This window comes from Bufo gargarizans, chromosome 3 (genome assembly GCF_014858855.1).
Source record: "Bufo gargarizans isolate SCDJY-AF-19 chromosome 3, ASM1485885v1, whole genome shotgun sequence".
NCBI lineage: Eukaryota > Metazoa > Chordata > Amphibia > Anura > Bufonidae > Bufo > Bufo gargarizans.
The window spans coordinates 496,435,441-496,579,619 of record NC_058082.1 but is presented as its reverse complement, the minus strand read 5'-3'; the positions used below and the strand labels follow the sequence as shown (position 1 = coordinate 496,579,619).

The 144,179-nt window shown below is 42.1% G+C and overlaps 1 protein-coding gene across 1 annotated transcript; it reads right to left on the bottom strand.

The window, feature by feature from the left end:
- Positions 1–37,921: 37,921 nt before the first annotated feature.
- LOC122931706 (collagen alpha-1(XXVI) chain-like) lies at positions 37,922–119,830 on the bottom strand. Its single transcript, XM_044285775.1, has 4 exons — positions 119,563–119,830; positions 47,978–48,100; positions 38,118–38,215; positions 37,922–37,998 (listed from the first exon to the last, which is right to left on the bottom strand). Exons 1-4 carry the CDS (start codon positions 119,718–119,720, stop codon positions 37,922–37,924), a joined length of 456 nt encoding a protein of 151 aa, XP_044141710.1. The 5' UTR covers positions 119,721–119,830.
- Positions 119,831–144,179: the final 24,349 nt, after the last annotated feature.

Below are 144,179 nucleotides of genomic sequence, written 5' to 3'. Positions count from 1 at the left end.
TGCTGGCCACAGGTTGCCTGTTAATTCTAGGTTCCTGGCATTTTGTTGGACTACTGAATACTACCTGACCCTGTTCCCTGACGATCCTTTGCCTGCTCCTTCTGTACTGCGCGTCTCTCCTGGTATCCTGACCCCGGCTTCCACCTGACGATTCTTTGCGGACTCCTGTTGTACTTCGTTTCTATCCTGGTATTTGACCTTGGCTTTTCCTGACTATTCTCTGCTCATTCCTTAGTACTGCGTAACTCTCTAGGTATTGACCCGGTCTGTTCACGTTCCCGGTCTTGTCTGTCTTCCCAGCACATATCCTAAGTTAGGGACTGCCGTCTAGTTTTCCCCTGTCATTAGGACTTGTGAGGCAAGTAGGCAGGGCCAGGGGTGAGGGTGGACCGCAGTGGTCACTATCCTTACCCCTGTGTGTAGTGTACGTGACCGTCACAATTACTTTGTCTCAAAGTGCATTTCTTTGTAAGTAGTAGGTGCAATGACAGGAAGCGGCCCCCGTCATTGTACCCCTTAGATTACTCAGATCGATTCACTACCACGAAGCATGAGGAAATTCGGCTTAGCGGCGAATAGAATTTATCCTGAAATTCAGATCATGGACTTCGATTCGTTCAATAATAACCATTTTAAATGACATCAATGCTCTGGTTTATTTTAACCAGCAACAGATTTATGATATATTCAATTTATCGACACTGTTATTAGATAATAGCAGTACGACATCAGTGACTATCATTAGAAAAAAATTTGCACGACTTTTCTGCGACAAGAAGTCGCTGACACATGTCGCTGTGTAGCCCTAGCCTGAGAAATAGCAGGGGCAAATTCAACATTTTTATAGGGAATTATTGAAAAGTGCATCGGTGACAACAAAGTGCTCCAGGTGACATAGGCTTAATGGGTTTTTCCTATTTTTATGTCATTCTTTAAAATAATCATTTATGAAGGTAGCTGTAATTTTTTTTATGTATTTAATTTGTCTTTATTTTCTCCTGTCTTCCATTCTGGGCTGTGGTCACATGACCATGTCCATGGAGCTCTTTCTTATTTCCTGGGATGGTATGTCCATAGACATGTCAGTGAAAGGGGAGTGTCTATGTAACTAGCTGGGTGGGAGGGGCTATAAATTAGCCTGACGTTGTTAGGGGCAGTGCTGGTGCTGTGTCAGAGAAAGAAGTGCATCATGGGTTTGGTTGGATACAGCAAGAGGAAGCGCTGCTCGCAGAATAGAAAAAAAAACTGAGGGATTTGTTTACATGGTAAAAATGAGTCAGGAGAGTCCAAATAATAATAAAAAAAGCATGGGGAAGATGTACATGAGGTAAGTTGTTAAATGCCATAGTAATACAGAAAAAACATTTTAACAGAAAATTCTGTCTTCCTGCAGATGCCACTAGGGGGAGCTCACTACTTAGGGATTTTTACAGTTCTCATTGACAGTAATACATTATTTTGGTTGCAAATAGGATAAGTCATCAACTGGATTAGTTTTCCTGGCTGGCAGGAGGATCTCTAGGTAATAGGAAACACCTAAAGCTGCGTTGTCCAAAATGAGACTACTTCAGTGGGATAAATACACATTTTGGAATATTAAAGGGATGATTTCATCAGAAAGAGATACATTTTTTAAACTCAATAAAAAAAAAGAGTTTTTATTTTTTTTATTTGGTAGTTCTATGCCATTGAAAATTAAATACAAAATACTGTTCTTCTTTAGCAGCCAGCACAAAGTGGTCATCCACTGTCATCTTACTGCCCCTGTGAGGGTAAAATGTTATCTGAAGGGTCATCCTCATGACAATAGTAAGCATAGAATTCGGATAACAGTATGATAGATCTATTGTTTTCTTCATAGGCTTAGATAAAGATGCCCACAGAAGAGCATTGGATTGTTTAATGCAATGTGAGGTGGTCTCCTTAAGTCACTATAGGTGACAGCGACTGAAAAAGTTAAGCAAGACTGCCTGTGGTGTTAAAAGTCCAAACAAAGAGGAAGTTCAAATAATTATATCCAGAAATTGATTCACTCATGTTTATATAAAAAATACATAGAGGGAATTTTCAGATAAAGGTTGTTAATATGTGAAAAAATCTTGATGGAAGTGTCCCTTTAATATTATTTGATTAAAAGGGTTGACGGTGTATAAAAAAAAAAAAAACTTAGAAAGGGGATAAATAGGTTAAAAAAATAAAACAAGCAACACCAACCGATTCCCTGCTGTAGAAGTTCCGGTGCTTGCTGGTTCCCCTGATGGTCCCGTTGGACACCCAGGACAGACAGATCAGACCGTCACTGGCCCCAGCAGTGACCCACCTCAGCTAGTGATTGACTGAGCAGATATTTCCTGAATATCAAGAGGCACAAGGTAACACTGACAGTGGGGGACGCAGTGAGCATCGGAATGGCTTTGGTGGTGGATCGGTGAGGTGAGTATTGCTTGTTTTATTTTTTTAACTTGTTTGACTACTTTCCAAGATTGTATTAGCCACCACTTTAACTGATTCCATTGCTACATAAGTCAAAAGAAAGCAATGAATGAAACTCCATACATCATTTGTAGATATGTCTAGACGTGTATAAAATACCCACATACACACAACTCCCTTATGCCAATCTGTTCCTACTTTGGATATGAAGACTTCAGACATCCTATATGATAAAGGAAAATATGAGAAAATGTGACGAAAAGTCCTTTAAAGTAGAGGGAAGGAAGCATATCAGTCTCCTTAAGAGACTTTTTCCACCAAGAATGAAATACCATAAGCCTATTGTATTATATCAAACTCCAGGAATTATTAAATGGCCTGGCTGATCAGATTACAACATAAATTTAAAAGCATCTTTCACCATGTCAGCAAAAATCAGGGAGATTTTGCCTTAATGAAAACCAGGCTACCTCAACAATGTTGTCGTTGACGACCAACAGGAATTACCATGCATCATCTCTAGAACCCAACCATTTATTAGGAGATGTCAGGGAGAGCCTGCGGTTACCATGGTTAAAACACTGTCATGGTCAAACTTATGTTAAACACCTTGGCTGCTGCTTTATCGGAGAATTATCACCCTCTAACCTATTGTGTCATATCATTAGGAATGTGCGTGCTACAAGACATGCTTATTCTTCGGAAATACATTGTGTGAATATGTGTACTGGTTTTTCAGGGATAACAGTTTTCTGTTCTACAGAAAGATGAATTCTGCCTTTTTCGTTATAGTTTTTCATAATAATAATTGTAACTTATTACTCCAAGGAGGCTATTATATGTGCATGGCTGCAATTACAGGGAGGCAAATATAAGTAATCTATATATGTATAGTATCTGTGGCTCAGTCGTGCTAAGATTTATTTATGTTATAGCAGATATACGACACTACACCTGCACTTTACTAGATGCAGTGCCCGCTAGAAGAACAAATATATATGTTATACCATATTTATACAGTATAGAAACCTACAACATGAAAGTATCCACTATAGGTAAATTCTCATGTTATCTACCACCAACTCACTTCCTTCAAGACTTTCCAGGTGCTATCATTTCCCAAATTAGAGAGGAGTTTAGAACCACTGTGTCAGCCAACAGATTTGGCTTTGGGCTATTCCTAGGGGCCTTATTCCCTGGTTTCCTCCCTTTTACCCATGTACAGAGATCTGGACTTCACTGCAAGGGAACCACCAGGCAGCTACCTCCTGAAGTCTCTATGTGTTGTTGACAGCTTGCCCACAGGGGTCAAAGACACTGGTGCAGAGCACTGAGTGGTCAGGCAAAATCATAGTCAGGGACAGGCCAAGGTCAAGGCAGGCAGAGTACGAGTAGCATGGCAAACAGTCTGAGGTCAAGATGGGCATTGATGGGTCAATACAGAGATCAGTCACAGATGAGATCAGGCAGTAAGGGTTCACAATCCAGAAAATAGGCAGGTTCCTAAAGTACCCAAAGGTGATTGTGACAATTAAGGTGCACACTGGCTCTTTAATAGCTGAAGAAAGCATGTGCTCACGCTCCCTGCAACAGAGGAGGAGAGGACTTGATATCAAGCAGGCGCAGCTTGCGTGGAGGGAATGAATAAGCCCAGAGGAAGACAGGTCCATGGTCAGCAGGTACCAGGGACAGGCGAACTTATCCACAGGATAGGGAACAAGTGTGATTGTTAATAGTCTGACTAATGGAACACCAACTAATCATGAGAAAATGGATCCTGTGTCTTGTATGAATGAGTTGCAGTGGCCCATGCACACTGCCGGTCCATTGTCACAAAGCAGTCACCGGGATTAAAGGAAATCTGTCACCAGGATAATCACTATTGAAGTAAAGCCATGGCCTAATAGCACTTAGTACCTTATTTCCAAATGTGCCTTTGTTCCAGCAATAGATGTTTTTTATCCTCTGAAAATCCAGTTTATTTGGTATGCAAGTGAGCCAGTAAGGTGCCCAGAGGGGCATCATTCTTGCAGGAAGGAGCCCAGTCACACCTCCTGCCACAATGTGTCCATGCACTCCTCCTACATCACATTTAAGCCATAACTCTGCCCACCTTTTCCCTGCTCCTAGCATGAGGGCGGACTTGGGCACTAGCAGGAGGCATGCCTGGGCTCCTTCCTGCAAGAGTGATGCCCCTCTGGGATTTTCAGAAGATCGAAAGCATGTATTGCTGAAACAAAGGCACATCTGGAAATAAGGTACTAAGTGCTATTAGGCCATGGCTTTACTTCAATAGTAATTATCCTGGGGACAGAGTTCCTTTAATGACTGCGATTGGCAATAACACCAGTCACAGATATTTATCGCCTCAGATGCTATGGTCAATTGTTACCAAAGCATCTGAGCTGGCTTTCCCCGGGAGTGCTGCTCTTCTGTGGCCTGAAAAGCTCCCCCATGTGGTGATCGGGGGAGCCGTTTGTTCCTTGTGGTAAGTTAACCTCTGTCCCTCTGAAGGATCAGAGGCTACCACAGCAGTAGATCCTTTGGAGGCCTGCAGGTGGAAGGGCTCCATAAAAACATAGTGCAACTGCCATAGGCTGCAATAGTAAATCAGTTTATAGGGCAAAAGATTAACGGGACTTTTATAAATGTAAAAAATAAATAAAATAAAAATGTCAAATAAACCCCCCTTTCCTCACAATCAAAATAAATAAACAATAAAACAAATAAACGTCTGTACTCTTAAAATATAAAACATATTGATCCCAAATGATGAATGCCGTAATGAAAAATAAATCACACAGGAAAAACTATGCAAATGTGGCATCACTGTAATCTTACCATAGTGAACAAATCAGTTTCATGGAATTTTTTCCAGCATTCCACTACATAATATGCAAATTAAATAGTGCCATTAGTGCAAAAAAAAAAAAAAAAAAAAAAAAAAAAAACCCTCATATGGCTATGTGAATGGAAAAGTAATTTCTCCGGGAAGGCAGAGAGTAAAAGTAAAACATGCAAAAATTGAAAATCCCAGGGTCTTGAAAGGGTTAAGGCAGTACTTATTCTCCATACAGAGATCCAGTTAGTATGGGAGAATCTTATAGAATATGCTCTCTGGGAAACAGCATGCAAATTAGACTTAGTTCAGATCTGCATTGAACTTTCTGTTCTTTTGATCTGTCAGAAGAACAAAAAATTTTTTTTTTTAAATGTGTCTGTTCAATGCCCCATTTGTTTGAATGGGTGCTTTAGAGCATCCGTTATTTTCTGTAATGTATCTTCTATTTTTGGCAGAAGAAAAAATCCTGTCTGCAGGATATTATTTACACCAAATACAGTTGTGTTCAAAATAATAGCAGTCAGACATCACTAACCTGATCTATCACAGTTTTTGGTAGAAATGATATTTCTACATAGCAAATAATTTACTAGCAGGTTTATTATAGTAATAGAAAGCCAACAAACCCAACAGTCATGACATGCATGCTCAGGGGCCGACTGCTACCTCTGCACCCTCTATAGCTACGCCCCTGTGCATGCTACTGATTCTCTATAATTCAATCACTTATTGAAAGGGACATGTTCAAAATAATAGCAGTGTGGAGTTCAATGAGTGAGGTCATTCATTCTTTGAAAAACAGGTGGCAATTATTGCCCTTATTAAAGGAAGAAAGGCAGCAAATGTTGTACATGCTGGTTATAGTGCATTTCTCTCTGGAATTCTGAGGAAAATGGGTCGTTCACGACATTGTTCAGAAGAACAGCGTACCTTGATTAAAAAGTTGATTGGAGAGGGGAAAACATATAAAGAAGTGCAGAAAATGATAGGCTGCTCAGCTAAAATGATCGCAAATGCTTTAAAATGGCAACCAAAACCTGAAAGACGTGGAAGAAAGCGAAAAACTACCATTCGAATGGATAGAAAAATGGCCAAAATGGCAAGGACTCACCCAACAATCAGCTCCAGGAAGATCAAAGAAGGTCTAAAGTTACCTGTGAGTACTGTTACAATTAGAAGACGCCTATGTGAAGCCAAGCTATCTGCAAGAAGCCCCCCGCAAAGTCCCAATGTAAAAAAAAGACGTGCTGAAGAGGTTACAATTTGCTAAAGAGCACATTGACTGGCCTAAAGAGACATTTTGTGGACTGATGAAAGTAAGATTATTCTTTTTGGGTCAAGTGGCCGGAGACAGTTTGTCAGATGACCCCCCAAACACTGAATTTAAGCCACAGTACACTGTGAAGACAGGGAAGCATGGTGGCGTAAGCATCATGATATGGGGATGTTTCTCATACTGCGGTGTTGGGCCTATTTATCGCATACCAGGGATCATGGATCAGTTTGAATACATCAGAATACTTGAAGAGGTCATGCTTCCTTATGCTGAAGAGAAAATGCCCTTGAATGGGTGTTCCAACAAGACAACAACCCCAAACACACCAGTAAAGTGCAACATCTTGGTTCCAGACAAACAAGACTGACGTTATGGAGTGGTCAGCCCAATCCCCGGATCTTAATCCAATAGAAAACTTGTGGGGTGACATCAAAAATGCAGTTTTTCTGAGGCAAAACCAAGAAATAGAGAAGAACTGTGGAATGTAGTCCAATCATCCTGGGCTGGTATATAAAAAATATTCAAACATTTTTCAGTTTATTTAGTGAATGTTTGAGTTTGTAAAGAATACAAACGCTGCTATTTTTTTGAACAGTCTAATATTCACTTTTTGTCATTTTTAGTTTTTGAGGAATAACACGAATTTGATATATATTTCTTCATGTTTTGATTTGGAATAGAATGCGTAGTGTTCCCAATGCATTTGTGTGTATGGAAATAAAAGCTATTAGAAGGATTTTGAGCTTTATTCACTTTTTTAAACACACTGCTATTATTTTTAACACAACTGTACATGATGGAATGGAACTTTCCCCTTTTTTGTAGAGCCAGATGTGAATGAAGCCTTAGCTCTCCTCCGGAATGAAGAAAAGTGAGTTGTTTTTTTTGGAGGATGGCTAATTTTCATATATATATATATATATATATATATATATATATATATATAATTTTATTTTTATTTTTTTCAAGGAGGTTTGCCTGTACCTATACCTGCTGGCTATCTAAAATAAAAATCCATTTTCAAGGTCTAATAGAGAAAGGAACATGCATATGGCTCCTAATAATGTTACACAACATCCATCATTTTGTAAATTCATCTGATGTTAAAGGGCCTGTTGCATGAAAAATATTTTACATTTTTCAAACCAGCCCTAGATTTGAATACATCTATAATTGCTTAAAACAAAAAAATTGTATAACTAGTGAGTTATTCAATAAAACCTATATGTGTAGCGCCCCCTGCTGTTTGCTTTTTCCCTTATTTCTCTGTCTCCCTGCCTCACTAAGCTAGATGCACATGCTCAGTTTAAATCTTCAACTGCCACCAGCTGTATCTACTGCTAGAAGATATGACAGTTACAGGGAACGAGCTGCACCAGAAAGGACACACCCTCTGAAAAGGGACATACCACTTGAGATAGGACATTCCCCCCAAGCTGCCAGCTTAAATTAATCTAATAGAGCAATTGGAGCAATGAATGAGGAGCTATCTGTACCCATGTAGGGTACAGGGCCTCTTCTAGCTCTGTTAGAAAGAGATTGTCATGTACTATATCATGTCTGATCTTCATTTTGTATATTAAAAGGGTTTTACGACATTTTAAGGCCTCATGAACACAACCGTATGTATTTTGCGGTCCACAAAAAACAGAATGGAACAGCTGGCCCCTAATAGAACAGTACTATCCTTGTCCGTAATGCGGACAATAATAGGACATGTTCTATTTTTTTGCAGAACGGAAATACAGGCATACGGAAACGAAATGCACACGGAGTAACTTCCGTTTTTTTTGCGGACCCGTTGAAATGAATGGTTCCATATATGGTCCGCAAAAAAACGGAACTGACATGGAAAGTAAATACGTTTGTGTGCTTGAGGCCTAATACTGATGACCTATCCTAGAATAGAAAAGTGCCAGCCTTCTACTTTTTTATTCTACTATTCATTTCACTGATTGGGTGATCAGTTGTTAGGCTAGAGCACCAGTTCCTGCTTGGAGAGGTGGTGAGCTATCCACTATTGTGTTACCGTATCATAGAATAGGTCATCAGTATCTGACCAATGGGGGTCCAACACCCTGGAGCCACGACGATCAGCTGTTTTGAGAAGGCACCAGCGCTCCTGTGAGAACCGCAGCCTGCCCACAGCTCACCAAGCACAGTGCTGTACATTGTATAGTGGCTGTGCTTGGTACTGCAGCTCAGCCCCCTTTCACTTCTTTGGGGCTGAGCTGTGCCTATGTTATGTGACCAATGAAAGTGTCGTCACTGGAAAAGTAGTGAGAAGCCTGGGGTGATCACAGGGGTGCCGCTGCCTTCTCAAACAGCTGCTCGGCAGGGGTCCTGGGTGTTGGACCCCCACCAATCAGATACTGATGACTTATACCTATTAAAATGTCGGAAAACCCCTTTAATCATGAGATAATCCCTTTAAAGGAATAAGCAGGGTGAGTAGATGAGTAGAGTAGATGAGGATAAGGGAACACTTACAGAACAGTTCATTATTGTATAACTATAGAATCACACACGCAGCAGCAGACATATGTTTCTTCTACTGTTTCCCACAAGTTTTTTTTATCACATTTTTGCAGTTTAAACATTCATTATACTGTCACTGTAGCCATGCAGACTCTGTACATCATGAATCAGGACTTCTTCCTATCAGAATAAAGCTTTTTCTATAAAACAGGAATATCTTGAGGAAAAGATCAAAATGCCTCTAAGACTCAAGTCATTATCTGTGGTGCCTGAGAGACTGAAGCCAGAAGACCTCTATGATATGATAGAGGGGTTTAAAAACAAAATAATTATTTTAAAATTCCTATACACAGAAATTTCCCAAAGTTACTTTTGGTAATAGAGGGTAGCATTATATCAGGACATGTGTCCACTATACAAGACATGCAAGAAATTGCCTAGTCTACTGACACATGCGCATACTTTACAAACACCATAGACTTTAAGAGAGGCTTGAGTTCAAGTGTAATCTGTTAATATATTGTCTCAAACTATTCATCACATCCACCATCAAAGAGCCAGGTGACCACCAATCTGTAATGTTTATCTTGAAGACTCTCATGATGGGCTGCCGAGAACATTCTCCACACACGGTTTGGTTTAGGAAGGTCATTCTCCTTGTCAGATTGACTGTTATTATTTCTTCATCACACCTTGAATTTATATACAGCTTTAAATGCAAACCAAGGCGTTTTATTTTAAAACTTTCACATTTGGGAGATTATTCCTCCCATATATCTTTTTTTTATTAAAAGCATTATCATACCTTGAGAGAAGCGAAACACTTCATACCCTTCTAGAGGAAAAAAAAGGTGTACAAGAAAACAGATCTGCCCAACAGATGTGCAAGGTGAAAAGATTCAAAATTTTTAAATTTTTATGTTTCCCATTCTGATAGGTTACCTGTTAGTCAGGCTCTCAGCACATAATGATACCTACCCATTGAGACATGCACCATATGAAAAAGTATTAGGACACCTAATCACTGAATGCGGGTGGTTCTTTCAGTATCATTGCCCAGGTGTATAAAATCCAGCACCTAGCCAGGAGTCTGCCTTTACAAACATTTATGAAAAATTGGATCATTTAAAAAAAAAAGCTCAATTAATTCCAGCATAGTGCTGTAATAGGATGCCACCTACAATGATAAGCATTGGATGGAGTGGTGTTAAGCACCCACCACTGGGCTTTGGTCAAGTGGATGGTGTTCCTACAGAATGACAAATTACGCTTCTCTAGTAGACAGTCTACAGGGATCTGGACTTTGCTGCTGGGAACAACCAGATCACTACCTCTTGGGATAGTTCCAGTATAGTTGTCAGCTCACCCACTGGGGTCAGGGACTCTGGTGCAAGCAGCAGATGTTCAGGGTGCAGAAACTGCACCAAAACTGCAGGAAAACTGCAGGAATGGTCTGAATAGTCACTTAGGCTTGAATGCTGATTATATAGATCCAGGCAGCACACTGGTGGCTTAGATGGAGGACGGACTTGTAGACAGGGTCGTAGTGAAGACTCGAACAGAAGAAGCAGGCTGGATACTTGGAAGGAACACAGACAAGGCAGAAGGACAGGTTTAGGCTACTTTCACACTAGCGTTCGGGGCTCCGCTTGTGAGTTCCGTTTGAAGGCTCTCACAAGCGGCCCCGAACGGATCCGTACAGCCCCAATGCATTCTGAGTGGATGCGGATCCGCTCAGAATGCATCAGTTTGGCACCGTTTGGCCTCCGCTCCGCTCAGCAGGCGGACACCTGAACGCTGCTTGCAGCGTTTTCGTGTCCGCCTGGCCGTGCGGAGCCAAACGGATCCGTCCAGACTTACAATGCAAGTCAATGGGGACGGATCCGTTTGACGTTGACACAATATGGTGCAATTTCAAACGGATCCGTCCCCCATTGACTTTCAATGCAAAGTCAGGAGTCCCCATCAGATCGGAGTTTTCTCCGATCCGATGGTATATTTTAACTTGAAGCGTCCCCATCACCATGGGAACGCCTCTATGTTAGAATATACCATCGGATTTGAGTTACATCGTAAACCTCAGATCCGACAGTATATTCTAACACAGAGGCGTTCCCATGGTGATGGGGATGCTTCATGTTAGAATATACTGAGAACTGTGTACATGACTGCCCCCTGCTGCCTGGCAGATGCTGCCAGGCAGCAGGGGGCAGACCCCCCCCCCCTCCTCCTGTAATTAACTTATTGGTGGCCAGTGCGGGCCCCCCTCCCTCCCCAGTATTAAATATTACCAGTGCGGCGGCCTCCCCCTCCCTCCCTCCCTCCCCAGTATTAAATATGACCAGTGCGGCCTCCCCCTCCCTCCCTCCCCAGTATTAAATATGACCAGTGCGGCCCCCTCCCTCTATATTTATTGGTGGCCGGGCCAGTGCGGATTCCAAGTATTGTGAGCAGTGCGGCCTCCCCTCTCCCCCCCCTAATTAAAATCACCCCCCCCCCCCCATCATTGGTGGCAGCGGAGAGTACCGATCGGAGTCCCAGTTTAAATCGCTGGGGCTCCGATCGGTTACCATGGCAACCAAGACGCTATTGCAGTCTTGGCTGCCATGGTTACTTAGCAATAAATACAAGCATTATACTTACCTGAAGAGCTGCGATGTCTGACCGGCCGGGCGCTCCTCCTACTGGTAAGTGACAGGTCTGTGCTATAGGCAATGCGCCGCACAGACCTTTCACTTACCAGTAGGAGGAGCTCCCGGCCGGTCAGACATCGCAGCTCTTCGGGTAAGTATAATGCTTGTATTTATTGCCAAGTAACCATGGCAGCCAAGACTGCAATAGCGTCTTGGTTGCCATGGTAACCGATCGGAGCCCCAGCGATTTAAACTGGGACTCCGATCGGTACTCTCCGCTGCCACCAATGATGGGGGGGGGGGGGGTGATTTTAATTAGGGGGGGAGAGGGGAGGCCGCACTGCTCACAATACTTGGAATCCGCACTGGCCCGGCCACCAATAAATATAGAGGGAGGGGGCCGCACTGGTCATATTTAATACTGGGGAGGGAGGGAGGGAGGGGGAGGCCGCACTGGTCATATTTAATACTGGGGAGGGAGGGGGGGCCGCACTGGCCACCAATAAGTTAAATACAGGAGGGGGGGGGGGGGGTCTGCCCCCTGCTGCCTGGCAGCATCTGCCAGGCAGCAGGGGGCAGTCGTGTACACAGTTCTCAGTATATTCTAACATGAAGCGTCCCCATCACCATGGGAACGCTTCTGTGTTTAGAATATACTGTCGGATCTGAGTTTTCCGAAGTGAAAAATCAGATCTGAAATAAACAGTTATGCAAACGGATCCGTTCTGAACGGATGCAAGCGTTTGCATTATAGGAGCGGATCCGTCTGTGCAGACACCAGACGGATCCGCTCCTAACGCAAGTGTGAAAGTAGCCTTAATTTAAACATGAACAGAACTGAAACTAAAACTGGAAAACACAGGTCGGAAATAGGGATGGAGCACAATAGAAGCACGACAGAAAATAACGCAGAATAAACACGGGTAAATCACAATAGGACTAGACTATAACACAATTTGCTGGTCATCAGTGAACCTAAAGCTCAGGCAGCCCTCTGACTGGGAAGGGTGTCTTAAATAACCAGGGATCCCCAGCCATTGGGTGTAAAAGAATTTGGAAGTATGCACTGGTACTTTAAGAGGCCAGATGTAAACATGTGCCTGAAGGCTACAGACTGGCAGGATGGAAGGGAGCATGCTAGTCACTACCTGCACAGGTCGGGGCTGGGAAGTATGGGGAGTAGGACGACATGCATGGAAAACCAACTTAGTATCCAGTATTAGGTAAAATATTGAGTTACCTGTAGTAGCAGTTGTGTCTAGAGTTAGTGCTCCAGGCTGGGACAGATGATCATGAGGGTGCCAGATGTTAGCAGACCCCCTAATGATCTGATATTAAAGACCTGTCGTGAGGATAGGCCATCCATATCTAAGTACTTGAAAACCTCTTTAAAAGTGAAACAATCTTAATTTATAATAATTTTTATTAAGATGTTTGTAAATAATTGTGCCACACAAAGCCAAAACAGCACCATTTAATTCTTACTACTTTGTACATTAGATTGTCAAAATAAAAGTGTAATAATATTAATAATAATAATTGCATGAATTCACACTCATGATCCTGCCCATGTGATCTCCTGCATCCCTTTTTCTTATATCGTTGCAGTAGAAAAGTGGTTTGAAGAATCAGGCCAGAAGTAAAAGTATAACAGGCTCTCTTTACTTAGTGCAAAATATAACTTATGCATCCATCAGAATTAAATAAGAGTAGTTTCTGGCACCAGATAAGAAGGTATGGTGGCTGGTTGCGTGGCTGTGTGGCAATTTAATGGCACTTTCAGGCGCTTGTGGACATAGGTGTCCACTGTGTGATGCAGGCTTGGAGTTTGGTCTGGAGGTGGCTTAGATGATGGGTGCCTGAGACTTAGCCCTTCATCTGAAGCAGTCTCTGTAAAGCTGTGATTTCGCTGATCATCATTGTCTTGACATTCTGATGTTTTCTGGAAGCAGTGTTCTTGGTTCTAATGATCTCTCTGGTGTGATGGTCTCAAAGGAGAACTGGATATGGTCCCTGGGAGAAGGAGCTCTAGAATGTGCTTCCTCTCACTTTGCTGTCTACTCTGGAACTTCCCCTCCTGACAGAAGGCAAGACCAGCCAACTCTTCTTTAGCTTCTATAAATACAAGTGATAACCATTGCACTGCTATGGTACAGTCACATAGGACGGAAACATTTTACAGTACCAGCAATGTCGGTGAAATGTGGTACCCCTGAAGGAAAGAGATCAGACATCTTAGAAGGTCTAGAACCCACAAGGATGTGCATTGGATTCAGCAACGTATTGTGCATGTTTATGTCAAAAAGACATTGCTGCTGTGTAGAGGGAAAATTACTAAAGCAACCCCCATACTACTGACCACCTGTATCTAAATTTCTGCATCTCTAAGTCTAGGAATCGCTGAAGAAATTATTAAGAACCTCATTGCATGCCTGGGATTCTACTAAAAGTTATCTGGTTCTGAACAGTCACATAACCATTTACCTCCTTTTCTGTTAGCCCTGTAGAATCACGTGCCATATATTCAACACAATGTTGTTCCTTGCTGGATGCTTCCCTAATGTACTGTATATGTGAAACCTGAAAGTGACCCCCAAGGTAAAAAAATAAATAAAAATCACATTAAGGCCTCATGTACACGACTATTGCCATAGAATGGTCCCCAAACGAAACCACATTTTCTACCATTTTGCCTCCGTTTTGCTTCTGCATCCATTCCACAAGTCCACAAGGGAGGAAATTGTCACTAGCCCAAACCCTATAGAAATACCCACAGGAAATTCATGTGATCACTCCAATACCACAAGATAGCAATGGATACCGCTGCAGTAGTTTGAATGAAAAATCTGTGCATCCATGCTGCTCTGTGCCACATTATGTGAACGTGATTTTAAGTCACATTTGCAACAAAGTAACATCTGACTGCAATGTGTAAACATGACCAACAATATATAATGTGTAAAATGTGCTTACAAGCCAATGAACGATAGTAAAACCTAATACCTAATGATTAATTAAGCGTAAAGTAACAGGACTGCAGTCATTACATTTACAAATTTCAATCAATTGTTCCATTTAGGCTACTTTCACACTAGCCTTGTTTAAATCCGGCGTTAAATTCTGACACCGGAACTGCCCGCAGATCCGGAAAAAGTGATAAAACGGATTACATTTGAATCCTGATCACAATGAAAAAATGCATTGGAAAAAACGGATATGCCATTTAGGGACTTTAACTTTTTTTTATTTTTATTTGGGTTTAACATGCAAAAGCCGGATCCGGTTTGACTGAACCCACGGCGCCGGATCCGACGTTAATGCACGTCAATGGGAAAAAGACCGGATCCAGCGTTCAGTCAAAGTGTTTAGGATTTTTGTCGGAGGTAAAAATACAACATGTTACGGTTTTCTGAAAAGCTTGATCAGTCAAAAAGACTGAACTGAAGACATCCTGATGCATCCTGAACGGATTACTCTCCATTCAGAATTCATGGGGATAAAACTGATCAGTTCTTTTGCGGATTTGAGCCCCTAGGACGGAACTCAGCGCCGGAAAAGAAAAACACTAGTGTGAAAGTGCCCTAATACAGCAATTGATGTACTTTAGCATACAGAGTCTCAAACTGTACACTGGATTTGGTGGGGATTCTTGAGCACATAACATCTATTTATATCTATGTTGCCTCTTTTGTACATTGAATTCCATCTTTTTATGGTTAATATAAGTGTAGATTACTCCATGTGGTTACTGTTAACTCTTTGATGTGAATGACTGTAAACGCTTTGACATGAATGAAGCAAACCCCTCAAAGACATCACGTTGTGAGTTCTTAGTGCCAGACTGATGGATAAGTACTGTAGAACTATACAATCCCAAATTTTGCTATACAAAAAACCAGCTTTATTATAGCCAGATCTGTTACATTTCTTGCTTTATAAAAAAAAATTGGAGCTTTTATTATATTAAAACTATAACCCCCTAGCACTATCAAATATAAAAATATTTCCAAGATGTTTTTACAGCCACGTGACCTCCTATGTGTATATGGTCTCAAATCTCCAAAGTGATTTCCCATATCTATTACACATATACTGTAGCAGGTGCAAACTGAACAGCTGATCGCCTCATCTGGAAAGTCGTCGGAATCATGTTAGCACTGACGCCAGCTGCTGTGAGAAAAATGAAAAGCAATGAAAGACAATGATTTTCCTTGGAACCCAATATCCTTCCTGATTGATGACAAAAAGCACCAAATGACACGTAAACACATGTTACGGCCACACAGTATGTACTGGCATCTCCGGAAGTATGTTCAACAAGGCTGATGAATTCCAAATCAGAATATTAAAACCAATTCTCAATTTATTTCTATACCGGGGGAATAATTTGGAGCTCCTGGGCCCTTATATCATATCTGCAAGCCTTGGATGGTTTGAAGCACGCCACCACTGGACCCTTGGAGCAGAAACATTTTCTGTGGAGTGACGAATCACGATTCTCTATCTGCCAGTCTAATGAATGAGTCTGGTTTGTGCCAACGGTAAAGTTTGGTGTAGGAAGGATAAAATGCTATGAGGTGGTTTGTCAGGGGTTGGCCTAGGCCCCTTAGTTCAAGTGACGGGAAATCCTAATGGTTCAGCATACCAAGACATTTTGAACAACTGTATGCTTCCAACTTTGTGGGAACAGTTTGGGGAAAGCCATTTTCTTTTCCAACTTTGCCTCAGTGCAGAAAGCAAGGACCATAATGGCATGCTTAGGTGAGTTTGGTGTGGAAGAACTTGGCCCACACAAAGAGTCCTGACCTCAACTCCATCCAACACCTTTGACATGAACTAGAATGGAAATTGTGAGCTAGGCTCTCTTATCCAACATCAGTGCCTGACCTCACAAATACTCTTCTGGATGAATGGGCAAAAATTCCCACAGGCACATTGTAATAAAGTGGATGCTGTTTGAGGTGCAAAGGTGGGAACAACTCAATATTAAAGGAGTTGTGCCAAGTTTAGTAGTTATCCCCTATCCACAGGATAGAGGATACCAAACTGATCACCAATCCCAAGAACAAGGATCCCCTTCCCCCAATATCATGGAGCATCAGGTGGGGCGTGAGAACTGTTGCTCCATTGATTTTTATGAGCGTTCCAGAAAAAAACGAGCGCTGTACTTGGCTGTCCTACAAATCCTGTAGAGATGAATGGAGTGGCAGTGCATATGTAAGACCTTCCGCTCCATTTATTTTTGGGGGGACTCTGAGGTGTACTGGGTCACTGTTCTCATGATTGGTGAGGGTCCCAGAAGTAGGACTCCCACAGATCTAATAGTTATCCTCAATACTGTGAATAGAGGATAACTTTTAGCAACCAGAATACCACTTTGAGCATGTGCAAATTTAGTTACCAATAGTGTGTTCAGCTACCTGTATACGTCTATGACCTATTCCCTAAGTAGGTTCTCATGTGTATGTCACCAGTCTGCTCCATAACTTCAACACTTAAAGGAGTTCTCCAGGTTTAACATATTATAATATGGCAGTCCATGAAAAAAATAGGCAAGCACTGCAATTCAGTTGTATCTTGTATACTTTAGACATCTAGTCTGAAGATGTATGCCTTGTGTGACTTCACCTCTCTACATGATAACATATGTCTGCCTTCTCATCGGCCATTGCCAGAATATTATCTGCCCATTCCTTGCTGATGATCAAGAAACAAGGTTCAGAAAGGGACCAGAGATTACCCAAGTGCCTGAAGGAACATGTCTGCACACTACCTTCAACTAGTGATGAGTGGCAGGGGCAATATTTGAATTCGCAATATTTTGCGAATATTTGGTAGAATATTCATCATATATTTGTGAATTATTAGATTATTCGATTATTTTCTTGATTGCAAAAAATCACCAATGTAATATTCGCGTAATGCGTGCGAAATACAGGCGTGGGTCGCTATAGCAACATTTTTCAAGCTACTAGAAGTTTCCTGAGACTGGAGAAAATGGTTGGCACGGCAGAACATTACAATAGCTTTATATGCAGATAGAGTGCTTCAATATATTCGCGATTGCGAAATCGGCACCAATGATGCAAATATTTTGGCGCAATACGTGCAACTTCACATTTTAACAGGTCTGACTACTTATTAGTGATTGGTGCACTAAGTATTGTTGTGAACTTGTGACATCACAGCACTATGTCTGTAGCATGTATGTATGGACAGCAAAACTACATCACTATCTAACCTACACTGACTATCTCCCACTATCTGTATTATATATATATATAAGCTAACTAACTATCTAATGTAATGACACAGGAAAGCACAGAGCACAGCAATAACACTGCTGTCTCTCTCTGCAAAATACTGCGTACAAGGGCTGCTGGGGAGGTTCTTATATAGTAAGGGGTAGGCAACTTTCCTATTGGTTGCTAGGGATGTTGCTAAGCTCAGACAAAAACATTGCAGCCTTCTCATTGGCCCACAAGCAAGAAGGGAGGTTACTGATGAAAACAAAAATCTAGAATACTCGAAATTACGAATATATATCACTATATTCTAAATATTTGCGAATTCTCGAAGTGCCAATATTCGCGAGTAATATTCGCTATTCAAATATTCACGCCCAACACTACCTACAACAAGTTCAGGGCTTTTTCCCTTAAAGAAGACCCGTATCCTCTAATAACATGTCTATTTTAGCAGCAACTTGCATTCATCACGTTTTAACATTTCTTGAACATCTATCCTTGGACTCTATGTTGTGCCATTACTTAATTATTAATTGCTAGCAGTTTGCAATAAAGGTGCTGTTGGGTGTTACCAGTTGGGTGGGGGATCGGGTGTTTCTGCATAATCTGACACTTTCCAATCAGTGATGCCAGTATTAGACTGTGCAGGGACACACCACCAACTGGTAACACCCATCTGGACCTTCACTGCAAACTGTTGTAATTCATTCATAACATCTAGCCAGAATAATAAAGGAATGATACAACATACAGTCATAAGAACAGATGTTCCATAATTCTGTCTGCTCTATATAGTAGTGCCTATTAGTAAAAACAAGCTAAATAACATAGCAGTAAATGATGGGGAGTTATATGAGGCGCAATTTTATGCAACCACTGGCCACTATAAAACCAGAGGCATCCGCTCTTCTTTACTTCTTGCCACATGAGATCACACATACATAATTCACTTTTCCTCTCAGTGCTGGTAACACTTAATGCTATGTTCAAGGGAAATGCCCCTAAGTCCCTATAATAGAGCCTTACGGGATCAATAAAAGATTAGGCTAGACAGAACGAAACGCATAACGTTATATAAATATCATGCAGCAATCATGCTAAAATTTGAAAGACGTGGGAATGGGGCTGCTGTGGTGATTGAATTGCTAGATAAAAGTGTAAATTCTGGCTAATAAAATCAATTCAATGAAAGGCAAATATAATATAAGTTAGTGTACCCTTGTGAGTTCAGGCTGAAATAAATTACATTTATAAATAAATCCCAGCCTAGCTAAAAAGCGAGTAGTAAATTACCTGACAAGGCTTTGGCCAGTGCATAGCATGAGAAATGGCAGTGTGTCTTTTAGATTTTACTTCCCCTTGTTCCACATTTATTATTCATTGATGACATAGCAGCACAGTAGGACACAAGTCATACCGGCGCAAGGGGAAATAATGATGCAGAGGGTGTAGAACAACAAGGCCATAAAGTAGAAATTACACATTTTGTTTACGATCTTTGGCGTTGATTACCATTAGTGTTGAGCTAAGTGAAGTATCCGGAGTAGAATTCGGTCTGAAGTTTAGGAAAACTTCGATTCGCAACTTCGTGGGAACTAATCAGTTTTTCCTAAAATGGAGGCTGCGCGTGTTACAAAGTGAAAGTAACAATCATGGGAACGCAAGATCACCCATAATGCCGTGCAGCCAGCCAATCCACAGATAGCCATTCCCTGTGATGTCACAGCCCTATAAAACTCTCATCCTGCGCGGTCTCCGCCATTATCCTGTGAGCTGAGCATAGGGAGAGACTTGGCAAACGATCATGCGCTAGGGACAGTGTAGCTGAAGATGATTAATAGAAGAATATTGGAGAGGGAGAGTGCAGGGAGAGTATAGGGAGACTTATTCTGTGCCAGTTTTATTTATTTATTCCTACATTTACTTATTCCTACATCAGCTGTAAACTAAGATATGTAATTCAATGCCAATAAGATGGAAGCCTTTATTATTCCGGTGCCAGCATGCCAATCAGTCTGGCCCTGGATGATAGGAGGGCCAGGTATTAACAATGACCATCCTCATCTTTTGATGGATTTACTTCTTCTAAATCATCCTTCAAAGTCTCCACGTCCTAGAAAAGTTAGCAAGATGCAGAGAGGGGAGGACCTGGATGTTCCTGATGACATATTCTCATCTATATTAGATGATGTGGAAAAGGAGGAAAAGCAGATGGCAGAAGAAGGCCTCCCACCTGTAGGGCAGGAGAGCGCTGGGGTTTGAGAAGTGAATATGCCAGAGCTGATTAATATTCTGTGTTTACCATCAAATAACCTGCATGAGACTACAGGCAAGAACAACAATAATTTGCATATTGGCCCCCCACCTAACCAGCATTTAAATTGCTGTAAGAAAATTCCCCCTGTAATGTTGGTTGTAATCGGACAAAGGGACCTGTTCGGCCCTGAAATGCATTACTTCCACTAATAAAGAAATCAAACTTGCCTATCTATCTGTGTTTTGTCCGATCCGCCGATACGAGCAACACCACTGGTTCTTCTTGAGCAGTGGCCCATGGTGGTTTTATGCTGAGACGTGCAGCAGGATGTTGTGCCTCCAGCCCAACCCTCCAAGGTTAGTGCCCCCTTGCCCACATTGCCTCCTTTCCCTCAGCATTCCTCCCGATGTGCAATCTTTTTTTACAAACACTACTGGCGTTAACATATACAGCATAGCTGGATACTGCCGCAGATAGCCAAATCTCTTTTAGACTATAATGGGATCCAACTGATTACTGCGGATTTCTGACATGAATGCTGGCTTTTGGCCAGAAAAATATTGCTGCATGCATTTTACTTAGTTTACATCCACATCTCTAAAGGTAACATCTCGCTAAATGTAATCCAGTAGTCCACTCCTGCAGAGGAACAGACTACCAGTGTTTCCCTTTCTGGCATAGCCGGATACTGCCGCACAGTGCTGGGCACTTCCGGATCCCCATTGGCTATAGTTCTGATGGGGATACAGCAGTGCCCCGAACTGTGCGGCAGTATCTGGCTGTGCCAGGTTTGGTAACTCTGGCAATCTGTTCCTCTGCAGGAACAGACTACTGGATTACCTTTGGAAGAGATGTGTATGAAGCCCAAATAAAATTTCCTGATGTGAAATACAAAAACCTTAACCAATCAACCATTATTTATAACTCTTGTACTTCTCCTATTTCACTGGAAAATCTCATAGTAAGAATAGAGAACATACGTCCATATGAGACATCAAAGATCTGTATGATGTGTATTATATTTAGGGCACCAGGTCTAGGTCACCTCACCCCGCAGCAAGTTCAACATTCCCTGTATAATGTAACATACATGCAGCCTTATACAACGCTCCAGCAAAATTCCTCCATACAGAAGAGTTAAATTCCTTTGTTACTACTTAATGAAAACAGTGTGCAGCCAGGGGCTTCGAGTAGATACCCAGCAGCTGGTGGTGGTTAAGGAGTTACTTTTCTCAAGCTAAATCTATTAGGAAGGGTCAAGATATTTGACAACAATTGTTCCTTTTTCCAAGCATTTGTAGGGTCACTGTGCAGAGTCAAATATTTTCCAGTATCCAAAAAATCTGCAAGCATATGCTTTATTGGGCTACAAAATGAACAGGTATGACTGGCCATTCACTCAAAGGTTCTTCATTTAAAAAAATCCTGTACTGTCCACATCTGTTTGTGCAAACTCAATATATAATGCAACTTTATACATCACTACGTTCATCAAATACAGCCAAGAGTTGGCGGTAACCTAAACAATACTAGTTCTCAATACATTGCTTGGAACCAAATTTCCACATGTGCCATACACATTGAGAAAATAATAACAATAGCTTAGAATATGAATTAACTTTTCTTGATTCCTCCCCCCCAAAAAAAGTGATACCAAATTTAATAAATAATAGATTAGGTTAGCAAACCAAAAGGAGATACATTACAAAAGTTTAATCTGAGCCCAATGAAGAAATCTAGTTCGAGGTGACATTTGCTATGGCATACTATATATGATGGCTCATTGACACCTCAAAGAAGACAATATCCAAGGTTAATCTGCACATTTATTACATACATACCACTGCTAGGGACGTGTTTTAGTCTTTGTGTGTGGTCTAGACTGAATGTGAAAGACTTGCAAATATCATCTGGATACGTCCCATAGTTTTATTAGTGTTGAAGAAACATGGCTTTTAGGTTGTCTGACTATTTATAGATTGTTGTAAATTTCAAAACGAGGAAAGAGACATCTGTGGAAAGTGTTTAATATAGAATAAATATCTCTAATTATTAACTAATGGACTGTATCATGTATAGGTAGCAGTGGGGATACATACAATAATGCAGCTCCTCGCATATGCTGTAGGGTTTTATAGAGAAGAGGGGCAAATTTAGGCTATCTACATGTCTCTTCTCCGTAGATGCTTCAGTTTCTCACAGGCACAACATAAGTAAGTGAATAAACTTGAGGGTCACATAGCCATTGCCAACAAGTCACAGAGCGGGGAGGATAGGAGTGGTGGAAGTGGCGCTCCCTGGGGGTGTGTAGTGATAGGAATTGAGCACTTTGTCTTCCCTTCGGGTACTCTCTCCCTGGTGTTAGTGGGATGCCCTTGGTGGAAATGAGTTTTGGCAAAGGTCCCGCGGACAGGTCGGCAATGCAATGTTATGGTGATGCAGACGGTAGTTTAGTACAATGATGAGGCCAGGTTTAATGCAACAAGTCCACTGTACTTTACAGAGAAAGTTCAATAAATGGTTCACACAGGCACTGATCACCATTAAGTGCAGTCTTGACAGATGGCATGTGCAATTTCCAAAAGCTGTGTATGGCAGGAAGTCTCTTTGTTATAATCTGCACAATCTTCCCAAATTGACCAAGGGATGCAACTTGTCTCTTTTTCACTCTCACTATATCGGTATCTCCGCGGTAGTCTCAGATAATTACAGTCACTCAAAAGATTGCCAGTCTGTTCTTTTAGTGTGATAGGAACCTGAGGTTTATGCTCCCACCAACATGCAGGGAAGTCTGTAGCCTCAATGTATTTGCGGTACCTTCTCTTACAGATGCTGTGTCCCTTGTTTGGCCGCTGTACAGCTCTTTTCCTCCAGGTTTGGCACATATGCTGTCACTATCCTGATTTTAACCATCAGGGCTGAAGTATCTCTGGTTAACTCAGCTCATTGCTGCCTTTTGCTGCTTACTCACCCACATCTTGCATTAGACTTAACTACTTCCCCTAGAGGAAGGTGTGGTACCAGCCCATGCCAAATTGTTGCTAGGGAATGCTCTTCCTCCCCAGAAACAAAATATAGTGCATACAGTGTGCAAAGTACAGTCACATTAAACCCTTGCAGGGAAGCACTCAGGAGGCTTCATTATAATATTTCTACTTTTATGGTGGACTGCCATAGTCCACGAGTGAGGTAGGATTAATTTAGCATGGAGCACCATATATACCTTAAAACCTCATAACTGAATTGCCCATAAAGCTAAATTAGTAAAGCAATAAACCTTCATCACTGCTGGATAACCTGCCACTTGGGGGCACATCACATACCCTCATCGGCTACAGTAGGGGAAGTTTACATGTGTGAACTGGAAATTCTGTGAAGGCAGGTAAGGATCTATAGAGAACCAAGCAGTGAAGTGCAGGTAAGTATATTTCCCCTCATACTGTAGGTGGGGATACATAAAAATAAAAAAAGCCAATGTTTAGCAACTCCTTTAAAGAGCAGAACAGTGATCACATGTATCTCTGGGACAGAGAAGAGTACAGCTTCAGGATTTTAGCTGAATGCCCCAGTTTATGTCCCTTCAGTGGTCTTTCAATAGTCTCTTGGAGAACATATTACGTCACAAAATTATAATTTGAAAACATAAGTAAACAATGATAAAAAAATTATAAAATCTAATAAAGTACAGTAAAAAAATAAAAAGCAAAAAATCCTAAATAAAACAAAGTGGCAATGCCCTTCAAAGGTCTTTTAATGACCTCTTGGGGAATATATTCTGTGTCGAAAATATATTGAAAAAGTACATAAAAAAATGATATAAAAAAAAATAGAAATGCTTACACCAACCACAAAACCGTCACCATTTTGGTCCCATTCACATGAAACTACTGTGTATATATATATATATATATATATATATATTAAAATAACAGAAACAAAGGGAACTTATTTTAATAATGTATTTATGTGTGAATTTGCATATTTAAAGAATAAAGAACCATAGTTTGAAAAAAATGACTTTTTAAAAATGTTTTGTACAGTTACACTAAATAAAACTAAAAAGGAATAATGTGAAAAAATGTGTGTCACTCGAAAAAGTAAAACAAAATATTTGGGTTGTCCAACAAATAAATAAGTTTTAGTGAATAGGTCATCAATATTTGTGTCTCAGAAAGCCCCTTTAAGCCTCTATTACACTGCACGATTTTAGGCCAATTACTGGGGAGAAGTGTTAATAAGAACTCTATTCCTGATATCTGACCTGTATATTCGTGCTTCTGATCAGACGATAAACCAGCAATCACTCATTTGTCGGCTGATTAGAATCTTCCATCAGAATGAAAGATGTACGATTATCATTGGCCCATACCCCTGTAATCAGGGATGTGAAGGCCGATAGTCCATTGAACTGAATGAGGGAGGAATGACTGTGGTAGCGATCATTCCTCCCCATTTACCTTGCATCTGCCTGCGCAGTAAGCTGAGGCAAATAAGTGCTGATTAATGTTGAGCGAACTTGTGTTTTAAGTTCGGCGTCTAAAGTTCGGGTTCGGGTTATGGAAGTATCCCGTTATGGATTCTAAATTCCGTTATGGTCCGTGGTAGCGATAACCCGAACCTGAACTTTAGACGCCGAACTTAAAACACAAGTTCGCCCAACATTAGTGCTGATCAACATTTTTTTGCGGCCCCTTGAAACAAAGGAGTGGGACAATGCAGCCCAGAGACAAAAAAAAAAGTTTTGCACACCTGTTCTAAAGGAAACATTCAGTAATTGTGACACTCAGGGAAAATACGGAAAAAATGAATGTCACCAGAGGTTTTGGGACAAGTATACTAAGAACTAGGATATTAAGCCATGTAAAATCAACTCTATAGATTGTAAGATTTACTGTAGCACAGAATGTGGAAGGAGACTTAAAAGTCATTGACTGGAAAATTACTATAGAAACATAGAAACATAGAATGTGTCGGCAGATAAGAACCATTTTGCCCATCTAGTCTGCCCAATATACTGAATACTATGAATAGCCCCGGCCCTATCTTATATGAAGGATGGCCTTATGCCTATCCCATGCATGCTCAAACTCCTTCACTGTATTTGCAGCTACCACTTCTGCAGGAAGGCTATTCCATGCATCCACTACTCTCTCAGTAAAGTAATACTTCCTGATATTACTTTTAAACCTTTGCCCCTCTAATTTAAAACTATGTCCTCTTGTAGCAGTTTTTCTTCTTTTAAATATTCTCTCCTCTTTTACCTTGTTGATTCCCTTTATGTATTTAAAAGTTTCTATCATATCCCCTCTGTCTCGTCTTTCTTCCAAGCTATACATGTTAAGGTCCTTTAATCTTTCCTGGTAAGTTTTATCCTGCAATCCATGTACTAGTTTAGTAGCTCTCTGAACTCTCTCCAAAGTATCAATATCCTTCTGGAGATATGGTCTCCAGTACTGAGCACAATACTCCAAATGAGGTCTCACTAGTGCTCTGTAGAGCGGCATGAGCACCTCCCTCTTTCTACTTGTAATGCCTCTCCCTATACACCCAAGCATTCTGCTAGCATTTCCTGCTGCTCTATGACATTGTCAGCCTACCTTTAAGTCTTCTGAAATAATGACCCCTAAATCCCTTTCCTCAGATACTGAGGTTAGGACTGTATCACTGATTTTATATTCTGCTCTTGGGTTTTTACGTCCCAGGTGCATTATCTTGCACTTATCAACATAAAATTTTAGTTGCCAGATTTTTGACCATTCCTCTAGTTTTCCTAAGTCCTTTTCCATTTGGTGTACCCCTCCAGGAACATCAACCCTGTTACAAATCTCTGTGTCATCAGCAAAAAGACACAACTTACCATCGAGGCCTTCTGCAGTTTCACTGATAAAGATATTAAACAATATGGGTCCCAGAACAGATCCCTGAGGTACCCCACTATTGTGAACATCTTTCTTCCTTCAAGAAGCTATTGTCTATAATTGATATTGCTATTTTATTATACGATATGAATATATGGAAGTTCTAATGATGAGGTTAACGGGGTTGTCCAAGATTTTGATATTGATGACCTATCCCAAGGATAGGACATCAATATCAGATAGGCAGGGGTCAGACTCCCAGCACCCTGGCGATCACATTTATAAGGATGCTGTGACACTTCGGTGAGTGCCATGGCCACGTCATGTTCACCGGTCACATGGTCTAGATGCAGGTCAGTCCCGTTCAAGTGAATGTGGCTGAACTGAAATACCAAGCACAGCCACTATCCAATGTACGGCTGTGCTTGTTAAACTGTGAGAAATTTATGGCTTCCTGTAACAGCTGATTGGTCTGACCAGGATAGGACATCAACATTAAACACTCGGAAAAACCCTTTAAATGCCATACAGACTGCTCTATGTAGAAAATGATCAAAATGTATATATGCATTCAGTATATTCAGTAACATAGATTATATGGATAGCATTTTAGATTAAAAACTGTTTATTAAATGGTAAAAAAGGTTATATGATTCCCATTAGGATGAGACAATCATTTTTCGTTCAAGGAGTTGAAGCATTGTAAGTGTGGTTGTATTTCTAGCGCATGAGTAATAAAGACAACACCAGAAAACCGGGGTCAGTAGGGTTGTTTTGCAATTCACTTTAAGATCATTTGATTCTTGTGTTTTTTTCCCTGCCCTGTGATTTTACAACACTTTAAAGATTATTTCACTTGTAGCATTTTTTTCCATCAGACTATAAAGACTAGATCACAATGGTAAGGACGGCATAATGTACTGCAGAGCGCTGTTCACCTGGAAAATGTGAATGTGATCTGCAGATTTTATTCTACTGCTTCATTGGAGAATTCCAGTAAAATGTAATGATCCAAAGAAATGTTTAGATTTTCCATTTTACGAGATGTGTAACATTTGCTGGGAAAGTGAGAACCGGATGATGTGAGTTACATAGAAAATCAGTAAGTGCTGTATAGGGTATAAGTGTAAATGCGTATTATAAAGGTACTGAAGCATGCCCCACTGAGTGATATACTGACTCAATGGAAAAGGCTAGAGATAAAATAAATCCAATGTTATGCTGTAATAGTAATATATATACTGTAGACTGCAAAGTACTTTCATAGCTGTCACAGTACACTTAATTACGTAGGCTACTTTCACACCCGCGTTTTTTGCTGGATCCGGCAGGGATCAGCAAAAACTGTTCCGTTACTGATAATACAACCATCTGTTATGAACGGATCCGGTTGTATTATCTTTAACCCCTTCACTACCGAGCCACTTTTCACCTTAAATCCCAGGCCGATTTTTGCAAATCTTTATGTGGTAATAACTTTAAAGTGCTTTTACTTATTTTTACTTATCCAGGCCATTCTGAGATTGATTTCTCATCACATATTGTACTTCATGACAGTGGTAAAATTGAGTTAAAAAAATATCATTTTTATTTATAAAAAAATACCAAATTTATCAAAAATTTTGAAACATTTCCAAATTTAAATTTCTCTACTTTTATAATGATAGTATTAACTCCAAATATAGTTATTACTTTACATTCCCCATATGTCTACTTCATGTTTGGATCATTTTAAAAATGACATTTTATTTTTTGGGGACGTTAGAAGGCATAGAAATTTAGAAGCAAATCTTAAAATTTTTAAGAACATTACCAAAATAGGACCAGTTCAGTTATGAAGTCACTTTCTGGGGCTTACATATTAAAAACCACCCATAAATCACCCCATTTTAGAAACTACACCCCTCAAGCTATTCAAAAGTGATTTTTACAAACTTTGTTAACCCTTTAGGTGCCCCATGAGAATTACATGAAAATGGAAATGAAATTTGATTTTTTTTTGCAGATTTTAAATTTTAATCTATTTTTCCTGCAACACATCAAGAGTTAACAGCCAAACAAAACCCCAAATCTATTACCCTGGATCTTGAATTTACAGAAACACCCCATGTGTGCTCAAAAACTGATGTATGGGGGCACAGCATGCTTAAAAGTGGAAGGAGCAACATACGGCTTTTGGAGAGCGGATTTAGCTGGAATGGTAATTGGGAGCTATGTCGCAAATTAAGACACCTTGAGGTGGTCCTACAGTCGAAACCCCCAAAAAGTGACCCCATTCTGTAAACTACACCCCTCAAGGAATATTTCAAGGTGTGTAGTGAACATTTTTACGCATCAGGTGTTTCACAGAATTAGGAAACCCTTGGCTGTGAAAATGAAAAATTACAATTTTTTTCCATAAAAAGTTGCTTTACACCCACATTCTTCACTTTCACAAGGGGAAACAGGACAAAATACACCCCACATTTTGTTCCCCATTTCCCCCTAATATGCCAACACCCCATATGTGCTCAAAAAGGATCTATGGATGCATGGCAGGGTTCAAAAGGGAAGTAGCGCCATAGGGTTTTTGGAGGACAGATTTTGTAGGATTGGATTTTGGGAGCTATGTCGCATATGAAGACACCCTGAGGTACCCCTAGAGTGGAAACCCCCAAAAAGTGACCCCATTCTGGAAACTACACCCCTAAAGGAATATTTCAAAATGTGTAGTGAGAACTTTGTCCTCAAAGGGGATTCATGGAATTGGCTGTGAAAATGAAAAATTACATTTCTTTCCAGAAATATGGACTTTAGGCCCACATTTTTCACTTTCACAAGGGTGAACTGGAGAAAATGCACCCCCTAATTTATTGCCCATTTTAACCTTATTACAGCAATACCTGATATGTGCTTGTGTACTGCTATATGGGCGTACCACAGGGGTCAGAAGGAAAGGAGCACCAAATGGCTTCTGGAAGGCAGATTTCACTGGAATAATTGACAAGTGCCATCTTGCAATTGAGGTACCTCTTTAGTGGAAACCCCCAAAAAGTGACCCCATTCCGGAAACCACATCCCTCAAGGAATAATTCAAGGTGTGTAGTGAGCACTTTGACCCATCAGGCATTTTACAGAATTAGGAAACGCTTGGCTGTGAAAATAATTTCGCTCAGGGACTGGGTGTACACAGTGCTGTAGCTCTACGGCGCTGGGATTTCAGACCCCGCTTCCAGCGCCATACATGTACGGCGCTGGTATCCTAAGGGTTAACATACCCAAGACGGATCCGTCATAAACTCCACTGAAAGTCAATGGGGGAGAGGATCCATTTTCTATTGTGTACAATTGTGTCCCTATTGACTTGCAATGTGGGTCATAACGTCTTGCTCCGCATCCCAGGATGGAAAGCAAACCGCAGCATGCGGTAAGAGAGCGAAACGGAATGCATTTTGGAGCATTCCGTTCTGTTCAGTTACGTTTTTTTCCCATTGACAATGAATGGGGACAAAACGGAAGCGTTTTTTTCCAGTATTGAGACCCTATGACGGATCTCAATATCGGAAAATATGAACTCTAGTGTGAAAGTAGCCTTAGAAAGTCACTGTCCATCATGCCAGTCTAGACCAAAACTCTTCCGTAGTGATGAGATGAATTAAAAATATATATATTTTACTTTGTGATAAATTACTTTGTCACGAAGCGCATTTCTTTGTAAGTAGTGGGAGCAATGACAGGGAGCGTTTGCGCTGCCTCCCATAAGTGTACCCCTCAGATGCCGCGTTCATAGCTGATCGCTGCATCTGGTCGCAATTTTACAGTGTACCTGTAAAATAAAATAAAATTAATAAAATCGTACTTACCCTCATCCATTTGATCGTAAAGAGCTGGCCACCGCCATCTTGATTGAAGATATAGCGCAAAATCTTGTGCAGCCTGTGATGACAGCGTATTAGGATTTTGCATAGGATTTCATGCAAGATCTTCAATTAAGATGGCAGCGGCTGGCTAGTTGCGATAAGTATGATTCTTTTTTTTTTACCGCCATTTCAGGGAAAATCTATTCCCTAACATGAAGCATGAGGAAATTCGGCTTTGCGGTGAATCTAATTTCGGATCTACTTCGTCCGGATGAATTCGCTTTATATTTGCTAAAATGTTTAAATATTTTTCTGGGTAATTTGCTGTTTGGTTGGCTTATCTAAACCTACAATACTAGTGGGATGCTCCCAGTGCTATATTTCCCATCACACAATTGTTGCTGAATTCTTTGCATTTCATTATAATCCTGTTCAGTAAATAGCAATTCCAACCAAAACAAATTGCTGAAAAAAAAAACTTGATGTAATAAATGGGCTAAGTAAAGAAATATTAAAATAAGTATTTTCTGTAGTAATGTGCCTGATAATTATGCTTTGCAGTTCTATAATGATGAGGAGATTAACTGTATACAGCTAGAGTTTCAGTTCACCACATTCCATCAGGAACTTGTCAAATTTTTTACATGCAATATTATTATGTTTGAAAAGTACACTCTCTTGGTCATATTACATTTTTGGGTGATTTTAATACCAGCCACTAGAGAGCTTACAATAAGCTGACACTATCACCCTTTCAGTAGCTCAATTATCAGCTTTGCTGTATAGATTGGTACATAAGCAGTGCCATCTCATAATCATTAGAGGGTAGGCAAGTTAATGACAGATCTATTGATCTGCTCAAAGCCTTCATAAATCAACAATACTATACACACATAGGGGGGAGAGCTGGAGTAAGATGAGCCTCTTAATAAATTAATCACATCTCTGGCCTTCTGTGTGCTAGAAACTCAAGTCTATGCCAGCCAAGGGCTGGTGAAGACTTCAGCTATAAGCTACACCAGTTTCTAGCATAAGTTATAGAAAATCCAGCGAGCCATCCCCAGCTAAGCCCCACCTCAATCAAAAATTATTTAAAAATATATTTAGCATGAAAGCTGAGGTCACATGGACTTTAAGTGTCAATTTAAAGTTTTCTGCATCTGGATAGTATATTTAAAGGAAAAAGTGTCTCCAAAAATGTTATCTGCCAGTTAAAACCAGATAGTAACACAGCTTCTTTTTAATAATCTGCTTTTATTTTCTGATTATAGATTTATTTATTCTATTTCCTGGACATGATTATGGAGGCGGCCATCTTGCCAGAGCTATTATTAGCAGCATTTAGAAAGCATTAAGAAAATTGCTTTACGGCAGCCACATGGCCTGAGATTTCTAGGCATTCTCTATGACTTGTCCAGAGGTCATTCATTGTACAAGGAAGAATAGGTAAGCTTTGAGAACCACCTATTGTGAATGGTGGATCCTGTCTTATCCATACACAGAGGTGATAACATTACAGGCGAGATTAGAATGACAGATAAGCAGGTAACTGCAGTAAAGTGATCTGTAAGGACCAAGAAGTGGCGGCTATTATTAGGCTTAGTGGAAAAAAGGCAGGATTCTATGATTTTTGAATAAACATAGAGACATGGAAAATTAAAAATAACATCCTCAAAAATGCTTTAAAAATATGTTAAACTGTCATTAAAAAAAAATGTCATAAAAAAAGTCATAAAAATAAAAATGTAAACCATAGTTCACTTTGAAATACATTACCCATTAATTACACATATTCTTTAAATGACAGAATCTGCTACATCTATATATTTAAGGATACTGTAAACTGAACACAGACAACATTAGTTGTTATAATTTGGATTATATTCATTAAATCCATGCCCTTATAATGGTATTCCATTTACTATGCATATGCCAGACTGAATACTAGCATGTACATGAAAAAACGCATGCTGAGATATTCTGACCGTACCGTCAGACTTTTCTGCTTTAATGAGGAGTCGCTCTAGTCATTACCGCTACATCGATATTAAAATGACTGCTCATTACTGGTCACCACAAATAGTTTTCGAGGCTTGAAAACAGAACGGGTTCTACCCACCTAGTGAAAACGCTAACATGAAGCACATTGGTCTTAAGAGGCTGTTACTCTTTTGGACAATCACACCAGTATATTTCACTCATTTGTATCATTAAGTATTGGCTGGAAACGCACACGACAATATAAATAATTTATTGCATCTTTGAGGATTCAAGCAATAAACTAGAATGGGTTTGCTTTGGCGAGCGTTTGTGCATTCTACATTTTTCTTAAAGCCAGATTTTTATTTTCATTTCCTAACAATGCTAATAAAAGTAACAGAACAGGATAATTCACTGCATCTTTTCCTCGTTTCTCAATTAAGATGCGCACCTTAAATGTAAATTAACACTTCGTTATACTCTGCAATGCGTGTTATTATTTATAGGCGAGTGGCTCTGGTATGACCCTAGCCAGGGAAACTATGGAACTAGACAGGTAGAAAGTGCAGAGACAGCATCGCTTTTACAACATTTTTATTAGCAATCTGAGATACACCTATGTGTCACAACGTCAGGATTTACAGCCATGCTCTACCTCGGAGACTTTTAGCTGCAACGCAATAAGCATGTTTGATGGCTGCCAAAATCATAAGCGTTGGCAACCCTTTAGTAGCACTTAAGAAGAATGGTTGGATGACTGGAAAGAAAACCAAAAGCCGTAAGTCATTAAAGTTTAAAAGACGGCTTATAAGGGGAACCTCATTCCAACCTGCAATGGACAAATGTTACATGTCTAATCCAATAAGCTAAATGTAGCATAATATACCGGCTTGGAAAGAAGAATTAATACGTTTAATAGGCAGCAAGGCCAACTACTGGTAGTTGGAAAGGCACAGTAGAGGAGGATTCCTGAAGTCAAGCACCATCTTTTGTTAACTTTAAGGGGTTATTCCATAACTAATGTAAAAAAAAAAAATGAAAATCATACATCATATAGTACATGACAACCTCTTTCTAACAAAGCTAGAACCAGCCCTGTACCTCTCATGGATCCAGAGATCTCCTCATTCATTGCTCTGCTAGATTTATATCAAGCTGACAGCTCAATGGGAGTGTCATTTCTGCTGACGCTCAGGGGGCGTGTCCATGCTCCACCTATCACAGCTCAGGAGGCAGTTAAAGGCTGAAACTGAGCATGGGCGGCCATATCAGTGAGCAGGTCAAAGAAATAAGAAAAAAAACAGCAGGTGGAGATATACAGATACATTTTATTGAATAACTCAATGGCTATGCTAAATTTTCAATTACATGCAATTACAAAAGTATTCAGATCCAGGTGCTAGTTTGAAAACTGTAGAATATTTTTCATGGGACAACCCCTTTAAGCAAATAGAAATTGTGATTTTTTTTTTAAATCTTTTAATTACTTTTTAGTTATTTTTTGCTATCAATATCCTGTTTTATGACAGGTCCCAGGTAGCAACATATTATTATTTAAGTTTTTGTTATTTATCAGTATCAGTTACTTTTTATTCTAATGATGCCTTTCAGTGCCCAGGGCAGACAAGCTCACGAACATGCAAGCATCTTCAGATATCAAATGTACCAATTAAATAGGTGTACCCATTTTAAATTTTTCAAACTAAACCCGGATCCTGTAATTGCATGTCATTAAACATTTAGCATATCTTGAGTTGTTCAATAAAATATCTGTATAATGCCACTTCCTGTTTGTTCTTTTCCCAAGTTCTGTGTCCACCTCGCTGAGGTGGTCCCACATGCTCAGTTCCATTCTATAATTACCACAAGCTGGGTTTGCTGTTAGAAGTTGTGACAGTTGCAGGGAGAGAGCTGCAGCAAAAAGGACAAGCCCCCTAAGCTATGATAGGAAGAGAGCTGCAGAAAAAATACACACCTCCTGAGCTGCCAGAGTCATTTGAGCAATGAATGGGGAGATCTCTGGATCCACATGTGGTACAGGACTGGTCCTAGATTTGCTAAAAAGTGGATGTCATGTAACATAGAAAATCAATTACTTATATTTATTATGGGGGAAAAACTCTAACTTATGAAAAGTGCCACATATTACATATACCCTATAATAAGACAACAACAATAATGCTGCTGCTGCTTTGTTATGGTTTCCAATAAGCAATTTAAAAAAAATAATTACTAAAACATTAACAGAGGATGACAGGTTTTTCTTTTACTGAGTATAAAGCAATGCTAGTCTACTTTGAAGTATATTCAATAGTTTTATATTGAGGAGGTGTGAATGGGGTCGATGACAGGAAGGGTCACTGTGCAGGAAGAATGAAGAGGATGCAGTGCTAAATCCTAAAGATATGCAGCCACCTCATGAGCTACTCCAGCGGAACAGAGCCCAGTGACCACACATATGGCCAACTCTAGGGAAAGTGCTAGTCAGGGATGGACTGGTCATAGATGGAGATGAGCAAATTATTGGAAAATTCGATTCGGCTGCTTTGCCGAATTTTACAAACAAATTCGGCTTTGTGATGAATTACTTTGTCACAAAGCTCATTTCTTTGTAAGTAGTGGGAGCAATGACAGAGAATGGAGATTGCATTGGTCCCCGTCATTGTACCCCTCAGATGCTGTGTTCATACATGATCTTGGCATCTGACACAATTAACATATTTGCTTGAAAATCTTGGCACCGCGCATGGGAATTTGTCCGAGATCGTCAAGCAAGATGCTGGTGGCCGGCCCGTCGTGAGCAAGTGGATCAGGTAAGTATTTTTTTGGTTTTTTTTTACACTATTTCAGATTAAATCAATTCGCTACTATGAAGCACAAGGAAATAAGGCTTCACGGCGAATCAATTTGATCCTGAAATTCGGATCGAAGTCCACTTTAATTTGCTTCACTCCACTTTAATCACTAGTCAAAGACCCTACAAGGAAATTTCCCAGTGGGCTGATTCCCAGACACTACCTGGGCCCTATTAACAGCCACCAGTCAGGTAAGTATTGATCTGATGCTCCCTAGTTTAATTAACACTGGGAGTGTTAAGGACTTATGCACAGTACCTGGCCGGCGGCAGGGGGTGCTCTCCTGACTCCTGAATACAACTGTATTGCTATTTTGAGGCAACTGGAGTAGGAGAACGGAACATGGGAGCTGGCACTAGTCATCACAGAGGGAAAGCTTCTGGGGCGGTATTTTATGCTGATGGAGCATTATTTTGTGCTGCACTCTGGTATTTGGTTATTTTGGGGCAGTATTTAGTGCCACAATATGTGCTCTCCCCACCTTCTGTTAGTTTAGTATTTTCCAGGGCCACTTTAAGTTTCCTGGTGCTGGTAGCAATGGTAGTCATCCATAAGGAGCGTCACGTTGCTGCTATGTTTTGGACGTGTCAATACAGATGTTGTTTTTTTATCTGCATGGATGCTGTCAACTATTCCTTTTATGTCATAGAAGTCATCAGAAATCCCATAAACATACTGCACATTGCTTATGGTCAGGGTAAAAACATGCACATTTTTCTAAAAATACAAACTTGCTGGCCCTTAACTTGTGCATCTAGAAGGCTTGCCGCATTTACCATGTTCCTTCAAGCCATTAAATAGAGCCGACATTGTCTCCAAGGAAAAATCATTGCAAGCACTGTGGGGTGTTGTATAATAATATAATTATTTTGTAAGTCATTGCAGCTAGTTTCAGTGACATAAACATAATGGCCATCATGGAAAGTTTTTCTCTTAAAGACTATTCTCCACTTGCCAAGTGCAAGCAGAACCACACTTTATTATATTCACACCCACGGGTTTTACTGTGTTTCTTTTTCCTGCATAACATGCAAGTGCTAATATTGAACCTGGTTTCACGGTTGACTATTGTATGGTAATTCTGGCAGCAAGCGCCACCAGATTTAATGTTAAATCATTCTCTACGAAGGAACAAATTAACATGCCCAGAGGGAAATATCTTATTTTTCAAGATTTCGTGACCATCATGAAGAACTGGCATCTTCCCTCAGACTAGAAGGCCAATACTTAATAGAATTCTCTTACCATTATGTCAAACTTTACGTCTTTCTTTTAAAGAAAACATTAGGAAAACCGTTTTCCAACATCAATTTGTGGGACTTTAATAGACAGTAAGCTGATTTTATGCAATGTTCTATACTTTAACAAGCTTGCCTGGCATTATAAGTCCCAGGTTAAGTAATTAAAAGTAATGCTTTTTACTTTGCAGCATTTATGAAAACGAGTGCAAAGAAAACGTGTATAGCCACTGTTCAAAAATTCCTATGGTTCGATACATCTGTTTTGTATTTTGTCCCTACACAGTTTCCCTACAGAGCCATAGGCTTTCCGTGTATCACCATAAGGAACTCCATGCAGTGCCATATTATGGAGATATTCTCCCATTGCTGCATAAGGATGAAAGCACACATTGCTGCTATTTCAGATGCAGATTTTTGAGGAAAATCCAGAAGTGGACCAGCACAAAAAAGAACTAGAAGTCCTTTCCTTACATCTTTAATTCATTTTGAATACACTTCTGACATTGGCTGAAAAAACAGCATCAAAAACAGCCATAAAGAACAGCATGTGTGATGGTAGCCTAATAGCTGCATAATACGGCTTACTATGGAGCATGCCAAAATTCGTATTAGCTCAGAGGAATATGGTAGCACAGTATGGTCACACAGAAGTCTGTAGTGGCCCTATCAAAGCTCAATATAATTAGGAGGCTGTATGGAGCTGTAGCACGGCCATGTGTTTATTCCTTACACTGGCTTTAACAAAAAGTTAAAATGTTGGCATTGAATGCTTACAAAAGTATAATGATAAGCAAAAATAAATGCTATGACAAAAGTACTATACTTAGTACATTATATATGTTTTATGCTTTATTTTTTAAACTGCATTAAAAAAAAACTGTATTAAAAATCTAAGTGTAATGAACACTGATGCTGTTCCTCTATGAATTACTTTATACAAATGGACCCACATGCTTACTATTACTTACCAACGTTCCAGTTTGTAAAATTGGGACATATAAGCCCTGCCAGGAACACCAACTTATGGACAGGGTTTATGTTGGCCTCAACTATTTTCAGTACCACATTTAGGACAGTTGGCAACTATGCACATGTGACATGTTCAAGTCAATAAATGCACAGATTTTTGTGTATATGAAATAAGCACAAAGCATAAAATAGAGGAAGTGTATATGTGTCCAATTACACATGGCGACATACTCAATCTGTACAAAACAAAACAAAAAAAAACACTACTCACTACTGTCAGTAATGGCAAATGATGGCTGAGCATGTTACACATCTAATCCAGTGAGGACTGGAAGCAGTGTAGACCAAAGGTGCAGTGCTGAAACCAAGAGACCCCCTCTAGGTGAGTAGTTTTATTTTTGTAAAGGGGTTTATCAGGAATCCTATATTGATTACTTATCCTCAGGATAGGTCATCAATATCTGATCAGTCGAGGTCCAACACGCAGCACCCCCAACAATCATATGTTTAAAGAGGCTGTGGTACTCCGGTGAGCGCTGCAACCTACTCACAGTATACCAAAAAGCATGCTCTCCACTGTATTCTGTCTGTGCATGGTATTGCAGCTCAGGCTCGTTCACTATGAGACTGAGCGTCTCATAGGCCATGTGACTGATAAAAGTGACATCATTGACCTAGGAAGAGGCTGCAACACTTACTGGAGTGCAGTGGCCTCTTCAAACAGCTGATTGGCAGGGGTGCTGGAAGCAGGACCTCCTTTGATCAGATATTGATTACCTATCCTGAGGATAGCTCATCAACATTCTATTCCCCGAAACCCCTTTAAATATCAGCCCATGCCGAGCCTCAGCTAAAAATGATTAGATTTCAGACAATACTTTTAAATTTTGTGATTCCATCTATCTGTATCTTATGGCACAATAGTTCCAAAGACAGTCGCTGGGAATTATCCACAATAAACAGATAATAAATCTGTACTCAAATCATCAAAAATCTTTCATCTTCCAATTAATTATTTGATGGACACACACTGAGATGACATCCTTGGAAATTGCACCAAATGAAGAACTTCAAATGTGAAGTCATAAACTTAACATGACGACACAAATATTTAACAATTCAGTCAAATCCATTATCAAGTTTGTGTGACAATAAACGTAATATACAAAAAAATGACATTTCTTTTATTTTAACCTCCATCCACTTACCTTCATCACAGTTACTTCCTGTGAAACCTGGGCAGCATCTCCACTCCAAAGCTGTGGCTGTACGATATGACGTTTTATATAAGGGTCTCATCACAGTCCTATAACTAATAAAAAGCAGAATTAGACTACTTCATGGAACATTTTTTATTTTGAAAAAAAACATTTTTTGCAGTAAAGTAATACTGGTAGTGTGCCATTCCCAAACTATCAAATAAAGTCCCATAGACTGGCCAGAATAATTATGTACTTCCCAAAGTGTGAAATGAGCTGCATATTTTACATACTATACATAAAATATATAATAGATATATGCAAAGGTGCAAAAGTAAATACATATTTTGCAAACAATATTTTCATAAGAAGAAGCGGTCTGTGATGAAAAAAATACAGAAAAATTGGGAACAGGAGAAAACTGTATGTTGTGTACGATACTTGGATTATTTTCCAACTACCATAGGAGAAGAGTCAGCTGCCTTGTCCCTACAACACTGCACAATTTTTGCTTTCTATAAGCTACTATAATATGTATGCTTAGTGGAAGAAGGCACACATGGATACATTTAAACAGGAGAATTCGTATTTGTTTAAAGCTACTATTACTTTATGTATGTTTTTAATGTAGGCCTTATATTATTGCTTAGTGGCTATTAGTGAGGATTAAACTGTGAGTCCCACTGGAACTGATTTGTCTGGAAGTCTTTGTGCAGCACTTCACAATATATTGGTCCTACACAGGGCTGGTGTAAGGATATACTATGTTCACTGTCTGGAAAGACAGACAGAAAACTCAGAAAGTGATACCAGTGTTCCTTAACCACTCCTGTTGGTAGGAACCTAAGGCTACACCTAAGGTTTTTCATGAGAACCTGACACAAGGCCAGGTTGACTTGGCTGCTAAGGACATATGCAGTATAAGGTAGGAAAAAAATGGTACAAGCTTGCTAGACGCAGACCTACCAGAAATACCACAAGTAAACAAGCAGGGTTAGAACCAGGAGAAACGGATAGAGCCCAAACAGCAGACTAGGGTTTAATCCAGAAACTAGCCATGTTCAGAACACCAGGCGAATCAAAAGAAGACAGTTTACCAGATAAGGATTAATCCAGAAACTAGCCACTGTCAGAATAACAAGAGAATAAGTAGAAGACAATTCAGCAGACAAGAAGTTAATCCAGAATACAAGCCACGGTTGGTACACAGAGGGAAAACAAGCAAGTATTGAGTTCAGGTCAAAGCAGGTACAAACTGAGCCAGGACACCTATGCAATCAGCAGCAGCTGGCAACGACTGAGTAGAAGATTTAAATCCTCCACCTAGCTCTGGAATTGGACGCTGATCCAGGAACGTGATTGGTTCCACTTCCAGCCTCACCGATAAATTGACAAGATGGGGCTTAACAGATTGGCATGGCAACATTCCCAGCACATTCATGAACAGAAATTAGCTAGGTAAACTTCTGACTGGGCTTAGAGGTTTATGACTAGTTGGGTATCATCTTGCAGGTAACCTGTCACTACTGAAGGTGGTGCCATTGGCATTAAAAGAGGTATTCCCATCTAGACACTTATAGCATATTGATAGAATATACCATAAATATCCAAAAGGTGCGAGTCCCACCTGTCTGACCCACCCCAATTTGAAGAACAGAGTCCTGCCACAAATAAAGAGAATACTATGTATGCTTAGCTTTCTCCATTTACTGCTGTGTGACTTCCAGAAATAGGCCAGGAAGTCTCAGAGCAGTGAATGGAGAGGATGCTGAGCATGTGCAGCATAGTCTTCGTTCTTGAGATAAGAATAGGTTCTAGAAGTGGGACCAGAACCCATTGAACATTTATGGCATATCCCATTGATATGTCAAAAATGTTCAGATAGAACAACCCCTTTAATGGTCTAGGGACGCAGATTGGTTACCCATCGTAATCAATACTACTTCCCATTTTTAAACATTCCTTAAAAAATGAAAGCAACAAACCGAATGGTAGGCATGGACAACTGCTCCTGTAGTGTTCTACCCCTGACTTGAGTAATCTATTCAACAATGAGAATAGAAGATCAACTATATCTTATTACTGTAATGTGCAATCTAACAGTTACTGGCGGATGATGACAAGAAGCAAGCTACATATCAAAGTCTATAACAGTGTTGCAATATGCCATAAAGTAACTGTGTATCACCGCTAACTATTTACTATATGTGCACTGCTGATGACTGGTCGGACAGATTTATGTTCCTTTGTTGTGTCCACAATTAGTGTATTACTCTCCGGCATATGGCACTGATCAGATTGTTTCGCAACGGACATAATAAAAACAATAAGGCTGGTGACGGGAAACAGCTGAGAACATGAGTTTGATAGCAAGACCAACATCTGTTTGCAAGAAATGATTCTGTTATCAAACTGATGGTCTCCTGGCAAATGAGTCATCAGTGGCTTGGCAGACAGAAGTGTGTGCGAGTTCTAGAACAGGATGGCAACAATTAAAGATCAACTGAACTTGAACAGTTTTGCAAATCAAAGTCAATGTGATTGCTTTTTGATAGCACATGAGTGTAGGATTAACCAGTTCTATGCATTTTAATCACATCATTTTGTCTAAAGGGATATTACCGATAGAAATAATCATGGGTATAACTATTAGGGCAGCAGACTTAGCAGCGGCTAAGGGGCCCAACAATTAAGGGTATCCATTGCCACTCAGACATATGGAGTACTTAGTTATGACATTAGATAATGAACATTGAGTGCTACCCTATTCTGAGTTTTACTATGGTGCATTATTTCTGGCTTGTGACATCATCGTACATTTTCCCTCAATATTGTGATGTCACACAGTACATAATGATCTTTCTTGTGTGCATTACCCCTGTTCTGTGACATCACTGTGTTTATTACCCCTGTACTGTGATAGCACTATGTTTATTATTCCTGTACTGTTACATTACTATGTGATTCTCCTGTGAAAAGTCATTTGCCAGGAATCCATCAGTGTGTTTATTATCTCTGTACTGTGACATCACTGTGTTTATTATTCCTGTGCTATGACATCACTGCATTTATTACCAACGTACTGTGACATCACTTTGTTTTTATTATATCTGTACTGTGGCATTTCTGTGTGTATTAATCCAGTACTGTCATATCACTGCTTTTATTACCCTGGTGCTGATACCTTTTATTACCCCATACTGTTACATCACTGTCTTTATTATTTTTGTACTGTGACATCACAGCATGGATTATACCTGTGCATTCAGAAGACCACAAAATCATCAAAGATATTTATATAACTTTTGGCCTCAATCGCCTCACAAAGTTTAATTCGATCTCAATTTCAGGATAAATTCGATTCACCTAGAAGACGAATTTCCTTGTGCTTCGTGTCAGTGAATCGATGTAACCTGAAATAGTATAAAAAACAAAAAAATTCTAACTTACCTCCTACATTTGCACGCGACGGGCCGCCAGCCTCCATCTTGCTTGAAGATCTCGGCTGAAATCCTGTGCGTCGCGAGATTACAACATTACACAAGCTGGCATGATGACCTCATACGTCACCACGCGTGATGACATAATCTCGCGCCTCACAGAATTTCGGCCAATTTCGGTCCGTCGCGAGCAAATGGAGGCAGTAAGTTTGATTTAATTTTATTTTTATTGTTACTTTTACACTCAGATGCCGCGATCATGTATGAACGCGGCATCTGAGGAGTATAATGACGGGGGCAGCGCTATTGCTGCTCCCTGTCATTGCACCCGCTGCTTAAAAAAAAATGTGCTTCGTGACGAAGTAATTCATCACAAAGCTAATTTTTTTATGAAATTCAGCCGAATCGAACTTTTAAGATATTCACTCATCTCTACTAGTCAATAGTGTTGAGTGCGAATATTCGAATTACGAATTTTATTCGCGAATATCGACACTTCGAGAATTCGTAAATATTTTGAATATAGTGCTTTATATAGATTTTTCGAATATTCGTAATTTTTTCAATCTAAACACATGATTCCTCCCTGCTTCTTGCTCGTGGGCCAATGAGTCATTGGCCCACAAGCAACTTAAGCAGGGAGGAATTATGACTGTAGATGGAAAAAAATGACGAATATTCTAAAAAACGAATACACGTATATAGCACAAAATATTCTTGAAATATCATGAATTCGAGTATGACCCTTGCCGCTCATCACTAAACTCACACCTCTCTTTCCATGCTTGATAAAGATATACAATTTATTGATATGTTGCATGTTGGATTAAAGGAGTCTTTCACCAAATTTCTGCTTCTGTGCTGTTGCAAACCTTGCACAGGGATATTGACTACAGTGTAAGTCATTCTCCAAGCATACTCAAGCCTTACTGCTGCACCATTCTTCTCATAATACATACAGGTGAAACTCGAAAAATTTGAATATCGTGAAAAGTTCATTTATTTCAGTAATGCAACTTAAAAGGTGAAACTAACATATGAGATAGACTTATTACATGCAAAGTGAGATATTTCAAGGCTTTATTTGGTATAATTTGGATGATTATGTCTTACAGCTTATGAAACCCCAAAGTCACAATTTTGTGCAGGGGGTATGTATTAATTAGCTGACTGGAGTGTGACACTTTGAGCCTAAAATATTGAACCTTTTAACAAAACTCTAATTTTAAGCTGCATTCATGTAATTCCTTTTAATTTTCATTACTGAAATAAATGGACGATATTCTAATTTTTCGAGTTTCACCTGTACATCTCAAGCCTTGAGGGAAGGTACACAGAAGATTTTATATTCTTATAACATGCTTTTGTTAGAAGACTATATATAATGGGTATCTTCATACGGCTTGCTTAGATTTAGCTTTTCGGAACTAGTCCTATGCAGGCTTTAGGCTTCTCCTGCATCCCATCTGTCTAACAACAAAAGTTGAGTTGCCTGGTATGAGAAGCTACCAATGATACTGTGTTTGCAATGTGATATGGCAACTGGGTCCAGATGAATGCCATCAAATACAAATACAAAGCCAAGTAAAAATGAATAACACAAGATGATACTTGTTATTAGTGATGAGCAGAGTTTAAAACAATTTGATTCAGCAGCTTTGCCGAAGAAATTTGATTCATTACACATTACTTAATCACAAATTGCTTTTCATTGTATGGAAAGAGCGCAATGATGGGCAACCGTGATCACGCCACCCCTCGTCATTTAACCCCTGAGATATCGCGCTCAACTTTGATCACAGCCTCTGAGACTCACATTCAGGTGCTCAGGGGGTAATCCATCATTTCCTAAATTGATTGAAGGAAACCCGCCAAAGGACCTGCAGCGAGCGTGATGACATCACCACGTGATCACGCTAGCCCTGTGTGGTGACATCTTCACACTCGTCGCAGGTCCTTTGGCAGGTTTTCTTTAATCAGGATGGAGCGGACAGCCTCTTCCAGTGATGGCTAGTTCGCAGTGTTCGCCAACGAACACATGCGATCTGCCATCTTTATTCCCAAGCCCGGCGATGCAGAGGTAAGTCCTTACCTGTGCCTGCTCCGCGAGCCGCTCTGAAAAACATGCGGTCACCGGGAGCAGGCAGTTCCGAGAACAGCCCGATGAAGGCTGTTCTCGGAACTGTCTGCTCTGTGCAGGATTGCGGCATGGAGAGGGGCGGGTCTCTCACACACCCATCTCATGTGACTCGTCAGCTGCCGCCTGATCTGCCCAGAGTTCAGTTTAAAGGCTGTCACAAGCGGCCCCGAATGGATCCGTCCAGCCCTAATGCATTCTGAGTGGACGCGGATCCGCTTAGAATGCATCATTCTGGCAGCGTCTTTCCTCCGCTCCGCTCAGCAGGCGGACAACTGAACGCTGCTTGCAGCGTTCGGGTGTCTGCCTGGCCGTGCGGAGGCAAACGGATCCGTCCAGACCTACAATGTAAGTCAATGGGGACGGATCCGTTTGAATTTGACACAATATGGCTCAATTTTCAAATGGATCCGTCCCCCATTGACTTTCAATGTAAAGTCTGGACGGATCCGTCTGAAGCTACTTTCACACTTAGAATTTTTTCTACAATATAATGCAGACGGATCCGTTCATGAACGGATCCCATCGTCTGCATTATATGAGCGGATCCGTCTGGGCAGACCCCAGACGGATCTGTTCTGAACGCAAGTGTGAAAGTAGCCTAAGTTTTATCCTATTCACAACGTTTCTCCTAGCTGTAACTCCATTGACAATTGTGAAACATAAATTTCATAGCAGTGTTTTTCAGAAATTTTCGCATTCTTTTTTAAGACTCAATAAAGTTTGTGATGTTCTTTCAACACTCAACTGTTTGTTGGGTAAGAATCTGATGGACCCATCACAACCATGTTGTTCTGAAATCAGTCAGCAGAGCAGTGTGTCACCTACCACATTTTAAGATTGCTGTCAATGTTAGATGTTAGATTAATACATCCGGAAATCCAAGCCTGAGTGTCACATACCATAGAAGTTGAGGGTGAGGTGGGTTTGAAACCTCCTTGCCACACATTACTAACTTCCCAAAAAGATTCAAATTTTGGCAAACTTTTCTCATTCCTCTCGCACATATTGCTCAATAGGGCGGCCACCATTATGCAGATCATAAGACAGAAATCAAAGAATCTGCTATTGGCATAATTTTTGGACAATTTTTTGCTTTTAGAAAAAAATCTGACAGTGCAGTGTATTATTAACCCTTTCAAGACCGGGTAATTTTCTGTTTTTTACTCCTAGCCCTCCCAAAAACCATAACTTTTTTTTTACTTTTCTACCACATATTTATAGTTCTTCTTCCATTTTAATACTGAATATTTTTTTTTAACTTTTGAAAAAAGTTTTTCTTTGCATTGACATATTCTGACCCCCATAACTTTTTTTATTTTTATGTGTACAGAGCTGAAAAAGGGGTCATTTTATGCTGGGAGCTCTGTACTTTTCATTGAAACCATTTGGGTGTGTATAACTTTTTGATCACTTTTTTATTCAATTTTTTTTGTAGAAGGTGAAGCGACCAAAAACTTGTTAATTCACCACTAACTTTTTTTTTCCCTTTCGGTTTTGTTGTAAAACAAATTTCGGAAAATTTGCTCATCTCTAGTCATAAATTTAAAGGGGTTGTCCCATTAAAACTATTCTTAATTTTTCAAACCAGTACCTGGATCTGAATACTTTTGTAATTGAATGTAATAAAAAATTTAGAATAGCCACTGAGTTATTCACTGAATTCTATATGTATAGCGCCACCTACTGTTTGCTCTTTTTCTAATTTCTCTGTCCTGCTCACTGAGATGGAAGCACATGTTCAGTTCTATCCTTCAACTGCCACCAGCTGCAGTAGAAAGGATGTGCAGAGCAATTGGATAAATTATTGGGGAGATGTCTGGATCCATGTAAGGTACAGGGCTGGTTCTAAGTTTGCTGAAAAGAGATCGTCAAGCATTATATGATATCAGATTTTTTTTTTCTTTACATTAATCATGGCATAACCCCTTTAACCCTGTCACGCATTTGGACGTAACTGTACGTCCAAATTGCAAGTGACTTTCTGCATTTGGACGTACAGTCACGTCCAATTTGCTTACCAGGGCTGTGACACTATAAAGCATCACAGCCCCGGAGTCTCCGCTCTCCCAGAGAGCAGAGACACCGGAGAAGTCGGCAAGGGACCAATCAAAGTGGTCCCTTGCCGGCAATCGCTCTGATTGGTTTGTCTCTGCAGACTAACCAATCAGAGCACTTCATTGAGAAAAATGACAGTTTCAGGCTGTGATCTCCACGCTGGAGATCACAGCCTGAAATCAGATACGACTGCCACCTTGCCCCCAGTGCCCCTGAAAAATGTAAGTGCCCCCCACATGTGGCTATTGCCCCCTATTGTTGCCCTCAGATGCCCCCTGCTGCCATATCCTCTCTGCCAACTGTGATGGCAGTGGCTCAGGAACTGAGCCGCTGCCATCAGCTGAAAGTGTCTGCTGTAACAAAAAAAAGTAAAAAATAAAAAAATGTATTAAAATGTTAATAAAAATAAAATAAAAATTGTCTTTTCTCATATCCATTAATTTATGTAATAAAAAATGAAATAAATAAAAAATTGCACATAAATGGTATCGCCGCATCCGTAATGACCTGATCTATAAAAGTATCATATTAATAATACCGTGCGGTGAACGCCGTAAAAAAATATTTAGAAAAAAATGACGGAATTGCTGTTTTTGCCACCTCACTTCTAAAAAATATATAAATGTTATGGAATTTAGTATATGGCGATGCAAAATAATAATTATTTTTAACACAAAAGTGATTTTATGCTGAAAAAGTAGCAAAACATAAAAAATAAATAAATTTAGTATCGCCATAACCATATCAACCCACAGATTAAAATAATCATATAATATTTACCACAAGAGGAACCCCATAAAAAATAAAAAACACTGATAGAATTGCAATTTTTGCCCACTTCACCTCCCCAAAAAATAGTATAAAAAGTGATCAAAAAGACATATGTACCCCAAAATGATACCAATAAAAACTACAGCCCGTCCCGCAAAAAAACAAGTCTCCACACAGCTACAGTGGTGAAAAAATACAAATGTTTGGGCCCTAAACTAATTTCAGCAAATTACATGTTAGAAAATCCTGATGCCGCTTTTACCCTTCTGAATGCTGCCGTGCCCCCAAACAGCGGTTTATGACCACGTATGAGGTGTTGCCGTATTCAGGAAAAAATGCATAACAAATTTTTGGGGCGCATTTTCTTCTGTTACCCTTTGTGAAAGTAAAAAATTTGGGGCTAAAGCAAATTTATATTGGAAATGAAAGTACATTTTTTATTTTCACAGACATGTGTTTCTAAATTCTATTAAATGTTTGTTGGGTCAAAGCATTCACTTCATCACTAGATTTATTCCTTGAGGGGGGTAGCTTCCAAAATGGGGTAACTTTTTGGGGATTTCTTTCTAGGGGTACCTCAGGGTCTCTTCAAATGTGACATGGCACCTGAAACCCATTCCAGCTAAATTTGCCCTCCATTAACAATATGGCGCTCCTTTCCCTCTGCACCCCGCCGTGTGCCCATAAAGCAGTTTATGACCACATATGGGTTGTTTATGTAAACTGCAGAATCAGGGTAATAATTATTGAGGTTTCTTCAGCTGCTAACCCTTGCTGTGTTACAGAAAAATTGGATTTAAATGGATAATCTGCCCCAAAAAATAAAATTTTTACATTTTCCCTCTATTTTGCTTTAATTCTCGTGGAACTCCTAAAGGGTTAATAAAGTTTGTAAAATCAGTTTTGAATAACTTGAGGGGTGTAATTTCTAAAATGGTGTCCTTCATGGGTGGTTTCTACTGTGTAAGCCCCACAAAGTGACTTCATAACTGAAATTGTCCTTTTAAAAAGTGGGCTTTAGAAATTTTCTTAAAAATAAAAAAATGTGCTTCTAAACTTCTAAGTCTTCTAACTTCCTAAATTTTTTTAATGACATTTAAAAAATGATGCCAACATAAAGTAGACATATGAAGTATCACTATCTGTCTTAAAAGCAAAGAAATTCTAATTTTGAAAATAGCGAATTTTTCCAAAATTTCTACAAATTTTGGATTTCTTTATGTATAAAGGTAAAATGTATCAACTCAAATTCACCACTATCATGAAGTACAATGTGTCATGAGAAAACAATCTCAGAATGGCTTGGATAAGTAAAAGCATTCCAACGTTATTACCACATAAAGTGACACATGTCAGATTTGAAAAATGGGGCTGCGGCATTTGGTCCAAACTGGCTGTCGCTTGAAGGGGTTAATGAAAGAGACACCATGTACTGTTGAGCATCTACTGCAAACAAGACTCACCTCACAAGATTTGTGCAGGGTCCTGGCCATCTGCAGCTCTGGTACACTCTCTGAACGACAGTATCAGATCCATTCTGAACTTGACAGGTAACTGTTTTTGTTACTGTGAACTGACACCAGTTCCTGTAAAAGAGAAAATCACAATTTATATCTTAGTTATTAATTATTAATATTAAAATTATTAAATAATATTTCTGATCTTTCTAATTCAACTTGTCATTACGCATCTGTAGATCAACAATAAAATATTCAGGGCTCCAAGAAGTTCTACATCTTGACTGTCATAAATGATTTCTGTTATTGTGGGGACATAGCATTCACGATGTATGGAGATATTTCAAATATCCTGTATACCAGGAGATCCCCATGGTCCAAATTGAAATTAGATTGTTGGTGAGTTCCATCAATGTTGTTGAGATCCAATGACAAAGCTAATAACTCTGAGCACCTTTAGACAGCTGAATCTACAGAGGTTGTCCCTCTCCCTCCCCCTCCCCCATATCCTATCATTAACCCTACATATTCTTAAATACAAATTCCCAATACTGCAGGCGGGGTTTAAGGTAGCATCAATGATTTCAAAAACACAATTATCTGACCTACAGCTTGTTCATAGCCTGCACCCTGGGTACATGTGGACTATAAGCACAAAGTTGAAATCCAACAAATATGTCTTCTCAACATCTGTCGTCGGGAGAAAGTCAGGAAGCCCCTTTATGCATTAGATGGTTGGCCAGTCCTGTGGATATTTACGTAATGTGTATGGCCAGCATTATGCATCTAGGATGGAGGATTTAGATGACATTTTGAACACCTGTCTGGTAGTCTAATGCAGTGTTCCTCAACTACCATTTCTCAGGGCCCACCTAACGGTCAGGTTTTCAGGATTTCCTTAGTATTAAGCAGGTGATATAATTAGTTTTAGTGCATCAGGACGTACTACAGTTATTCATTTTGTGTGATATTCTCAAATTATGACCGGCAGGTGGGCCCTGAAGTTGGGGACCACTGGTCTATGTGTCCAGACTCAAAACTTGAGCTTTCATGTAAGCAATTTGTGGAGAGTTTAGCATAGACAGATGTTTTACACTGTGATATCCTCTGTGCTGCTGGAGGTTGTGCCTATTTTATGATGAGGTGCAGGCCTTTGAATATTGTGCAAAGTTCATTTATTTCAGTAATGCAACTTAAAAGGTGAAATTTATATATGAGATAGACTTATTACAAAAGCAAAATATTTTAAGCCTTTATTTGTTATCATTTGGATGATTATGGCTTACAGCTTATAAAACCCCAAAGTCTCAATTTTTAAGTACCCTTTGCTCATGGGGTATGGATTAATTACCTGACTAGAGTGTGACACTTTGAGCCTAAAATATTGAACCTTTTCACAAAACTCTAATTTTAAGCTGCATTAATGCAATTCCTTTTATTTTGCATTACTGAAATAAATGGACTTTTGCACGATATTCAAATTTTTCACCTGTAAATTAGGAGCATACTCCGGCAGTCTGTGCGCCTAAACAGAAATCTACTGCAGCTTTGAGCTGCCATAGATTTCTGGCTTCATATACGCCACAAAACTGGAATAAATGCAGGCATACTGTATGTGTCAGACCCACTAGCCACGCCCCGCCTTGCCATGCTCCCTTTTTAAAAAAATTGCAAAATTTTGTTGCAGTGCCACTTAAAAAGTTGCAAACACAGGGTTTAAACTGTTTTTTTTACCGAAAAGTGGCCCAAGGTTTAACTCCTATGTAATGTAAGCATTTGTGATTTTACTGTAGTGTACATCAATTATCTATAAATATTGCATATATTATATAAGAAATATCTGTGATCTATGTTACTTTGTTTTAAAAAAAAAATCATGTTTACCTTCCTACAGCTCTGCGGAGTATTATCGGTACAACAGCCCTTTGTTAAATACATATTGATATAATTTGCATACTTACACTAGACTGAAACCTGAATTTATTGCGACCCTTCACTTCCTGAACATCTGCAATGAGTACAAGTTCTCAGATCCTGCAAATATTTCTTATAAGATTTGCTTGTCTTTCTCCTACTTGCACCACTACATCAGTCATATAGCAGAAGCAGCAATGTAACAGCGACTGCTGTGCGCCGCTGTTCCCCTGCTTACCGCCGCAGTCCCAGGCGCTGTGTTCAGCAGTGATCTGTGGCCGGTGCTTCCCATTTACCGCTGCAGTCCTGGGCTCTGTCTGTGTGGGTGCTGTTGTTCTGGGATCTGCTCCACAGTTTGATCTTAGCACTGGCCACAGCATGCTTGCTGTTTGTTTGCTGCAGCACTTCCTTAAGGGCCGGCGCACGTCACTTCCTGGGCTTTATGGGTTAGACCATGTGACCTCTCTGACATATCCTAGCCCTCCTGCGCATATATAAGTGGCTCAGCCCCCTTCCCAAATGCCTCAGTGTCAAGGTCCGTGTGTCCTGCTAAGGTTCCTGGTTTCCGCTAGTGTTCCTGACTCGTATCTGTATTTCGGGACTCTGCTACCTGTTAGATCCCTATCTGCTTGCCTTGACTCTCCTGTTGTTGACCTGGATTGCCTGACCTGTACCTGTGCCTCCTGCCCTGACCTTTTGCCTGTCTGACTACGCCTCTGCCTCATCCTTGGGTCCTGTACCTCTGGTACCTTTCTCTGGTACCTCCTGGTCGGCCTGGACCAGCTGCCTTGTGTGCCTATCAAAAGGTAGCGACCTGGTGTTCCCCTCGGGAAAGTCTATCTCCAACATCAGGGGTACCGTGAAGATCCATGGGTTCACTTAGACAACAGCCTTAGAGAAGGTACGACACGTGGCACAGTGGGTTCACACCCACTGGTTCGTGACAAGCATCAAGATCAGTTATGAAAATGAGAAGACAAAGGCTGTCCAACAAATCTATGGGCTCCATATCATCCTCGAAATGAAGTCTTGTGGTTCCATAAATGCTTTAGATACGTTACTCAAGGACATCAGGGTTTGAAAAACTATTGTAGCCTGGTGGACGCATAGTTGTGACATGATTATGTGTCTTTCATGAAGATAGCTCCACCATCAGAGTAGGGGCAACCAAAAAGTTTCACATAGGAGTATCATTTTTATTGACTTTGTTATAAAATTAAAATATATATGTATACTAGGAATTCTGTCCAGTCACCCTATGTAGACAAAGAGAAGACAGTATACACTGTAGAGCACACATAGCAGCAAGGTGTCTGTAACAGAAAATCCCTGGACATGTATGTAATTACAATGGTCACTTCCTTCTAGTGAAATGTAATCAGTTAAGCTATGCACAGCTGCAGCTGGTTTACTGGGTTATTCGCTTTATACAAGACTTATGGGAAGAACTGAGACTGAAAACTGTAGCTTATTTTACTTATGTGTGGTCACATATCTCAGGCATACTAATAAACAATAAGAGGAACAGTCCTTGTAGATCTCTATATAGCAGTCCATTGTGGTCCACATCATCCACTGGTGCACAGGAAACTATCAAAGACAAGAAACGGTGGTGGCGAAACAAAAGATATTGAATACTGGTACTAATAACTAGGTGGTACTATTCAGGGCTGGCATCATGGGTAAGTGACAGGGCATATCATTTGGTGCAGATGAAAGGGAGTCCACAAATGGCTTGGCATCCAAGGTTTGTATCTACTGTTAACTCTAATATTACTTTATATAGCGAGCTGTTCACTCTATGGTCTGTACCGTATTTGATGACTGTATGATGGTATCATTTGAGCACTATATGGTCGTATTCACATTGTGTGGTGCTGATATATTTGACCAGTGGCAGTTGGACTACTACGATTAACAGAGCATTTGATCCATGTACAGTACTAGATCGCCATCTGAAAAATCTGTAGGTACAGATTGTCTGGTGATGTAAAGTACCCATATTCATGAGATTAAAAAGTCCACCAAAGTGACTGATTTTGGAAAATTGTTTTAAAAATTAACACAAACTGCCATTTGTGACGGCAGACGGCAGATTTTTGTCTGCTGAACACATGATCAGCCAGGTTGGAAAACTTTGGTTGGTAGAAGCTACATGTGCATGGCATGACCGGCCAAATTCAGACATTCCTTTGCCATTTTACTCAGGGATCATCTTCTGTTTGGGCAGTTTAGTTTAGCGTGTTGCCAGTGGGATTGTACAAACAAATGATCCCATGGACAACCATGGACACAATGATTATCTCATCTGTATGGTAGGCTTTAAACACTATCCATCAAGTAGGCCACACCTTAAGTCATGTATGGCTTGAAATTGTTGGCTTCTAGTACCATCTTCAGCTTTTTAATTTGTCTGTACTTGGGTGTCCCTCTTTTACTGGCAGCACCTAATTAATTACAGTATATACATTCATAATTTATGACTATACTTTTTTGTGTATTTACATGTAAGTTGTCCCTTCAGCAGACGCTCTTACCTCAAAAGTCTATTGTGCTTAAAGGTAAATCCAACATTTTACACAATTTAGCTAACAGGATGTTCACTATTCTCCATACTTCTCTACTTAGGGCATGTTCACATCTATATTGCAGTTTTTCGTCGGCCAAAAAGGGTGGAAAAAGAAGGTCCTGCATAAGGGACTTTTTTAATCAGACTCCTGAACATAAACTGAACAGACCCCATTTTAGTCAATAAGGTTTCCTAAGCTACATTCGGTTCAGTTATGTGCACAGTCCGGCATTTCCATTATTTGTTGTGCTCCTCAGTCCGATCAGAACAACAGACATTACTAGCACTGGTGTAAACCTGCCATTATGGAGTAAATGATGGCTACAAAGATTTTGAATAAGGTCTACAGAAAAAAAGAGTATAAGAAATACATGAAACAACTGCTACTTTACTGAAGATTATTGACCTTGACTCTTCTTAGAATCTTTCAATGAACAGCAAAACCCAGGAAGTCAATCTGCTACAGATGTAAATATCTTGGGATTAACACATTCTCAAGTGTCACTAGAACAAATGTTTGAAGGTGGCATTCGTCTCATAAGATCCGTTTACAGAAGACATTTCAAATGCTTCAGTGGGAAACAAATTCACCCTTTAATTGCTGCATTTTTAGTTTATTAGCAACATTTCTCCAGCACCTACCCCGAGGATGTAGACAAATTGTGTCCCACCGCAGGGAATATTAAAAGCTTCTCTCCTGAGGATGGCATTTCTAAGGACTAAACCTTTTAGCTGTGTAAACAACTGTACCAAATTATCTTTTTGTTTTCACAAGGATAATGGATTGTATGTTGTAGTTGGTTGAGATCAGCATTTAGGGCACAAAACAGTAGGACTGTTTTGATAGACGGACGGATTTCCCTGCGGTTTTTGAATAAGTGCTCTTTAACTGGGGCTATCAGTTTCCATGTTATAGAGTGGAGGAATTTCAGAGACTCAAAGGTCACTGAATTCTAGTGGGAAAAGAGGCTGATCTGACTCAAGTAAATTGAACCATGCCCCAATTATATAAATAGCTTTCTTATTTTAGGGTCATTCTTGTATTATTATTTATTTTGGAATAATATAGTCCACGATGCTATACATTCGGACACATATAATCTATGTTTAGAAAGCCTTTATACACTAACATGCCCTTGAAGGGGTTGTTTAATCTGGGACTTTGACAGCATATCACTAGGATATGGCATCAAAGTCAGATAGATGTGGGTCCCACCCTTGAGACCTGCACCTATCTCCTGAAAGAGAAAGAGAGTACACCATGCATGCCTGGAGTGCTCTCCGTTCATTTATATAGGAGTTCCGGAAAAAAAAAACTGCTATTTTCAGAAGTCCTATGGAAATTATTATTATTTATTATTAAAGCGCCTTTCATTCCATAGCGCTGTACATATGATAAGGGGTATACAAACATAATACAGACAATTGCACTAAGCATGAACAAGACAAGCTACAGACTGGTACAGAAGGAGAGAGGGCCCTGCCCATGAGGCTTACAATCTACATGGTATGGAAGAAGGACACAGTAGGTGCGGGTGAGGCTGGTCATGGCGGTATAGAGGCAGCAGGGTCACTGGTTGTAGGCTTGTCTGAAGAGGTGGGTTTTCAGGTTTCTATTGAAGGATTCCACTGTAGGTGAGAGTCTGATATGTTGGGGTAGCAAGTTCCAGAGTATGGGGGATGCACGGGAGAAATCTTGGAGGCATTTAGGCATTTGTGGGAAGAGGTGATAAGAGGTGTGAGGTTTTAAGATAGCGTGTGGGAATGTATCGGGAAAGTAGCTCAGAGATGTAGGGAGGGGACAGGTTGTGGACGGCCTTGTATGTAATGAAAGGAGAGTGCATCATGCAAGTGCGCCCACCACCCAATTCACTTCTATGGGACTGAAAAACCTGAGCCAATGCTTGGCTTTTTTTAGAACTTCCATAAAAATGGAGGGAAACCATTTATACATGTCAGCTCTCCGCTCACTTAAGGGGGTCCCGTTCTGGTATCTGACATTGATAGCATATCCTAGCGATATGCCACCAATGTTTCAGATGAGACAACCCCTTTCAATTTGTTTGATATTTTTACATGGTTTTCCACCACCCTTCCCAATATTTATAGTGAAAAGGGCAAAAAGTGCAATATTAGGACCAATTTGCAAATAGTTTTTTTTCGTTAACAAATAGTTGCAATCTGTAGACATGGTGAACATCACGCACGCCTCAAAAAAAAAAAGAAAGAAAGAAACATTTAAGCATCACATTATATCCCCAGGTCACTTAAACTTCATGGATATCAATTTCTTCAGTTAGGGTGCTGGCTAGTGATAAGCGAATTTCAGTTTTGTCAGTTCGAGTTCAGGTATGTCCTGAATTGCATTATGAATTCTGTCACCGCGGACAATACTGCAATTCCATACTAAAATGCATAACGGAATGCCTTCAGAGGCATTCCGTTATGCATTACGTCATAGTAGAATTCTATGGCCACCATAACGGATCCGTCTGGTTTCTGTTATGCAGGAGTCCATGTGATAGCCAGCAGTACCCTGACTGCTGTAAGGTACAGTACCAGAATGAAAGCTTCAGAGCTATTATCAGATCTAATACTAGTGGAATGGTCCCTGGGTTTCTCTTGGTGCAGGAAAATACCTGGCTTCGATAATGAAAGCATCAATGCCAATGACTGGTACTCATGTTCTCCAGACCTGAATCCAATTGTGAACCTCTGGGACATTGTGTATTGGTGCAACTAATGTCAACAAATAGCGTTACAGGCTGTTCAGGAGCTCACTGATGCCCTGACACCGGTCTGGGACGAGATCCCCCAGGATATAATCTTCAATTTTCCATGGGACTCCTCAGATTTTGTCGAGAGTGCATGGAATTTGGAGTCTATAAACACTCCTGAAACACATAATGAGTTGCGATCATGAAATTCACCCAATCGTAACAGGTGATGTCAGCCTGTGAGAGTATGGGCAAGAAAACTGTTTTCAGATCGGCCTGATATTATATTATAGAGTTAGCAATCAGACAGGGTAGAATTTTCATTTCTGTAGCTCATGTGATTTCTTTATCTTCAGGAGAATGAGGTACAACTGGCTGAGCCTCCTGCAGAAAGCTCCTCTATTTGAGAGGACTGCCATCCCATGACCTAATCCTATATACCGTGTGTATGAATATATATACTTTTTCCTCGCTCACTCCAGGTCTAAAGAAGAGGCCAATGCTTGGGCGGGGAGGGGACAGGCCGAATGGTCCGTCTCATTCATCATTTTCTACGCCTGGTTTAGGCGTAGAAAATGGTCTAAATGTAAGACAGTAAGAAAGCTGAGTGGTTGATATGGAGCAGTTATGTAGAGGCCGCGGCTTTACATAACTTCAGAGACCCACCAACAGCGCAAGTCTAACATAAATGCTCCCCTACAGTATATTTATAGACTATATTTTCTTTTATACGTGAGTGGTTCAATGCCAATTCTTATATTTTAATTTGGTTCCTAAGATGAGCATGATTGGCGGCCTGCGCCACAGCAATATTCTTTAGCTTCTTTGTATATTCCTAAACCAATTTTGAGTTCTACATTACTTGTTTGAACTGGTAGAAATAAAGAGAAAAGAACTCAATAACTCCAGTCTGTAATGCAGATAGGCGACATGTAATTTCCCCAGGGGACATGTCAAAGTCATCTATGATCACATTAGCAGCTGTAGATATCTGCGTAATTTCCAGTTCTGGTGCCCATGGCAGTTCCCAGCTCCAGGATAACTGCTTTGTTTACAAGTAATGTAAAGCAACCAATATTATTAAACATTATTATATAATAGTGTTTTGAAGGTCCCTAAGCCCAATTCAATTAAATTACTGTACATCAAATTATCCTATAGGCTATGACCATACAGTGCTCTGCACCTTCTAAAACAATGTGTGAACATAGCATTAGTACTCTAATGCTATGGATCCCCTGGGGGATCACATAGCACAGGTTAAGAATCTAGGATTTCTGTATGGTATTCAGTGTTCCATATACATGACCAGGACGCTAAAATCAGGGTCATTTTCAGGGTAATATGCTTCTTTAACCCCTTAGCGACTAGCCTGTTTTGGGCCTTACTGACCAAGCGTTTTTCTTCCTTTTTTCATCGTTACGTACCAAGAGCTATAACTTTTTTATTTTTCCATCTATATAGCTTTATGAGGGCTTGTTTTTTGCAGGACAAGTTGTAGTTTTTAATGGCACCATTTGGGGTACACATAGCTTTATGATTAACTTTTATTAACTCTTTCTGGGAGGGAAAATACATTTTACGGCATTAATTTTTCGGTATAAATAACATAATATCTTTATTCTCTGGGTCAGTACGATTACAGTTATACCAATTACATATAGTTTTTTTTTTTTTTACATTTTACTACTTTTTTGCAATAAAACCCCTTTTTTTTTTTTAAAGAAATTTTTTTTTTTGCATTGGCGCTTCCCAAGACCCATAAGTTTTTTATTTTTCTGTCTATGGATTGTGTGAGGGCTTGATTTGTGTGGGACGACTCAAGTGGTGCTTTTTGATTCCTTGTTATTATGTTTTTTTTCAGTGGCAACTAAGAATAAATATATATTTTTTTTTTTTCAAAGTTAACCATAAGAGATAATTTACATGATATTTATGCAGTCTGGGTTGTTACGGATGCAACAAACATATGGGGAAGATTTTTTTTTGCAATTTTTTTCATTGAAAAGTGTATTTTTTTAATGGAATTTTTTTATTGAATAAATGAGTTTTTTTTAAAACTTTTTTACAACTTAATAGTCCCACAAGAGGACTATAACAGACAGCTTTTTGATTGCTTTTAAAATGCAATGCACTATCCCTATAGTGTATTGCATTTTAATGGCAATGCTATTCTGACATTGACCAGCAGGCTGCGCCAGAGAGGCACAGCCTGCTGAAAATGACTGAAGGCTGGTCTGGGGCCTACATCAGACCCCAGCAGCCTTCACACACATTGGCACCCCGCGATTGCTTTTGTGGGGTGCCGATGAGAGACAGAGGGAGTCCGCTCCCTCTGTCAGCACTTTAGATGTGGCGGGTGCGGCATGTAAAGTGTTAAACAGCCCGGTGTTAAAACACGTATGGGTGGTCACTAAGGTGTTAAACACTTTCTAAAAGGCATAAGTCTAAATAAAAATCGGTTTAGAGGGCTAAAATAACAAATAACTCACCTCAAAATAACAAATACCCCCCTGCTGATAGCTGCTTTGGTCATCTCCATCAACTCATCTCCATTTACTGTTTTAGGGTACTTTCACACCAGCGTTATTATTTCTGGTATTGAAATCCGGTAAAGGGTCTCAATACTGGAAAAAATGCATCAGTTTTGTCCTAATGCATTCTGAATGGAAAGCAATCTGTTAAGTATGCATCAAGATGTCTTCCATTCCGTCCCTTGTACGGTACTTGACCGGACAAAATACTGCAGCTTGCTGCTGTATTTTTTCCAGCCAAAGTCCCGGAACAATACCGCACTTGCCGATTCCGGCATTAATTTTCATAGAAATGTATTAATGCCGGATCCGGTACCAAGTGTTCCGGAAATTGCCAATAACTGCCTGAGGTGGGTCACCGATGCCACTGAGCCCAGTGAGTAGCTGAGTGGTCAGTCCAAGCCGTTTTCAGCATGTTGAGCCCGAGAACCTGAGAGGAGAGAAGCAGGGACCCATTTGATTCTATGTCATGTTCCTTTCTCAATTCAGATATGTAGCTGCTTTTAAAACGTTGTCCTAGAATCTCGATACATGAAAATTTTTCAGTTAGACCAAAACAAGCAACCAGCCATACAAGTGCCTTTATGTCTATCAAACATCCCTGTGTTTAGCTATTGAAATCCAAATAAAGTGGGTCTCCCTCTAACTACTATAATCTATAAAAAATAACAATTAAACTTTAAATTTTGCAGCTTTCTGTCTTTATACTTTGTGATCCCTACGACTTTGTGATCACTTTTTATTTAATATTTTTTGTGGGCGTTTACTACAAATTTACCATTTTTATTTATTTTTTTATTATGGTGTTCACTGTGCATAAGCCAAGCTCCTCGGCGCACTGAAGCCCTCATTTGCATAATGAATAAAAGTATTCTCTTGGAACGCCACAAGACAGCTATGATTTCAATCAGCAGGATCAACTTTATCAGGCACTATTACTGCTTTATTAGGGTGATCCTGCTAGATGTAAAATTGGGTGTAACTTTGACAGTTTTGTCTATGTTTAAACTAACAGTTAATTGGCTTACTTTACTTACAAAAAGTGTCTACAACTTACAAAACTTAAAACTTGCTTACAAAAAGTGTCTAAAATAAATGTTACACAAAGCATCTATAGTAGTTCTTTGGAGCAAAGTAAACAAAAATTCTGGCATAATTACAACAGCTTTGAAAAATTGTCTCAGTATTGAAAAATATCTGATGTTTTCCAGAGTTATTAATCTTTTCCCTGCCAAGGACATATGTCATACGTCCTGGCAGGGTGGCAAATCAATTACCAAGGACACACCTGGTAAATCCTTGTTACTGATGATTGGATCTCAAGATTGAGGCTCACAAAGAGCCCTTAGAAATGGGTCTCAGGGAATGTCCTATATACCTGCAGCATTGTAATTTCTAAGTTCTCTAACTCGGGATATATGGTGGCTAGAGCCTTTTGCTTTAAAGCCGAGACTGTCAGTCTCAGCTGTCATGAATCTCCAGCTGTTACACAGTCTGAGATATTCCAGCAGAAAGCAGCCTTCCACCTCTTCAGCTGGAAGAGATGTCAGATAGCTGAGGAAGAGTGGGCGGCCAGTGGGGAAGCGCTAACAGGCTGCACAGTGTAGAGACAGATTGTCTCTCCATGTGTGACTGTAAATGTCCCCAGATGGAGGGTAATATGGACTTCTGTCCATATTATCAACTCCCTTTCATCCATCAATCAGACAGCATTCTTGTTCTATTATTGTCACATATGGTGGTTCTTTTTTCCAGAAAAGGACTGTGAAGATGAGTGCTTGCGCATATAATTAGGGTTGAGTGAATCGAAATATCCAAAGTGGACTTGATCAGAATTTTAGGGAAAATTCGATTCACGCAAAGCCGAATTTCCTCGTGCTTAGTGGTAACTAATCAATTTTCCCTGAAATGGAGGTTAAAAAAAAGCATACTCACTTTATCCATTTGTGTGCAAAGAGGCAGCTGCTGCCATCTTGATTGAGGATCCCGTGTGAAATCTTGTGCGCGATGATGTATGACATCACCACGCCAGCCAGCATGGTGGATGTCATCACACACCCCATTCGATTTTGCGTGGGATCTTCAATCAAGATGGCCACAGCAGCCTATTCGCAGTCAAATGGATAAGATGAGTATATATATATTTTTTTAACACCTGAAAGTCCTAAATTTTCATCTCAGATGGTACGATCAGTGATAAACGCTGGGGTTCATTGACGGGGGTAGCGCAATCGCCGTTGTCATTGTGCCCGCTACTTACAAAGAAATGCGCTTTGTGACAAAGTAATTCGTCACAAAGCAAATTTCTTTGTGAAGTTCGGTGAGGCAGCCAAATCTAATTTTTGTAAACTTCGCTCAACACTACATATGATCAACCCTCAGCAACTAATTAGGTTGTTCATTGATGCCACGACCCAGATGTTTACCAGTGTCTGGATCACAACATCAAATATGTAGGCAACAGAACTAAAAGGAACTTTGATAAATCATGACAGCCATTGAAACTATTAAAAAAGTCTCTTAACATTTTCTTGCCATTGTTTACTTAACACGTTAACCATAGCTTTTAGTTCTGCTACATCTGTAAGTCGCAACAAACACACTACAAACACGGCAGCATTAATAAAGCTTACATCTTACTTACACTTACTCTGCAGAAGTGGTAGCTGCAAATACAGTGAAGGAGTTTAAGCATGCATGGGAAAGGCATAAGGCTATCCTTCATATAAGATAGGGCCAGGGACTATTCATAGGATTCAGATATATTGGGCAGACTAGATGGGCCAAATGGTTCTTATCTGCCGACACATTCTATGTTTCTATGTTTCTATGTTACATTTTACACTGTCCTATCCTGTCTACACTAAATCTATAAAGTAGCGATACCTGTTACACGCTGTAGTAATAGCGATAACGATTATCACTAGAGAGAAATATCTGAGTCAGAAAAGACATTTTCGCTCACCGACTGTTGCCATAATCATTTTCAATCACCATAGTTAGATTATATACTATGTAATTCCCAATACTCTTACGCAAAAAATTGGCTGGCGCTTTCCTGCATTTTTTTCCTTATTTTAACACATCCGGCATTCAGTGTACATAGGTGTGGCTTGCATGAACTCCTCACATCTTACAGTTTTTTTGTAGACTATCTTTTATTTTTCATAAGGACATGGCTAGACTATGCATTTTACTTGCAAAGTTGAATTTTTGTCCAATATTGCTAATAATCGTTGTTTGCTGCAAAGTTGCAGGATCGTGGCTGTGTGCAATAATTATAAGGATATATTTTATTTGTGGGAGGAGCTAAGCGGGGAACAGAATAGGCATGCCTACGGACTGTCCCAACCCAACTGGCTGGAGTGTGCCCGGCGCCAGTGACGAGGTAAGGCCTGAATAGTGGGCCACCTAGGAGGAGAGTATAAGAAAAGGGAAGGGAGGGAGGGGCAACAAACGGGCGCCCCCCTGCTTGGAGGAGGGGGTTTATAAAGATGCAAACAGTATACATATCACATAAATGTGGATGAGTAGCTAATAGAGCCACAAACGTCCTTTTATTTGTGCTATCGATAAGTAAATATAGTATATTATAGTGCATTTGTATTGTGCAGCAGTTGTGTGCGGTTCTGCTGCAATACCGCAGCTTTACAGAGGGACAAACGCTATTGGAACAACTAATTGCAATGTGTGTGATATACTTGTTGCCCGCAAAAAAATTGATTCAGGGCTGCGATATACCTGTTGCCCCAAATAAACAGGGTGGTGTGATATAACTGTTGTGGCAAAAAAAATAAAAAAATTGAGGGGTGTGATATACCTGCTTCCACAAAATACTGATTAAGGGGTTTGATATACCTGCTTCCACCAAATATTGATTGAGGCCTGCGATATACATGCTTCCACAAAATACTGATTAAGGGGATTGATATACCTGCTTCCACAAAATACTGACTCTGTATCTGCACCCTCCTCACTCTATGCTGTGTGCACCCCCAAAGACACCACCACCACCACTCGAGTCAGGGGAATTATTTTCCCATCCATTCCCAGACCTTACCAATGCGCAGCCATTCTTGACATCGGATGAGGAAGAGGAGGTAGCAATGGCCGCCACCCAGCGGTCTGACAACAGTACCCAGATCAGCCCAAGGAGGGAGGTCTCTGCTGTTGCTGCCTACTCCGAGATCTCAAATGTCAGTGGTGGTGAAGGTGACAATAATGATGTGTTAATGGATGTCACGTGGGTGCCCACAAGAGAGGAAGAGGAGGGGAGTTCAGAGGGAGATCTGGAGCAGCAGAGAGGGAGGAGACTACAAATGTATCTGGCGAGCTATCATCTGCAGTCTGTGCTGTCAATGAATAAGTCGCGGTAAGCCCAACACTCACCTAGGGATGACCGCCTTAAGAAGGCACCTGGCCTCCCATCACCTAGCCCAGTGTGAGCAATGCCGTGAGAACCCACAAAGCCACACTACCGACACTTCACGTCCTGCCTCTTCTCCTTCTCATCTCTCCTCCCATTTGTCCTCCACTTCCAACTTCCACCGTGCTGTCGTTGCATTCATCTGGCAGAAGGCAGGCTTCCGTGGCTCAAATGTTCGAGCGTAAAAAGTTGATGATGCCAGATAACCCTCTTGCCCAACGGCTGACCGCTGGATTGTCTGTGGTCAGATATATCTTGGCACCGACACTGTGTGCCAGAGATATATTCTGCGATGCCCTTCTGGGATAAATATTTCCTTCTTGGGACCTTCCATTGCAGTGTGCCAATGGCCACAAATTTTCTAAAGGCCTCTGAGTGCACCAATTTATATGGCAGTAGTTGGCGGGCTAGCAGTTCCGAGAAGCCAGCGGTCAGACGTTGGGCAAGGGGATTATCCAGCGTCATCATTTTTTTACGCTCGAACATTTGGGCCATGGAAGCCTGCCTTGTGCCAGATGAACGCGACGATGGCACAGTGGAAGATGGAATGGAGGACAAATGGGAGGAGAGAGGAGAAGAGGCAGGACATGGAGCGCCGGTAGTGTGGCTTTGTAGGATCTGACGGTGTTGCTCCCACTGGGCTCGGTGATCAGAGGCCAGGTGCCTTCTTAAGGCGGTCGTCCCTAGGTGAGTGTTGGTCTTACAGTGACTTATGTGTTGACAGCACAGGCTGCAGATGGCAACACTATTGTCAGCAGCTGACACATTAAAAAAAGCCCACACTGCGGAACCATGTGCTGGCGTCCTGAGAGCACAAGATGTGATCGTGCATGGTGGATGGCTTGCTCCGGATACTTTTGCAGTCTACTTTTTGCCTCCTGTGCACTACAAGTTCTGCCTGCTTCTACTCCTTATCTGCTGCTCCGTCTCTCCCTCTGAACTCCCCTCCTCTTCCTCTCTTGTGGGCACTCACGTGACATCTATCGACAAGTCATCATCGTCACCTTCACCACCACTGACATTAGAGATCTCGGAGTAGGCAGCAACAGTGGGGACCACCCTCCTTGGTCTGATCTGGGTACTGTCGTCAGACCCCTGGGAATTAAATGGCAGAATAATCCTTATTTCTTCATCTTCTTGATTTACTACATTTTGAGGGGTAAAGAACGTATTTCTATCCATCTTCCTTACCTGTTTTAAAGATCTTGTAACAGGGAATCGGCAGTGCGCTCCCTCCTCCCTCCCGCTAATAAAGAGGGAGGAGGAGTCGGCGTCGGATGTGGCCGGCGTCCTGATCTCCCTGATAACAAGGGGGTGGGGAGGACCCATTGGTGCACACTTTCTCAGCGCAGCCGGCTTCCTCCATCCCTAAGTCAACGAGCAGGGGCAGGAACGAGCGCCGACGGGTATGAGTCGGCGCTCAGGGTTTTGGCTGGGACTGACGCAGGATCACATGACGCTGGCAGTGTCACATGACCATTCAGTCTGGCCTATTTAACAGGCAACCTGCTGCCCACACGTTGCCTGTGATTGGTCTTACCACACCACTAGTGTATTCCTGCATGTGTGATTTTGTGTATTCGACCTTGGCTTGTATTTGACTCTTGATCCTGTGTTATTCCTGTGTACTAGTGAACAGTTGGATCACACTCGAAACTGAGAAGTTGTGTGGGTGTCAGGAGACGTTTCCCAGGCTGAGTTGCAATGTAGAAAAAGACTCCTGAATTCCACTTATTTGCTTTAAGTGTAGTGTTTTATTGCATAGTTGATTTTCCAGTTTACATTTGAAACGTTTTTTGGCATATAGCCTTCCTCAGAATACTGGATGAACCGCACCGCTTATGTGGTGTTTCAATATGGACTGCTGTGGTCCATTGCATGGGAGCTCTGTGGACCAGAAAGCGCTTGTGGATGTAGGCTGTTGCCCTGTTTTTTTACTTGACCTTGTGGCTTCTAGTGATGAGCAGCATAGGCAATATTCAAATTTGCGATATTTCGCCCATTTTTGGCCGAATATTCACCATAAATTGGCAAATTCGAGAATTCATGATCTCTAATCATTGTTTACTTGATTGTGAAAATCGGAAATGTAATATATTTGCGATAAATTCACGATTAGAATATTCAACACTATTCGCGAATATACAGTATAGCACTATATTCTAAACATTTGCAAATTCTCGAAGTGTCGATATTCGCGATTAAAATTGGCGATTCGAATATTCGAGACCTCAGCTTGAAGTTGACCTTGATCCTGTGTTATTCCTCTGTGCTGAATTGACCTCCTGGCTCTTGACCTCGGCTTCTATTTTGTTCTGGTTGCTGCTTATGGTTGGTTATTTGCTTATTTGGTTTCTGACCCAGCCTGGTAAGCTTACATTCCTGTGTTTGCTGTCTTTGTCTCTTGTTTTCTCCCACCCTGTTCCCTGCCTGCAGGCCCCTGCACGTACGTGAGCTAGGGACTGCCATCCAGTTGCGCACTGTCGGTTAGGATGGACCACGCAAGTAGGTAGGGATAGTGGTGTGGGTGGAGCTTAGGGCTGCACTATCCCTATTGATTCGTGACAGATGCATTAATGACCTTTTGTGGGTAGTTTTTGTTTGTAAATTCATTAGACAATTGTTTGGCTTCTTCAAACTGAATCTCTAAAGTCTATTTTCTTGAATGACCAGACCTAAAAAAAATGACCTGTTCCCTGCTAATATTTGGCGTAATTTTTTTTTTTTTTTTTTAAATCTATTAAAAACTGGCCAAGTTCATCTTCTCTATCCCAAATGAAGAAAATGTCATTGATTAAGTGGCGCCAAAGTACCAGGCCCTCCCCCAATCGGTGTTCAATGGGCGAATCTGGTACCCATGACGGTCCCGCGTGTTTGAAGGTAAAAGTTAGATTTATACCAGAAGTAGTTATGTGTGAGGATATGTCGTACACCCTCAATAGTGAATTGGATTTGTTCATTATTAAGCGTTCCATCTCTAAAAAGAGAATTGCACTAAGGTGGAAAATAAAGAGAATAAAAATAAAAACGCATTATTATCGCAGTTATTGAAAAGAGCTCTCAAATCACCACATATAGATTAATGTGATATAGATTGATGTATGGGGACAAGAAGAAAAATAATATTATAAGAAGGGAAGGAGGAATAATTTAAATTAGTACAAATAGAGACTTTAGTCCATGTTTTTGCAGTATCTTTGTACCAGTGTTCCAGATCCACTCTATCCAGTTTGTAATGGATATTGAACAATATAAAAGAACCACACAATGTTAAGTGACATATGGCTACTGAGGAAGGAGCAGTGGCTCCGAAACGCGTCTAGCGTTTTCATATGTCACTTTATGCTTGATGTCGACATCTAAGAATTTTATGCCAAGCCAACAGCTGGTGCAATTACTAACAATGTTCAAGTAAGCGCTACATTGAACAATAGAGTGTGCGCTTGGTGCGCAGCGGGAAGAACGAACACGTATTTGCAGGGAGGCACGCTGGAAGTTTGAATAGTATTACCAACGATAGCGGGGAGCAGCAAGAGTGGTAACACGATTCAGATAAGGCAGGGGTAAGTGCACAGCCCCACAGCCTATCCTGCTCCAACTCATCGTAAATCCTTGCTTTAATCCATCTCCAAGGTAAACGCTCCACCACCAATCCTCAGAGACACCCACGCCTCGTGTATCAACTAACAGGTAAGCGCTGATCTTAAGAGACTTTTAATAGAAGCGCTACCTGCAACTGTCTACTAATATATGAACAACACTCATTACTTAAGCGCTATGCCAGTGTGAGCGCTACATGTGAGCACAAACAGTGGAACATCCACCTGTGGGACATAATCTATAAAGCACTGACACTTGAAGTGTGTGGATTGGATATAACTTCCTCAATTATGTTCTAAACACCCTAATCACAGATTTTGTTTTTTGATGATACTATTTTTTGATGATATATATTTTTTATCATGTATTCTACCCTTGTTGATGCATTTTAATCATGAATTGTGATTGATACCTGTAGGTGTATGAATTGCGAACCTGCGAAGATCTATTTGTATATTTACCAAATATTGATCCTAAAACCCTTTATGAGCCAAGTATCTGGGCATGATGAGGATAAATAATGAAAACGTTATGTGAACCATTTATTTATCTATTTAGGCTCCGTTACGCTCAGTTAGGTCTCAGTTATCTGCAGAATCCGCCCTTTCCGCTCTCCGGCTCCTCACCGGAGCCGGAGAACGGAAAGGAGAAACGGTGATGTGAAAGGAGCCTAAGGTGTGCTGACCTACTTTTCCAGAAGGTGGTGTGCCTATACACATTCTATTTTCATTATTTAATATTTACGGTTTGGGTTTTGGGTTCCCAACCTAATAGAGCACCCATCGACTACCATTGTGTGCAGTGTGAGCCCTACCTTTTTGTTGTACACTACCTTAGTCAAATTTAAGGTACTAAATTAACCCCTTTCAGACCCTGTCACTTTTCACCTTCCTGAGGCAGTCTAATTATGCAAATCTAACATGTGTCACTTTATGTGGTAATAACTTTCGAATGCATTTACTTATCCATCTCACTTCATGTTAGAGGTAAATTTGAGTGGCTATTGTTTTATTTATTTTAAAAAATCCAAAATTTACTGAAAATTTAGAAAAATTCGCTATATTCAAAAAAAAAATGTTCTCAGAGTGTTATACTTGTACCTCATAAAATATTTCTCAATTAACATTCACAATGTGTCTTCTTTATATTGGCATCATTTTCTTAATGTCATTTTATTTTTTTAGGATGTTAGAAGGCTTACAATTTTAGAAGTCATTTTTCGAGAACATTTCCAAACTGACTTTTTAAAGGACCAATTCAGTTATGAAGTCACTTTGTGGGGCTTACATAATAGAAAACACCCATAAATGAGTTCATTTTAGAAACTACACCCCAGAAATTATTTAAAACTGATTTTACAAACTGTGTTAACCCTTTAGGTGTTCCACAAGAATTAAAGGAAAATGGAGAGGAGGTTTTTAATTTTGCTTATTTTGCAGATTTTCTACTTAATCATTTTTTTTCCTGTGACACAGCAAGGGTTAACAGCAACATAACCCTCAAAATGTATTACCCTGAATCTACAGTTTACAGAAACGTCCCAGATATGGTCTGAAACTGGAAACTCCCAAAAAAAGTAAAAGGAGTAAAAAGGAGAAAAAGGGGTAAAAGGAGAAAAAGCACCCCACTATTTTTTATGCATTTTCTCTTGAATATGGTAACACCATATATATGATCATAAACTGCTGTTTGGGCGCACCACAGGGTTTAAAATAGAAAGAGCACCATGTGCGTTTGAGGTAACTACAGGTCCTGAGGTAAAATAAAAAAGTGAAATGACCCCTATTTTGGAAACCACACTCCTCGCTGAATTTACCAAGGGGTGTTGTGAGCATTTTGACGCAACAGTTGTTTTGCAAAACTAAATTCACAGCAGAGGGTACAAAGTGAAAATTGCAATTTTTCTGCCATCTCAGTGCCCAATAAGCTGTGCCCAGCATATGTCAGTGTAAAAATCAAGCCCTCTCATTATTATGCCATGCTTCCTGGTTTTATAAACACCTTGTCACGACTGGCAACAGCAGACGCGCTTCTCTGCAGTGCTGCCGGCATCTGGTTGCTAGGTAGCCTGCGAAGGAGCACCGCACAATCACAAGCATGTGGCACAGTATGGGGGAACAGAGCATGTGGCACTATGCAGTCGCAGAGCACGTGGCAATATGTACAGGGGCACAGAGCACGTGGCAATATGTATGGGGCACAGAGCTTGTGGTACAGTATGGAGGCACAGGTCATGTGGCACAGTATCGGGGCACTACCATTAAGGGCACTGTGTGTATGGTGCATTATTTTCAGGGGGCACAGTGTATGTTTCTATAATCAGGGCACAGCATGTGGCAATAGCAGGAGTTTATGTTAGTATATAGGGTGCCGATGTGTTGGTGAGATGAGAAGCTGAAGACATCTGGGGGCAAACTCTGCAGAGATGAATCGTGGCCTGGAGAAGCCAATGGTGGTCTGAACCAGATGGAAAGAGAAGAACTCCGGAGGAGTCACCTGTAAGTTGCTAAATGTAAATGTTTATTCTGCCACTGACTGGCTGATCAGTGTTGTAGTCACTCATATGGTCTACAGCGTGAAGATGGGTGGTAGCCTTCTCTTTTATGAAACATACCTTCAGACTTGTTAATGACATACTGGAAGCTGTAGTGTCACACTGTACAGTGCTTCGTCCTGGTGCTGTATTTATGTGATGTGTTTGGTTCTGATGCTGTCTTTATGTTCCATGCTTGGTAGTGGCGTCGCTAGAGGGGGGCGAGGGGGGGCAATTGCCCCCCCTATGTTGTCCCTTGCCCCCCCAGGTGCCCCCCCGCTGATTCCCCCGAGTGAATACTAATGAGCGCTTCCATTATGGAAGCGCTCATTAGTACCGAAGGACCAGGAAGTGGTGAACGCTCTGTACTCACCACTTCCTGGTCCTCGGCTGTCGGCTGTGCAGGGCTGCGCACAGCGTGAGGGCGCTCTGTGACCTCACGCTGTGCGCGCCAGTTTAGAGCACAGTCGACTGAGGAGAAAATGCCAGGCGGCGTCCGTCCAGGAGCAGGAGAGGTAAGTGTTTTTATTTTTTATTTTATAAAAAATGTGGCTGCTGGGGGCATTATGGGGGCTAATAGGAGGCATATAAGGGCTAATTGGAGCCATATGGGGCATTTGGAGGCATATTTGGGGGCTAATAGGAGGCATATGGGGGCTATTTGGGGGCTAATTGGAGGCATATATGGGGGCTAATTGGAGGCATATTGTGGGCTAATTGGAGGCATATTTGGGGCTAATTGGAGGCATATTTGGGGCTAATTGGAGGCATATTTGGGACTAATAGGAGGCATATGGGGCTAATAGGAGGCATATGGGGCTGATAGGAGGCATATGGGGGCTAATTGGAGGCATATGGGGGCTAATTGGAGGCATATGGGGGCCTATGGGGCTAATAGGAGGCATATGGGGGCTAATAGGAGGCATATGGGGGCTAATTGGAGGCATATGGGGGCTAATTGGAGGCATATGGGGGCATATGGGGCTAATTGGAGGCATATGGGGCTAATTGGAGGCATATGGGGGCTAATTGGAGGCATATGGGGGCTAATAGGAGGCATATGGGGGCTAATTGGAGGCATATGGGGGCTAATTGGAGGCAAATGGGGGCATATGGGGCTAATAGGAGGCATATGGGGGCTGATAGGAGGCATATGGGGGCTGATAGGAGGCATATGGGGGCTGATAGGAGGCATATGGGGGCTAATAGGAGGCATATGGGGGCTAATTGGAGGCATATGGGGGCTAATTGGAGGCAAATGGGGGCATATGGGGCTAATAGGAGGCATATGGGGTAATAGGAGGCATATGGGGGCTGATAGGAGGCATATGGGGGCTAATAGGAGGCATATGGGGGCTAATAGGAGGCATATGGGGGCTAATTGGAGGCATATGGGGGCTAATTGGAGGCAAATGGGGGCATATGGGGCTAATAGGAGGCATATGGGGGCTGATAGGAGGCATATGGGGGCTAATAGGAGGCATATGGGGGCTAATAGGAGGCATATGGGGGCTAATAGGAGGCATATGGGGGCTAATTGGAGGCATATGGGGGCTAATTGGAGGCAAATGGGGGCATATGGGGCTAATAGGAGGCATATGGGGTAATAGGAGGCATATGGGGGCTGATAGGAGGCATATGGGGGCTAATAGGAGGCATATGGGGGCTAATAGGAGGCATATGGGGGCTAATTGGAGGCATATGGGGGCTAATTGGAGGCAAATGGGGGCATATGGGGCTAATAGGAGGCATATGGGGGCTGATAGGAGGCATATGGGGGCTAATAGGAGGCATATGGGGGCTAATAGGAGGCATATGGGGGCTAATTGGAGGCATATGGGGGCTAATTGGAGGCAAATGGGGGCATATGGGGCTAATAGGAGGCATATGGGGTAATAGGAGGCATATGGGGGCTGATAGGAGGCATATGGGGGCTAATAGGAGGCATATGGGGGCTAATAGGAGGCATATGGGGGCTAATAGGAGGCATATGGGGGCTAATAGGAGGCATATGGGGGCTAATAGGAGGCATATGGGGGCTAATAGGAGGCATATGGGGGCTAATAGGAGGCATATGGGGGCTAATAGGAGGCATATGGGGCTAATAGGAGGCATATGGGGGCATATGGGGCTAATAGGAGGCATATGGGGGCTAATAGGAGGCATATGGGGGCTAATAGGAGGCATATGGGGGCTAATAGGAGGCATATGGGGGCTAATAGGAGGCATATGGGGGCTAATAGGAGGCATATAGGGGCTAATAGGAGGCATATGGGGGCTAATTGGAGGCATATGGGGGCTAATTGGAGGCATATGGGGGCATATGGGGCTAATAGGAGGCATATGGGGGCTAATAGGCATATGGGGGCTAATAGGAGGCATATGGGGGCTAATAGGAGGCATATGGGGCTAATAGGAGGCATATGGGGGCTAATTGGAGGCATATGGGGCTAATAAGAGGCATAATGGGGCTATAGAGGCATAATGGGGCTAATGAGGCATAAGGGCTGATATGGGGGCTAATGAGGCATAAGGGCTGATATGGGAGCTAATGAGGCATAAGGGCTGATATGGGGGCTGATATGAGAGGCATAATGAGGGCTAATGAGAGGCATAATGTGTCATCCACAGATGCCCCCATAACAGTGTGTCTTCCACAGATCCCCCATAACAGTGTGCCTGTGCACTGACGAGAGACAGAAAGAAGGGGAAAGAATACGTGGATGCAAGCAGAGGACGGCACAGCAGACGACTGAGTAGCTTCTTTTGTAAGTAAATTGCTTTATTATAACTGTATCCCTGCATATCGCAATTCACTCGTATTTTGTAATCTTATTGATATATACTTATTTTGTTTGTGCCCCCCCATTTTTGACTGTGGTATCTTTGTGCCCCCCCTATATATTGTTCCTAGAGTCGCCACTGATGCTTGGTTCTAGGGCTGTATTTATGTGATGTGTTTGGTTCTGATGCTGTCTTTATGTTCCATGCTTGGTTCTAGGGCTATATTTATGTGATGTGTTTGGTTCTGGCTTTGTGTTTATGTAATGAGCATGGTTCTGATGCTCTCTTTATGTTCCATGCTTGGTTCTAGGGCTGTATTTATGTGATGTGTTTGGTTCTGGCTTTGTGTTTATGTTATGAGCATGGTTCTGATGCTCTCTTTATGTTCCATGCTTGGTTCTAAGGCTGTATTTATGTGATGTGTTTGGTTTTGGCTTTGTGTTTATGTAATGAGCATAGTCTTGATGCTGTCTTTATGTTCCATGCTTGGTTCTGGTGCTTTGCTTGTTTAATGGGTTTTGTGCTGGTGCTGTATTTATCTAATGAACTTGGTTCTATGTTTATGTAATGGGCTTGGTTCTGGTGCTGTATTTATGTAATGAGTTTGGTTCTGGTGTTGTATTTATGTCATGAGCTTGGTATGACAACATTACTAGTGTATCGTAGCACTTCACACGCACTGCGTCCTCTCCATTCACTGCTATGGGACTTCAGAAAATAGCTGAGCCAGAGGGCAGCTATTTTCGGCAGTCCCATAGCAGTGAATTGAGTAGTGGCCACACATGTGTGGCTTGCTCTCCATTCACTTCAGGGTCTCATTCTTGAGATATGGCATATCCCATTCATATGTCAAAAATGTTCAAGATAGAAATACCCATTTCAGCATTGGCTGTGCATTCTTTTCTCCATAAAATTAAGTTTCATTTTAAACTTGAGATGGACTTCGGAGGTGTGTGTAAAGAATCTTCCCAGAAAGCTATTTTGTCCCTCACCCGATGTCATTGAACATGTATGGCCAGTTTGAACAGCTGTAATGGGAATATGGACTAAAATGTGTATGGCCATGTCTGTGAAACGAACGTTCACAAGAAGCTTGTTCAGCTGCTCTTCAACCATCAACCAACTTCTGTCTAAGGCTACTTTCACACTAGCGTTTTAAATTCCGCTACTGAGATCTGAAAACGGATGAAAACGCTTCAGTTCATTGTCAATAGGGACAAAACTGAACTGAACAAAATGGAATGCACCAACATGCATTCCGTTCCGTTTGGTTGCGCTCCCATCGCAGACAGAATAACACTGTAAGCAGCGTTTTTCTGTCCGCTATGTGGTGCGAAGCAAGACGGATCCGTCATGACACACAATGTAAGTCAATGGGGACAGATCTGTTTTCTCTGGCACAATAGAAAACGGATCTGTCTCCCATTGACTTTTAATGGTGTTCATGACGGATCCGTCAGTGCTATATAAGACCTAATACAACCGGATCCGTTCATGATGCATGTAATGGAAGTGTTTTTGCAGATCCAAGACAGGCCTGCAAAAAATGCTGGTGTGAAAGTAGCCTAATGTGTATGACCACCTTTACTCTAGCAAAATACATAAGTCATGAGAAGTGTAGCATGTACAATGTTGGGGTTGGTCCACTGCAGGTTACGTAAACCAGAAATAGTAAATTGTATCTGGTGGAAGAGGTCATCTCATGGTGGGCTAAGATCTGGTAACATAATGCTAAGAGGTAAAACAAATAGAATAAAGGCTTCACAAGAATGTGTGATGACTTCATTTTCTTTAAAAGGCTAGGCTATGCATACATCCTTGTCATCTGACCTTTGAAGGTCAAAAAGGATTCTAAAATTACAGTTATGTGAATCTTGGATAATTTATGAATGGTTTTCTGCTTTGTACAGACTTCAAATTCTTATACTAACATTTTACCCTGGGATGACCCTGTCAGCCCAGTCTGATGAAGTCTTTTGATGTAATCCAGAGGCTTCCAACTGCTACAAAAGAAAGCACGGGAACGGTCATAGTTCTAGGAGCCTACTTAGATGGCTGCTATGCACATTACTAGAAGAAAAACCCTGTATATGAACAATGGCAACAAAATCCCCATCTTGTCAGCAGAAAGTTCTTTAGACATTTTACCTCAAAGGGGTTCTGCAGTTTGTTTTAACTGATGATCTATCCTCTGGATAGATCATCAGCATCTGATCGGCAGGGGTCCAACACCCGGGACCCCCGCCGATCAACTGTTTGAGAAGGCAGCGGCGCTCCAACAGCCGCTGCCTTCTCACTGTTTACCACTGGTCCAGTGACGTCACGACTAGTATCACTGGCCTGGGCGCGGCTAAGCTCTGTTCACTTGAATGGAGCTTAGCCCCGCCCACGCTAGTTGATACTAGTCGTGACGTCACTGGGCCTGCAGTAAACAGTGAGAAGGCTATCCAGAGGATAGATCATCAGTTAAAACAAACTGCAGAACCCCTTTAAATTTCTAAGATTAAAGGGGTTTTCCAGGCTCCTGATATTGATGACCTATCCTTCAGATAGCTCATTAATATCCAATCAGTAAAGGTTGGATGAATCCATAGTAATCTCAGTTATTCAGCAGAGGAAAAAAAGGTCACGTGAGCCTTGATTTTTCCTAAATAGGTCTCTTCCTCTTTCCTTTGAGTAAAATATAGGTTCTCAGCTCCTCTGGTGCAGGAATTATCACTAAATTAATATGGATTTAAAAAAAACAAAAACAAAACAGTCCTCTCTAATAAATGTGCCTGGTACGTACAGAGGTTTTAGTGCTTGCATTATTTCATGCATGCTTTGTGCTGAACCCATCTGCTCACTAAACCTTATCGTTGTGACTGACTTTAAAGGCACTGGCTCTGTACGGTTGCACATGGACGCTGTACGGTTCCTTTATTTCAGAGCCATTCAGCCTCCACGGATTGAAATACAGGCTTTGATGGTCTAAGAAAGCATTATGGTATGTTTAACTCCCACTGTATACCCTAGAAAATAAATATTCTTTAGTAGTGTTGAGCAAATCGAACTCCACGATTTGTAAAATTCGGCGAAGCAGCCGAATCGAATTTTCCAATACTTCGCTCATCTCTATTCTTCAGGACTGAAAAAGACAAACTTGAATGATGCAATTTTAAATACAATTAATTGATGAATTTTAATTAATTAAAATATGTTTTGCATAAGGAATAATAAAAATAAAAACATTAGACGAATGTGATCCTAAAGGAATGACTTGTAAAACTGCTCATTTGATCCAAATCCTTTTATTCAGTGCACTGACAGAAAAAGAGAACGCTCCGTCCATTTCCGCAGCTGTCCTACTGCAGCGGTTCTATTCCTTTGTGAGCATATTGAGGCCGTCTGAAGAGTTTTTGGTACTGCTGCGCACATTTCGGTTGTAAATGGGCTATTAATAAATAGACAATGGCATGCTGACAGCAGTTCTGCTTTGAGGCTCTGGGGTGTCTGCATAGGATGCCAGCACAGCTGTGCCCCAGAACCGAACAGTCGACAGGTAAAAAGCTTCTTTTCAGCAGTTGCTGTTTACTTTGGAAGGGATATGCTTGCTTTGTTGTCAACTGTCTCACAGGATATCTCTGTACAATCAGGGTAGTCACAGACCGGCATCTGTTTCATTGTCACATACATACAAAAACCACTAAAACAAAATCTTGCCACGTACACATAGGAGCGAGTGCCACAGGTGACTATCCTGTACCATATGCTATGTAACTGTAAACCTATCCTTTAGCAAACTATTAAACACAAGATCCGTCACTCATGGCACATCAGGACAGATTGACACTCATTGAGTTTAATTTATCATTTTTCCTAATTGTAGCACAAGAACAAAAGAAACTATGTAGAAGCTGTAAGAGAAGTAAGGACATCTCAAGCAAACCGGTATTGAATGACTCCTGCTTCAAGTCACTAATCTCTCTCTTCTGCCTAAACTTGCATATAGTGTCTCCTGGCATAAATCTGTCCAGATGATACACATGGAGCAACTGAATAGAAATGATTTGTGTTTTAGGCAAAATATTTATTTACTGTTGAAGTAGGTTTGTTAACTCTTTAATAACCACTATATGTACATTCATTGCAAAAAAAAATATATATAATGCAGCCAGATAGAAATGCCGGATCACTGCAGTTATGTCTCAGGCAGATATGTATATGATTACAGGTGTGGTCTGATCAAATATTGGTCTTGTCACAAGAGGGCATAAAATGTCTTCCCCATCTGACCTATAAAAAGGCTCTCAGAGGCTACTTTTGGGTAGTATACCTCTTGGTGACTGCTAGGCATCCCTCTATGGTGCACTCAGAGACATTTTGCCTAGTTGGCAGATTTTGAGAAGAGGCGCACCATTGGACTGAGAGAAGCCAGATGGTCATTTCAACTAACTGCCCGTCATCTAAGTCATTCTGACCTAGCTGTTAGGAGGTGTTTGGAGCAATAGGTAAATAAGTTCTGCAGCCAGTACATATTAATGACCTATCCTCAGGATGGGTCATCAATATCTGATTGTGGGGGGCCAACTTCCGACACCCCCCGCTGATCAGCTATGCAAGATCTACTTTCTCTTCACCCCCACCAATAATATCTTGATGGCCTAACCTGGGGATAGGTTATCAATATCTACTGGCTGCACAACCCCTTTAAGTAAGGGCACACACATAATTCAAAAAGGGTCCACTGTGCATCATCTCAGAGGCACAGTGTAATTACAAATGCATGTTCCTTTCACTTGAATGGGATGCAAGTGAGAAGATGTGCAGTGTAATCCTAAAGAGGAAGAAATGTTTGTACAAGTGCTGCTGTCTCTTTAAACAGCTGATCGACAAGGGTACTGGGAGTCGAAACCCCCACCAATCAGATATAGATGACCTATCCCAGGGATAGGTCATCAATATGTATTGGCTTCACAACCCTTTTAAGTGAGGTCACACACATACATCAAATAGGCTCCGGTCAGTCCAGACAGACCACCAGCAGAGAGAAACATTTGATATGTATCTTGACAAGCGCAAGTAGCTCTCACTTTTTGGTAGTCCACCATCCAGACACAGGCGGCACCTTCATTACACTCCCCTGTCTCTACCTGGACCATTTTCAGGTGCTTAGCAGAAGAAAATTTGGTGTCATGGCGCCTATTACATGCCCCGCCATTGAAAGCCATGCACCATCGCCTTTGTTTGCAGTGGTGTCATGAATGAGAAACCTAGACTTCTACAGACTGCAACCACATCCTTTTTTGCAATGAATCCAGGTTCTTTTTTAGATCCCACAAGTGCTTCAATCCTGCCTTTGCTGTGGACTGACACACTGCTCCAACTACTACTGTGATGATCTGGGGTGCCATCAAAAAATACAGTCGTCATACTGATACTGACAGCTCAGCGATATGTGCAGGACATCCTGCAGCCACATGTTGCCTCTCATGGCAGGGCTTCCAACTGGCATTTCTTAACAGAATAATGTTGCCTACACACAGCAAGGATTTCCTATTAACATCTCCACCAGATTGCAACATTTCCTTGACCTGTTCGGTCGCCAAAATTATCGCCAATCCAGCATTTATGGGACCAGCTGGGACACCAGTTCAGCAACGTACGAGTGTACAGGCTCTACAGGCCCAACTGCAACATCTGTGGGCAAATGTGCCACAGGATACCATATGGAAACCGGAATGCCTCCATGCTCAACCGTATCTCATCTTGTATCTTGGCTAGAGGAAGCCCAACAGGAAACTAGAGCCTCCTTTCAATTGTACAGTTTTTCCCAATAAATGTATTCTTTCTCTCTAATATTGTAATCACTTACATAAATCATTATTACAGTCAAACACAGAGGGTTTCATTCCGATTCAACAACTCCTTCTTGGTGAATATATGTATATTTTTTTTTCAATGAGTGTATTTGTGGGCTGCCTGTTAAGGAGCAGGTATGTGCAGGTCAAGTACCTGGATGTCAGAAACAGTCGCCCCTGTAGAGAACCAAGAAAAACAGATGTAGGTACAACATCTACATGCAATGTTCCTTCTCTATTAAATCAAAAATTATATACAACGATATGACACGTTACAAGGGTTAACAATGCCAATGGGTCTTTTACTTTGCTGTTTTTTGCATATGACACTAAACTGTGTAAAGTAAATAACACGGAAGAGGACAGTATACTGCTACAGAGGGATCTGGATAGACTGGAGGCTTGGGATGTAGCAGATGGAACACCGATAACAGAAAAAGTATGCACATGGAAAGGAAATATACATGTCACCAGTACATACTAAATGGTAAAACACTGGGTAACACTAAAATAAGCCAATAAGAATATGGGTTGCATAAAAAGGGGCCTAGATGTATACGATGAGAACATACTGTAAGGAAGTAGTCCTGCCACTTTACAAATCACTAGTCAGACCACACATAGTACTGTGTACAGTTCTGGGTTCCTGTGAAGAAGGCAGACATAGCAGAGCTGGAGAGGGTTCAGAGGAGGGCAACTAAAGTAATAACTGGAATGGGTTGACTACAACACCCAGAAAGATTATATAAATTAGAGCTCATTCACACGAATGTAAGGGCTCCATGCCCGTGATGTGGACCGGAAATAGTCCGCAATGCACGGGCACCAACCATGTGAATCCTGTATTGCAGTGTGGATTCATTGACTTGAATGGGTTCGCGATCCACAAAATATGGCAAAATATAGGACATGTTTTATCTTTTGAGGTGCGGAAGCACAAGCGCTTTGGAGGGTTTCCATGGGCTTCCAAACCGTGCCTCCGCTTTGCAAAATATAAGACATGTCCTATCTTTGGCCATATCTTACAGATTGCGGACCTTTTCAAGCCAGTGCCGATACAGTGCGGACCCCACATTTGTATGAATGAGCCCTTAGGGTTATTTAGTTTAGAATAGATATGGCTGAGGGGAGATCCAATAACTATGTATAAATATATCAGGGGTGAGTACAGAGCTCTCATCCATACAGAGGTTTCTAAATCAAAATAGAAGAGGATTCTTTACGGTAAGAGCAGTGAGACTATGGAACTCTCTGCCTGAGGAGGTGGTGATGGTGAATTCACTAAAAGAGTTCAAAAGGGGCCTGGATGTATTTCTGGAGTGTATTAATATTACAAGTTTTAGTTACTAGAATTGTGGAGCAGAGTCATTGATCCAAGGAATAATTCTGATTTCCTGATTGGAATCAGAAAGGATTTAAATCCTGTTTACTACAATAGCAAGTAATCTATATTAGCAGCCAACATGTGGTTAAAAGAAAGTGAGAGTACCCTAATGCTTATGTAGTTGGTACCAACATAGAAAAAATTGCAGGTTCTGTGTACAGTAAATATTGACTTTCACAGAGGTTTCAAACATCAACTCCAACTGGGAGGCCAGAAATGAAATTTTAGAAGAACACAAAAGAGCAACATGCCTTAGTTAACAAAAATGTTGAATGGCTCCTTAAGAGTTACAAAATAGTTTTCATAACACGTTAAAGAGGTTTCTCTGGATAATTAAAACTCGTGGGGCAATATATAAAAAAAAAATATATATAAATTCTCACTCACCTTTGAAAAAACACCCTCCATTTCAGCATTGCAGCTTTATGTGGTTCCTATTGGACCAAAAGTGATGGGGACCTGTCCTTGATCACGAGACCGCTGCAGCCACCCATTGGCCTCAGCCGTTTTTTGTACATGGAATGGAGGGCGTTTTAAAAGATGTGTGAGGTTTTTTAGCTGAGGTACAGTATTTAAAAGAAAAAATTAACACAGTGCTGCCTGTCCCTGGAGTTTTAATTGTGCCAGACAATCCTTTAAACCTTGACTGTTTTTTACAAATTTTACACTGTGAAAAAATATAGTTTTGTTGGGACCATTCCAGTCAATGGCACGTTCCCTGTATTCTATCAGCAAGAAAAACCTACGTTTTCCATTTAGTCGCCATAATTTACACATGGCTTTTTGGCCAGAACTGAGAGGAGAAATAAATACATTCTTCTTTGCAGTTTCCTTTCCCATAAACTGAGCAACTGTAAAACTGTTGACAGTATTCTCACTTTCCCACCCAAAGTCATCTTTGCGCAGGATAGAGATACATTGCAGCCAAGTAAGTGAATCAGACTCCCAGATAGGGAAGTGGGGTGCTATTTGCATTCTTAGGTGATGAGGAGTCTTGGGAAATGTGTTAAAACTCATAAAATTTATTAGAAGGTTAGACATTTAATTTAATGGAGGTGTTCATAGAGTGGCAAGCTATGACTCATTAACGTTTCTATTCGTTACTTGTGACTCTGAGGTGGCCTTCTGACACTTGAGCATTAAAAATGGTGACACACGTACAGAACTCTGAGAGAGAGACGCCTACAACTTCACCACTTTTAATGAAATCATATCCTTTCTTTAAAGGGAACCTGTCACCAGTTTTATGGTGTCCTAACTAAGGGCAACATAAATAAAAGTGACTGATTCTCTTAGCAAAATGCTGGGTCACTTTCTTTAATTGACCCAGTCAATCTGCCAACATCTTGTATTGAAAAGCTCCAGCTGATAATGATGAGTCATGAATATTTATGAGCTCCTGACTCTCCCCGCCCCCCTGCTGCTGAGTGACAGTTATTTTCCATATGAATAAGCAGCAGGTGGGCAGGGGAGTGGCTATAGCTCTGAATTAAATAAACGCTGGACTCAATGATATCACGCTGGACTCAAATCCGCTCGTTAGCATACGGCATGCGGCATCTTTGTGTGTATATTATGAGGTAACCATCTGTCACACCAGTAAGTGAATACATCTAAGGCACTTTTTAGTAGTTAATGATTGTATATAATTAGATTATAATCAAATATCCACATGACAGGCTCCCTTTAATACCAATCAATACAAGGTCCTGTTTTTAGTTTTGCTACTCTTAGCGCTAAAGGACGAGTCAGAACTATGGGGGAGCACAAATAGGGGTTGCATTTCCTGTAGGCCCTAGAGTTTGAAAGAGCCCATTAGCCACTAGACAACATAGAGGAGTTCTAGTGTTTATTCTCTCTACTATGACATCATCATTTATCATCCATGCTCTGTGACATCACTGTGTGCATTATTTCCATACAACAACTTCCCCATGTGTAGTTACTCTTTCCTGTGACTTCATAGTGTTTATTATCCAGTTACTAGAACAAAATTGCTTGCTATTTCTTCTTTGTGACATCACTGTGACGTTTATTCCAGTGCTGCGACTTCACTTTGGTCAGTACCCCTATGCTGTGACATTACTATTATCCCTGTACAATGATATCACTGTTTAATCTCTCACCTCTGTACTGTCACATCATTGTGTCAGATGTATTAATGTGCTTGTTAGCCCTGTGTGACATCACTGTGTACATTATGAATGATTTTTGATCATTGTTAGAACTATTCCTTGTGCACTGAGATCACTGTGTTCACTTTCAAGGCATTTGAGGTGCAGAGGTTATAGTTGTACCTAGAAAATGAAATTCCAAAGAATCTGTCGCTTAAAGGGATTCCAATATTATAAACTGACTACAATACTATAAATTGACTGTAAAGTTTGGTGACCCTAGTACAGATATTGAATAGGGACATAAAAACAAGTCATGCCTGTGGTGACAATGAAAGACAAGGTGACATGAGTTTTTTTTTACTTGTCTGCTATAGGGCACAATCAGGTTGGACTGGAATCTTAACAAGGCCCTTGAAAAAAAAAAAAAAGTGGCCCCATGTTGTAGGTGGGGCCAACATAAGTAGCTAGGGACAACTCAAGTAGGTGAGGAAAGCAATACCATAGTGCAGCACACAATACCACCCCAGCAGAACCCAATACCACAGTGCAGCACACAATACCACCCCAACACCACAGTGCAGCACACAATACCACCCCAACACCACAGTGCAGCACACAATACCACCCCAGCAGAACCAAATACCATAGTGCAGCACACAATACCACCCCAGCAGAACCAAATACCACAGTGCAGCACAAAATAGCTTGCTAGACGCATCCCCTTTTGTGGGGGGGGGGGGGGGGGGGCAAGAAGCCATCTAAGGACACCTGCGGCTACCAGCTGGATACATAAATACCTGACGTTCCAAGCTTTAATTATGCTTGGAGCGTAAGTTTGTTATGTACCCAGTTGATGGCCGTGAGGAGGGCTCGGTCCCATGGTATAAGCCCACCAGGCATTTTTCCCTGTATGGTCTATGTCCAGTCTGCCCATGGCCTATATACTAATGTAGGTAAGTTAGCAAGTTTGACAGTCCCATGTAAACTTGCCTAACTCAACAGGATATGATGACGCAGAAAAATGTCTTTATGAAACTCATTACATTGTCATCACAACATATCAATGCAGCTTATTACACTTGACATTGTGATTTTGGTTTTCATAGCATGAAAATGTCATATGTCATGGATAATTAACCAGCAGTAACGTGGAAAGAGACAAATGATCTGTCTGGTGCACGTCTTATCCTGTCTGTACTATAGAAAGTGGAAATCTGTTGGAAACATGTATGATGTGCGTCAATCACATTGCAGGCTACCCATCAAATAATATTACCAATGTTTTAAATGTTTTATAACTTGTGCTTCGAGCCAAACTTCTTGAAGTATAGGGATTTAAGGTATGTAAATTAAATCCTTATGCTACTAAAATCTACATTCGAGTAGTGTATTAAAGGGGTTGTTTGGTTTAAAAAAAAAAACATTTTCAACTAATATATTAGGTAATTCTTCAGTTAATAGAGAGGAGCCCCCTACTCAGGATCCTCATCTCGTAGACAGAGCAGAAAGTGGCTACAAAGAGCATCTTTCGCTCTGGAGCTGACCTGGTATGATTGCACTTTAGACAGTCACACAGTGATGTCACACTATTTACATGCAACAAAATAAAACAAATCTACATATTTGCATTGCAGCAGTTTAAAATGTAATACTGGTGATATTAAAATATAAAAGGGACACTTCCATCAATTTTAGCCCATAATAACAACCTTTATGTGAATGGTAATGGTTTCCTGGATATCATTTTTTGAAGAGTTTTTGAACTCCAAGTATTCTACTTCCTGTTCTGTCTCTTTAACTTCCTTTATGGCCTTTTAGCATGGCAAACAATCTTGCTTACCCTTGTCAATCGGACCATCACTGTGACCAGAGAAATACCCCTATAATGACTGAATTAGAGCATCAAACATTTCATTAATCAGTTCAATGCTCTTCTGTGGGCATCTTTAGATAGGCCTATCAAGAGAACAAAAGAGCTGTCATACTGATATCTCAATTTAACTATGATCAGGAGGATTACCTTGCAGATAACATCTCACAGCAGAAGTAAACTGACAGTGGGTTACCTCTCCATATAGGAGTTCTTATCAATTATGATGATTGCTACAGAAGGACAATACTTTGTAGTTAATTTTTAATGGCATAGTGCTGATGAAATAAAAAAAAAAAAAAAACTAAAACAAAATTCTAAAAAAATGCTCTCTATGAATGGTGACCTATTGAAATATTTCTTATCTATTCTGCCTGCTGTAGACTTCAGAATGGTACATTACTTCCTATAGGTAAACACCTGCCCGTCAAGTCTCTCAATGACTAGTTCTGATTCCACATGTCTGCTCACGCTGATGTCTTTACTGACTTCCTCAAGTATGTGACCCAACTTGTTTCACAGATGTTTCTATTATGAAGACTGAGCTACTTCTTCCACAAAGAGTTTATCTTGATAGTTTTCACTGCCATTGACAACGATTTCCTGTTGGATACATTCCACTCATATGCTCCATGAGCCACAGAAGGCAGAGTGATCAAAGCCCGCAGTCAAGTCTCCCGATGTCCTCCTATCTAGTGTTCTTTGTTTTAAGGAAAAAAGAAGCTAAATTATTGAATGATGAAAGATGCTCAGTGTATATCTGGCACATTCTTTATTTGATTCAGGACAGGAGAACTTCTATTATAATGGAGGAACTGTGTGAATGATGTTCTGGGATAATTAAAACAGAGACAGCTCCAGACATTTATTTGTGTTCTACAGTATGGAGGAGAAACAAGTATCATCTGTTTCTATCTTCATGGATAATAATGGACATAAAATCTATTGCTTCTCCTTAATGGATTTATTCATCAGTTTTAGGAAATAAAATAAGAAAGATTGCTCTGAAAATGTGCAATTATCATCAGAGAAGAACAGGAAAGTAGATTCTGGTTCAATTGAGAACATACACTCACCTGAAGAATTATTAGGAACACCTGTTCTATTTCTCATTAATGAGATTATCTAGTCAACCAATCACATGGCAGTTGCTTCAATGCATGTAGGGTTGTGGTCCTGGTCAAGACAATCTCCTGAACTCCAAACTGAATGTCAGAATGGGAAAGAAAGGTGATTTAAGCAATTTTGAGCGTGGCATGGTTGTTGGGGTTGTTGGTGCCAGACGGGCCGGTCTGAGTATTTCACAATCTGCTCGGTTACTGGGATTTTCACGCACAACCATTTCTAGGGTTTACAAAGAATGGTGTGAAAAGGGAAAAACATCCAGTATGCGGCAGTCCTGTGGGCGAAAATGCCTTGTTGATGCTAGAGGTCAGAGGAGAATGGGCCGACTGATTCAAGCTGATAGAAGAGCAACGTTGACTGAAATAACCACTCGTTACAACCGAGGTATGCAGCAAAGCATTTGTGAAGCCACAACACACACAACCTTGAGGCGGATGGGCTACAACAACAGAAGACCCCACCGGGTACCACTCATCTCCACTACAAATAGGAAAAAGATGGTACAATTTGCACAAGCTCACCAAAATTGGACTGTTGAAGACTGGAAAAATGTTGCCTGGTCTGATGAGTCTCGATTTCTGTTGAGACATTCAAATGGTAGAGTCCGAATTTGGCGTAAACAGAATGAGAACATGTATCCATCATGCCTTGTTACCACTGTGCAGGCTGGAGGTGGTGGTGTAATGGTGTGGGGGATGTTTTCTGGGCACACTTTAGGCCCCTTAGTGCCATTTGGACATCGTTTAAATGCCACGGGCTAGCTGAGCAGTTCTGAAGGCAAAAGGGTTCCAACACCGTATTAGTATGGTGTTCCTAATAATCCTTTAGGTGAGTGTATATGGAAAGTCAGAAGCTTTCTTGTATTCCAATATCCTAATTCAGTCATTATTAATAATCAGGAATACAAAATCATATATTTTTAGCTGTACTTTTCCAGTACAATATAACATCAATCAGCCATGTCGTAAAAGTCATATGAGCAGGGGATTGACATCAGAGACCCCAAACAATGGCTAACAATACAAGACTCTCTTTTAGTAAGCAGGTGGCTAACAGGGGAGAGTTCTTTCTTGATGTTGTGGGTGTCCCAGCTGTTGCACCTCCAGTGATAACTTTTAAAGTAGAATTACATGAACATTTTTGACACATTTTTTTTCTGGTTTTAGCAGTGATATTCAGCAAATCATAGAGGTGTAATTAATATGGTTTCCGCATGGAAAAACAGTCTCAGGGCTGTACACCCCCAGATTGGCAGATTGCTGGAAAACACCAGGGTTCACATAAAGGGAGCCCAGCAGACAGTGGTACATTTGAGAACTGCACTGGTGTCACATATATAAAACAAAGCAAACAGTCCAGGGGTAACATGATTTTTTTCCTTGGGTGATGAGGGGGCATTTATTATTTAAAGGGTTTGTCCCATCAGGTGGTCCCTGCTGGAGAAATATGATGTCATATGGTACCCATTCAAAGAAATGGATAATCAAGCAATACTTGGAGGACCAGAGCGTTTCATATGAAAAAAAAACTCCTTTAGGAGAACTTATTATCCAAATACCCTATTACGACTAATGGATGTAATAAGGTGGGTTCTTGGGCTTTTCTACACCCCCTTCCAATTAGGTTGGGTCAGAGAGTTATGGCGATGACGATAATTTTCAGCCCTAGACTAATGGGAAGGGAGTATAGAAGAACCAACCCTATTACATCCATTTGCCCCGATAGAATATTTGGATAATACGTTCTGCAAATGGAACAAGCTCTTTAAAGAATCCAGAACCACATGTCAAATGATGTTACACTGCAATTCAGGAGAAAAAAGTTCCCCAGGATGCCCACACCTTAAAGGGCATCTGTCAGCAGATTTATACCTATGAAACTGGCTGAGCTGTTGCATGTGTGCTTGGCAGCTGAAGGCATCTGTGTTGGTCCCATGGTCATATGTGCCTGCATTGCTGAGAAAAAAAAATGTTTTTAATATATGCAAATGAGCCTCTAGGAGCAATGAGTGTGTTGCTGTTACACCTAGAGACTGTGCTCTCTGCAGCTGTTGCGTCCTCTGCCCCTTGATTGACAGGACCATGTGGCATAAACGAGATTCAGATTGCCTGGCCCTGTCAATCAAAGTGCAGAGTGCGCAGCAGTTGCAGAGAGAGCTGAGCCTCTAGGTGTAATGGCAACACCACCATTGCATCTACAGGCTCATTTGCATATACTAAAACTTTATTTTTCTCAGCAATTTGGAAACATATGAACATGGGACCAACACAGATGCCTTCAGCTGCCAAGCGCACATGCAACAGGTCAGCCGGTTTCATAGGTACAAATTTGCTGACAGATGCCCTATAAGTACACAGTGATGGATAGTGTTGAGCGAATCAAAGTTCGCAAAGTGGATTTTGATCCGAATTTCAGGGAGAATTCGTTTTGCAGTGAATCGAATATTTGAGAATTTCACTCATCTCTAGGGATGTTCCTTGCAATATGACTAATGGTCACAATTTAAAAGAAAATGTGTATTTGGAAACTCATATTTTGACATTCACTCACAGCTAACATCTGCTCACTCTGTTTTTTAACATCCCAAAAACACTCTGCAACAAAAACATACTTTTAAACCAGCCTGCGTTAAAGGGGTTGTCCGGGTTCAGAGCTGAACCCGGACATACCCTTATTTTCATCCCGGCAGCCCTCCTGAGCCTGGCATCGGAGCATCTCATGCTCCGATGCGCTCCCGTGCCCTGTGCTAGATCGCGCAGGGCACAGGCTCTTGTGTTTTCAATAACACACTGCCGGGCGGTAACTTCCGCCCAGCAGTGTGTTCGGTGACGTCACCGGCTCTGAGGGGCGGGCTTTAGCTCTGCTCTAGCCGTTTTACTGGCTAGGGCAGAGCCAAATCCCGCCCATCAGTGCCGGTGACGTCACCGGGCTGCCTGTCAGCCCCATAGAGAGCCCGGTATGTCACCGGAACCAAAATGCCTTTGCCCTGCGCGATTTAGCGCAGGGCAAAGGAGAGCATCGGAGCATGAACTGCTCCGATGCTCATGTCAGGGGGGCTGCCGGGGTGAAAATGGGGATATGTCCAGGTTCAGCTCTGAACCTGGACAACCCCTTTAACCTAGCTGAAAGAAAAAGCACATCTGATTATTTGTCATGTTAGAGTTTTTATTTAACCTCCCTATATATGCGCCAACAACAAATTGTGTAAAACTTTGCTTTAATGGGGGTTGTCTGAAATGAATATGTCATATATGCTTAGCTAATACAAATGGGTGCTGCCACTTGAGAGTCCCCTCCATATAGTACAATCAAGGGTTATGTTTATTGCAGTTCTTGGCAATGCAAGATCTCAGGGTACTGATTGAAAATGCACTGAGGTTGTCGGACCCACTGACTTCAGTGGATAAACAGTGGAAAAATGTTTCAAGTTTGGCTATAGGTATATATAGGTAAGAGGAACTCTGGGTCCTTCAAATGTTAAAATGTGTAGCATATTAAGGCTGTTTTATATTTTAGTTTAGAGAGACTAGTACACCAATGTGTGTTTCTCAACAATATATGTGTTGTCTGAGGGATCCGTTTTTTTTTTTTTTTTTGAGAGCCCATGGTACGCCATGTACCCTTACACAGTATTGTAGGCCAGGCGATGCCCCTACTATGCCAAGTAGCCGAGTATAGTCCAGGTGATATGCCTGTGTGCTCAATATTGTAGGCTAGGCATTTGTGGGTAAAATATAGGGTTGCTGGGAAAGATATTCATATTAGCTTTCCTAAACCTATCTGAAGCCAGCAGATGTTAGACATAATTTGCATATATTTTACCCACAAATCCAGATGTAGGCTACAATAGCTGTGCTAGCTTCTTTGAGATGCTTTTTTTTCTCATTAAAGGCTTTAGTCCTGAAAGAACTACTTGCAGATGTGAGGCTGACTTAGCTATTTTACTTGCTTTACTACATAAGCCTGTTTAAAGGTAGTAAGGCATCTCTGCCAATTTGCTGTGTGAAAATAATGCAGCGCTTGTTGCTGCTGTGTTCTTTTTACTGTTTATCTACTTGCTGTGTAGTAGCAAGTAGGAATAATTATTCACTGGATTATAAATCATCTGTATACCAGAAACAGAAACACCTTCAGCAATTTTAGTTCACCATTTTGATTCAACGTCAGAAAAACAAGCAAGATTTCCAAAGTAATATTCAACTAAAAGTGAAGCAAGATAATAACAACATCCCACAAAACGTATACATCGCTTAATAAAATATGCAAGCTAGTTCTCTTTCTAGACAAACAAGAAAACCAGAATGCCTGAAGAGAAAATTGTCTTACTTGGTTGATTTGCCTTGTGGGGTTCTCTTTGGGGTGTTCTTTATCTTAAGGGAGACCAAAAAATATGCATGAGTATTGTATGCCAGGCGACACTACTCTTAATTCTTCTGGCATTAGATAGGATATTCCCTCTTTTCTTTTTTTTTTTTGTCAGGCAAGCTAATTTGCATACTTTTGGCTTTCTGGGAAAGATATTTAAATTAGCTTTTCTTCTAAAACTGAAAGAAATGCAATTTTTTTTCTCATGCCAGCTGAACAAAGATATGTGACTTGCACATAATCTTCCTAGAAAGCAAGAGTAGTGTTGTCTGGCATACAATACTCATGCTTATTTTTTGGTCTCCCTAATGAGAAAGAGCACCCCAAAGAGTATCCCACAAGACAAATCAACCAAGTAAGACAAGTTTCTTTTGAGACATTCTGGTTAACTTGTTCTTCTAGCTTGCGTGTTTCTTTGAGAGAGGTATAGGTTTTGTGTGATGTTGTAATCCTGTCTCATTTTCAGTTGAAGGTTACTTTGGAGGTGTTTTTGTCTAAAGTTGATCCAAAAGGTGTTGTCTGTCTTTGCGCAAGTTGTTAAGGGGTTAATGAAAACTCTTTGTGGTTGTAGAACACATTTACTTTAATAGGTGAACTTGGTTGGTAACCCCATCACTTACCTCACGGATATTGTCTTTTTGATGATTATATCTCCCTGCTAGTCTCCGTTTCCCGGTCCAGGCTTAACAAGCAGTAGTGCCTGAAGTTGTCTGCTTAGCCAGGCACTGGTTGAGGTGGATCACCCTTATGGGCATTGCTTGGCTGAGTATCCCGTGTCATTTCTTATGTGTTTATCCAGGACCAGAAAATGTAGATAAGAAGGGAATATGATCCATTTAGGGAGCATTCACACGACCGTATAAATGGATCTGCATCCATTCAGAAAATTTGCAGAATGAGTGCAGACCCATTCATTTGAATAGGGCCACAAAAGATGCGGACAGCACACCGTGTGCTGTCCGCATCCGTTGTTCCGCTCCGTGGCCCCGCAAAAGAGATAGAGAATGTCCTATTCTTGTCGGCCACGTGCGGTCCGCAAAATGCAGACCGCCAGTATCCATGTTTTTCGAATCCGCAATTTGCGAACCGCAAAACACTTACATTCGTGTGAATGCTCCCTAAGAGTCAGAATGGCAGTGGTGGGGATTGGTGAGGTAAGTAATGCATTTTTTTTTTCTTTACCCATTCTGCCTCATCTATAAAATATTTTATTGCACCAGACATCCCCTTTAAGCTTCTTGCTTTGAGCATACACATTATGGTTCGCCTTTGGCTAATGGCTGATCAGGGATTGGAGTCTCCTAATGATCAACTTCTTGCCACAGATAACATCTTATGAGATTAGATGACCTTCTATAATGCAGTGGGCTTCTAAACTGAACTTCCATATAGTGCTGTGTGCCCTGTAAAAATGGCACTTGCCACAAGGCAACTGATTTCAAAGGGTTGTGTCACTTCATCAAATAGCATTTATTATGTAGAGAAAGTTAATACAAGCCGCCTACTAATGTATTATTATTATCTATCAGCAGTGGCTGTGCTTGCACTCTATAGACAAAAGCACCAGCCTACATGTGCTCCCATGGTCCCTGCCATCAGAGAGGCCGGGATTTTTTCCTATAATGTGCAAGCATGACCACCGTTGATGGATTGCGGGGTGGTCATAACCATGGAAATGAGTAGTGTGTAATTTAATGGAAAAATTAATCCAGACAGCAAAGGAAGCAATATGGAAAATAATACATTAATAAGTGACTTGTATTAACTTTCTTTACATGATAAATGCCACTTGCTGAAGTGAAACAACCCCTTTAAGCAATCTCTAAGTTTGCATTGAGCCAGCAAGAAATGCTGGGAGATGTCAGCTGTGAAACTTTCAGAATGCAGGTCTGGACTATATGACATTGCTATAATACATAATAAGGAATGCAATCTATTTACAAAGTTATGTATTGTGTACTTTAATTCTATATGAGACCCTCAATGGGCTGTGTGCTCCACAAGACTTTATTACATAACTTAGACAAAGATTAGATCTGACTTCAGGAACCAATCAGGGTGAAGACCAGATAATACCATTGGTTTCCCAAACTTTATCCTTAAATAGCTTTGACTGTGATTTTCAGTAATGCTCTTCTTCCACCACATGCAGACATTTGGCAACCTACTGATAACAAAGGCCTTAAGAAATGAAAGAAAAGGAAATGAAGAAAATCAGTAGGAGAAGGAAGGAATGATACATCATTCTTCTCCACAAGGCTGAAGGGAGCTTCAAACATGTATGTAAACATGGGGGACTGTGTAAATACACAACAGCTGTGTTTCTTTGAGCTCTGATTCAAAATGTCAAGCTAAGCATTTTCAGAAATTACTATAAAACAACTCTAATATTGGCGTGGAATCATTAAAATTGCTTCTACATAAATGCTTCAAATTTATAATAATTTCCAAGAAACCCAGGACTATCATCACATTGTCTACGCTTTTGATATAGTACAGTCTTCGTATAATTGCACACAGAGCATAGTTATAAAAAGATCATTTCTCCAAAAATCAAGAAATTACCTCAAATACTCTCAAAGCCTGAATTGCTATCCTGTGTGAAGACTTTTAAAGAGGTTTTCTGGTTTCATAATATCAATGACCTATCCTCAGAATAGAAAGACGAAGAAGGAGAAGCGCTCATCGGGGGGACAATATAGGCCGAGGTGTGCTGTGATAGTCGAAAGGCTTACCATATTAGGTTGTGCAAAAGGCACAGCACTTGGCAGAGCGGAGTGGATGAGTTCCCACAGGCTTGATGCAAGGCCAATTGGTCACCATAAGGGCCGACTCGTGCTGAGATTCAGTAGAAGGAGAAGAAAATGGTCCGCACACTGCTTGGATCAGGAACGTAGTTGAGAAAAGATAATGTACCAGTATCTTTTACTAAGATGCCAAGTGGCATCAGATCATTGTCAGATCATTGGGTTCCGAATCCCAGCACCCCCACCGCTCCGCCTTTTTGAAGGCTCTCATACTAGTGCAGCGTCCTCTTCATGTTTACCTGCACAGATTGTAGCAGCGGTGCAGTGTAATTCAACCTTTCTCTCCCATTCAAGTGAACTGAACAAACAGCTGTAATTAGACTGCACTGCTGTGAAAATCTAGAAGGGGTGCAGGTAACCATGAAGAGGATGTAGCTGTCACGGATGGTGTTGCAGAAAACTAGAAGACACAAATGAAGATCCGACTGACTTGATCCAAAACTAAGGAACAAGAGGGTAAGCCCTGTAACAGCCCTAGCACTCTCCCTTACTGCTCAGCCTATGCAAAAATCTCTATGGTAGATAATTGCATACCCTCGTTCCTCGACTGTATGACACCTGAACACCCTATAATAGTGAGGGGACATGACCACCGGCTCCCTACACTAAATACGGAGGGAGTCAGGGTCAGCTAGGATCAAGACCACAGGAAAACAGAAATAAAGAAACAGACTTATCTTGTGGATGCAGCAGTAGCAGCTTCTAGCATCAGCACAGTCCAGGAAGTTGTATAAACCGCAAGGTGAGGCAGTATGGGGATGAGATATATAGGGAGGCAATCACTGCTAATAGATGACAGCTGGGAGAGGGAGGAGAGATGTCAAAACGAAAGCAAAACAAAAGAAGATCATGCAGGAAGTACTGAAGAACGTCTATCAGAACTTCTCAAAGATCTGGTGGTGACAGTAGCGCTAGTATGCGTGCCAGCACAACGTCAAACAGCTGATCGGTGGGGGTGCCGAGAGTTGGACCCCCCTTCATCTTGATACTGATGACCTATCCTGAAGACAGGTCATCAATATCATAGACCAGACAACCTCTTTAATTACATTAGTTTTTCCTAGTCATAGCAACTAATTTAGTGATCTCAGCAGGGAACCCCCACAACAATAATTTCTCTTGGGTCCCCCCTGACTTTACATGCAGCTTATAGTGCAGGTATACGTGTATGCAGCATAGGTCACCACTTCCCTGTACATCTGCAACTTCTGCACCTCATATTCTTGTGCCCCTAACATATTCACTGTGATGTTACTGAATAGGAATAATTGTTAAGGTGCCCAGACACCTTCAATAGCTGTTTAGCCGACAGCTACTTATTCTGACTCCCCCATAAACATACACACTCAGTTAGTATTTGTATTTTCACTGGGGACTGGAACAGCAGGATAGACTGCTGAAATTCAAATTGCCCATTCCCAGCCCCCCCACATACACATAAGACTGTTAGCCAGTCGGGACCAGCCAACAATAGTATAATGTGTATGGGGGCCTGTACAGTTGTCACAGATCTTCAATAATGGACAATGATAGTACACCACAATGATTATTAAATATATATAATAAGAAAAAATATATAAAATATTAATAATTATATATAATAAAAGAACATGAAAAAACACTGAAGATTAAAAACAATTGAAAAGAAATAAGACAGAGGTAAACTAATATGTCTTTCACCTTTTATAGGGTCAGGGAACCCCCTACATGATCAGATATGGTACATATAGTGGCCTCACATGTCAACTAACGTCTACAAAAATGAACAAATACAAACAATTCTGCAAAAAAATACTATAAGGTACAAATCCTACTATACATAAAAAGAGTGAGTGACCTCAAAATGAAGTATATCCAGAATATCTCAGGATAAGTATGGATAACAGTACACAAATGCTGGAGACAGGTTTGAAAAATAGCCAATACCATAATGGGAAAGAAAAACCCATGTGTATTGCCATGGCTTACAGCGTCATCAGGGGTCAGGGATGATGAACAAAGTATTGGCACAAACAGAAATAACAAACACAGTGATGTGACAGTGCGTGTATAATAATAAATAATGCCAAGTCACAGAAAAGGCTTATTGCACACAGTCATGTCACAGAACAGGGACAATAGTCATAGTGATGCTACAGCTAATGGCTATTGATCACAGAGATGTCTATACAGGGATAATAAACAGAACATCAATAGGATAATGCGAACAGTGATATCACAGGACAGGGATAAAAAACATAGCAATTTCACAGCTAATGGCAGTGGACCACAGTGATGTCACATTACTGGGATAATAAACAAAAGATCAGAATACAAGGATAATGCACAAGGTGATGTCACAGGATGTGCAACTACAACCTCAGCACCCCCTGCAGATGTACTCCTGTGTGGTTTGTGTACAGTGGTGCAGAACGCGTTAGTATTAATAATACTTAAAGGTGTTCTCCAGCTTCTTAACAAATGTTGACTCCCCTCTCCACCACTTGTGGCCAGTCATTGGCTGCAGCAGCACCCGTTACCCCATCCATGATGGACGTTAACAAACATGGACCAGCATGAAGCCAAACGATGGACTGAAGAAGCCAGAACCAAGTGGGGAGCAGAAAAGTATGCTTCCCTCCACAGGTCCAGCAGGGATGAGGCCTCACAAAATTTGTTAGGAAGCTGGAGAACCCCTTTAATAAATAATACTAGTCATATTTGTCCTCACGTTTGCATGGTGTAGTTATAAAAGTCAAAGATCATATATTTCACAAATAAAAAAATAAAAATAAAAGAATCATCATATTACTGCGAGAACAGAACATGACTGGAGTTTTCTCTTTCTCTGTTTACATTACTGTACTGATTGCCAAGTGTTGTAGAGGTGTCAGACAAGACAAGAACAGAACTACACTCAGCAGAATAGCCCTCTGCACTGCCAGACATCGAACAAACGTCAGTCTGGCTGCTTTTCCAGATACATCTGGTGGGGACTTATTGCTACACAGGACCTACTTGTTATTCCAAGTGGCCAAAATACGGAAATGACAACATGAGATGTAGAGTGATGGCAAGTTTAATGCAGAGAGGGGAAAAATTGCCTCATGAGTTATGTTTTCCAAATCTAATCCTCATATTGATGTTAGGCCTGGGTCACACAGGGAAAGAATATGGCAGTCCTTAACCACACCTTGGTTGCACCATGGACTATTCCTAAGGGTATAAATGTGTGCATGGACCCTGTACTGGTTTTGGTCAGTAATATGGAATCTATAGGCACACAGTATACCAATGCATCTGTCCTAAAAATCACCATATTCCCCACAAGAAGAAAGATTACACCTGATGTAATTTCTTTTGTCCAGAGAAGGTTTTATAGGCCTATTATTTCTGGCTTACTGTCTTCTCCTGTAAGGACATCAGCATAATACTTGTCTGTTCAGAAGTCTACAGAACACCTCCCAGCATAAAATAAGTATCCTTCTAACCATTAAACCCTATATGTGAGAACCGGTGTTATATTATTTGGGAGCTGGAGAAAAGGAGAGTGAAGGTAAAGTACTGTAATATATAGCGTCCATTCAGTGTCTGCCCCACCAGCCCAGCTGGAAACTCCAGGCTAGCCCATTGCTCTCCCCTTTACTACATGGAACATCAGGTTGCACCATCCATGAAACGTGCTGAAAATTTCACTTCAGGTGGCAACCTAACCTGGTTGAAAGGAGCAACACTATTTAGACCTACACTCCAGCCTTGACAATTTCCCATCTCCAATTTTAGGTGTTGGGGGAAGGGGTCACCATTTCACCTGCACCAGGTAGCAAAATAACTAGCGACACCACTGAAACACATGCTCTATGGTCAGCGCACTTCTAGTCATTACGGACTGTTGTGCTTATCATTCCCTATACAATATTAGCTTCAAGGCAGGCATACTATATGCTTGAAACGCAATGAAGGGAAACATACAGGAGCATAAATAGAAATGCAAAAAAGTAGCAATCAATGTAGAAAAGTAATCAGTTTTCTACATCTGCCTGCATGCTTAATACAGAATCCGATTCTTCTTTCTATAGACTAAACATGCGTTCTTGTAAGCATCTTGTTTACTCTTCCATTTTGGATCAGGCTCACTGTAGACAGCTTATTAATACATCTCAAAGAAAGACAGAAGCAAAAAGGGAAACATACTTGCAGAAAATATCTAACAGACCAAACAGTTGTCATTAAACAGGGAAAACATGAGTCTAAATTTAACTGTCTGTATATTAACAGGCGGAAATGCCTCTGCTGAAGGTTGTTCACAGTATCAAAAATGTTTTATGTGTAAGGGAAAATTAAAAAAGGTACTTTTTAAAGTGACCTCTCTCTGATAAAAAAATAATCCTTCTTTCTGTGCATGAATGCAGCTTGCATTTCATAGATGAATTTTATAATATGACATCCAGGGGTGCACCCAACTTCTGCTGAGGCGAAAATTGAAATGGCATCTGGTGTCACCATCTCCTTTTAAATCTTGTGCATGCGCAGTGTGTCCCCGGGACCAGTGACTGCACTGCAGATGCACCATATCCAGTGCTAGAGTTGACAGTCAAGGCCAAGAGTCCTCAGTCCTCACTTAAAAAAAAAAAAAAAAAAAAAACAGGGCATTTGCAAACTTATTTACAGTACATATCAAATTTTAATTTTCATTGAGACTGAACCTTTGTCCAGGCACAAGGAGCTATGCCTATAAAACTGCTTTAAATCCAAGAAAAATCTGCAGCACTCTTTCAGTTCCAAAGTGCCAAATGTGTTTATTCAAAATAATGCATCATAACAGGGCGACGTTTCGACTCAACTAAGTCTCAACGTCGCTCCATTATGATGCACTATTTTAAATAAACACATAGAAACATAGAATGTGTCGGCAGATAAGAACCATTTGGCCCATCTAGTCTGCCCAATCTGCCCAGTCTGCACATCTGACACTTTTGAACTGAAGGAGTGCTGCAGATTTGTATTGGATTTATCTCTAGGACTGCGAGCCAGGGCCCGACGCTGCCTGCACCAGTAGGTCCTTTTGAGACCTCCATCCGATTGAGTGGATACACCTACTTAGGTAACGTAGTGCTGCTCCATTATGAACATTTTGTGTTATAAAATTGCTTTAGTCCTCTACCCAGCATTAGAATTAACGTAATATGAAGAAAGGGGCTTACAGACTCCCTCTAACTCAGTTTCTTTAATGCAGTGAGACAGTTGCTTTTCAGATATTGATATTTTTACAGTGCCTGGTGTAAGGACAGGTAAAACATGTTCAGACATTGTAAGAGCCTGTCCCTTTTTGGCAGACCCAGCCCATCCAGGTATTATATGGACATCCATTGCAATGGCTGTAGTGAGGGGAAATGTAATGATTGCAAGTAGTTCCAGAAGCCAGCTGATCCCCAAGGGTCCATCTTTAGAGAAGAGAATGTCTTCATGAGACAAGCTCTGAAGCCTGAAGAATTGTGAATGCAACACTGGCCTATAATACACCTATAACCAGGGGCGGACTAGGAACTTAAAGTGGCCCTGGGAAAAAAAAGTGGCCCCATTTGGTCCAAATTAACAGAAGACAGGGAAACACAAGTGCTAAACACATGGTGCTAAATAACATCCCAGCAGAACCAAATAACAAAGTGTAGCGCAATATACCACCCCAAAAGCTGGGCCCCTGTGGTGGCCATCAATAGTTACTGTCTTCTGTCCTCCTCCTCCAGTTGTCTATGTAGCAGGGGACTCAGGAGGTGAGGTGCGGGCCCACAGCAGCTGTATTCAGGAGGGCATGTATGGTCGCTGGCTGGGTACATGGGTACCTGGTTCTCACAGCGTAAATTACTGTTGAGAGCTCATTATGTACCCAGTCAGCGGCAGAGAGGGGGACTTGGGTGGCCCCCTGGGGCACTGGCCCACTGGGAAATTTCCCTGTAGGATCTATGGCCAATCCACCCCTGCCTATAACTCAGATTTAATACAAGATGTCATACATTTACATACAATTTAAGTTGCTCAACTTTTTATTGTCATTCTTCTCTAGAATTGGACAAATTTGCAACAAATCTTTATTTAAGGCTGGTTCTCGTAGTTTTTTTTTCTTTTGGGTTCAGAACCAAGGCATTCATTCCATGACCTCCATTTGCACTATCCAAAAACAGTCATTTTTAGAAATGTGATAATACATGGGTTTCATAAAATTCCTTTAGGCTTCATAAAATTGTGTAACATAAATGTAAAAACATGTCTAATCTATGTTAAGATAAACACTGGATGACCAAATCACTAAGTATTGGGAAAGCGTGAGTTATGGCTTTATGATCATGCTGAGACTTCATCAATCTCTAGCAAGGCTCTATCATACATCACAACAAGCAGATTCCATTCCTATCACTATGGAGGTCCTTCATGTTAGACTTGGGTGCTTTCCAGAGCAGGAAAGATAAAACAATGGGTTTTTTTATATACTCCACTGTAGAAATAACACTGAGAACATAGAGGAGGATGACATGGCATGTGGTCTACATTACTGCCCCCAGACATATTTTTTCAAGCTTGTACTTTTGAGAAGTTCTTATTTGGATTTTTCCCATCCTTAAAGAACTGCAAAAATGATATATATACAGTATAAATCTATATATTAAACACAAGTCCACATATTTAATAATAGACTGAAGACTTCCAGACAGACAGAATGTGATTAGAAGAGAAAGACTAAAAGGAGAAATCTCAGCAACAAAGTAAATAGGCGAGAAGCGTACAGCAACCAAAAGAAAGAACAGTCTATCTTTCTTTATCATTGTCACCTTGGATAGAGCATACTGCACAAAATAGATTACTACTGTTCCTATTAAAGGGGTTATGCCATGAATGATATCAAAATCAATCTCTTTCTAACAAAGCTAGAACCAGCCCTGTACCTCACATGGATCCAGAGATCTCCCCATGTATTGTTCCAATTGTTCTGCTAGATGTATTTTAGGCTGGCAGCTCAGGGGCGTCCTTTATGTTGCAGCTCTCCCCCTGTAACTGTCATCATAGCTTCTAACAGAAGATATGGCTGGTGGAAGTTGAAGATTTAAACTAAGCACATGCGACCATCTCAGTCAAGTGGACAAGAGATGAGGAAGAGAACAAACAGCAGGGGGTGCTGTACAGATACATTTTATTGAGTAGCTTACAGACTATGCTAAATTTCTAATTGTATGCAATTACAAAAGTATTCAGATCCAGGTGCTGGTTTGAAAAATGTTTAATATTATTTTGTGACACAAACCCTTTAAATAGGTTTCCTCATAAAGATGACCACTGTCCATATGTCTTATTAGGCGTGATTGGTGGGGGTCCCACTCGTAGGATCCCCACCAATCAAGTAGTTATTCCCTATCCTGTGGATAGGTGATAACTTCAAATTACAGGAGTACCCCTTTAAATAGATGCCATTTTCCATTGTCATAAGCCGACTATGGAACCAGTGTAATGCCCTACAAGTTTCATGTATTCTTAATAGCATTAGCTAAAAAAAAAAGTGAACTGGCAAATTTGAGTCTTTTTCTAATGCTGTCTGACATAGAACCAATTTTGGAGCAGTGTTGAGATTCAGTGACCATATAATAAGGTCACGGCTACGTTACCGCAACTGTCACTCTCCTATAGAAGTGTTATATTTCTGTCTGGCACATGATTCCCATAACACCCCTCGTAGATGACATAAACAATACATATGCGTACACTTACAGATGTGCAGGTCCGCTCACTTGTCATAGAAGATTTATGTGCGGCTATTAGTGATTGTGCGGACGCTATGCATTGACAATGAAACATAGAGCAGAGAATGCTAATTTGGTTCACAAAGTTCATTATACAGTAACTTCTCCGTCCTGGGGTTTACATCCCAATTCCCTGCCTCTCAGGAGAGTACAGCTGAACACTGTAATATATGTGCTGTAGATCAGGCCTTCTCAAGCTCTCACACATATAACTCAATCCACAGATATTTAAAGGGGTTCTCTGAGACCAGAAACCCATCTTCCTATGTGCAGGCTGGGTGCGAGGGTTCAAAAAGACTCACCTACCACTTGCGTTCCAGTTCGAGGGTTGAGCTCAGTTCTCCAATTCCCGTTTCTGGTGTCACACGCCACGCCTGCACATGTCACTGCTGGAGCCATTGATTGGCTGGCAGAAGTGACCTGCGTGTAGATCACACTTTTATTAGGTGCAGTTGCCTCACCAATAGATATGCCACAAAACAGGGTGTATCCAGTGCCAGCCAGCACCTCTGTGGATACTAGAGTTTACATTTTTTTGAGCTGGACATTTTCTATTTAGAAGCCACCAAATGGATTCATTACTAAACTGTGTGGTGCTCTTTGGTATTTTCAGTGGTTCACAATCTTTGTATTACTGGGAAGAGTGGACACTGTACAGTATATTTAAATTTAGTAAATACATAGAGGGTCATTTATTAAGATCACCATTTAGGACGCTGGTCTTAATAATCCCCATATCTGGCAGTGGATCTGCCGAAGTTTTTAAGAGGTGCTGGCAGGGGCGTATATAGAAGTCATTGGGCCCCATAGCAAGAATCTGAATTGGGCCCCCCTAACTCTGCCCACTACCCACCCCTGGCCCATCCCACCACTTGTCTTGGCTCCTCGTCTGCCCCCACCCTATTATTCCCCCCAAACTGCCCGGGCACCGCATACAGGTAATTCAAGGTGACTGAGTGGGGATGGGCTTCTGGGCACATACTGTACTCTATATGAGCAATTAATCAGCAAGCAGAGTTCATGGAAAGGGGGTCCTCTATGAGCCTTATATACACAACAGTGTCCCCCTCCTACCGCATAGGAACTCTGCTTGCTGCTGCCCTCTGTCTCGTCCCCATCAAGAATTTCCCCATGAGCTTTTTTTTTACTTACTGCTCGGACTGTGGGCGGCTGTTGCTGGGCTGGCAGCAGTGATGCTGGGGCTGTATTTCGGTGGGTGGCTGATGAGGCAGGTGGGCAGCGTGTGAGTGTGGTATAGAACTACTGTACCCACACAGTTCTTGGCTGCTGAGCCTGCTGTGCTGCTCCTGCTGCGAGCGATACACTGGTCAATCAGCAGCAGGAGCTTTGCACTGCTAAATGCTGATTGGCCAGTGCAGTGCCCAGCAGACAGAAGAGAGAGCGCTATGCTGCCTGGAGCCTGGATGTTACTAGTCAGACATCGGTGCATGCTGTGCAATGGGCGAGGGGGCCCTGAGCATAGGGGAAGCAGGGCCAGGGACCGAAGACAAGTGGGTGGGCTCCCTCAATTCTTGCCGATAACTAGTAGTAGGCTAGTAGCGATCAGATAACATAACTATAACCTGACTGAGTCTGGAGACATAGGGGGCAGGGCCTTCCATGCCCCCCCATGCCACGGGCCCCACAGCAGCTGCGTGGTCTGCCTATATAGTGGCGGTACGCCCCTGGGCGCCGGCCTTTACATAAAGTCAGTGTTTCCAGCGCCAGTCTAAATGTAGAACCGCTTCCTTGCTGTCTTACATTTAGACCATTTTCTATACCTACAACAGGCGTAGAAAATGATGAATGAGATGGGCCTGCCAACCGTCCCCTCCCACGCTCACTTTTTTAGACCTGGCTTGAGCGGGGAAAAGTCACAGATTGCAGGGCAAATAACCTTTGCACTGCAATCTGCGCCAAAAATACGCCTATTATAGGTATATTTCTGGATAATAAATGACCCCTATAGTACATAATAATAAGAATATCGCAGACTAGATGCCACCTTATCTCTCTTTTTCCTATTTTCCTTTTGTCATTTTGTTAATATATACCAAGAGATGTGCCCCTCCTTACCTTTTCTCTTGGCTCAACATGTCCTGAGATGTGTGATATGAGATGACCAGTTTAAAAAAATAAATAAAAACCTGATACTCTGTCATCACATGTCTATCCTATATGTGTCTGTATAGGGTCACCCAGTGGTTGTGTTGAGCGTTGCAGCCTGTCAATGATTTTGTTAGCATGTCCAATATATAGTACTAAATTGGTCTTAAAGAGTCACTGTAGTTTCACCCAATTTCATTTTATTTAAAAGAGAATGGTGTAAATAACAAATTTCTAAACCACTAAAATGTTAAAAAATATATTTGCACCCACCCGAAAAATAAGAAGATACAGAAGACAGCAGAGAGGAAGTAGGGGCCTGTCAAAGTTAGCTGAGATTGTGAGCCTGATACAACAAGGATGCTTCTTAACCAAGTTCAAGCTAAGGTATGGGTAGCTACATCTTATCTTTACCAGATTAGCATGTAAAAATGATTCCAATTGAATGCTTAAAAGGAGTTTGCTACCAGGAAATTCACTGCTAAACTAGGCACAATTTCTTGTAGAACTAGCTTACTTTTCACGTATCATTCTGTTGCTCCATTCTGGAGAGACTGTAACTTTGATCCATATGAAAATGAGCTGTTAAGTGCACCAAGGGTGGGCACAAGCCACTCTGCCAAATGCCCTCTCTCCTTCTTGATTGATGGGCCAAGTGAGAATGAAACCAGGCCCTGTCAATCAAGAAGGAGAGGGAGGGGCTAACAGAGCAAGCAAGAAGAGCAAGGGTACACAGTTGCTTAGGCCCACCCTTGGTGCACTTAACTGCTCTTTTTCAAATGAATCAAAAGTACTTTCTCTCCAGAATAAAGCAACAGCATTGTGCCTGGTTTAACTGTGAATTTATTGGTGACAGATTCCCTTTAACTTGAAGCTCTTGGGCCACAATGCTAAACTAAAATAGTCATCCACCTAAAATATTTTACTTACTGTGTCTTCCTATGTGGCCTTTAGTCCTCCTCAGGTATCAGCCCCTTCGGGCTGTATTACATACAGCGATGTAGCAGGCAATTGTCGGGAGGGAAGTGTTCCTTCCCGGCAACTGCCTGCTCCTCAGTGGAGGAACGCGCTGCTATTACATGCAGCGATCTCCTTCACAGTATGGGGAGGAGCGATCGCTAATGCCATTGCTCGTCCCCATGCTGACTAGATGTTTGCTGGCAGTAGATTGTGAATAGACAGCACCAGCAAGTGATGATTTTTAAACAAGCTTGAAAAATCTGGATTGGTGATGAATGAGTGTTTGCTTGTTCATCGGGTAATTGGCGGCATTATTACACTGCCAGATCATCACTAATGAGCGTTCCTACGAATGCTTGTTACCGATGATCTTGCCGACAATACTGTGATTTTTACCTCTGCACAATCTAAGTTCCTGCTTTGTTGATACCATATGGTTACCAGACTACTACTACAAATATCAACTCTAATGAGTACAAATACTAGCTTACCACGTAAGTTACCACGTATACAGTTAAGTAACAGTTTTTGGAAGACTAACCAACTCTAAAATCTACCAATTAACAAACTCCACAAATAAAGTCATACATGATGTCTTCTATTTATGGATTACCCAACACCAAATCCAATGGGCGGTATGAGCAAAACACACCTGTGCTCTCTGTAATTACGTTCATACTCCTTTCACAGAAGACTGGAAGGCAATACATATGGCCTTTTATAGAAGATGGAAACCTGGCATAAAATGCTCCAAGAACCTACTTTGAAGAGAACACAAAGCAAACATTTAGGTAACCAGCAAATATATCAAAGTTATAAAAACAAGAAAACACATACATTCACCTATTCCATTAAGGTCATTCCAAATTACATTTTTGTTTTCTTCTGGCCTGACTTGTACAGAAGAGCTTTCCATCTGACAGTCCTAGATATTTCCCAGACAACACCATAAAAATGACATCATTTCCTTTAGGTTACCTTTCCCTTAGTAAATGTATAAGGTCTAAACAATTCCAGTGTTTACCTCTCCCCATACACCTACAGCAGTCCCTTTTGGAATGGCCGATATTTTTAAACTGGTAATGATATTGTGATCTCATCCTCATACAACAACTTAGACTTTAGAGACTGAATGTCGTCATAAATTAAATCGGTCAACTATAACATAAGAACATGTGTGCTGTGTTTAGTCCCTTGACGGTTCCAGCAGTTGCCATTTTTCTATCTACACTTTCACATTCTCTTTTATCTGCCCCTGCTGTTTTCCTTTTTGAAGCTCTTATTGCACTTTACAGATCTGTTTGGGGAGTGAGTTTAACCATGTGTTCAGAGGTAATTAAAAACGAAATAACAAGGTATGACCATTTCATACCTCCAATGTCTAGATAAAGGGAAAGCCTCTGTCTTTAAAAACTGCTCTGGTTTTTTACTTATTATTATAGACCTTGAGATACAATTATTAGATCTGCTATGCAAGTTTTGTGGCATAAAAATGTCGCAAGTGAAGCCTGCATGCCTGCCTGCATATTTTTGCAACATTTGGTCAAATTTTGCAACATTTCAACCACTGGTTTTAACTGCTGGTTTCACTACTTTAAGGCCCCTTTCACACGAGCGAGTTTTCCACACGGGTGCGATGCGTGAGTTGAACGCATTGAACCCGCACTGAATCCTGACCCATTCATTTCTATGGGGCTGTTCACATGAGCGGTGATTTTCACGCATCACTTATGCGTTGCGTGAAAATCGCAGCATGCTCCTCTTTGTGCGTTGCGGTGCGATAATCCACGCAACGCAGGCCCCATAGAAGTGAATGGGGTTGCGTGAAAATCGCAAGCATCCGCAAGCAAGTGCGGATGCAGTGCGATTTTCACGCATGGGTTCTAGGTGACAGTCTATTCACTGTATTATTTTCCCTTATAACATGGTTATAAGGGAAAATAATAGCATTCTGACTACAGAATGCATAGTATAATAGTGCTGGAAGGGTTAAAAAAATAAAAAAGTTAACTCACCTTATCCTCTTGTTCACGTAGTTCGTTCCCGGTCTGTTCTTTGCTAGCTGTGGGCTTGGGCTAAAGGACCTTTGGAGCATGTGATCTGACGTCATCAAAGGTCCTTTAGCCCAAGCCCACAGCTAGCAAAGAACAGACCGGGAACGAACTACGCGAACAAGAGGATAAGGTGAGTTAACTTTTTTATTTTTTTAACCCTTCCAGCACTATTATACTATGCATTCTGTAGTCAGAATGCTATTATTTTCCCTTATAACCATGTTATAAGGGAAAATAATACAATCTTCAGAACATCAATCCCAAGCCCGAACTTCTGTGAAGAAGTTCGGGTTTGGGTACCAAACATGCGCGATTTTTCTCACGCGAGTGCAAAACGCATGACAATGTTTTGCCCTCGCGCGGAAAAATTGCGCATTTTCCCGCAACGCACCCGGCTCTTATCCGGGCAAAAAACATGACGCCCGTGTGAAAGAGGCCTTAGAGGTGGAGTGAAAAGTAGGTCATAATTTCATATTAGAATGCCTTTAAAGCCAGGTTCACATCACAGTTTACTTTACCATTTTTCTAATCCATCAGAAGAACAGAAAAATAAAAAAATGGATCCTTTATTTTGAGCATCCGTTGTGCTCATTTTGCACCCGTCTAAAATAAAACAGATGCAAAATGAGCACAATGGATGCTCAAAATAAAGGTTCTGTTTTTTGTTTTCAGGAGAATGGAAAACTAAATGGTGATGTGAACCCTGGCTTAAGTCTCATTTATAATGTGCGACTTTTTAAAAAGTCGCATCTCTACTTTTACAGACATAGGTGTACAACATATTTTACTCATGCCAAATATATTATTATTATGCACCATTTCATAGATTTAGCACAACCTCACAAAGCAAAGACAGACTAAAAACTGACACCACAACCAACGCAAATGTTAAATTCCCCCCATATTCTTTAAATTAATTACAAGTATTCAGATCTGTGTGTGTCTAAGATCAGTGATGGCCACTTCGCCGTGTTCACCCGCGAACACATGCGGGCTGCCATCTTTATTCACAAGTCCAGCAATGCACAGGTAAGTCCTTTCCTGTGCGCAAGCCGGTCTGAAACAAATGCAGTCACCGGGAGCAGGCAGTTCCGAGAACAGCCGCCGGGGGCCTTCATCAGGCTGTTCTCGGAACTGCCTGCTCCCGCTGACCGCATTTGATTTCAGACCAGCTCGCACACAGGCACAGGTAAGGACTTACCTGTGCATCGTCGGACTTGTGAATAAAGATGGCAGCCCGCATGTGTTCGCGGGCGAACACGGCGAACTGGCCATCACTGTCTAAGATACGAACTTACATATGACCATTGTATATTCTTATTTGAAGAGTACTTCTCCTTCATCCGTAACCCAACATAAAGCTCTTAACGGGGTTATCCGGGCTTTTTTTGTTTATGATCTATCTTCAGGATAGGTCATCAATACCAGATCGGCGGGTGTCTGACGCCAGGCACACCCGCCGATCAGCTGTATGAGGAGACGACGCGCGCAGTGTGCACATGCCGTCTACCATCTCTCTTCCAGTCCCATAGACATACAGCAGCGAGCAGGAAGAGAGAAGGGAGATGGCACTTGAGCACTGCACGCACCGTCTTCTACTACAGCTGATCGTTGGGGGTGTCAGGTGTCGGACCCCCGCCGATCGGATATTGATGACCTATACTGAGGATAGGTGATCAATAGAAAAAGCCTGGACAACCTCTTTAATCATTTAGCGCAAATAGATGATTTTTGGCCAGACAGACATAAGGAGCTAGTAAGCTACATATCTGTAGTCAAAGAGTCAAGATCAATGCCAGTATACAGTGAGTAGCATATAATATTGGTTACAATAGCTGGACACAATGTAATGATAAAGAATACAACACATAAGACACATGAAGTATCAGTCATATGTAACAAAAATGAGTAGGAAAAAGATGATGGGAGCAAAGAGGAATTCTTCCAAGAAAGTTGGGTACCTGGACATATAAAACAAAGGCACATAGGACAAATAATAACAGCGGAAAGGAGAGAAGAAAGTGATGGGTAGAAAATGTAGTGAAAAAACATTTTTTTAAAGGGTGGTGGTCCCATCCTCAACAATGTGAATGACTAGAAAATATAAAAGAAAAGGTTCCCAAATGAGAAAGTGCACAGGGGAGTATGATGTTTAAAGGAAGCCTTTCATCACTTTCTAAGCCTATTTATCCACTCACTTTTCTAAAAATACTTTTTAATACATTAATAATATATTAAAATCAATTCTGAACGAACTATCAGTTCAGAGAAAAACCTAACATAAATGTTCCCTTTATATCTGTAAATGCACCTTAGATGAGTCCTGTCTCCTCCATGCTTCAGAGAGGAGTCCAGCGTTCTCTGACTGTGAAGGAGCCCAGCACCGCCCCGCATCCTCCGAATCTCCTCCTTGCTCCCCGACATCACAAAGCTAGAGCGCCGTAATCTCGTGATGCGCGAGCCAGCGCATGTGCAGTTCGTTCCCTGAGGCTGATGCTAGCTAGCGCATAGCGAGATTACGCCACTCTAGCTTTGTGATGTCGGGGAGCAAGGAGGAGATTCGGAGGATGCGGGGCGGTGCTGGGCTCCTTCACAGTGGGCGAGGCTGGGCTCTGGAAACGTTAGTAACAGCTCTTTGGACTTCATACTTGCCTCATTTACATATATATAAAACCATTTTTTGACACAATAAAAGCACAGAGAACTATGGGAATGGATATTGTGGAAGTGATAGCGGCGATCTAGCAACCCATGTCCTCAGCTCTATACTCAAAATCCAGATGACAGGTTCCCTTTAAGCAGACTTTTCTATATTTGGTATGTGTATCTTTGAAGATGAGTTTTTCATTAACCAGGAAACCATTCAGCCTGGTTTTGATTTCCCCATACACAGCTGAGGGTTTTCACTATTCATGAGCAAGAGCCAAGAATGCAAAGGACAGTACTTTTTCATATCAAATCAGAGGCTGCAACCACAAACAGATGGATATTCAGACACAGCTCTGTCAATAAGGTATCATCTCATGAGTAATTTTAAGGATGTTGATGGAATAAGGGAAGGGCAACCAAACCCAATCTCAATCAGCCACAAGTTTGGACCCAGACTTCCTACCTGTATACATATTTGTGGGTTGTATTATTGGAGATTGTTAAGACTTAAGGCACATGGAAAAAACTGATTTGTTCAAGTAGCCATAGTTGGTTAAGGAAATCCTCAACTCATTCTTCAATGGAGTGTACTGGAATAGTTCACTATCACGTTTGGTGATATTTTGGGTTAGGAGATGGCAGCCTTTGACCGGTGACCTCCAACAATTAAAACACTTGGATGTTTAATGATCTAGGTAGGAGGTCTGGATTATGCCAGAGGCTGGGCAGGTGGAGGGAGAAACTTACCCAAGAATTGCATTCAATATGAATGAAAGAATGTTGAAGATTCTTAGAAATTGGGAATGATGTTCTGATGGAAACCAAAGAAGAGAATTGACTGTCAGCAGGGAGCAGTTGGGAATTCCAAGTAAAATCACAAGGTTATTTAAGACTAAGGTTATTTAAGACTATGGAGACTTGGTCTATTTTACATGAGTAAGTAATATTCAGCCATGTGGGGAACAGCCAAGCCTCCCTGCTGCCTATGAATGAACAGTGAATTGGGGAAATGAACAGAGTTTTGTGTAGTGCCCAATGTCGGATATGATTTTTATTTGTAAGACTTAAAAGGTGTTTTGCAGGATCACTATAGTTTTTAAAACATAAACTCTTGTAATTGATTGTATATCTTCAAAATAATGTTTTCCATTTGGACTCTCCTGACCTGTTTTCACAGAGTAAACAAATGACTCTGGTTTGTTTCCACCCTGTATGTAGCTCTTCCTTTTGCTGCATATGTAGCTCCAAATCCACCCCTAACAACGACCAGCTAGATTATAGCTCTTTCCACCCAGCTAGTTACATAGACGCTCTCCTATCACTGTCCATGTTGTTTCTTCGACACGTCTATGGGCATGACCTCACAAGAAATAAGAAAGAGCTGCATGGACACAGTCATGTGACCACAGCCCAGAACAGAAAAAGAAATACATTAGAAAATGATAGCTACCTTCATAAATTATTATAATTAGAGTTGAGCGAATAAAAAAAAAAATTGATACGCCAGTTTGCATAATTTTTGGGGAAAAATGTGTTTCGATCCAAATATATTTGCGGAAAATTATGTTAAAAAACGTCTATTTCCTGGCTGCTGAGAGCCTTTATAGTGGTACACCACTATAAAGGCTAATAAGTTGCAAGTCAGAAAGTTAGGGCACGGGGGGTCACGTGCTACAAACACACTAGTGTCCATCTACACTGATTAGCGTGCCCTAACTTTCTGACTTGCAACTTATTAGCAACTACTAGCTAGCAAGCCAGACTTATAGCCCAGTCTCTCAACTGTACAGAGGATTTACTTATTACTCTTCTCTGTGCATTTTTGAGACTGGTTGCCTGATGGTCACAGACTGTGACATATAGGCCTTTTGCCCCTCCTTTTTAAACGGACTTTAATAAAAGTTTTGTTTTTTTATTTTTAAACGTTCATCAGGCTGTGAATCTATTAGTACTTAGGAACGTCTACCTACTTATCTGTCACAAGTGTGAAATAGCAGCATGAGGAGGCCACAGAGTGGCACATTGACAGAGTGTGGAGGTGGCGGCAGCATCAGGAGGAGGCCACAGAGTGGCACAATGACCAAGTGTGCAGGTGGCGGCAGCATCAGGAGACCACAGAGTGGCAAGGTGACATAGTATGGAGGTGGCGGCAGCATCAGGAGGCCACAGAGTGGCAAGGTGACATAGTATGGAGGTGGCAGCAGCATTAGGAGGCCACAGAGTAGCACGACAACGAGAGATTGCAGAGGTGGCAGCAGCATGAGGGGGCCACAGAGTATAGGGAATATGGAACAGAACAGAATGTAAAAATTTCTCAACTTTATAAAGTGTTGCTTAACCCCTTCCCGACAGCAATCTGTATATATACGTGATAGCTGCACATACCCCGTGCAGCTACCACGTATATAAACGTTCTGGCAGCTCTTTAATCCAAGCACTACAAAGCGCTTGGATTAAAGCTTCTGTCCCTGCCCTGTATGCTGTCACGGACAGCATACAGTGCAGTAATGCCGGCAAGGGACCAATCAGAGTGGCCCCTTGCCGGCAATCGATCCGATTGATTAGTCTGTGCAGACTAACCAATCGGATCGTGGCAGTGAAAAAATGCCGGTGTCAGGCTCTGATCTGCGCTCTGCAGATCAGAGCCTGACAGCCGATAGTGTTCCTCATGCCCCCCGATCTGTGCCCCTCCAAGCCCTTGGTGCCCCTCTGTGCCCCCCCAATCTGTGCCCCGCCGATCTGTGCCCCTCTCCTGCGCTCATCTCCTGCCCTGATGGCATGCGGTCCGCCCCCTCCCCGCCCCATGCATTAATTTTCTAGCCGTCCCTCCTGCCCCAGCCTCCCTCAATATTGTAGTCAGTACCTCCCGACCCCCCCCCCCTTTCCAGCGCTGCCCCCGATCGCCCTTCTGTGTGTGATGGCGGCGGCTCCATTACTGAGCCGCCGCCATCAGCAGAGAGTGTCAGCTCTATGCTGACACTCTCCTGTAACCCCATAGATGCCGCGGTTGCGGCATCCATGGGGTTAACAGAGGGAGGGAGATCCCTCTCTCCACCATCGGGGCTGCAGCACTGTGATTGCAGCACCCGATGGTTAGCATGGCAACCGGACGCTTTGCAAAAGCGTCCGGTTGCCATGGCAAAGGCGTCTAGTGCTGCCACCTACAGGCAATCTGGAAGTATTATACTTTGGAATGCAAGAGCATTGCAAAGTATAGTACAACTATCAGCCCCACTGGATCTTCAAGATCCAAGAGGGAACTGATAAAAAAAAAAAAAAAAAAAGTAAAAATAAATAAATTAATTAATTAAAATGTAAATTTTAAAAAAGAAATTGCCTTTTCCTATAAAAAAATTAAAAAATAAAATAAAATACACATATTAGGTGTCACCGCGTCCGTAATGACCGTCTCTATAAATATATCACATGATAGACCCCGTCAGATAAACACCATAAAAATAAAATAAAAAAACTGTGGCAAAAAAGCTATTTTTGTCACCTTACATCACAAAAAGTGCAACAGCAAGCAATCAAAAAGGCTTATGACACCCAAAATAGTACCAGTCAAACCATCACCTCGTCCCGCAAAAAATGATACCCTATTTAAGACAATCGCCCAAAAAATAAAAAAGCTATGGCTCTCAGACTATATAGACACTAAAACATCATTTTTTGGGTTTCAGAAATGCTATTAATGTGTAAAACTTAAATAAATAAGAAAAAGTATACATATTAGGTATTGCCACGTCCATAACGATCTTCTCTATAAAACTATCACATGACCTAACTCCTCAGATGAACGCTGTAAAAATAAATAAATGAAAACTGTTTCAAAACAGACAATTTTTGGGTCACCTTGACCAATAAAGTGTAATAATGAATGATCCAAAAATCCTATGTACCCAAAAATGGTACCAATAAAAACCTCAACACTTTCTGCAAAAAATGAGCCCCTGCACAAGACGATCGGCAGAAAAATAAAAAACATATGGCGTTCAGAAAACCAATCCAGCACAATCTACCTTCCAAAAACTGTATGGCATTCCTTTCCTTCTGCGCCCTGCCGTGTGCCCATACAGCAGTTTACGACCACATGTGGGGTGTTTATGTAAACCGCGGAATCAGGGTAATAAATATTGAGTTTTGTTTGGCTGTTAACTCTCAATGTGTTAAAGAAAAAAATTATAAAATGGAAAATCTGCCAAAAAAGCGAAATTTTGAAATTTCATCTCCATTTTCCTTTGATTCTTGTGGAACGCCTAAAGGGTTAACAAAGTTTGTAAAATCAGTTTTGAGTATCTTGAGGGGTGTAGTTTCTACAATAGGGTCATTTATGGGGGTTTCCACTATGTAAGCCCCACAAAGTGACTTCAGACCTGAACTGGTCCTTAAAAAGTGGGTTTTGGAAATTTTCTTAAAAATTGTAAGAATTGCTTCTAAACTTCTAAGCCTTCTAACGTCCTAAAAAAATAAAATGACATTTCCCAAAATGATGTCAATATATAGTAGACATATGGGGAATGTTAAGTAATAAATATTTTATTAGGTATGATTTTCTGTTTTCTGAATTTTTCAAAATTTTGGGTAAATTTGGGATTTTTTCATAAATAAAGGTGAAATATATTGACTCAAATATATGACTATCATGAAGTACAATGTGTCACGAGAAAACAATCTCAGAATGGCGTGGATAAGTAAAAGTGTTCCAAAGCTATTACCACATAAAGTGACGCATGTCAGATTTGTAAATTATGACCTGGACACTGGGGCATCAATGACCCTTGGTCATGAAAGGGTTAAACGTGATTTAATAATACACCTTCTCCGGCACAAAAGGCTTGGCAAATTGATTTCCGTGATTTACCTCGAAGATTGGGATAATATATTGGCAAATTTAAGTTTACTTTCTTATAATTTTAATCAAGTTTGGTTCAATATAATATTCAATATTTAATACATTTTATTATAAAAATTAAGTGTTGACAGGAGAGAATCCGCCAGTCTTCTGTTTATTCAACGACGTGGTTAATTTCTCTCCACCTGGAGATGAATCCTGTCAAGATTGATGCAAGTGCGGTATCAGCTGCTAATCGACCCAGATACTTCTGGGGGAACCTGCCTGACATGAACAGGCCTCTAATAACTACAGACAATGAAAAGACAAAGCGTCAAGACAGCTTTAGCCGGGAAGAGTCGCGAAGTTCATCAAGATACGTCACTAAAGATTTTACCGCATTTAACCGCAGAGCTGACCGCTGAATAAAATTTGTTTTTCTACCAAAACTGACAATGTATTTTTCATTTTGTGCTGAAATACAAAATGAGGCCATTTTCACACTCGCGTTTGGTGCGGATCCATCATGGATCTGCACAGACGGATCCGTTCAGATAATACAAATGTCTGCATCTGTTCAGAACGGATCCGTTTGTATTATCTTTAACATAGCCAAGACGGATCCATCTTAAACACCATTGAAAGTCAATAGAGGACGGATCAGTTTTCTATTGTGCCAGATTGTGTCATAGAAAACGGATCCATCCCCATTGACTTACCGCGCTTTGGTGTCCGCCTCAAAAGCGGAATGGAGACGGAACGGAGGCAAACTGAGGCAAACTGATGCATTCTGAGCGGATCCTTTTCCATTTAGAATGCATTAGGACAAAACTGATCTGTTTTGGACCGCTTGTGAGAGCCCTGAACGGATCTCACAAACAGAAAGCCAAAATGCCAGTGTGAAAGTAGCCTAACACATATAACCGCCGCACTGACTGACTGCTACCACTGCTACTTCTGTGAACCCTTGCACCACTACTTCCCGGGTAGGTAGGCTGTTGCGAAGCAGATGGCCTAGCCCGGGCACGTTTGGCTCCCGACCATCACACTGCTGCCACCTTGCTGACTCCCAGCCATGCTTTCAACACATGTAACCGCCGACGTGAACTGAGAATATATTTTTCTTTTTGTACTAAATAGGCCAGTAAACGCTTTTAGCAGAAATAAATGCACCAGTGAAGTGCGCATATATTTTTCTTTCTGTACTGAAATAGGCCACTAAACCCTTTTGCCACAAATAACTGCAACAGTAAAGTGCATATATTTTTTTTCTTTCTATAATGAAATAGGCCAGTAAAACCCTTTTGCCACAAATAAGTGCACCAGTGAAGTGCGTATATTTTTTCTTTCTGTACTCTTTCAAGACATATACCTGCAGAAGTGAACTGCGTATATATTTTTCTTGTTTGAACAGATATAAGCCACTAAAGGCTTTTCAACATGGCACTTGCACCCCAAGAACAAATTGGTGGAATGACAGACCTGTATAATGGCTATTTGGATCCCCAAATAATCGTTCCCTGCACTTGTAAATCGCTTTTCTAGCACTGTCCCTAGCGCCTTCTGACGTGTCTCCCTGCACTAAGATGCTGTGAAATAATTCCTCCATATCCTTTCCCTGCACTTATAAATCGTTTTTTCAGGTTTTTTTTCCACAATTAGGTTTTTCCAATTGCTGTCCCTAGTGCCTTGTCACATCTGTTCCTGCACTCAGAACACTTAAATATGTCTGACTCTAAGATGGCCGCCGTATTTATAGGGCTGTGACATCACAGGGCTGGCTGGCTGCTTATTGGCTGCATGCATGGCATTACGGGTCAGCCTGCCTTCCCAGAGTTCCTTGCCCCATGTCCTCACATGTGTAGCCACCATTGTAGCTGCCATTTTAGGAAAAGTTGTGATTCGTTACCATGAAGCGCAAGGAAATTCGCATTCACATTTTTCCTGAAATTCGGATCAAATATCACTTCGTCAGCTTCGAATTGCTCATCTCCAATTATAATAAAGGATCTTTATGCAAACCAGAAAACCCTTTAAGCCAAGATGGCAGGGCTACTGGAAGTATTCAAAAAGACAAAGAATTGTGGGAAGCAGTGTCATTTTGAGAACTGCCATTCTACCCCTCATTTTGACCATTAGGCCTCTTTCACAGGGGCGTCGCGTGTGAGGGCCGGATAGGATGTGGGTGCGTCGCAGGAAAATTGTGTAATTTTGCCTGCGGGTGGGGTGAGTTTTGTATGCGATTGCGTTGCATTCTTTACTTTTTTCCGTGTGAGTGCAATGCATTTTGCACGCGCATGAGAAAAAACTGAATGTGGTTCCCAGACCCAAACCCAGACTTCTTCACTGAAGTTCAGTTTTTGATTAGGTATTCTGTAGATTTTAATATTTTCCCTTATAATGCGGTGCTTGGGCTCAGACATGTCCTCCACAGTAAGGATATGTTGGCTAATCTCTCAAATCTAACATCAGTATGAGGGTTTAGTAAGAGCGCAGAGTGCACCTGAGTTTGTAAATGTTATTTTGTTTTATTGTTTATCACATCCACACATTTACTATCCTGTGTAGGATGTCTATTGTTGTACTTGTGGTCCGCTGCCGGCATCCTCCATTGTATGCGTTTTTGCTGGGGATTGCCATTAGCAGCGGACCACAAGTGCGGGATCTGCTCCCCCCCCCCCGGTATAGATACACCACTGCATATGGGGTTGAGCACTTCCTGCTTTTTAATACCACGCTAATTTGTAGTTTATATATAGAATTGTTTGGAGGTGTAAAAACTCCTAGTCTGAATGTGCCTTTATTTCCATCTGCAGGAAACATTCTGGTGCACATGTGAGGCCTGGGCTATATCAGCCAGCCTTAGGTGGGGCTCAGAGCTCTCTCCCTCCTCCCATTGTAAGCATGGCTGCATGCTGGAGGTAACTGGGAGTTTGCTGTGAGTCAGACCTTGCGCTCCTGTAATTTGCCCACTGGCTCCTGGTATTGCCCATACAGCACAGGTAGGTTTAGCGTTAGGTCCTGAGCTACTTGAGAAACCTTGGCGCAGTTCTTGGGCTCAGACATGTCCTCCACAGTAGGATATGTTGGCTAATCTCTCAAATTTAACATCAGTATGAGGGTCTAGTAAGACCGCAGAGTGCACCTGTCTTTGTAAAAGTTATAAGGTCTCTAATGCTCTAATGTAATATCCCCCCCGGTCAATACATTGTACTTTATGTGTGAATTACAACAGAAATGTACTCATGGGCTAAATATTCATAAGGAAGTCTTAGTCACACACCAGTCTAAAGGTGCCCATACACCTTCAAAAGCTATCAGCCAAATGAGCTATCTCCCCCCACTGCCCAATATAACGGATATGCTGGAGAAAAAAAAGATTGGGCACCCAATCTATTTCTTTCACAACATCATATGTCAGCCTAGAGCCGTGAGCTCTCCATATACATTAGATTGTAATCAGACCATACTCTGTGGTTACCTGCCGAACTTATGCTACTAAGAAGTCACATAGTCGTTGAGGTTGGAAAAAGACAAAAGGCCATCAAGTCCAAACTTGAATCCTCTTATATTGATCCATGGAACAAATCCCTGGATCAATGTTCATCTTCCTTTTAAGGAGTTGTTGGGCCAAAGGAAAAGGGTGTGTAGAATATGATTTCTATACATTGTCATAAGCTTCAATATTATTGACCTAAAATCCTAGGAGACATAGGGTAGGCAATATGAGCAGGCATCTCCACTAATTCCTGTGCGTCAAGCTGGGACCAGGAAGTGAAGACCAGCGAGAACCCGGTAAGCATCAGAACAGCAGAGGTGGTGATCAATGAAGTAAGCAATATAAGCAATACCTCTGTAATCCATAGGACAGCACCTTTAACCCCTTCCCGACATATGATGTAATAGTACTGCCAGTACTGCTTTTTATTTTCTATCGGCTGGCAGCTTACTATGACACTTGCTGCCAGCCAATAACAGAGCGTCAAGCCCCACCCCAGCACGAAGCTAGTGTAGAGCAGGCTGGCTGCTCCTGCACACAGAGCTCTATAATGCCTGCCCCCCCCCCCCTCCTGTGTGTCCTGTTCTTTGACCCCCCATAGAAGGTTACTGATTACCCCTTCCACTGCTGTCCCTGGATGGCACCTAACTCTCCAGGCTGCCTGTGAGCACCAGACATCAGTTGTCTACAGGAAAGGTAAATGTCTGTGTGTAGAAATAGGTGTATAACTATGTACATATGTGTGTGTGTACATATTCATATATATATATATATATATATATATATATATATTTATTTATTTATTTATATATGTGATGAGGTCATGTATAAGTGCATCCATGTATGTGGTGACTGTGTATAAGTGTGTCCATGTATGTGGTGACTGTGTATGAGTGCGTCCATGTGAGTGGTGAGAGCATTTATGTATGTGGTGAGTGCATGTATCAGTGCGCCCATGTATGTGGTGAGTGCATGTATGAGCTCGTCCATGCATGTGGTGAGCACATGTATGAGTGCGTCAATGTATGTGGTGAGCGTATGTATATTGGTGAGTACATGTATAAGTGTGTACATTAAGTTGGGGGGGGGGGCCCATACAAAAATTTGCTGTGGGGCCAGTCAGTTCTAGCTACACCCCTGACTGTGATCATCACAGCTGCCTGCACCTAGGGTGGCCAGAGGTCAAGTTTTAGGGCGGACAGTCTGGCTCTCAGACTCCCTGCCCTCCATCTGGCGCAGGGCCTGGATGGACACAGGGATGTCCTTTTGAACAGCTCAGTCTCAGACAGCAGCACTGTGCTGTCTGAGCCTGAGCGTCAAGGAGGAAGTCACCATCCCTCCCACCCCTGCAGCTGACAGAAGTTGATTTTTACCTTCATGTTTTCAATCCCTGTCAGCTGCGGAGTTGAGGGCGTGGTCTAACAGGGTCAGGGGTGTGCCTTAGCAGGACCTGGGGGCAGGGTTTTTAAGTCTGTCTTTTGAGGGTGGCCTGAATGGCCACCCTACCTGCCCCCTTAACTGTGACTTCCACAGCACTCTGCTCCCTTAACAGTGTCATCCACAGCGCCCTGCCCCTTTCAAGCTGACCTACAGCAGTGAAGAAAAATGGCTGGGTTGTTATGGAAACCTGGTGTAAAACTGTGTATATGTGGGGACTAAGGGCCTGCAAGCTTCTATTGGCTGATAAGGGTCATGTGACCAGGCTTCTGTTGGCTAATGCATTTTTTTTAAAAAATTTCAGGAACGGTAGGTGCTAGAGAGCTGAGACCCGGTCTAAAACCTTCTGGACACCTGATGTACCTGTGTGCCAAATTTTGTGATTGTAAATGCGACGGTTCGGATTCCTTTAGAGGACATACATACATACATACACTCAGCTTTATATATTACATGAAGACCTAACTGTATAGTCGGTCTTCATTGTTAATAGCAGTGCAGAACCTTTAATGCACCTTTAAACAGTGACTGTTGCTGGTATGGGGTTTGGCTGGTTAGATGGGGGGACAATTTTCTGGCATACCCACTTCTCCAACTCCAGCGCTCTCCTGCCATCTGCTTTTCCTCCTTTTCCACATCACCTAATATCGATGAGAATATGTTATCAGGAACATCCAGGTCCTCTTCTCTCTGCATCTTGCTGACTTTTCTAGGACGTGGAGACTTTGAAGGATGATTTGGGAGAAGTAAAGCCATCAAAAGATGAGGATGGTCATTAAGACCTGGCCCCACTAAGGGGTGCAGACTGGATGGTATTGGTTGGGCACAGGAATAATAAAAGCTTCTTCTATTAATCATTTTCAATAACACTGTCCCTATCCCTTGCCACATCTCACCCTATGCTCAGCTCACAGGACAATGGCACGGGATGAGGCTTTTATAGGGCTGTGACATCACAGGGGGTGGCTACCTGCGGATTGGGTGGCTGCACGGCATTATGGGTAATCTTGCATTACCGGACTTGTCTCCTCTACGCTTAGTTTCATTCTGTAACACGTGCAGCCACCATTTTAGGAAAACCCAATTTGTTACCACGATGCACAGAGAAATTCAGATTCGTTGTGAATTGAAGGTTTCCTAAACTTCGGACTAAATTCAGCTTCGAATGCTTCTCTTCATTCAACACTAGACACTATGATTGCTGTTTTTAACGAATTCAATAAAGGTCAAGTTTTATCCTATATCTGAAGTGCTGGATCGTTGTAGATATACGTTTGAAGATATGGACAGAGCTGTGCTGGATCCTGTGCACTCCTGGGAGGTGATTGACTTTTCTTGGTTATTTGATAGGCACACAACTATATGTACACAAAAGTACTAGTAAAGTAAGGTAAACTAAGGCTATGCACCTTTCTACCGTTTTTTCAGCTGTACTGAAAAGTGCAGTCCACTACATTTTTCAGCGCAGAGGCTTTCCACTAGGTAATGTATACCGCCCAATATACATGTTCTCCAGGAGACATGCAGCTCAATGGTATGCAGTTGCATACCGTATGTTGAGGTTTTACATTCAGCACATATGGTGGGACATTTTCCCTGAACATAAAACCAAAACTTGACCCAAAATATTATACGATAACCTTATTTTTAAGGATGTCCTAACTGCTTATTTCTTTATGTTACTTTTAAGTTTCTGTCTTGTGAATCCCACATTATGTTGTAGATCTATGCACAATAAATGTGCAAGATTATCAGTAGAGATGAGCAAATTTATGAAAAGTTTGATTTGGCTGATTCGCCGAATAAAAATCACTGAATAAAAAAAAAAAAAGTTCACTTTGTGACATTGTGCATTTTTTTGTAAGTAGCGGGTGCAATGACAGGGAGCTGCGATAGCGCCGCCCCCTGCCATTGTACCCCTCAGATGCCGCATTCATACATGATTGCGGCATCTGAGTGTAGAAACTGTGTGAAATTAGAATAAAAAAAAAATGAAATCAAACTTACCGCCTCCATTTGCTCGCAACGAGCCGGCTGCTGCCATCTTGCTTGAAGATCTGGAGCGAAATCTCACAAGGTGCGAGATTACGTCACCACGCTTGGGATTTCAGCTGAGGTCTTTAATCAAGAGGGTGGCTGGCGGCCCGTCGCGAGCAAATGGATTAGGTAAGTATGAATTTTTTGTTTTTTACACTATTTTGCTAACACGAAGCACAAGGAAATTCAGCTTCGAGGCGATCTTTGTGGGATTCGATTCACTCATCTCTAATTAGCAGCCATTGAGGATTGTGGGCTGCCGGGTTGAAGGTATCTAAACATATTAAATCTGTGCCACGTACTAAAGTGTGCTGTGATGTGACATACTTATCTAGTACATACAGACGTTTCTCTATAAAACATAAGATGAAAGATGTCTTGCAGCAGTTATCTTAGCATAAGCTCTTTGTTCTAACAGCAACTGTGATAGCAATAATCTGCATTGGTCTAGTAAGTGAATTCAACTTCTTTTTTTTTTTTTACATAAGTTGTAAAACTCTTAAATATGTTAAAAGCTATAAACAATGTCAAAGACCCCACAAAATTAAGAACAGGTCGCGGACCTATGCATTAGGTGGAAACAGAAGATGGTGCGCATCCTGCGACAACACTCCCCTCTAGAGGCCGGATGGAGAACTAGTGTGAACCAGATGTTGGATGCAGCTTTCTCACATCTTTGCTTTCAGAACTGTGAAGTTCACGCGGGTTCATTGTCCCTTTTTGCTGCACATGTATTTTGGAATAGTGTACCAATCACTGGTGAAACTTTGGGTCAGCGGAGCAACTGCAACTGCATCATTATATGCAAAACTGGAGGCAAAGTGTGAACTGTCTCATGGGTTTATGTATGTGTCTTCTAATTTTTCTAAGGATTTGATTGGTTGGTATCCACACTCATCTTCTCATCTTTATATAGACCCCTCAGGTTCTCGCACAAGTCCTACTATTGGACGTTCTATAGCTTTTCTGTGTTTTTTAAAATAAATATTGCCTAATAGATCTGAATATTGTCTCTATTACAATTTTGGTCCCTAAGAATGATCTTTGGCAACACCAATGTCTACTTACATTCAACTGGCCATATGGGTAGGCGTAGAGTGATCTGGACCCAAGGGCGAGATACATCAAGGACCTAGTGTCAACCACCATAGCTATGATACAACTGATTTCAATTAATAAAATGCATTTGAAGAGCACTTAATCATTAAGTGGAGCTCTAACTGATCAGGATGCTGTGGTCCACTCTGCTCAAGGACAATGCCTTGGATGCTCCAATGGTCAGTTAGCATCTACATGAACGAGAATACAAACTGATGCTTCGGCTCCATGTACATGTCTTTAGGTTCATCGGGATATAATTTGGTTAGAGAACCCCTTGAAGTACCCCATATTTACAGAATGATCCAGATAACAGAATGTATGTTTGCCGAGCTCTTTGTACGTGGAAGCTTTTTCCTTAGATTGCTACACACTATGTACAATTAGGTGAAATGATGCAGTTTTTATGTTGTTTATGATTTTAATTCCATGCAGATAAATAAATCTAATTGCAGTAAATGCAACATTTTCCAAGTAGTCGTACGCATTTTGTAATGTATGAAAAATGTTCACGAAGTGTTTCTGTCTAGCAGAAGTACATGCACATGTTCTATCACACTTACCTGCGATTTGGGTAACCTGCACTTGCGGAGGCTGAATTTTGGTCAGGGTAGTTGTGCTGCAGAGTGGATGCTGGGAACTGATACAAGAATCCAGTTCCCCAGGTAAATCCTAACAAACTGGAAACCCAGAGCAGTACAGGAAGATATCTCATTTTCATAAATGGGGGGTAATAATTCCAATATGAGAAAGCAATGAACAAATCCAGTGCCAAGGAGGCTCTATAGTAGAGGGGCTGTGCAGAGCTGGACTGAGCACACAGGAACTGGTTGCTCAAGGCATTCTCTGAGCGAAAGTCCTTTAAATTTGGTAACGTTTGCTACAGTCATTGAAAAGGGGGCTGTGACAGCCAAGCTCTGCACATTACCAGCACCACCTAGTGGTTATTCTGTAGAATGTTCTCTTCTAACCATCAAGGGTTCTTCAGCTCAGACATCACGTTCAACATGACAGGTTCCCTTTAAATGATATGGCTAATTGGCAGCATAAATATGCTTTCATTGATTGCCAAGCTAGCTGGATATATCATTATCATGTTAATATCTGATGTGATGTGCTCTTCTCTCTGCTAATAATTTGTACAAATGTATTTAGCATTAAATAATGCTAAAGTCTAGGGCTACACGGCGACATACACTATGTCGCGGGACAATAAGTCGCGCAACAAAAAAGTAATAACTATACTGCGACATTTATGTTGCGTGACATTTTTTGTAATGACAGTCAATGGTGTTGCATTGCAACATGCTGCGACTGCGACACGACAGTCGCACAAAAATCTGTCTTGGATGGATTTTTTGCAAGTGTCGCGTCACAGCATGGTGTATGTCGCAATGTGACACCATAGGCTGTCATTACAATAAATGTGGCACGACATTGGTGCGACAGAGTCACGTGACACATGTCACCATGTAGCCCTAGCCTAAATAAAGCTAAATACATTTGTGTTAAAATAGACCAAATTATTAGCAAAGAGAGAAGAGCACATCACATCAGATGTGAACACTAAGACACTGTACATTGGGTCATAAAGCATCAAAAAATAATAAAATGATATATCCAGCCAGCATATGAAAGCATATTTATGCTGCTTTTTAGCCATAGCATTTAAAGGGAACCTGTCACATCGAACATGGTGTCTGAGCTAAAGGCTCCATCTTATAGAGCAGGAGGAGCGGAGCAGATTGATATGTAGTTTTGTGGGGGAAAATTCATGATGTCAGATGCCCCAATAAACAACCCAATAGATACATAAAATCATTACACATTGTAGAATTAACAAAATAACTTTATTTATTGGTTGGGTATTAAAAGGCCGCAATGCTTATTACTTAACCAGCAATTGAATTATTTAATGGTTAATTCACCAATCTTTTAACAATAAATATAATTATAGAAATCAATTCTACCAATAACTAATAAACCTCGAAGTCCACTCAAAAGAGTGACTTAACCGCCAAATCGCAAGTAAACATAGCAAGCCTTTTATTTAATACCATTATCTATCATGTTCTGAAGATCATAAATGAATATATCACACCCTATATCAGATCGCTGGTCATGCTTGGCATGGTAAAGTCCTCTAACAAATCCTTTAAGTTCAACATGTCTGTAAGAACGATGTCCTATCTCTTACATGAAAATCTCCATCTTTTTATTAATCCTTTTCCTGATTGTTTCCAAAAAGGATAATTCGGATTTGGACCAAGCAAACTTGGGGATGATGTCCGAAAAAACCAGGACAGAATTATCCAGTAAGTGGCGTATTTTATACAACTGTTTCAGTTCATAAATTAACAAGTGTGTTTTAATTCTGCCCAATTCATGAGTACCAATGTGTAAAATAAATAAATCAGGTTTAGACATTTTAGAAAACATGTAAATGACTTTGTCGAAAATATTTGAAATTGTAAGGCCTGAAAATGCCCTCCAAATTATGGAATAGTCTTTGGAGAAACCTAAGTTTAACGTAGATTGTCTACAGGTAGATCTTCTCCTAGCCAAATCGATCAATTTGTCCCCAATAATCCATACAACTTTCACTGCTCCTGAAATTAATGAATAAGAAGGTTAGGCCGAATGTAATAGCTATAACAATTGGACCTCCATCTACCTATACGTTTGATATTAGTATTGTCTAAACCAATTTGAGCTGCGAAAGTCGCTGCACCTATTCTGAATGAATGTGCGGAGAGTTTGAAGTTTGAATAACCGAAATCATTCAAAAATGTATGAAAAATATAATTAAACTGGTATTTAGACAGATGGGAGCCATCAAGGTGGTTAAATAAAGCACAGGAATCAGGTTTTCTTACCTGCAACCATTTCATCATATTAACAACAGGACAAATTGACTTTACAGAAAAACTATTCATCTAAAGCCAAGTACCTTTACTAAGTTGATCTGTCTTGGATTTTTTAACGTGTAAATTCAAATATCCGCTCCCTATTATTATGTCCAACTTCAAAATTGGAGGATTTGAGTGTTTATTATCGGCAACAATCTCACTTATCCTTAAAGCAGCGAAAAATGCTAATGAGAATGCGGTTGAAAATAATTGTACTTAATAATCGGAAGAACAGACCGCCACTAACTGGCCTACAATATTTTGCAATAAATCAATAAATAGAGGTCTAGTTTTTTCGTTGGGAACCGACTTTCTTTTAATACCTTTAATAATTTGTTTTAGTCTAAAATTATCCAAAATGGAGTTGAAACCTCTCACTTTAAAGAAGAAAGAAATGCCAGATAATTTTTTGGATATAGATTCGGCCTGTAAACCTTTCTTCCACAAATGTAAAGTAAAGTAAAATTCAATATAACTTGTATTTGTACTTTCCTCTATGACTGTGTATACAGAGACAGCTGTCAGTCACTGATAGGACCGTCTCCATGACTTCAAAGCCCAGAATGAGCAGGAATTTAAATGAATAAATGAATAAAGTTATATTGAATCTTTTCATATAAAACTACATATCAGTCTGCTCAGCTTCTCCGGCTATATAACCTGCTGATTAATTTGCATTTTCATTGTGACTATTGATGTCCCGAACTATTCGCCGGCGAACAGTTCCCGGCGAACATAGCTTGTTCGCGTTCGCTGCGGCGGGCGAACATATGCGATGTTCGGTCCGCCCCCTATACATCATCATTGAGTAAACTTTGACCCTGTACCTCACAGTCAGCAGACACATTCCAGCCAATCAGCAGCAGACCCTCCCTCCCAGACACTCCCACCTCCTGGACAGCATCCATTTTAGATTCATTCGGAAGCTGCATTCTCAGAGAGGAGGGAGAGTACTGCTGCTGCTGATCTAATAGGGAAAGCGTTAGCTAGGGCAGTGTTCTGCGTCCACAGACTCATCTGCTGTAAGGACAGCGTCCTGACAGCACCCCAAAAAGCCCTTTTCAGGGCTGGTACATCAGTCTGCTTTTTTTAAATATATATATATATATATATATATATATATTGTAGTTGCCTGGCTGCCTGTGTGTGAGAGGCTGCAGGCTCAGTCACAGACAGTACTGTGTGCACAGTGCACACCATTCATACAGGGTGTCACAGACAGTACCTTGCAGATAAAAAAGATTATATTTAATATTTTTCTGTGATATAATCCCAGTTGCAAGCCAGTGTGTGTCTGGCCCACAGACCGTACTGTGGCCACTGGCTAGGCCTCCACTCATACCGCTACAGGGTGTCACTCACTCACAAATACCTTGCAGATAAAAAAAATTCAATTTAATATTTTTCTGTGATATAATCCCAATTGCAAGCCAGTGTGTGTCTGGCCCCAGACTGTACTGTGGCCACTGGCTAGGCCTCCACTCATACTGTTACAGGGTGTCACTCACTCACAAATACCTTAGGCTACTTTCACACTAGCGTTTGATCGGATCCGTTCTGAACGGATCCGATCATATTAATGCAGACGGAGGCTCCGTTCAGTACGGATCCGTCTGCATTAATAACTTAGAAAAAAATCTAAGTGTGAAAGCAGCCTGAGCGGATCCGTTCAGACTTTCAATGTAAAGTCAATGGGGGACGGATCCGCTTGAAGATTGAGCCACAGGGTGACATCTTCAAGCGGATCCGTTCCCATTGACTTACATTGTAAGTCTGAACGGATCCGCTCGCCTCCGCACGGCCAGGCGGACACCCGAACGCTGCAAGCAGCGTTCAGCTGTCCGCCTGTCCGTGCGGAGGCGAGCGGAGCGGAGGCTGAACGCCGCCAGACTGATGCAGTCTGAGCGGATCCGCTCCATTCAGACTGCATCAGGGCTGGACGGAGGCGTTCGGGTCCGCTCGTGAGCTCCTTCAAACGGAGCTCACGAGCGGACCAGCGAACGCTAGTGTGAAAGGAGCCTTACAGATAAAAAAAAATTCAATTTAATATTTTTCTGTGATATAATCCATGTTGCAAGCCAGTGTGTGTTAGGCCCACACAGACTGTACTGTGCCCCCTGCCCACCACTTATATAGGGTGGCACAGTACCTTGCACGCATAGTACCACTTATCTAAAAAAAAAATGACAGGCAGAGGCAGGCCACCCCGCAGGGGCCGTCGTGGTTGCGGTGCTGTGATTTCCACTGGCCCTGGAATAATGCCTAGTGTTCAGAGGCCACGTACCCTGAACCCAAAAAAATCGGAGAAAATTGTTGACTGGCTTACACAGGACACCCAATCTTCAACAGCTTCCGCTAAGAACCTTGACGCACCATCCTCCTCCAGCTCAGCTTTGGTCATCTGTTCTCAAGTTACCACTCTCCCGCCCGCCGCCACCACCACCACCACAGCCACCACAGCCGCTTCACTTGATCCCTCAGAGGAGTTATTTACACATCAGTTGGATGAAATTAGTGATGCGCAACCATTATTGCCAGAGGATGTAGATAACAGGGATATGTCTCAGTCAGGCAGCATTACACACATGGACGTACAGTGTGATGATGATGATGATGATGTTGTACACTCTGCTGCTTCCTTTGCTGAGGTGTCAGATACAAGTGAAGCGGTTGATGATGACAATGTGTCCGTGGATGCCACATGGGTGCCTGCTCAAAGAGAAGAAGAAGAGCGGGAAAGTTCAGAAGGGGAGACAGAGAGAAGGAGGAGACGAGTTGGAAGCAGGGGGAGGTCGTCGCAAGGAGCTAGTGGCACAGTCAGACAGCATGTATCGGCAGGGCCGCCATCAGGGGGGTACAGCCAATACCCCAGTAAGGGGCCCAGACCCTTGGGGGGGCCCGGCCAGTTCCAATAAAAAAAAAAATATATATTTGTCAGTGATTTGAGTTGAACTTTATTGCATCGCTAGAGGGGGCAATTGATTATTCCTTGCTAGTGATGTCCGGTTTATGAACGAATCATTCATTTGAATCGATTCAGTTCACTGAACCGGAGGAGTCGATTCACCTGACTGAGCTGATCCGAGTGAGACAGCTCAGTCTGACCTAGCACACAATAGCAGAGCCGCCGGCAGCAGGGAGGGGAGGGGCTCGGGAGGAGTGTAATCTGATCCTAGAGTGGAAGCTGCTTCTGCCAGCCCCTCCCCTCCCCGCCCACCAACCAATCAGAGCTGAGGCAGTGAGTCACAGCACACAATAGCAGAGCCGCTGGCAGCAGGGAGGGGAGGGACTCGGGAGGAGTGTCATCTGATCCTAGAGTGGAAGCTGCTTCTGCCAGCCCCTCCCCTCCCCGCCCACCAATCAGAGCTGAGGCAGTGAGTCACAGCACACAATAGCAGAGCCGCTGGCAGCAGGGAGGGGAGGGACTCGGGAGGAGTGTAATCTGATCCTAGAGTGGAAGCTGCTTCTGCCAGCCCCTCCCCTCCCCGCCCACCAACCAATCAGAGCTGAGGCAGTGAGTCACAGCACACAATAGCAGAGCCGCCGGCAGCAGGGAGGGGAGGGGCTCGGGAGGAGTGTAATCTGATCCTAGAGTGGAAGCTGCTTCTGCCAGCCCCTCCCCTCCCCGCCCACCAACCAATCATTGCTGAGGCAAGGCAAGCACTAGCAGCTCTGAGTCACACACAGTACAGGGAGTCTGAGAATCTAATGAGTCACAGGTTAAAAGAATCTAAAGATCCGACTGCAAGCAGCGTTTTGGTGTCCGCCTCCAGAGCGGAATGGAGGCGGAACGGAGCCAAACGGATGCATTCTGAACAGATCCTTATCCATTCTGAATGCATTGGGGCAAAACTGATCTGTTTGGGGCCGCTTGTGAGATCCCTGAAACAGACCTCACAGGCGGACCCAGAAACGGCAGTGTGACAGTAGCCTATGCCGCATACTGAGCTGAGCGATTTCAAAGGCTCCAAATAATTTCTTTTCATATTGATCCTTATGTTGTCTCCTTGGCTAGGCAGCTCCATGTTGTGTGGTCTTTGCTCGGGGGTAAAATGCAAAGCTGTTTTCTGGATTATCCCACAGGGCCAGGATCCTCCATCTCTTATTGTTATTAACCCCTCCCTTGCCAGCCCACCCAGCTCTATTTAGCTTTGTGTTCTGCTTTGAAAAAAATGTTTAGGCCATGAAGGGGTTAATTAAGTGTTGAAGGGGGTGGGGGGTGTTATTGTGCATATTGTGTTTGGGATCCATTTAACAAGTTTGACCAGGTGGGTTTGAGAGTGGTTGAGTGTCATCCACAGATCCCTCATAACAGTGTGTCATCCACAGATCCCCCATAACAGTGTGTCATCCACAGATCCCCCATAACAGTGTCCGTCATCCACAGATCCCCCATAACAGTGTTCATCATCCACAGATCCCCCATAACAGTGTGTCATCCACAGATCCCCCATACCAGTGTTCGTCATCCACAGATCCCCATAACAGTGTGTCATCCACAGATCCCTTATAACAGTGTGTCATCCACAGATCCCCCATAATAGTGTGTCATCCACAGATCCCCCATAACACTGTGTCATCCACAGATCCCCCATAACAGTGTGTCATCCACAGATCCCCCATAACAGTGTGTCATCCACAGATCCCCCATAACAGTGTGTCATACACAGTACCCCATAACAGTGTGTCATACACAGTACCCCATAACAGTGTGTCATCCACAGATCCCCATAACAGTGTGTCATCCACAGATTCCCATAACAGTGTGTCATCCACAGATCCCCATAACAGTGTGTCATCCACAGATCCCCATAACAGTGTGTCATCCACAGATTCCCATAACAGTGTCATCCACAGATCCCCCATAACAGTGTGTCATCCACAGATTCCCATAACAGTGTCATCCACAGATCCCCCATAACAGTGTGTCATCCACAGATTCCCCATAAGTGTGTCATCCACAGATCCCCCATAACAGTGTGTCATCCACAGTACCCCATAACAGTGTGTCATCCACAGATCCCCATAACAGTGTGTCATACACAGTACCCCATAACAGTGTGTCATCCACAGATTCCCATAATAGTGTGTCATCCACAGATTCCCATAACAGTGTGTCATCCACAGATCCCCATAACAGTGTGTCATCCACTGATCCCCCATAACAGTGTGTCATCCACAGATCCCCCATAACAGTGTCATCCACAGATCCCCCATAACAGTGTCATCCACAGATCCCCATAACAGTGTTTGTCATCCACAGATTCCCCCCATAACAGTGTGTCATCCACAGATCCCTCATAACCGTGTCATCCACAGCTTCCCCCCATAACAGTGTGTCATCCACAGATTCCCCCCATAACAGTGTGTCATCCAGATTCCCCCCATAACAGTGTGTCATCCACAGATTCCCCCATAACAGTAAGTCCTCCACAGATTCCCCCCATAACAGTAAGTCCTCCACAGATTCCCCCATAACAGTGTGTCATCCACAGATCCCCCCATAACAGTGTGTCATCCACAGATTCCCCCCATAACAGTGTGTCATCCACAGATTCCCCCCATAACAGTGTGTCATCCACAGATTCCCCCATAACAGTGTGTCATCCACAGATTCCCCCTATAACAGTGTGTCATCCACAGATTCCCCCCATAACAGTGTGTCATCCACAGATTACCCCCATAACAGTGTGTCATCCACAGATTCCCCCATAACAGTGTGTCATTCACAGATTCCCCCTATAACAGTGTGTCATCCACAGATTCCCCCATAACAGTAAGTCATCCACAGATTACCCCCATAACAGTGTGTCATCCACAGATTCCCCCATAACAGTAAGTCCTCCACAGATTCCCCCCATAACAGTAAGTCCTCCACAGATTCCCCCTGTAACGGACCGTTTCAGCAGACAAGGGGTTAAAATCAGTTTAGGCGATATGCCCCTTTCTGAGAGACAGGCACAGCTACTGCAGAACACCAACCTCCCGAACTGGATACAAAATAGCACTCCAAACTGGAACCTCACAAATAGCTGCCAGCAGACGAACAGGAAAAGCATTCAGCCAGCTTACACTCCAGGCAATCAGTCTCCAACAGCATACAAGGAATCCCCCCAATAACGAGACAAGGCTCCGTCTTGAGGGTCAGCAGTGGTCTGATGTGCTGGCACACCCAGCCTGGTTTTTATTACAGTTTTGCAAATACAGAACAGATACAACACATCCCCACAATGCATCATGGTTTCCTCCTCTCTGCCTGGGAGACAACCGAGGGCAATCCAATTATCTCTCAGGACAAAGAGGAGATCGCCAATACACATGTGGAGACAACAGGACAGACATCACCATTTAAACACACAATGGGACAATAGAAACAGACCCACACAAAATCCTCCCCTCTGCCGATGATGATTATTGAACACAAGGGCGAATATAATTATCAAAGGCAGAGAAATACAGTTTTATAAAACATATCACAGGAACCCCAAAACATGCAATAACCCCATAACCAATATATCCTCGGAACCGGGGGATCTGGGTGAACCACGTGTCCAAAATTCACCCACATCCGTTCAGTAGTTTGGAAGATACAGTTACACTGAAAATATACAAGTTATACCGAAAATAGTCACTAATAAATGTGTCCCCTGTTTGGTAGTTTCAAACTACTGAATGATGTCTCTGTGCACCAAATACAGGCAAGATAGCACTGTGCTGAAAAGTCAGAACAGTGTCTGTGAGTTACAATGGCCGCTATCTATTGTTCTCACCATGTGCTTCATCCAAGCAAGTAAGGCAAATGATGCAATCCAGGGACAGAGGGCTCCGTCCCAAGTGCCTTAAGACCCAATAACTTAAGGGACCATAATCCCAGGGCAGGAGGCTGGTAAACAGCCCCCTCCAAAACACCATGGCGAGGTTGGTTTCGCCACACATCTCCCCCCCCCCCCCCCAGGGAAGACTAACCAGATACCTGACCTCACGCCGGTCGGTACCTGAGTTAGTCTGGCAGCCCACCCACAACCCAATACTGGACCTGTTGAATTTTGGGGCCTGGCTCTGTTCTGTAGGTCCCCAGCTTTTGAGTGTGCATCTGCTACTCCTTGCTTTGTGGTTCTCCAGCTTGGAGCTGTAGGTACTTGGTGGGCAGAGGCCGACTGTGCTCTGCCCAGACGCCTGCTCTTCCGCTGGTGTGAGAGGGACGCAAGCCAGTCCTGTAACAAGGGGGTTGGTGGAGCAGAGGCCAGCGGCTCTCTGCCCTGATGCCAGCGCTTCCGATGGGAAGGAATCAGTGGGTATTGCAGGCTCATCCCCTGCCCCCAGAACTCGGTTGGGAAGTAGCTGGGAAGGGGAGGGCTCGCTTACCTCCTCCTCCTGGTATCCCTGCGGAGATGGCTGGAGATCTGGTTGTTTGAGGGGGAGACCGACTGTCTCCTCTTTGGCTAAACAGCCCTGTTGCTGGGGGACAGGACCGACTGTCCCTACCCCCTGTGCTGTGAGTGCAGAGACCACGGTCCCATCTGCACAGTTGTGGGGCTTACTGTCTCCCCCTGGTGCATTAAGCTGCCGCTGGGGAATGGAGACTAGGCTCCCAGTTCCCAACAAATCCTGCTGCTGCTGGGGGACAGGACCGACTGTCTCTGCCCCCTGTAACTCCGCCTGCCGCTGGGGAATGGAGACTGGGCTCCCAATTCCCCAAAAATCATGCTGCTGCTGGGGGGCAGGAACAACTACCTCTGCCCCCTGTAACTCAGCCTGCCGCTGGGGAGGGAGGACGTTGCTCTCCTCTCCCTGCACTTCACACTGCCTTCCCGGCATATCACTCTGCTGCTGGGGGGCAGGAACAACTACCTCTGCCCCCTGTAACTCAGCCTGCCGCTGGGGAGGGAGGACGTTGCTCTCCTCTCCCTGCACTTCACACTGCCTTCCCGGCATATCACTCTGCTGCTGGGGGGCAGGAACAACTACCTCTGCCCCCTGTAACTCAGCCTGCCGCTGGTGAGGGAGGCCGCTGCTCTCCCCTCCCTGCACTTCACACTGCCGCTGGGGAATGGAGACTAGGCTCCCAATTCGCAAAAAATCATGCTGCTGCTGGGGGGCAGGAACAACTACCTCTGCCCCCAGTAACTCAGCCTGCCGCTGGGGAGGGAGGCCGCTGCTCTCCCCTCCCTGCACTTCACACTGCCGCTGGGGAATGGAGACTGGGCTCCCACTGTCCCGCAACCGTAACTTCCGATGGAGGTCCACCCAACGTGGCAGCTGACCGTCACCTTCTGCCCGGTATAGTAGGGTCTTGGACACTAGACTCCTCACAAACTTCACGTATTTCTCAGCTGGATTGGGTCCGAAGAAGTTCAGCCGCAGCCACATCATACGGTCAAATTCCTCCACAGAGTATCTGTACTCCACTGCTGGTTCCATCCTGGTGCTTTTAGGGTCGCTGTACTGAGACATGCGTTGCCCTTAAATTGTAGAATCCACAGAAATGGTGTCTCCTGTAGCTGTCCTTCTGGCTGTAGGAACAATCCCGCCTCTTGCCACCAATGTAACGGACCGTTTCAGCAGACAAGGGGTTAAAATCAGTTTAGGCGATATGCCCCTTTCTGAGAGACAGGCACAGCTACTGCAGAACACCAACCTCCCGAACTGGATACAAAATAGCACTCCAAACTGGAACCTCACAAATAGCTGCCAGCAGACGAACAGGAAAAGCATTCAGTCAGCTTACACTCCTGGCAATCAGTCTCCAACAGCATACAGGGAATCCCCCCAATAACGAGACAAGGCTTCGTCTTGAGGGTCAGCAGTGGTCTGATGTGCTGGCACACCCAGCCTGGTTTTTATTACAGTTTTGCAAATACAGAACAGATACAACACATCCCCACAATGCATCATGGTTTCCTCCTCTCTGAATGATGTCTCTGTGCACCAAATACAGGCAAGATAGCACCGTGTGGAAAAGTCAGAACAGTGTCTGTGAGCTAAAATGGCCGCTATCTATTGTTCTCACCATGTGCTTCATCCAAGCAAGTAAGGCAGAGGATGCAATCCAGGGACAGAGGGCTCCGTCCCAAGTGCCTTAAGACCCAATACCTTAAGGGACCATAATCCCAGGGCAGAAGGCTGGCAAACAGCCCCCTCCAAAACACCGTGGCGAGGTTGGTTTCGCCACACCCCCCATAACAGTAAGTCCTCCACAGATTCCCCCCATAACAGTGTGTCATCCACAGATCCCCCATAACACTGTAACAGTAAACCTTGTGCTTTTAAGGTGTTTTTTCTTAAATGTGCCAGGGGAAGATTGCTAGGGCAGATTAGAACAGGTAGTGTAGTTAGTGATAGTGGAGGGTCCTGCTTAAAAGAGTCTACCTTGTCGTGGTAGCAGGCTTCATATTATTTGGTATAAAATTAATTCCTTACTGAAATCGCTGATTATCACTTTTTACTGTCTTTGTATTTGTAAAAAAATAATGAAATTGGGGGTAGGTCCTTGGGGGTGGAGGGGAGGCGGAGTCAGAATGGATTCTAAAGTGGCGGGGTAGGAGGGGGGGCCCAGGCCTTGAGCTGTGTAAGGGGCCCCAAAATTTCTGATGGCAGCCCTGTGTATCGGCACCAAGGGTCAGCCAGACAGCACGCCAATCAACGCATGCTGTTGCCACCAACAGAATGCCGTCATTGCAAAGCTCAGCAGTGTGGCATTTTTTTTGTGTGTCTGCCTCTGATTACAGCAATGCCATTTGCAACCTGTGCCAAAAGAAACTGAGTCGTGGGAAGTCCAACACCCACCTCGGTACAACTGCTTTGCTGAGGCACATAATCTCACATCACAAACGCCAATGGGATCAACACATGAGTACAAGCGGCACACAAACTCAAAGCCACCATCCTCCTCCTGTTCCAGCATCTTCAGCCACGTCAACCACTGCTGTCCTCCTTGCCCCCTCTCAACCACCCGCCACTCTGCCTCTCACCTTCAGCAGTTCCATCTCATCTGCCCACAGTCAAGTGTTTTGTAAAGGAAATGTTTGAGCGTAAGAAGCCAATGTCACAGAGTCACCCCCTTGCCCGGCGTCTGACAGCTGGCTTGACGGAACTCTTAGCCCACCAGCTTTTACCATACCAGCTGGTGGAGTCTGAGGCCTTCAAAAAATTTGTCGCTATTGGGACACCACAGTGGAAGGTACCCGGACAAATTTTTTTTTCAAAAAAGGCAATCCCAAACCTCTACTCAGTGATTGAAAAGGAAGTCATGGCATCTCTGGCATACAGTGTTGGGGCAAGGGTCCATCTGACCACTGATACCTGGTCTGCAAAGCGGCTGCCAAGCATGGAATGTGTGGTTCTGCAGCGGAGTTGGTGACACCGCCACAACTTGGAGGCAGGCCTACTGCCACCTCCTCTACTCCTCCTACTCCATCCTCTTCCATAACCTCCTCAGCTGAGTCCTCTTCTGCAGCGGCGTCTGGCTGCACATCAACTGAATCCCCCCAGCTCCCCAGGGGCTATTCCACATCCCGGATACGACAGTGTCACGCTGTCTTGGGGTTGACTTGCCTGAAAGCAGAGAGCCACACCGGACCAGCACTCCTGAATGCACAGGTGGATCAGTGGCTGACCCCGCACCAACTGGAGATCGGCAAAGTGGTGTGTGACAATGGAAGCAATTTGTTGGCGTCATTGAATTTGGGCAAGTTGTCACATGTACCGTGCATGGCACATGTGTTGAATCTCATCGTACAACGCTTTGTGTCTAAGTACCCAGGCTTACAGGACGTCCTCAAGCAGGCCAGGAAGGTTTGTGGCCATTTCAGGCGTTCCTATACGGCCATGGCGCACTTTTCAGACATTCAGCGCCGAAATAACATGCCAGTGAGGCGCTTGATTTGCGACAGCCCAACACGTTGGAATTCAACACTCCTAATTTTCGACCGCCTGCTCCAACAAGAAAAATCTGTCAACGAGTATTTGTATGACCGGGGTGCTAGGACAGCCTCTGCGGAGCTGGGAATTTTTTTGCCACGTTACTGGACGCTCATGCGCAATGCCTGTAGGCTCATGCGTCCTTTTGAGGAGGTGACAAACCTAGTCAGTCACACCGAAGGCACCATCAGCGACCTCATCCCATTTGTTTTCTTCCTGGAGCCTGCCCTGCGAAGAGTGCTGGATCATGCTGTAGATGAGCGTGAAGAGGAAGAGTAGTGGTCACCATCACCACCAGAAACAGCCTTGTCATCATCGCTTGCCGGACCTGCGGCAACGCTGCAAGTGGAGTATGAGGAAGAGGAGTCAGAGGAGGAATGTGGCTTTGAGGAGGACGAAGACCAACCACAGCAGGCACCCCAGGGTGCTCACTGTTGTCACCTATCTGGGACCCGTGGTGTTGTACGTCGCTGGGGGGAAGAACAGACCGTCAATGACATCAGTGAGGAGGAGGAACGGGAAATGAGTAGCTCGGCATCCAACCTTGTGCAAATGGGGTCTTTCATGCTGTCATGTCTGTTGAGGGACCCTCGTATAAAAAGGATGAAGGAGAACGACCTATACTGGGTGGCCACGCTACTAGACCCCCGGTATAAGCAGAAAGTGGCGGAAATGTTACCAAATTACCGAAAGTCAGAAAGGATGCAGCAGTTCAAAACCAAACTAAAAAATATGCTTTACACAGCTTATAAGGGGGATGTCACAGCACAACTGGAATCTAACTGGGGAAGAGGTGAAAGTAATCCTCCTCCTACCATGATCACGGCGGCAAGGACAGGACGCTTTACAGATGTGTTGTTGATGGAGGACATGCAGAGCTTTTTCAGTCCTACACATTGCCACAGCCCTTCGGGATCCAGCCTTAGAGAACGACTCGACCGACAGGTAGCAGACTACCTCGCCTTAACTGCAGATATCGACACTCTGAGGAGCGATGAACCCCTTGACTACTGGGTGTGCAGGCTTGACCTGTGGCCTGAGCTATCCCAGTTTCCGATAGAACTTCTGGCCTGCCCCGCTTCAAGTGTCCTGTCAGAAAGGACCTTCAGTGCAGCAGGAGGCATTGTCACTGACAAAAGAAGTCGCCTCGGTCAAAAAAGTGTTGATTACCTCACCTTCATTAAGGTGAATGAGGCATGGATCCTGAAGGGACTGACAGTAGGGGATACGTTTAACTAACAAAAGGCCTGACATGCCTTGGCCTCAAAATGGTCCCCACGCTGCTGTATTTAATGTCTGCATACCGGATGACTTTCGTGAATTCTCCGCCACCAACTAGGGTTCAAGCCGCAATGTTTTAGTCACCTTTCTGCCTTGAAAACATCAATTTTTCCGGCCGCTGCTACAACAGCGGCTGCAACAATAACATTGTTTTTCAGGCATGTGTACATGCCTAAATTTTCTGGCCTCTGGTGCTGCACTGTGGCTGCAAAAACAAAACCAAAAAAAGGCACATGCATGTGTCAATTCCCCTTCGTGATCGGTACTTTGTTGTGGTGAAGGGGCTTGCGTATCACAATGAAGCAATCATCACCTCTATGAGTGTGTTGGCAATGTTGCCACACCCCAGATGATAAGGCCGTTGCTACATTATGATCAGACTAAAAGCGATCGGCTGGATAATTTTTCATAGAAAAAAACTAAAATTTTCTTTTTTTTCTTTTTTTTTAATTTTATGGCTTTTTAATCTATAAAATAAAAAAATCATAATAAAGTCTCTTAATAGTTAATTAGAAATAATGTAGACAATTTAAAAAAATCCCCATCAATTCCAATACAAAGCAAGTACAGAGCTCAGAACTAAATTATTTCAGGATGTCGTAATGGTTCGTTAATTCGACAATGGTTAATCAATTCAACACATGTCCCCGGATAGGAGACGTAACAGGGATTAAACTGATAGGAATAGTACTAGTTAGGACACCACTCATATAGGGTGTCACAGCACATTGCTCTGTACACGCGCAGTGCCCCAACTTGGGAGTAAGAGGACCGACCAAGCTGCTTTTTCCATCTCCCGGTTCCTAAAATCAATTCAGTTTGGTGTATCAGAGTTTGGTCTGTCACTGTGAAGGCAGTCGAAGGTACCCGGCCAAATTTTTTTTTCACAAAAGGCAATCCCTGATATGGGACGTAACAGGGATTAAACTGATGAGAAGAGAACTACAGAAAATACCACTCATATCGGGTGTGACAGTAAATTGCACAGCGCAGACACAGTGACCGTGGATTCAAACAAAGGGGAGGGAGCCAGCGTTTTTTTAACCATCTCCCCGTTCGAAAAATCAATTCAATTCACCTTTCGGGGACCCTTGGTGTTGTACGTGGCTGGGTGGAGGAAGAAACCTTCAATGACATCAACGGGACATGGCTAGCTTGGTATCCAACCTTGTGCAAATGGAGAGTTTGCGGTTGGGCAAATGGACTGTTTGCGGTTGTTTGCGGTGCATTAAAAGGGGAGTTTCGTCTGTCAATGTCTGTGAAGCGGGCATAACCCTTACACTATCTGATCGATACAACATCATACCTGATCATATACACACGCTGGATGTTTTAAACCACGTTGTTCAAAAAATTTTGGGATTGTTAGGTGATTTATGCCCTTTATGGATTAAAACCCAACTCTGCATCAACTATGTAATTTTCCATAGGAGTTTTGCCATGGATACCACTCCGGCATGCCACAGTCCAGGTGTTAGTCCCCTTTAAACAACTTTTCCATCACTACTGTGGCTAGAAAGAGTCCCTGTGGGTTTTAAAATTCGTCTGCCTATTGAAGTCAATGGCGGTTCGCCCGGTTCGCGAACGGAAAATTTTATGTTCGCGACATCTCTAATTGTGACAAGTTCCCTTTAAACCACCCCATCATATAACCAAAATAGCTTTGACCCATCAAGACATGGACCCCAGAGGTCCTCTGAATGTGTCCTGTGATATCCAAAGTTAGCAGTAGATCCATTTAGTCCTGTAAGTTGTGAGGTGCAGCCTCCATGGATCAGACTTGATTTTCCAGTAGGTCCTATAGATGCTTAATCGCATTCAGATCTCGGACAATTGGGGGCCGACCAACACCTTGAACTAATATTTCTTAAGCCATTCCTGAAAATGTTTTCAATGTGAAAGGGCACATTATCCTGCTGAAAGCGCCAACTGCCGTTAGGGAATACAGCTGCTAAGAAGGGGAGGGGGGGGGGGGTTAATTTGTTTAGGAAGGTGGTTAGGAACATGTCAAAGTAAAATCCACATGAATGCCAGGAGGACCTAAGCTTTCTCAGCAGACCAGCCCAGAGAATCACATTGCCTTCACTGGATTGTTTTCTTCCCATAGTGCACAGGTGATCGACACATGCACCCGGCTGTATATATGATGTAAGTGAAAATGTGATTCATCAGACCAGGACACCTTCTTCCATTGCTCCATGGTCAAGTTCTGATGCTCATGTGCCGCTTGTAGGCACTTTCAGTGGTAAACAGGGGTCAGCATGAGTACTCTGACCAGACTACTACTAAGCAGCCTCATACACATTGTGATGTACGTACTGGTTCAGAAATGCTGGATGCACTTTAAAATAATAAAACAGCACATAGTCATCCCCATAATTAAGCAGCAGTCCAGCTCCACAGCCAGTCTGGTCCCCTCCGGTCTCTGTTCACCTCTGTGTGGCGGTCATGTGTGATCAAAGCATGTGACCACTGCAGCCAATCTCTGATCTCAGTAGTAATAACTAGAGATGAGCGAAGTTTTGAAAAAGTTCCCCAAGAAATTGGATTTGTTACGAATCACTATAAATCAGGTATACCCAGGCCACTCTGCCTTAGGGTACGCCACACGGACAGGTTGCAGCCATGCTGCGGTGAAGAAGCATGCGTGTAATTAGCCCACAGCTACCTTTCATTTAATAATGAAGACCGCACTGAGTGGTATTCCTTATTGTTCATGGCGACACAGCACCTTTAATCAGGGGCTGCTGTTGGTATGGGGTTCGGCTGGTTAGGTGGGGGGACAATATACAGTCATGTGAAAAAATTAGGACACCCTTTGAAAGCATGTGGTTTTTTGTAACATTTTTAATAAAAGGTTATTTCATCTCCGTTTCAACAATACAGAGAGATTAAAGTAATCCAACTAAACAAAGAAAACTGAAGAAAAGTCTTTTCAAGATCTTCTGTAAATGTCATTCTACAAAAATGCCTATTCTAACTGAGGAAAAAGATAGGACACCCTCACATGTATTCCCTCTTAAATTGGCTCAGATCTCACACAGGTATATCACACCAGGTGCACATAATTAGTAGATCGTTACTCTGCATGTTGAATGAGGCTTGCCCTATTTAAACCTCAGACATTTAGTTTGGTGTGCTCCTGACTGTTGAAGTGAGAGTGAGCACCATGGTGAGAGCAAAAGAGCTGTCAGAGGACTTCAGAAAAAAGATTGTAGCAGCCTATGAGTCTGGGAAGGGATTTAAAAATATCTCAAAAGATTTTGAAATCAGCCATTCCACTGTCCGGAAGATAGTCTACAAGTGGAGGGCTTTCAAAACAACTGCCAACATGCCCAGGACTGGTCGCCCCAGCAAGTTCACCCCAAGAGCAGACCGCAAGATGCTAAAAGCGGTCTCCAAAAACCCTAAAGTGTCATCTCGAGAACTACAGCAGGCTCTGGCTACTGTTGATGTAGAAGTACATGCCTCTACAATCAGAAAGAGACTGTACAAGTTTAACTTGCATGGGAGGTGTGCAAGGAGGAAACCTTTGCTTTCCAAGAGAAACATCGAGGCCAGACTGACATTTGCCAGAGATAAAGTTGACAAAGACCAGGACTTCTGGAATAATGTTCTTTGGACAGATGAGTCCAAAATTGAATTATTTGGACACAACAGCAGAGGACATGTTTGGCGTAAACCAAACACAGCATTCCAAGAAAAGAACCTCATACCAACTGTGAAGCATGGAGGTGGAAGTGTCATGGTTTGGGGCTGCTTTGCTGCAGCAGGACCTGGTCAGCTCACCATCATAGAATCCACGATGAATTCTACTGTGTATCAGAAGGTGCTTGAAGAACATGTGAGACCATCAGTTAGAAAATTAAAGCTGAAGCGGAACTGGACCATGCAACATGACAATGACCCAAAACATACTAGTAAATCAACCAAAGATTGGCTGAAAAAGAAGAAATGGAGAGTCCTGGAATGGCCAAGTCAAAGTCCAGATTTGAATCCCATTGAGATGCTGTGGGGTGACTTGAAAAGGGCTGTACGTGCAAGAAACCCCTCAAACATCTCACAGCTGAAAAAGTTCTGCATTGAGGAGTGGGGTAAAATTTCCTCAGACCGATGTCGAAGACTGGTAGATGGCTACAAGAACCGTCTCACTGCAGTTATTTCAGCCAAAGGAGGTAACACTCGCTATTAGGGGCAAGGGTGTCCTATCTTTTTCCTCAGTTAGAATAGGCATTTTTGTAGAATGACATTTACAGAAGATCTTGAAAAGACTTTTCTTCAGTTTTCTTTGTTTAGTTGGATTACTTTAATCTCTCTGTATTGTTGAAACGGAGATGAAATAACCTTTTATTAAAAATGTTACAAAAAACCACATGCTTTCAAAGGGTGTCCTAATTTTTTCACATGACTGTATATATATATTATTTCTCTTCTTGCCTGCAATCTCCTGCAGGTTATTTGACAGTAAACACAGATTATTAATCAGCTTTGGCATACCTATTTCTCCAACCCCAGTGCTCTCCTGCCCTACAGGTTGGAGCCCTTCTTCTGCCATCTGCTTTTCCTCCTTTTCCACATCATCAATATTGATATGAATATGTAATCAGGAACATCCAGCTCCTCCTCTCTCTCTGCATCTTGCTGACTTTTCTAGGACAAGGAGACTTTGAAGGATGATTTGGAAGAAGTAAAGCAAAAGATGAGGATGGTCATCATTAAGACCTGGCCTCCCTTAGGGGTGCAGACTGGATGGTATTGGTTAATAATAAAGGCTTCCATCTTATTGGTATTGAATTACATTTACATCTGATGTAGGAATAAGTAATAGAAGCTAAGTATAGGATCTGATTCATAATTCCTTCATACAAAATGCTTCCATCTTCCCAAACATAAGAACATGTATTTGTTTAAGGGTAATGCAGCAATCTTGGGTCTGTGTCCAATTTGAAAAATCACTTGGATTCCAATTATGGGTAAGACCAGAGGGAAGCTTGTGCAGCTCTTTCTGAGCTCTTGTCAGACAGCTGCGCTCTTGACAATATGCTTCAGTAGTTTTGTGAAGAACCCTGACTGGTATACAGTAGATAAAGAAGAAGGCTTTAATGCTGACCTGGGTCCAATTGTATTTTGACCAGGATAACATTTGCATGGGGTGTTCATGTTCTCCAGGTGTTTTCATGTTTTTTGTAGAGTCTCAAGATTCCTCCCACACTCCAAAAACATGTTTAGGCTACCAGCACAAAATGCCAGCAAAGTACCAGCAAAGTATATACAGTACCAGCAAAAGTATATGAGATTTCCCAAATCTCATATACACTTTACTTCTTCGTTCTGTGTCGAAATTGACCTGCCAGACAAATATTGAAATCCACAGCATGCCAATTTTTTGTGCGGTTATTTTGTGTATATTTCACCCTTTTAAAGGATTTTTCTTGTAGCTTTATAGTGATGACCTATCAGTATCTGGTCTGACAACCACGACCCCCGCTGATCATCTAAGAAGACCCTGGCTGTCCTGTGAGTGCCGTGCCGTTTTGCAGTTTTTCGTAGGTCAGTGACGACACATTCATCGGTCACGTGGCCTAAGAGCAGCTCAGCCACATATGTATAAGTGAATGGGGCTGAGCTGCAATACCAAGCACAGCTGCTATACTATGTACAGTGCTGTGCTTGGTAAGCACGGAGAAGGCCGTGGCGCTCGGTGGATTTTCAAACAGATGATCGGGGGTGTCAGAACTCCACGATATTAATGACCTATCCAGAGGATAGGTCATCAGTTTAAAACGCCCGTAAAACCTCTTTAAACGCAAGGGGAGATCGAAGGCAAAACTGCATAAAATCTGCAATTAACACATGCAATTCGGGGTGTGGAAACGAACATAAATCTGTGCGTATTTTCTGTTTGTAAACCTGCTTCAGAATAAGCCATCAATATCAGATATGCAATGGTCCGACACCCAGCACCCCTGCCAATCATCTGTTTCGTTGTTCTGTAGCTCTGGAAGTCAATCAATATCAAAATCCAGGATAACCCTTTCATGGGTGAATGTATGCACATGCAGCTTAAAAGCTGTGGCCTTTGTACACGGATGTACAAATGTAAAATATGCAGTGGAATTCAGTTCTAGCAAAGTAGATGAAATTTAATAATTTGTGTATGGAAATAGACATTACAGACTTTTTTTTTCAAAGCAGAAGGGTTAAATCCAAACTAAGCCCTCAGCAAAGTCTCTGTTCACACTGCCATTTACAGCATATGTCAGGGTCCCAGCAGCCATTCCTGCGTTTTTAAGAGCAACACAGTCTAAAAGGCTGTACTTAATTTTTTATGGTAGATATAGTACATCTGGAGTTACATTACCTCTCATCAAACACCACTAGTTGCTGCAGAACCCCAACTTTAAAGAGGACCTTTCATCAGTCCAAACATTGTAAGATAACTATCAGGCTGTGTAGAGCGGCACCCCGGGATCTCACTGCACTTACTATTATTCGGGGCGCTGCTCCGTTCTCCCGCTATGTCCCCCGGTAGTCAGTGAAAATACCGGGGGACATAGCGGGAGAACGGAGAGGTGCCCCGGAATAATAGTAAGTGCAGTGAGATCCCGGGGCGCCGCTCTACACAGCCTGATAGTTATCTTACAATGTTTGGATCGATGAAAGGTCCTCTTTAACGGGAAGTTGTCAGTTGTGGAAAATAAATAAAATCTATTACTTTCTTTCTGTAGAGGTTCTGCTGCAGTTGTGCCAGTCAGAGAAATGTCCCTTTTACAGTGCCAGTCATGGCATGCCCCCCTACAAAGCCAGCCACAGTGCATCCTCATAATAAAATATAAGTCTCAGATTCCCAACATGCCTCCAGTCAAAATGTCCCTACTACAGAACCCTCATACAGTTCCCCCAGCAATGTTTTCCTACCCTTTGTTCTGTGCAGTTACTTTTAAGCGAGTGGCCCATGACTACTTACAGGCAACTTTCTTTTTCTATGCTAGAAGTGAGTTCAGGACTTGGAATACATAAGAGAATCAATCTGCATAAATACATTATAATTAGAGATGAGCAAATCGAATCCCATGAAGTGGAATTAGATCCGAATTTCAGGGTATATTTGATTTGCCTCGAAGCTGAATTTCTTTATGCTCCGTGTTAGTGAATCTATTTAACCTGAAATAGTGTAAAAAAACAAAAAGATTTTCGCCAAATCCTGTCAGTGGCGACGTATGACGTCACCACGCCGGCTGGTGTGATGACGGCATCTTGCGCCGCAAGAGATTTCGCAACAGATCTTCAAGCAAGATGGCGGGCGGGCGGCCCGTCTCGAGCAAATGAAGCTGGTAAGTTTGATAAAAAAAAAAAAATGTATAGTAATTTTACACAGTTTTTACACTTAGATGCGGCGATCATGTATGAACGCAGCATATGAGGGGTACAATGACGGGGGGGCGGCACTATCTCAGCTCCCTGTCATTGCAACCGCTATTTACAAAAATAAATGCGCCTTGTGACGAGTAATTTGCCACAAAGGGAATTTTTTTGTAAAATTTGGCGAATCAGCCAAATCAAACTTTTCAATAATTTGCTCATCTCTAATTATAATAAGCCCCTAATGGGATAGACTACCTGTATAAGTGCAGATTTTGATCAGCTTTTTTTTGCCATTTTTGTAAATAGCAGGAGTAGATTTTTATTTTTTTTAAAGGAGATGTGTGTTCTGGTTTTTAACCTTAATTTAACTAGGGGATTCTGAGCTAATACTGTACAGTACCCTGACTACCACCTGCTGCTTTCAACTCAAGATCATCTCTAATATTGTCTCCTTCCTCACCCCTGAGTCAACTAAAATGCTAGTACATGCCCTCATCATCTCTTGCCTGGACTACTACAACATCCTCCTGCAGCGACTGGGTCCGCAGGGGCAACACGTGAGGCTACGGTGGGCTGATGGGGGTAGTAGTTCATGTACGTACTCACGGTTAGCAGAGCCTCCCTGGGCCGGTGTGCAGTGATGGGGAAGATAGCACTAAATCCTCCGGGGAACTCTCTATTGCAGGGAACACCAGCCAGATGGAAGCTGAGGTGCCCTCAATGTTATAGGTGTTTAAGGTGCTTTGGTGGCTGAGCCCCTGTGTTCGTGACGCCAGCACCATAAGGTGCAAATGTTGAGTGTAGTAGTAGAAATGAGGAGTCGGTTGTAATCAAACAGTTGAACATTTACTGAATCAATTGTCTTTAGGTAGTCAGTACAGATACAGTTCATTTGTATGGCATGAGTGATGACTCAGAAATAGGTTCAATATTCCTTTTATTTTCAAGTTTAGGCAATTGTCAGTTAGGGAGTTCTCTAGTACTTTAGCTATTACCAACTACATATAAGGCCGTCGACAATCTGTCCTCTTCTTACATCTCTGATCTGTTCCTTGCATAATTGTCTACAAGATTTCTCACATGCCTCTCTCATACTCTGGAACTCGCTACCCCAGGACATCCACTGGAGGATCGGGGGGGGCGCAACAGGTCATGGTCTAATAGTACAGATATGAAAAACATTTTGTGACCCTCTTGGAATAATCATTTTCCACTGAAGAAACAGAGCTGCTTTTTTTTTAGTGGCTAGCAGTAAGACTTTTTATTTTTTTTCAACAGAAAATAGCCCTAAATAAGTTATCATCACGCAGGCAGGGTTAGGTAAGACTCACAAACCCGGTGACCAATGGACAAAGAAACATCACCAGTTTCTAATATTTAGGGCTATTTTCTGTTGGAAAAAAAAAAGTCCTACTGCTAGCCACAAAAAAAGCAGCTCTGTTTCTTCAGTGGTACAAGTGACCTGTAAGGGGTATAATTCTGTGCCCTGTTAGAGGGTCCCCTCTAACAGGCCATTTAAGGAGGTCTCAAAGGGTTTCTACCACCAGAAATAACGTTATGTAGCACATCGCTAATGTCAGCACTACATAACAGAAGTGTACCGTTCACTTCTGTACTCGGCTCAGGCGCAGTGAGTGAATGATGCGCTCCTAGTGCCGGATTCCTCACTGTGCCTGCGTCGACTACGTCATAGTGAGGAAGTCGGCACCAGGAGCGCATCATTCACTCACTGCGCCTGCGCCGAGTACAGAAGTGAACGGCGCAGGCGCGGGATTTCGTCAGCGATGCTGCGAATCGTCACATCAATCAAGAGGAGTGGGGCGGGCAGAACAGGGGACCTGGGCGGGATAAAGGGTGAGTGGACGTAGCCTCTAGGTGCTGATTTTACGCCCACATAGCACCTAGAGGCTCATTAGCATATTATAAAAGTGCTTATTTTACCAAAACGGCAAAATATGTAGCTGACATTAGCGCATCGCTAATGTCAGTCAGCTACATAACAGTATTTCTGGTGGTAGAAACTCTTTAAAGTTATAAGATAAGAAGAATGGTTATGTCACCCGAAGGTGACGTGGGACACCAGCGCTGGAATAGCAGAGCCCACCCGCTACCACCCTCTACGTCTGGGATTAGTTGGTGAGTATTGATAAGAGGAGGGGAAAGAGAAGGGGCGGGTGACGAGACCGGAGCGAAAAAAAGAAATTGAAAAATGAGCAGCCTGGTGCGCTCACCTGTTATACTGAACTGAGGGAGAAGGCAAGTTCAATCAAGAAAAAATCTCAGTGTACAGTGTACAATACGATATATAATTTGTACCTGGTAAGATCCTGCCTGATGACGGTCTGTAATGTATCCTTTCCGGTTTGTTTCTTTCTTTTTTAATCCAATAGGGGTGCTGTGATGAGTCCGTCCTTTGTGCTCACCTACTAGCACAAACGCTGCCCCGGCCGGAAGCAAGCGTGGTGCGAGGGAGCTGGTAGTTGCCGTCGTCCTGGAGACCGCTTGACGAAGGACCGCTGACGAAGGAGCCCGATAGGCTCCGAAACGCGTTGGAGGTTTTTGTCCTACGACGGCTACAGTACCTATACAGGTGACGTCACCGAAGCGGTCTCCAGGACGACGGCAACTACCAGCTCCCTCGCACCACGCTTGCTTCTGGCCGGGGCAGCGTTTGTGCTAGTAGGTGAGCACAAAGGACGGACTCA

Bases quoted from the DNA above. Each gene is read 5' to 3' on its own strand.
- LOC122931706 (XM_044285775.1), bottom strand. From the start codon at position 119,720: ATGAAAATGAGATATCTTCCTGTACTGCTCTGGGTTTCCAGTTTGTTA. The intron at 38,216-47,977 runs GTGAGTCTTGTT...TATTAGTTATAG, and splicing joins CCCTGCACAAATCTTGTGAG to GACTGTGATGAGACCCTTAT. The intron at 37,999-38,117 runs GTAAGTGGATGG...CGTCATGTTAAG, and splicing joins AGGAAGTAACTGTGATGAAG to TTTATGACTTCACATTTGAA.